The sequence below is a fragment of the Pleuronectes platessa genome, chromosome 17 (assembly GCF_947347685.1).
Source record: "Pleuronectes platessa chromosome 17, fPlePla1.1, whole genome shotgun sequence".
In the NCBI taxonomy this organism is placed as follows: Eukaryota; Metazoa; Chordata; class Actinopteri; order Pleuronectiformes; family Pleuronectidae; genus Pleuronectes; species Pleuronectes platessa.
In genome coordinates, this window is record NC_070642.1 from 5544403 (window position 1) to 5665724 (window position 121322).

Consider the following 121322-nt stretch of genomic DNA (forward strand, 5'->3'; position numbering starts at 1 on the left):
TGGAACTTAGTACTATCAATTACCATATACATACTATGTAAATGGCACTTACTTTGTAGTTTGGCTTTCTTTGTTTTGAATTTAACTTTTTATTTAACTTTTTATATCTTGTATACACTTTGTTTTATATATAGTTATTTCTTTCTCATGTGAAGTACTTATTGTGTTATTATGTTTTATGTTCAATGTATGCACCTTTTCACCAAAGAAAATTCCAGGTAGGTGTAAACCTACTTGGCATAAATCCTTTCTGATTCTGATTCTGATTGAAGATATTGTACTTTCTTGATTCTTGTTGTTCTTGGTTTGTACCCTCCTGGTTGAAAGCAGTTATGGTAAGTCGCTTTGGATAAAAGCGTCAGTTAATTGAAATTTAATGTAATGTACTATATATGGTAATGCAAACCCATCAATAGTGATCAACATGTCAGTCTTTCATCGTCAGTCTTGTATCCATTTAATAAAGGTAATTAAGAATGTTATGGTTTCCTTAGTAGGTATAAAATCCATCTTAAGTAAAAAGTAATAATAAAAGCATGTGATAGACTCAAAGTAGTATGCCTTAAAAGACTGGGATTGAACTGCCGACCTTCTGGTTGGAGGGAGACGATTTTATCCTCAGCCACAGCCGACCAGGACGGTGTCTAATTGAACAAAACAATCAACCTGGATAAACTTCAGCTCTCCTGTGTCCCATGTCAGTCCATTCTACAAAAACTGACTCCCTGTCCTATATTCACAGTTTGGAAAAAGTTTGAACTCTACGTGAGTCCCAGGGCCTCTTTCCGAAGGGCCTTCACGTCGACACAGTAGCAAAATGCATCAGCGGGCTTCAGCCCCATACAGCGTGAGATTAAAAGTGGCTCCCTCGCTGTGAAATGTTGAGGGAACAGAATTTTACAGACAAACCTCAGGTTCTAGACTGCTGAGCACAGTGTGCCAGAGCCGGAGGACAAGAGCTCAGTGTCATTTCACAGCTTTAAGAGGAGCACTGGTGAGGATTTGGGGAAGAGAGAGAGAGAGAGAGAGAGAGAGAGAGAGAGAGAGAGAGAGAGAGAGAGAGAGAGAGAGAGAGAGAGAGAGAGAGAGAGAGAGAGGTGGGATGAGGAGGTGCAGAGTGGGTTGGGGGGGCTCATACAGATTCATCACTTCCAGTCTGCACACACACACATATATACACAAACAATGAAGAGCCAAAAGGTCAGGAGCATGTGACTAGTTTAATTATGAGGAAATACATGGCAGTGATGGAGAAGGCACCCAGGTGCATACTGGGAAGACAGACTGTCACCAATCTGTCCAAGCCTGTCTGGCTCAGACACACACACACACACACACACACACACACACACACACACACACACACACACACACACACACTTACGTGTACCTGTACCCGACACAAACACACATTAAAACTATTCTGTCGCAGTCAGTGATCAATTTAACCATGAAATGTGTATTTAAATGCAGTTCAAACCAATCATCTCAGTCTGCTCCTCTGTGTCAATTTCTGGCTGGACTGTCTTTTACATAATTCATTTCCTTGAATATGTCGATTGTCTTTTTCCCATCACTATCGTGTTTCTGTGTTTTCCAGTCCACCTGTGTCGCTTTGGTTTTTGTATACTGCAGTTACATTTTGCACTTTATATATCTGTCCTTTAACCAATGCAGGAGTTTTAACAGACTGTAAAGTGTAGTTTGGCTGGTTTTACTGAGGTAAAGGAGAGTGGAAGTCAAATTCTGAGCAAATAAATTACAGAAATGAGGAAGGAGATTTACAGTAACTTGACTTTAGCTCCGTGGTGTCAAGGCAAAATTTGCAGCACTGTGTTTTTAAAGCAGAGTGGCTTCTATTAAGCCTAATTTACTAATGTCTGATGTTCAAGGAAATCTAACCCCCCAATAACATAAGTCAATATGTACTTAGTGATATATTGTAGAATACACTCTTATTTGAATACGTCTGAATCCTCATTCATGTTCATTCATGGTTGAATGGTGGAATATTTTTGCACAGGAAAAAGACTTTGGATCTTTAGGTGGACAGGAACGAATGTTAACTTATGGCATGTGAGTATTCTTTTAGCAAAAACGACAAAAACTGTTCCTTGAGTTTTTTCTCTAAACAGTCCAGTCAGTGTGGGTGAATAGTTTAAATACATGTTGCGGCACCATCTCTGTGTTATATCTTATCTAAACATAATATATAGGCAAAAGTATGACGAGTTGAAAAATAGGGACACCAAGTTTTGATTTTAAAATACTTTTATTTCATAAACAATATCTAAATTTTACTTGGTTGGTCACATACACGGTAAGGATAGAAAATGACTTAGAATAAGAGAAAACAACAAGAAGTGGGCATTCCTATCGGCTCCTTGAGTCCGTGATCAAGTGGGGGATGACGGTGGAGATCTACACACCTGGTATTACCATCCGTCCTGAGACATCCAGTCACTAGAAGCCAGCGATAAGGACGTGTGTTCACACCTGGCATTAAAGTGTGTCCTGAATTGTGCCTCCTGTGACCACTTGTGACCACAAAAAACACATGTTAATACCAGGTGCGTACTAAAAGATCTAAAAGTGGCAAACTGTGCTACATGTGGAAAGGGGAGGTCCAATCACCTGCACTGCAGAATTGCCTACGAGCCAGACGCCGAGTTCCCTGCAGCTGCAAGGGATGACCTCTAACCTGCATATGGAAGGGGACTTTATCTCCGGTAAATAACTATATAACATCTCAATATACCCAGGCAGTTTCTCAAATATTATTTGCATCTTCTGCTACTTTTGCTTTTATTCAAATCACTGAGAGAGATTATTTCGAGACACCTTTCACTTCCTCTTATTCTTATTTTAGAGCATGGAGGCAAACTGTCAGTATCTCACAAATAGACATAAATAAATAAATAAATCAATTAAAATACTGGAAAGACAACATTTTGGTCCATGGTGTAAATAGAGCTAGAAAAGCCCCCCCCCTTATCTTCAAACAGGGCTGGATAGTTCTTTATATGGAAGACCATCACCTGTGTGGCTAGACTATCATAAATCATTTCTAATATAAAGCCAAATATTGCGAATATTGTGCAAGTTCAAAGACACTATTTGTGCAAAGAATGTGTGCTCCTCTACTATAAAAGCTTTGACATTTTTCTGTTTTTTTGTGGTTTTACTTCGGTTCCAAGTTCTAGAAAAGTTTCCCACAGTAGAACAACACGAGGACAACACGAAGAAGGCTTTTGCTGTATAGAATACCTTTTGCCATGGATCAATTAGAAATGCCTTTTGTTAAAGAATACACTAAAATTGCACACGTCACAAAAGCCATTCACATAATGTTAGAAAGAGAAGTCCACAGGCTGTGGACTGTCATGTGCCATCTGTGGGGAGATACAAAGAGAACTCTCCTCCCTGGTGCTTCCTCCAGAGCTTGTTTCTCTTCTCTGTACAGTGTGATCCATCCGTCAACTTGTCCATCCACCCTTCGATTCGGGCTCACCGGGGAAGCTACGGTTGGCGAGGCGTCGGCGAGGAATGACTGCGGGTCGGCGAGCGGCGCTGGGCTGGACAGTGCTTCACCGTGTGCTGTGCCTGAGACAAACTGTGCAAACGCTACTGTGCTCTTCGTCCTCCGGGCTACCGGCACTGCTACTGTACAGTGAGTATGGTACCACTCAGAGGATGTGTGTTTATGTGTGTGTGTGCGTGTGTGTGATACAAACATTGGCCAGGCAGTGATTAACTTGGGTCTCGCTATGACCAATCAGACTGTAAACAGCAGATTTAGTCTTCAGTTTTTATGTACAGTCGAGCATAAAGCAAGTCCTTTCCTCTTTGGGGGCGGGGGCCAGAGCATAGAATGAGCTTCAGCCCCGACGTGTTCATCGTTTGGCTTCACAACACAAAACATGTTTCTCTCATTGTCCTTTTCTGTAAAATGTCCTGACATTTCAATTCTAGAACTGACCCAAAGGGCAGTCTGGGAATCCAGAGTCCTTTTCTATTTCTCTGTAGTATAAATCAGTTGTTATGAGGTAACCAAGGAGTAGATCATACTGCAACACAAGAGAAGAACAGGAGAAAGGAAGTGAGACGACGCAGACGTGATGAAGCAAAAAATACATAACAATTGAAATCATCTAAAAGCCCTTTTGAAGCATTTCAACTTTGTGTGTGTGTGTGTGTGTGTGTGTGTGTGTGTGTGTGTGTGTGTTTGACATCTCATTCATCCATAGTTCTTGGTAATTGATCTCAATGCTGCTGCCTCAGCTGCTCGCATTTTTAAGGGAAGTCAGTTTGTTTGTGTACTTGATGTCAGCCGTTGACTTATTTATCTCGGATTCTGACAAGACAACAGACTTTTATATGTGATGTCCCTTTTGAAGCTTGCATTGTCATAATCTGCATAATCTTCTCTAAAGGCTGAATTTCTGCCATAGAGACACAGTGTCAGGGATCCTGCTATGCACCTTAATGGTCCAAGTTCAATAATAATCAGTCGGGTTAAATAGACATAATGCTCACATTGTTCCTCTTACAAAAGAAAAGTGTAAATCGTTTGTAATAGAATGTACCATTTCTTAGTTCAATAGGTTTTGTATTGAGGTTATTTCCTGTCTTCAACCAAGAGCGACTTTGAGAACCCTGCGCTTGTGCTCAAATAGCCCCTGCTTGGGCTTAGACTTGATCTGCTTGCGCTAAAACTGTGATCTTGCACTCGGATTTCCTGCGCTCCAGCTTTAGCTCTTCTTCTCGCCCTCCCAATATCTGTGCACTCAGTCTGCCCTCAGATTCCTCCTCTGCTCATGTTTTTTTCTTCTACATTTGGAGTTTTTTGTGCAACAAGTCTGTCAAAATCCCACAACCAATAGAATGCCAGGTATAGTGTTAACAAATAAAATTGTCCTGCCCTCGTTGTGTGTTTTGAGTCAAAACAAGAATGGGAAATTAATAAGTCCTGCTCTCAGATTAAAAGACCCCATCATTTTGCTGCCAGACTACTCTGCTGTAGCTAATGATGGCTTACATAAGGTTAGCCAAACTCGATATCACTATGAAACCAACACCACTGTGTCAGTTTTCTGAGTTTATGACTCCTCTCTTCTGTGCAAACCTGTCTTTCATCATCTGTTTATGTCCATGCTCACACAAAAATGTATGAAAGAATCCATCTGACCATTTTGTGATAACACCACCAGTAATTCTAAACTTTTAATCTTGTAGACCTACAGTTTAACACTGGTCTTTCTGGGGCCCTTGACACCAAATATACACAAAAATAAGTTGGAAATTTAAATTTGTGTTAAATTTGTGGCCAAGGTTGCAACCATTAACCTAGAAGTTACAAAGTCTGGATTATACTTCTAATGTTGCAAAAAAGACATGCATGTTTTTTTTTTAGCTTTCCTCACATTGGTGGTTTATATTCCTGAACACTGCTAACAGGAAAAATGTGGAAAATGATCACAACAATATATCAGTATATGGAACAATCAATGGAATCAGGTTTATATAATAGGAAGAAATAAGTACAAATTAAATAAATGTTTTGTTTTATATCTGTAATTTAGTTTAGATGTATCTTAGCATTAATCACATTGGTGAGCCCTTACAATTAGACATAGATCTGTATCAGAAGCTAAAATAAGAAAACAGTCTGGATTTTAAGAGAGGCAAAATAACCATTGCGACAAAATATATTTTACCACCAAGTACGGTAAATAATATTGAATTGCAAAACTAAATCCCAATTTTTTACATTCTTTCTACACTGCATTGCAATTTTACAGGGGTTTCTTTTGCTATGATGTAAAAATGTAAAGGAAACAATCCTTCCTGGCATGTTCGTGTTGTTTCTTATTTCCTAGAATACACCAGCAGTGAAAAACTTTGCAGCTGAATGAAAAATAAAAAAAGCAAAGCTGATGAGCATCATGTAATGTAATGAGCATGTAAACAATAAGCTGTAAGACACATTGCTGCGAAGTGTAATGTGATTCCACCAGGGTGATGCTTCTACACCGATGAGCTTCAGTCAAAATGCTATATATGATTATTTGAACCTGGAAAACAAACAGGATGATTAAGCATCACATGAGACGTCAACAGCATAAAAATCACAGATTGGGAAGTCAACACTTTTTCAGTTTCTCTGAGCTGTGACTTGACAGGAACAGATTTGCATCTCGCTGACAGTAACCCATGACTCCAAACTGCAGTATTCATCCCAGAGTCATCAGGAGGAAACGATTTCTCCTCAGGGTCTTGTTGTCCCACTGTTACAAACTTGCAGAACCAGGGACAGGCTGGTCTGCATGTTTTGTCAAAGCCCAGAGTCGGTTGGGAAGTTATAAATGAACCATAAATATGTGGGTTTACATTTAATTTATTTATTTAGATGTTGTAAACTGTATGTCAGTGGGTATGTGAGGAATAAGCATTGCTGTAAATAATCTCTGGATAAAAGAAATGAGACAGTGGAAGTCATGTCTTTGTATATGTGCATTGTCTCATCTATATTTGAAGAAAACCTGCAGTCTCTCCTGCTTTCCACAGTCGCTTTTGTTAAGCTTATATCTAAAGGCTCTATATTTTTATTCTGGGACTCCACTAGAGCAGCTTTGCATGATTCATAGTTCAAATAACGTCTTTATTTATCATAAATGACCTGTTATGCAACCCCTCAGACTGAAACAGGCAGTACAAGCTCAGGCCTCCTCAACAGCCCACTCTTTCTCATTGATCGAACTTCTTAAACAAAACATATATGAGAATCTTTCTATATACGCCTCTCTTAATATGGGAATTGTGCTAAAATGCTGCCAGGGGTGGTACAAAAAAAGCTAATAATGCAACTAGAACATTAGCATAATTTGACATTAACTAAAGACTGTATGCTAAAATATGACTTGTGTCATGAGATACTGCAGCAGAGAAATATTTCTCTCGAAAATGTGTAATACAGTTTCATTACTACATGTCCACGACTACACTGTTTACAACATTAACAACAACAAAATAATCATAATGATAATGATGATTGTAATAAAATCATTCAGAACTGTAATATTTTTAAGTTCATGGTTGGGGTGGGGGTGGGGGGGAGAAATACAATAACAAACACTTTCTGTTTGTTTAATTGTGAGAGTCCAGCTGGGTTTAGTGAGCGTTATCAGCCATTAGACCAGGATCTGCATTATAACTGTAGCAAAGTGCAATTAGGTCCCAGGATCATTATAGCTAACGTCAGGTGAAATTGTGCTGAACACAGGCTCCTCACAAGACAACTTATTACACAGTAACAACATGTGGTAATGAGGTAACATCCAATTATTATAATTAGAGTGCAGTGCAGCGTTGCATGTTAACGTGTGAGGTGAAAGGACGGGAAATCTTATTCCCTTCAACTATTACGGGATTTTCACTAAACGCTGCAATGTTATAAACTTCTTTCAAGACAATCTCCAAGTGTCAACAGGCTCCTGATTCTCCAATATGCTTTCATGGAGGGAATTTTAAGCAATGCATAAAAATGTATAGGACATTTGTGTCATGTGACTCAGTGCAGCATGGTTTATAATCTATCTCTACAAACAGTATACCAAAGTTAATAGTCTACCTTGTTGTTAAGATATATGTCTTATTGCAAGTTGTAATTGCAGTATTGACCCTTCAAGTTTTGTTGCTTCAATCTAAGTTCACATTGCTACATGTAGTCAGTGGATCCACTGTGCTACAAGAGTAAACCTTGAATGAACACCTTTGCTTCTACGTCACTGGAAGTGACCACAGGCATTGGTCCGTAGCTCAATGGCTGCCAGTGATAAACATTCTAGATAATGATAACGTCATAAGTACACACATTTTCATGATTTGTACATGTTCCCTATAGTCAAGTTTTAGCATCTGTCCATTTAATGAGCCAAGGTGTGTTTGTGTATCAGTGTATTTGTGTGTGTGTGTGTGTGAGCAAATACAAAGGGCAGATTATTATGTACTCTGGAAGGTGGAAGGAGCAGCAGTTGGGATAAAAAAGGTATGACTTGTAAATGTACAGCAGGATGACAACATGCTGAGGACCAGTACGTTAGAGCACAGGGTTAAAAAAAAACAAAAAAACAAGCTGAGAAAATACCGAGGCCTGTATTCTTCTTCCATGGGGGAAAAAAGGATTAGACACCTCAGTGCATCACATTACACACAGTCTCCACAGAGGAGAGAGGGAAGAGAGAGGCTGGGGGGTAAAGATCGGAGGTCACATTCTGAGGGAGACTGTTATTCAGGCAGGGCGTCGTTCTGCTGAGGAAAGTGAGATTTATGTATATTGATATTGTGCTAAATCATAAAAAAAATTATCTTGGTTTCTAGGTCTTGATTGATCAACTGAAACATTACGTAGATCTATCTCAATGAACAAAATATAACGTAAATAGATGAGTGTGTGTATAAATGTATTAATCTACTCAATTCTCCCTGAGCTTCTTTCCTCCTGCTGTCGCCCAGATGGACAAAGTCAAGAGTTATAGAGTGGTTCCAGTTGGTCATCTGCACCGGATACGCTCCAGTGCCCGACCAAAGAGGATTTTATATCACCCCTCACCCAGGTGTGATGCTGAGTGCTCAGGTGCAGAGTGTGCTTTCTTCTGTGTGTCTGTGAGGGCATGCACAATTTCATTTTGTGTATATGTGAGTGTAAAATTTATTGTGAGGGTGTGAAGGATCTTTCGGTCACAGATGCAGGAGAGTGAGCCGGAGTGGGTTTGGTTTCAGGGAGCGGTGAGAGAGAAGGGTCAGTGTCATGATATAAGAAAACAGAAACAAAGCCCCACAGAGCAGGTTTCAGGTCTCTTCACTTCCAATTCAACCAGTTCTATTTATTCATCAAATCATCTCTTTCTGTTGACCAAGAATATGTTTGCCCTTTACATCTGTCAGTGTATAAGGCCAAAATGAATCAACACGATAGAAGATTTGTGAATGAAATAATACTAAATTTAGATGCTGGTCAGCTCCCAGGTTGATGCTGAAGTGTGATTTTTTTATTCCTACATGAAAATCAGACCATGTTTGATATCCAAAATACTTCTAAAAAATGTTTCTCTTGAATTTGGTTGAACTGAAAGTGAATGGGCCATCACTGTGCTTTGTAAAGGGCTATACCTCACATCTGCTGCTGCTGCTGCTGCCGCTGCTGTTGTCAGAGGTCTTTAAAACATCAGATCAATCCAACATGAGCTGAGGCAGGAAAGGATGGAGTGAGATGGAGAAGCAAGATGATTTAAGGACAAGAAGAATGCTCTGTTTACAGCTGTAGTCAGCCGGTGTCCACAAGTGTACATACATACATACTGTAATAGTTTATATTGATAATGCACTGGTATATGAAAATGAACGAGATGTGAGCATAAATCAAAAGGCATATATCGGTTACCCTTTTTTCTGTTTCTTCTAATTATTGCTACTATATCATGCCAGGAGGGAGTTTACTCTATAGTGTGAAAATGTCAGATTCTTAAAGACCTCATCTTTAAGATTAATGATGAAAGGTTATAGTCAGTATGATGATATCTTAGGAAGAGCAAATTGCTTTTGCCAAGGGAATGAGACCAGGTGGATACGATATCTTGAAAAACATCCAGTGGGATCAACACAAAGCGGCGCCTCATCTCTCTGGCATATCTTGATTTTATGATATATTGTCATTACGATATAGGTTAACTTGTTAGAGGTCTGGTGAAGATATTTCTATTAAAATCACATAAATACGCAAAAAATATTTTGCGTTATAGAAAAAGACCAACACATCATTGCTCATGATGTTGCTTTTCTACCTGTGTGGTATTGCTGTGATAAACATGTTAACAGCATACAAACATACCTGCTGCCTAAAAAGACATAACAACAGCACATCATACAAGGGTGGGACCTAACCAACCTAGCAGCATGTGTTAAATGTTTTATCACAGCATTATCGCACGCATACAAGAGCAACTTCATGTTAAAGTTGCAATCCTTTTCAGGTTCGGGAATAATTTGTAATCAAAAATCGCCTTTGATCTGTGCTAATACTGCCCTGTCTACAGAGACGCCAAATCCCCGAAGTACAATCTGCAACTGGCTCCACAAAAATCTCAAGCTACGTGGCTATACAGCTAAAAGCCATACAGCCACAGCAGCCATGCATGATATTAATAATTGAAGGCAAGCTTGGCCTCCATAAAATGGTGATTTTATGAAACACTGTGGTAGCCATATGGAAGATTGTTAAGGTCCAATTTTCTTCAAAGCAATGTTATTCTTTCAATTTACTATCCTAGCATAGAAGATCAAAAAAAGATAAGGATTGTACCTTTAAGTGTTTCCATTGATAAGACCTATTAGAGGGATATTTCCAGGTTCCACACACTGCAGCACCCACATGACACATGGGACAGGAATCCGGAGTGATTAATAACAGCATCGTTAGACATGGACAGGACCATTGAGTGCATTTCAAAGGAAAGATATCTAGCAAAAACAATGGCAAATATCAGGCACATGTTAAATCAAGAAGCAATCTAGAGACGTAGTTTTCTCCATGTCAGCATTACAGTGGTGCTTGTCAATGAAGTAAAGAATCAAATTCTCTTAACATCACATGCATTATCATTAGTGGACCTACAAACACAAATTATTAGCCTAACAAACCTAGAGTACAGGAGAGAACTTGCATGTGATTGCCAGAGAAATGGTTACTTTATTCAGTGATTTGCACTCACATTGCTTTGTCAGAACTGGGGAATCAAACAAGTTAAATGGCCACATGATAGAAGCAGGGTTGGAATCAAAAGCGATGTGAGTGTAAATATTTTGTTTTCACAATTTTCCTTCAAAAACAGGTCTAATACATGTTTTAAAAGAGTAACTTCACTTCCGCTTTTTGTAAACTCTAGCTGTTGCAATTAGATTAATGTAATCTATTTTAAATGTAATCCAATCATGTCCCACACTATCTGCCTTGTGCTCACCAGTAGAGATAGTAGAAGAAGGAGAGGACGAAGAAGGACAGCTTGCACCACGCCTCCTTCAGGCAGAACTTGAGTGTGTCGCCGTTCATCACAGACGCCGGGTCGTAGAGCAGCTCCTTAGTGTCCGTTGGGGAATGAAAGTACCTACCACAGAGGGCAAAGACCACACCGCGGGTAGTTGACCCGTTCCAGAACCCAGGGGTAGGGGAAAAGAAAGGAGGGAGGGAGGCAGGGTAGATGGCGGAGGAAATGGGAAAGACAAAGTATGGACAAAGATGGCATGATGAGTTAGGCGGAGCACCATCATGCAGAAGATGTGGGTGGAATAGCAATTGAGTAGGCTTGAGGTGATTGACTGTTTGCGAAACTCCTTGTCTTGCCTGTCAAGCTTTAGAATTCTCAACATGCTGAAGCCATGATCATGTCGCTATAATGAAAGAGATGCTTGGTAAACAAAAAGATGGAGAGTGAGTCCAAGATTTTTATAACCTCAACCTACTTTAACTTTAAATGTAAATGCTAGCATGTTAACTACCTTTAAAATGCCAGTTATAACCTAGTGTTACTCCAAAGGCTAAGGGGGGTATCATTAGCTAACCATGTTAACTACAGGTTACATTTGAAAAAACATCAACTCTGTTCTGGACTAGAATGCCCAGGTTAAGCATGATTATATATACTGCTAGAGTTTAGGCTAACATTAGCTGCTTTCTCATGTTCTGTCCTGTATTAGGAGCAGTTTAACCTCGAGCGACTCAAGCCAAACTCAACATGACACTCGAGATATGTGATTTAATAAACTCAAAGCTGTCTTTTCCTTCCTTCAAAATTGGGATCCCACGGATATCTAAAGTCATCCAGCATTGACGGTTAGCCGTGGGTAATCAATGTTTGGATATATATATATCAGCAGCTCTAATACGATTTCTATTTTTGATAACCACTGAAGCCAAATGCGAATGGCTTGGAGCCTGACGAGATAGATTATTGTTTAGTGCGGAATTCTGCTGCCTAGCAAGGATGGACATTGACAGTCACTATCTAGACGTAAGATAACTGATAGCGCATGTTTCTGGGAATTTCAAATCACTCCATACTACATATGTGCCATGAATGGAAAGCTTGACAGGTGTAGCAAAAAGTAAGGGTAGCAGCAAACAGTCAATCAGGGATATAAGTTGATGGGACTTATCTTGTTGAGAAACTGTTTGTTTCCAACAAGATAAACAAAGCATGATTCAATACAGTATTTCAGTAGATAATCAAATATATCTCACCAAGGTCAGTTCGACAGGTATCAGGGATGCGGTTCCTGTCAGCCTCAGTTGTTTAATTACAACTCAGATTTTCTTATGCATTAACATGATTCAAAGAGTAATTTTGTTCTGTTTCAAATTAGTTTATATGCTGACTGATTTAAGGCTGAAGAGACATCCACCCTATAAGAGAATCTGCATACAATATTTTAAGGGTTTTAGCATAATCAATATTTGTAAACAGCAGTCTCTCTCTCTCCCTCTTAAGGCTGTGTCAAATGAAGATGTGTCACCAAAACAAAACCCAAAACCTGGTGGTGATTAATAGCAGAGTAGGGGCTGGGGGAATTGGAGGATCTTCCAGGAGCTTTTACATCCCAGTGAGACCTATCTCAGGAGGGCTGTTACAATTATTAAATCAAGCCGCTCTGTGAAGTGCTGGCATTTGATTTGAGAGAAAGCTGTTCATGCACTGATGCAATTGCCTTCTTCCTGGTTTTATAGGGTGAAGTTTGCCTTAAGTGGACCCCAGAGTTGATACAAATGAACAGGAATCTGTTACAACAGATTACTGAACATTATGGTAGGCACCAGATGCATTCAGATGGTTTGCTTCTTCTTACTCATTGGTAATTTAGTCCATAAAGACCATCATAATGAATTGCACATTCAAATGATGGCTTGAGTGGTTTGATGGGAAAGGAAGTCTAACCAGAAAGCTGCCATAACAGCTAATGCATGTGGCCTGTTCTGTCGTAACCCAGGTGAACAGATGGTTAATGCATGTCCATACTGAATGTAAATTCATGTTTATTGGTTTTTAATGAATGTGAAACATTGCACATTTGGTTGACATGAATTAATTACAATGTACATTCACTAAGTCACTGTTACTGTCGGCCAAGTATGACTCATGCATGTGTGAAATACTCTATAATGCAGCAGAAAATGCATCTTGATGTAGTCCGAGTGAAACAGGGGTCTTTGTAATGAGTCACTGAACATCATTACCACGTATTTTTGCAACATTTACATGCACAAATGACTGATGATGAGGTAAACAAGATAATATAATAGTTAACGACACAATTTGCTAATAAATTGTCATTTAAAATAAAAAAACAACACCATTTGTTACACTATTCCCCTGAGAAAAGGTAACAGATGACACAAGAGTGAGATGCATAAACAAATCTTCTGCAATATGTTAAACAACACACGCAGGCACACACACGCAGGCACACACACACACACACACACACACACACTTTTAGAATGATTTCGCTGGCGACCACAGCATTCTAAGAAACTGCACATCGCCAGTTTTCCTTAAAATTTCCCATCACACACCCACGTTCACATATTGTGAGAACTTATTTGTTTTGATAAACAAGCAAATATTCTCCACAAATGAAGCAGCCAGTTACATAATTGCACGACTAATGCGATCATTAATTTTCCACTGAGACCGAGCACATTGTCTGTCTGCGTGTTCCTCTGTCACACTTTGAGCCAAAGGAACAGCCCTTACAGGCCAGTGAGGGACTTTATATAACATTATCACTTTAATTTAACTAATCCTGGCGACACAGCATTGTACACACTGGATTACTACTCCAAAATCTAAGGTTAAGTCATTGTTAAATTCACAGTCTTGGTGGCGTTCAAGAGAGATGTGGTGCAGCATGCAGGATGTAACATTTTACTTCTTTACTGCAGAGATCACATGTTTTTGTTTACAGCACATCGACACATTGGAAATATCTGCCCCTTTTATCTTGTGCAGTTTATATTACACCTAATATCGCTCCTTCTCCATATCTCTGCCTCCCAAGCCCCTTGGCTACATGTTCACTGATCTACAGTTGACGTGGAAAAATCCAGAACATTGCAGCAATATACATGTCAGCCCTTCTGAACCAGGATGTTGCCTGAACCCACTTCCTATGTATGTTATGTATTTACATGTTTTCCGTATTGCAAAGTAGTCCTCACATTCCCTGGAATTGGATTTGTACCACAAAGGCAGTGGAAAAGGCTTATATGAGAAGAGCAGATTTCCAGAGGTCAGAAAGACATAGTTTTTTCCGAAATAATTAGTTTTCATATTTTTTTATATTTTTCAGTGGTTTAAGCAGAAATGTCAAACAAGAAAAAACTCTTGTATTGTGAAATTGGATAAAATGCATACAATTAAATGTTTTGTCTTAATTTGGCCCTTTGTTGAAAGCAGCTAGAGCTTTGAGTCTTCTTGAGACTGCCTGTCATCTTCATGTCTCTCCACAGATGTTCTATGAGGTTTAAATCTGGGCTTTGGCCACACCACTTAAGTACAGTGTTGACTTTTAGTAAAGGAATTAATAAGACTTTGGAATCTTGACACTTCTTAATTACCTGTGACTTAATTAAACAGACATAAAAGTGGATGAAATGTATAATTTGAACAAATTTACATTTTGAATGTGGGTATTATGAACTGCTGCAGTGAAGAGCTTTCTACGGTGTTTGAATGGTCACTGACCTTTCCTATTGCACCACCCTCAGGACAAACACTTCATTCAGTAAAGCTAATGTTAAAGCTGTGAGTACAGATTAAACATCAGTATATAACAGACGCCAATGCGAAAGGGCAAAGCGTCAGATTTTCCAGTCTTCTATGGTAAACGTAGGCAGATGGTTTGTGGACTTATTTTGTCTGTTCCCCCCCTAAATCTTGGCTGCATTCATCCTTCTGTCCCCGCTGCTGAGAAGACCACTCCCCAAATATAGAATGATGCTGCCAGGTATATTAGGTGTTTAACAGACACAGACAACAACGGGAACATTTGCGGTTCTGCTAAGAGCGTTCGATTTTTGTCTCATCTGACCAGAGCTGGGGTCTGATTAATTTCTGAAGCCACTGAAAGTGAGTCATTTTAAGTGAGCAATTTACCACAACTGGTTTCCCTCGCAACAGGAAATCCTTAAATACAAGTTTGAATCGACAGACCTCTCAAAATCAATGGTATCTATACGAATCTGCCCTTTCAAAACAGTCCTCCAGAAAAATCTGATCGGAGCTTCACATCTGAGCGAAAAGCTATGGCACATACACACCCTGCTTTTTGTTGCTGTGATACATGGACACTGCATGTATCCATGAGCTGAGTGTTCATTTTGTTCCACCCTCAGTGACTCCATTACTCCCCCTCTCACTCCCCCCTGCATCTCTTGTCCAAATTAGATCGGTCTCCTGTCACTTACTCACGTCCTTTCTCACCAAACCTATCTGACTCCAACTACCACCTCCTTCACCTTCCATCCACCTGCTTCGATGACTTACCCCCTCTTCACTCTTAACATCCCTTCCCCCCCTTATCTCTCTCTCTCTCTCTCTCTCTCTCTCTCTCTCTCTCTCTCTCTCTCTGTCTCTCTCTCTCTCTCTCTCTCTCTCTCTCTCAGCTGTGCAGGAGGCAGCATCTGTAGCTGGTGGGCATCTGGCACAGTCTCCAATTAATGAGACGGCAAGATGCTTTTTTCCCTCTTTGGCTCTCCTCTCCTCTCCTCTCCACTCACTCTGTAAGTTCAACCAGCTGAGCACACAAGCTTAAACCAATCAGGCTGTCAGCAGCCAGCGTCCGACCCACGACCAGCGGGAAGAGCAGCAACAAAGACAAAAACAGATACAGAAGGAGCAGCTAAAGGAATCTGAAGATCGCTGATTGGTGACCTATTTTCAGACACTGCTGTTCAAGGGGCTAGTGGTGCGTACATCACTGATATACTTGCTTTAACCCACACATTTCATTCAGCTTCAATGGGGGAGTTTTGTGCTCAGAAACGCGACATAACCCCAAGATGCCATTAAACACATGAATGACAGGGGCGGTGTATCATGATGTGGAGAAATGTCAGAAGAAGCCAGAAAGAAGAACAACGACAAAGCTTTGAAGAGAAACCAAAGGATCTTGTTACCACTTTTGCTTTAGATGCCGTGATCAATAAGTTCCCTAACCTTCAGTCCCAAGCCCATTCATTACTACTGAGTCCCTTCAGTTAGGAGACTTTCTGTTGGATTGTTTCAGCCTAACATGTCTGATAATACGGCAGCTTTTTCTAGAAAATAAACATAGTGTTAATGTGTTTTGACTGATTTGCTTCAAAATTGCAAGAGGACCAAAAAGAAAAAGCAAAAATAGCTCTTTTAGAACCATGTTTTTATTTCATGCATTTAACAATTTTCTCATTTAGAACATTTTTATGCAATCACTTGAGCGTAGCACTTTGTTGCTCACAATAGGCCAGTTGTCTTAGATATGAATGCAACAGCCTATGACATACTGTCATTTCTTTAAACATGTTTCAAGTAATGAAGAACCCACTTTTGTGCAGAAGAATTGGACTTCAGAAGTCAGTTTTAAATTTGAGACGTTTGTGTCACACACACGTTTGCAACTTCAGAATCAGGAAGTGAGTCTGGTGACAAACATGAATAAGTTTTACAAAAACTGTTACTGCTAAGATTCTTGAAAAATTACACATTTGTCAGATTTGTTGAAAAGAAGGTTGTGATTGGACAAGATTGGAAGGTGGGATTGGATGAATTTGTGTTTTCCATGTAAGGACTGTTTTTAGCAATTGTTGCTTGTGGTATTTATTGATACTAAGCTATGCTATTTTTATGGGTTATAACACATCTTATTTCTAAGAGAGGAAGTCGATAGAGGATTATTAAATAAAAAACATAGATCGCATTCACCTTTTGAGAAGAAAATACATAAATTTGCAATGGAAACTTTGGTGTGATTATGGAGAGATTATGGTAAGTAAATTGTGGTTAAACAATGTGCAAGGTGTGGCAACTTCAACTCATAACTATAGTATTTGGGGTAAAAGTTTCATGTAAATTGTTAGGTCTGGAATCACATTAGGATATAATTAATTCTCAAAAAAACTAAAATATCATGAGTCTCATTTTTATCTACAACTTTTCCAGCATAGGTTTCTTTTGTCAAAGTTTCAGACATACACACACACACCCGCACGCACACATACACGGCCAATCAAACGGATTGGATAGTTACCTCCAGGTGTTGTAGAAGAGCAGGGGGATGTTGAGACCCACAGTCAGCCACTCCTGGGCACACAGGAACATGATACAGAAGAGCCCATGGATGGAATACTCGGGTAGAACCAACTACAGAGGAGGGAGACAGAGTCAGGAAGAAGATGAGGATTAGTCACATAGTTCATCTTCTTGGGCAGCTGAACTTGGTTGGTTGGAACATTTGTATGTGGGGAGGTGGGGAGGTGATGCTGTTATTTAAATGGCGGCTTCCCCGTAAAGAAAATGCCACCCTTTTTTAAATCGACATGACAGCTACCAAAAATGAACTAGATGTACATCCCTAATAAAATGTAACACTCAGTTTTATCTGTTTCTCCATCTTCTTTTTACTGCGGTGCTGATACTAAATGCAGATATTACTTGAGCTAAAACTACATTCAAAGGGCAGTTTGCTAGCAGATGCCACATTATCATTTTAATGCCCACAGGTGAAAGAAAACGCATCAAGCATCATTAGCATTCAAATCCTTAGCCTAGCCTATATTTAGCCACTGAAATCTGTCTATCTGCATGTATTCCAAGTGGCTGAATGCCCCCATTCAAGATTATGGGGAGCTTAGCTTCGCAATGGGCAGCACACACTGATGGCACTGTGCCATCATTATCATAATTATCATATGGCAAGACCACCTCTTGGCAAACAGTGAGGGTAAGAATATGTGTGAGGGTGCTCGCCACCAAACCCAACATATTCCATTATCTCTCCCCCACCCCCTAACCCCTTAAGTAAATTGAAAGGTTGAGGGAAGTTAAAAGAAGTTATGTACTTTTTTATAATGACCCATTACGAAACATTTGCATTTCATCCACATACGCCCTCACTCGACAAGTCCTCAACAGAAGTAGCCCAACAGCTAAACAAAGGTCACATGAAGAAGAATGCGTTGTGCATCATGTTTACCTCATTTTCCCCTGCCTGGGTTATTATTAATATAAATGAGAAAGAACGTCTTTGGTTTGATACCTGGCAACTCTAATATAAATCTGTTCATGATGATCAGCTAAGATTCTTTTGTTGTTAAGCAACAGACGTTTGTGCATCATTAGCCCTGACACTGTTGCAGATGATAACTTCATGTTAGATTAAACACATGTATAATACTTGGCTACCACAGGAGTTGACATAAAAACACTAAAGCCTGGCTTACCAAGCTATGTGAGTCTTACAAAATTTTATTGCGTTTTTAAAATTGTGTGTCATGCAAATCCCTGCAAACAATAACCCAAATCCCAGTCTTAGTCCACCGAAGCCTTTCACCACTATAGTTAATGTTATTCACAAAGAAAGCCACTTCATCACTCATGTATATTTAACAGTGTACAGGGCGGCACATTATGGTGCCACTCTGGGCCTTGAACATTACTGTATACGCTGCCATAACAAGGCCGTGTTCAGGATGCATTATTCAGATGGCTACATGCCTCCTAATAACAGAAAAACACGTCTCCACTCAATAGCTCTTTAACAGTGGAAGACCAGAAAACTGCTGTGAAGACAAACCTAAATATATCCATTAGTTTTTACATATGCAGCAGTGAAGCTGTGCACAGTGTAGCACAAGGAAGAGAGCACACACACACACACACACACACACACACACACACACACACACACACACACACACACACACACACACACACACACACAGAGAAACAACCCACACAGAGAAAAAGCTTGAAGTTAAAGACAAATAGTCACACTGAGCTTTACATTCTCTCTTCTCTGTTGAGATGCCTCATGTTTATTGGCTCAGTGCTCAGATGAAGGTGCAAACACACGATCTGTCACAGCAGGAACCACACAACACTGAGATGTGCATGCAACTTTAAATGCAACATCACAATGTGATGTCAACAAGATGAGGAAAGCATTGTGTCCCTAAGTGGCCTTGTTAAAAAATTCAAAATAACTACGCTTTTATTTGGCATTTAATATAAACGTATCAAAGCGGTAGATTGAAGTATCCTATCATATGTTCAATGATGGTTTTGTGATGCAGATGTGTTGACCTCATCCAGTTATGGCTTAATACTGGTGACTCAAACCAATTCAGGCATCGTTATTTTTTTAAGTCCAGCTCCCACATACTGGAAAACAGAGGAATTAATGAAGGTGTAGCAATTCACGGATATGACCTTTAAAATGGTTTAGATGAAATGTAAGAGATGCAACTAAATCCGTCTGTGGACCCCTGGATCCATCTAGATGTACTATGACACAGTCTGTGTGGCCTGTTTTTGTATTTATGAATAGGTTGACAGAATATTCTTAAAACTCAAGCAAAAGTTCAATAATCATTATAAGACTCAACCTAGTTGTATAACAAAAACAACAGCAATATGTGTGACAAGAACTAAAGTTGAAGATTTGGATTTTATAAAGGTAGACAGAATTCTGGCCATACGTCAGCTCTGTAGAACAGAGATGAAGAACAGCAGTGGCAGGATAAACCTTAACACAATAGTGAAACCTGTGCAGGTTGTTATGTTCCTGTTGATAACAGAGGGTGAATTTGGGTAACGTGAGACACCGAAACTCCTGTCTGTTTATTTCCTGTTATAACAAAATCTAGTCAACAGGACTTTTACTATAGGTTTAGCATTAACACCAATCACATTTTTAAAATGGGTAATGTTGAGCTTGGCATAACAAAGTGACCTGTTCCAGATTATAAACTCAAGCAGAATTTGCTCTTCGGCATAAAGAACACTAAAAGAAGTAAACATTTGCAAAACTGTCCAAGGTTAACGAAATTTGCCCGAACAGAAACATAGTTAGCATTTCATTAAGTGAAATACATTACTGGCTTATTGTCGTTTGTCATGGCAAACCGATGTCGATATCAAACAAAGGATGTTTCACAACAACTACATCAGACACTTTCAGACATTACCTTAGGATAAAGTCCGGGGAATTGGGTCACAACAGTTCACAACAGCAACAAATCTTAGCAGTTTTTTAGTAACGGTTTGATTCCGCTGCGGAACACATCTTCACCGTCGTCAGCTCTCCACCATCTCTCTTGACATTTACGTCAGTGTCTTCTACGTGTGTGTTTATTTTTTATTAATTTTTTTATTTTAGTGTTGGTTGCGTGTTGGAAGCGTCAGCAACATCCACAGTTGCTCTCAATGAAAGTCCAGGCATAAAAAGTCCGCAGAAACAGCAGAGGCACTCACTTGGACATTTGCATTCATACATCCAGAGATTCTCCAGAGTTCAGTGCATGTCTGAGAGCAGAATGAGGCCCTCTCTTCCCTCCCACATTTACTACTACATCCGAGCACTTAAGTTGGAGCTGCAAATCTCTATAACATCAGAGACTCATGCAGAAACCAATGTAAACCCTGAAGTATTCTACTGGTAAAGTTATGGTTCTGGAAAACACAAACTCCCTTTGTACGATTTATAATTTTGGTAGAAAGCATAAAGTCCTATTTGCTCTCTAAATCCAACAGTGTGACGACAAACCATTCAGCCAAGGTCTGCTGAGCAGTCGCACCCATTCCTATAATTGTCTAAATAAACTGACCAAACAGAGGCTGTTCATTGTTTACCATTACAAATATTGAAAGTATATTTTCAGTGCACACACACACACAAATGCAAATTAACAATTAACAAACTCCACTGAACACTGCAGATGCCCTTGCAATGACTTCTTTGTATCTTTATATTCAGTGTGTGTGTTTACAATTTGGCATATATACAGTATATGTGTGTATGAAAGCATATGCATTCAATTTCCATGCTAATGTACTTTTTCTTCCTTCAATCACAGACTAGTGTGTGTGTGTGTGTGTGTGTGTGTGTGTGTGTGTTTGTGTGTGTGTGTGTGTGTGTGTGTGTGGCTGAGGGACCCATCTGGGACTGTGCCTGGCTGGGACAGCAGATCTGTTTCTCTGGCTGTGGTGCCCGGGGGCTCCCCCCTCATAACCCATCTGATCCATCCAGCAAGCAGCACTGGCAAGGCTTCATTCATATGGGGATCTACATTTTACCCCAGTCACTACTAGAGTCCCAAGATACACAGCCACTCTGCAATTTAGAAACACGACTGCAATCATGCTGCCTTCCACACTGAACAAGCTCACAGCGGTGTGTATGTTAGAACATTAAAAATGTACATATTCTGTAGGTATAGATATATAGGAATCTGTAGTTTAACTATGACGAGCTACATGAACACATTTTTCTGCAAGGATGCTATAATGGATTGAATTATAACATTAGGTGTTTATCTCATATTGGGCACCAATGGCAGTTTACACTGAGTTTTTTTTAACACTATTGAAGTTATTAAGGTAAAGTATACAGACAATAATAACAATGAAAAAGAAAACAGTCTGTCCGCGAACCGAGTTGATGTTGTCTTCTTCGACATCCTCAGATAAACTATGGCAGTGGTCAGTAACTAGGTCAGTGCATGGGTCTAAATCGTCACCAGATCATTTTGTTAATCCTTTTTTTTAATTTCATTTTAGCAAACATTTGAGGGAGTCGTGGGTGCTGTTCTCCGCCATGGCAACAACATTCACAACAAATTAATAAAGGACATTCTTTATTTAGCAAATTAGTCAAACTTACATATAAACTACACACATGAACAGTAATATAGTAAGTTCTGCTTAATTTGATGAATATCACTGTGCACCAAGTGCCTTTTCCAAAAAGGAACACTATATTGTAAGACTGAGGAGGACTCACTAATGACAAGGAGAAATTCTGAAGTTTCTCCGGAGAATGAACACAAAACATGAGAAGATAACATTACAAACAGGCTGTTTTAGGATGGGCTAGTTCTACTAAATTGTCTTACTTTTAAACATAATTAGCTAAAAACTGAATCATAATCTTCTGCTGTCAGACAAACCGTGTACTTAGATTTTTGATTCAATTCGACTCACACTTCCCAAAGATTCCACTATCTCTAATGGTCCATTAGGAAAAAACTCTCATAATTCAGCATAATCCCTGACAAAATCCCAAATATTTGAATGAATTATGTGTACATGATATATTCCAAACACTGTGAGGGCAACATTTAAGCAGTTTGTCTTGCTGAATGTGACATGAGAATATCGAAAGTATATTAAGAAGAGCAAGGAGGGAATAGCATTCCCATACATTATCCATATACCCTTTATCCTTGAGGGAGCCAGCTGACCAGTCCATCATAGGCCTGACACAGAGACAAACTGACGCCTACTTTCACGCCTCTGGGCAATTGAGTCTCCAATTAGCCGAGGCCGCTTGTCATTGGACTGTGGGAGGAAGCTGGAGTAGCTGCAGAAAACCCACGCAGGCACAGATAAAGCAAGAGTCACACAGAAGGCTGGTCATCAGGTTCAAACCCAGAATCTTCTTACTGTTCCACCTGCAATTACCCTACCTTAGCACAGACACTGTATTTGTGGTTATAGAGTAAGCAGCTCTGTGTGATGTAACTACTGGTTTTTGACTCAAAGGGACTTCTTGCAGTTCACAGTGTTTGCCTGTGAAGGTCATGGTGACAAAACTACTACTGGAAGTTACTGTCTCTTTATTAACAGCCTAAAGCTGATAAGAGAAAAGCAATACCTTCTATCTGTTTTGCCACCCAACTTTTTTACTGAACTTCGCTGCTTCCCAGAACCCTACTACTATAAAATATAAAAAAAGCCACACTGCTCTCTGCAAAATATAATCATGGGCTGATGGGTAAAATATAGTACCTGTACAGCTGGAATGCTTCGTATGCGAGAGTAGGCATAAATGCCATATAAAAGTAAGGTGGCAAAATCAACACTTTACTTTATTTTATTCCGCTGTCCCTGATAATATGGTAATCAAGCCAATATTTCACATCACTTCTAAGTGATCACTCGAATTTTCTCTGCTCGTTCACCGTCACATGCTAGTTTTTTCCTTCTCATTACCCCGGCGCTCAAGCAGACCTCTTATTGCAAATCACCATCCAACATGGTAATTGAGCGCCTCTGCCCACGCGTGTGTCGGAGCCCAAGTGGAACCTGGCAGGGCCGACTCCACTCGGCCCAGCCTCTTCAGGTCCAATTAGTCAGGCCCCCCGCCATGGAGTGCGCTCAGAGGCTTTTTCAAATGTGACTTTCTTTTTAGGAGCGCGGGGTAAGTCGCTGGCTCACAAGCAACACTAACAACTGAGGGGAATAAATAGAGGATAAAAGAGATGATGGAGAAGCGATGGGAAAAGAAAGAGAGACGCATCATGTTCATTGTGAGGCTGCTCACCAGTTTCACAACTTCATTTCTCCAGTCACCATCACACCCGGGTCACACTGACTGTTTGTCAGCCACCTGCTTGTGCAGCTTGCAGAGCTGAAGCACGTGTGAAAGCACAGATCCCAACAGTGCAGAGTGGCTGGGGCACTTTGGGCCTCATCTTGCTAAACGATTGTGAGGTCTGGTGGGCGCACATCATGTTTACACACACACACACACACACACACACAGACACACACACACACACACACACACACACACACACACACACACACACACACACACACACACACACAGACAGGTATGTTTTTCTCTAGTGTGATTTGAAACAGTCTCCTCTACAGAAAGAATTCACTCTTACTATTAAAAAATGGCAAAATGCTTTAATAGCAATATATATAATCAATCACACCTGGGTTTTAAAGGACATGGGAGGTGTCACTCGGATCAGCACATTAGTTATACCTTCCAGTTTTAACCATTTAACAACGGATAAATAGATAAGTCCATAGTAAAGTGGCTCTGGTCTTGTGTCATGCATCATTCATCATCACCGAACCAGATGAAGCCTTCGTATAACACCCATCAGACAGCAAAGCATGAAAGACATTACTACATCATGGATACGTTTATGGATGGAGTAGTTTCCTGTATTATTTCCAACAAACTGAATACATGTCTAAGAACAATTGTGGAATCCTGTTGTTTGAGAGTTTTTCTTTTTGCTGAAGCAATTATATTATTAGTCAATTAGCTGATACAAAAACAATTTAGAGTGTGAACATGTGGTTCCCTCCTCCTCAACTCTCCCCCATTCATTATTGAGTGCAACCAGGGGCTGTTCCAGGGTCCTGGCCAGGGGGGCACTGGTCCAGCTAAAATCTGACTAGCCCCTGAAGTGACCCATGTCCTGTCAGCAGTCTTTTATCAAGTCACTTCCTGCTAACAATAAACATTACAATTTGTTCAGAAGTTTTTGTGACACCTGTTTTCTTTGGTTCACTCTTTCACTTAAATGTCAATATTAAATTGATATATTATTGACATTTGGAGTTTATTACAACTATTTAAAATGTATTAACATAATAATTAGTTTTTACTATGTGTTTTACCTTGGTAAGATTCAAGATTCAAAGATCAGGTATAGATATATATATATATCTCATCTCATCTCATCTCATTTTCGTCCGCTTATCCGGGGTCGGGTCGCGGGGGGAGCAGCTCAAGCAGGGGGCCCCAGACTTCCCTTTTTATATATATATATATATATATTATAGTGTAAAGATTTACAGAAATAAAGCCTGAAAAGCTCAAATACTAAAAGCAGAAGACAACTATCTACAAAAGATAGAGTTCAGCTTCCATCTGTAATTTCACTCATAATCCTGCACTGCACTGGAAAATCACATGTACACAACTCCAATAGTGTTGTAGTTCAAAGGTGAACCAGGGCTGTCGATCTATAAATGGTCATATCAAAAACATTGATCTATCTTGGTATGTTTTCAACATGTACAATCAGCTGACCGCCCGTGTTGTTCTTCAGAGATCTCATCAGTTTATCAAAAGTATCAAAAGTTGGAATAGTGATATAAAGAATTTAAATAACTCCTAGTTTTCCTTTACATTGAAGCGGTATTCTACATTCTAAATCTAATTAAAATATCATGGCAGTTTTGTAATTGCTTAAATATTGACATTTTCAAGATATAAGGATTTGGCACAACAGTAGTGATACTATATATTATTCCACGGCTTCTTGCATTGATTGCCAAGCTGCTGAGAGACCATGTTCCCTTGAGCTGAAACATCAAAGCCCCCTCTTGCTCGTCTCAAACACACTGCGCTCACAACAGTATTCAGCAGCTCTCTGCTGATGCCCTTTCACCCTGAGGCCAGGAATGATAGGCGTGAAATTGGAAGAGTCTTGTTTTTGCAATTGAGTTGATGAAATGCTCTTTCCGCATGAGTTGGTGAGGACGGCTGCCCCAGGCGTGGGCATGTTCCAAAAGCCCTCACACACTCGGATGGAGCTTCGGGTCGGGCGACATATGCAATGTTGCCTTCAGCCGGAGGAAAGTGGAGAATTAAATTCCAAGATTTACTTTGATATCTGTGCATCACTTTGAGTTTTTACCTTAAAAAAGGTATTGTACTGTCATGGCTACTAAAGTAACTGCTAAGAAATATTCTCCCATCAACGTTTACGTTTTAGATGTGTCAGCTGCCATTTTGTTACAGTAGCTGTCACTAAATTAAAAGTTGTGTTTCTCATTTTGTAATGAAAGGCTTCCAAATGGGGGTTGCCAAGTAGAATATCCCTCTGACTTTGAGACACACACACACAACCACACTATCGTGTCTTGCTAAAAGAATGTGACAGGGTCGTAATCTCACTGTCGTTGAAAGTTGAGTCGTTGAAGGGGTTCTTGATACAAACACTATTAAGAGCTGGAGCATCCATCACAGCATCTGAGTCTGTTAAAGCACAAACGAGTGAATCCTTGTGTAGTAGATATAATGGATATCTTCTCTTGAACCTGTTTGCTCTCTCATCCCACTGAAGGTCTTTATGTTTGCTTAGAATGAAACTGACAAGCTATCGTGGTGCAAAGTTAACGACTTACTCAGAGCAGTTTAACATGAACATGCCAAGAACTGACCTCCAGACAATATAGGTCCCTGCATCAATGTTAAATGACAAGAGGAAGAAAAACTAGACTAAGATAATTCAAAAATTGAATGAATTACTATTTCTGTTGTTACTATTTGGATGATTAAAATCAGCTTGAGCTCACACAAACAAGAACTGCAGATTTCGTATTGGTGTGTATGTTGCTGGCAAAGAAGCCAACTAGTGTCATCACATTAGCCACGATTAAAGGCTAGAAATTGCATAAATAAAACAAAGACAAAAAAAATGCTTTAAATTCTAGTCTTGATGACCACTCAGCCAAAGCCGCCTACATCCATTCCTTAAATTCCCACTTCACTACACAAACGGTACCCACTATTTGAACATCTGCATCTGAAAGTGAATTTTTAGGTGAAGAATCGTCCACTACGACCGAACTTCCTAAAGATACTGGGTTGAATATGTCTATGCCTCGCGGTATTGTTTCCTCTAGTTAGCACTTCCATGCCCCCTCCCATATATTCAGCCTGGTCTCTTCCAACTAAGATTTGCAGGCTCCCTGACAAGCTAATGAGTCCTCCTCTCCCACACTGTACCCTCTGCATCCCCTCGTCTTTGGCAGGCCCAGCCTTTCCCTTTGATTATACGCTGTTCTGTTACAGATTATGTGGACAATGGTGGTCATGGGCGATGATGCAGCAATTCCCCTAGTTTCAGACTCCCTTCTTATTGCATAGTGGCTTCATCAGCACCCTTCCCATTCCAATGTTACAATCTCATTGGTAGCTCATATAGTCAATTCAATCTTGTCTGACAATTTGGTGTCAAAGCATTAGTTTGGATATTCATGGTCCCCACAGGATGAAACTACTATTTTGGGTTATCTTGATTTCTTTAACCCTTAACCAAGATTTTGAAGATATACTTTTGTCTTTGGCGAATTTGTAACAATGAAATAAGGAAGGTAATATACACTTTTTAAATAATTTGCGCTAAACAACAAAGCATTGTATTAATATGGTCTTCCATGTCACCACCCAAGGGAAAACAGGGATATTGAAAGGAGTTAAAGGAGAGCAAAATCCATAATTTCTTCCAATGTAAATATAAATTTCCCGCATATTTATACAGTTTTATTTTGGATTACATTGCAAAACTTTGCTGCTTCTTAGCAAAGTACTCTTATGACATACAGAACCACTTTACGTGTGTACACACTCTCATGGTGTACATACTAATATGTTGTTAGTCATTAGTGTTTTCAAAGTACTACATAGTCTCCATTATTACTGTAGAGTACAGTCCAGACCATCCACCAGTATAGTTTAAGTAGTTTTGGACCATTCTTTAACTTCCCTTGCTATATGTCTACTTCTATGTAAGTTCAATAAGAGCAGTGTTAAACCAGAGTCCAATTCCTTGAATGTGTACATATACTAGGCCAGTATGTTCTACTTTATTGGGAACAAATGGTAGTTGTTACTGTCTCCCTTTAATTACATGTTATCCCTCCTCCTTGAGCCAATAGCTGTCACTAACCAGGTAAAAAGTGATGATGATTACAGGGGCCTGTTTGTAGTATAAAGCTTCTACTGGAATGTACAGTAATAAACTGGGACCCGGAGCAACATTGTTTCAGTGGGTCCAGATATGCTAACAGCGCCCCTGCTTGTTAACGACTAAGAAGATGATGCTGTTTAAATTTTCCAGACAATTGCGTTGGGAATGGAGCAATGGTTCAGAAGGAGTTCAGCTACGCCTCCATCACTGAACTTCTCTGCCACAATTACTATCATTCTCTTATGCTAATGTATTTGTTAATTATCATTATGAGAACAAATTGTCTATAAATAACCCTGCAGGCTCTTAATGATGATGTGACACTGTTATATCCTTTACTGATGTGCTAAAGGCTCACAGACACTTTAACTTTCACAAAAGTCTAATATTCAAAACCAATATAAACAAAGATCATCAGGCTACATCCACACACACTCAAGTGTATGAATACACACAGATACAAACACATATTTGTATGTAGAACCTGTCAAGGTGACAGTCTGGTACATGCAGACCCATAGAGAATGAAGCACATTGGCTGAGTATATCCCCACTACTGTAACACGTACTGTTCATAGAGAACAGCTTCTGTCTGGCAAAAGCACACAGAAGACATGCAAAGGAAAATGCTGCATAAGTAAATTCTTAGCAGTTTTTTCAGTAACTGGGATTACACACCTTTTATCCAGCAATGACAGTTCACTGTTAAGATGCATGATGGGATACCCAGCTAAGTAACCCTGGGAGTTATTTTTTATTCAAATTTTCAGCGCATTTTACTATGCCAGCATTTATCATATCAGAAGTTGAGATGTGGAGATTGTGGTGGTAGATGATTGTATAGTTAATTACTGGTGCATCTTTCCTGCTGGATGCAGAGGGTTGCTGCCATGATCCTTCCCTTACCCCTAACGACATACTGTGTTTTAGTTTCCCTACATTAAATATTCCCTGACCTTTCCACACACATATATTTAGCCTTGTGCAAGAGCATTTCTGTATTTTTGCTTGCTCATTAGATAAACGTTATCTAATCATGGGGAGGCTCTCGTTCGAGTGGCATATATGGCTATGTACGCACCATTCAAACATTCAAATTCATTCCGTCTGCCACCAGCAGTCACACCACGGTGGACGTCACTAACATCACATCTTTTCTCAATTCTGATGATTAAAGTGAACATTACTTGACTTGTTTTTTCTTTTTTTTAATATATTTTCTAACATCTCAACCTTACTTTGTAAAGTTCCTTGAGATGATGAATGCTATGACGTGGCGCAATACAAATTAAATGCAATTGAACCATTTAATCCACAGAGTGCCTCTGCTCTGCAAATTAAAAAGCATAAATAAGGAAGCAGTAGGAAGAAATTATTTTAGCACAACTGCTCTTATTTGGCGAACAAAAACCAGCACTTTTATCCTTTAATCTTCAAAATAGGGTTTGGAGAATCATTCAATAATTTAATAAGGTATCCGAGCAAGTGTGTCAGGTAAGCAGGATGTGGGAGAGCTGCGAGCCCGAGCCTGAAACATGAAGACGGTGCTGAGCAGCAGGAAAAACAAGTGAACATAATCCACTAAAATCATGGACATTTAAATGATGTATGTAGTGCTGCTGTTGTGCCTGCCCCGTGTAGAATTATTCACAACCCTTCTCCCAAATCACAGACTGCAGATAAAACACATGTACCAGGTGTTTAAGGGACAAACAAATCTGGGTGATTCTACAGGTCGTTCACTCTTCACAGAACAGCAGCACTGATGTGTCACACTCATGGATGACATTGCTGGTATTGTCTGTTGTTTTTTCTAAATTTGCAGCTGATGGAAAAATAAGCAAACAGAAAGAGTCGAAACAGTCTGTGTGTGTGTGTGTCAATGTGTGTGTCTGCCAGGCAAAGCCAAAACAATTGCCCTGGCCCTGTGATAAAAGGTGGTTTAATCATACACTAAGGCAATTTGGCGCCAAAATCAGCACCAGTAATCCATCGCATCACCTAATCGGTATAAACGCAAGCCGCACCTCTCCCCCACATGTGAGGAAACACACTCCTTTGGAAGCAGGAATTTGTGAAAATGTGCAAGAAGAAAACTGCATTTCCCCCTAAGCTTGCAGTGCACCTGCAGGAAAATATAGTCCTCAGACTGCAGAAATTCATTGCTTGAATAGAAAGAGTCTAAATGTGCCCCTGTCATTATATGCTATTTTAAGTTATCTACATTGAATCCATTAGTTTAGAGGATTTTATGACTGACATCCACCTTTATGCAAGAACGTTCACACATAAACATAAGCCAAACGAGAACACACACAAGCGCACACAAACAAACATTCAGAGCTAAATCCCACACACAGAATCGCCATCTGTGCAGTGCAGACTGAAGTTTTACTTTGTGTCCTGTGTCCTGGCAAACTTCCCAGAGTTTTAGCAAAGTATGCAGGACGGGCCCTCAGTGGCCCCACATCAGTCAATACACTCACACATACACACACACTCCACAGCACCTGCACGCCCAGCTACTCCTACTGGCTTCTGAGGATTGTCTTCTAAGAGGCTAGTGTGTGTGTGTGTGTGTGTGTGTGTGTGTGTGTGTGTGTGTTTGTGTAGCTGTTTTCAGACATGACCTACAGGTATAATCTGGAGAATTGGATACTGACTGACATACCCTCAGTTTGCCTTTCACACATGCACAACACGGCGAGAGGTTCTCTGCACACACATTTCACAACAGCAACAAACAGGGTTCCTACGGTCATTAAAAACCTGGAAAGTCATGGAATTTTAAAATGTGTTTTTCCAGGCCTGGAAAATTCATGGAAAAAATAAAATAGCAAACGTTTTTGGAAAGTCATGGAAATTTGTTATATTCATATTTTCATATCGTTCATTTTAAGTTATTGAAAAGTAATGGAAATCCATTGGTCAAAATGTGATTGAACCCTGAACAAATCCTCCGTATTATTCAGACGAGAGGTTGGGCAGGCGGGCGCAGCAGACAGAGGCAGGAAGTGGCGTATTTACTGTGGAGATCAGGTGATTTTCTTCACTTCACACAATAACCGGTGTCGGCTCTTATTACCACAAACGGTGTCTTAGTCTTCTACCTTTGTAACCGCCTTTTCACCTTTTAAAAAAAAAAATTGGGACATCAACCCCACATGCTGAATCCAGTTGGGGATCCCATGCTGAGTTCCCACATCGACCTCCCCGGGATTTCTACGAAGTATCTGCAGAGTTCAGTGCATGTCTGAAAGCAGCTCGCTTGTGTGTGTGTGTGTGTGTGTGTGTACACAATGGTGGGTAAACACAAAGAAAGGACAGGGGACAAACTGAGTGAGATGTGGGTATGGATGCATGATGGATACAGGAAATGGGAGCGAGTCAGGGAGAGATGGGGGGGGGTCTGAGGGATGGAAGGAGGCAAAGAGGCAAAGAGACCTTTGTACTAAAACTTCAAACGCATCACGGCAACCACAGGGGACCCTCCCTCCCCCTCCCCTTTTCAGCTGACTCCTCTGCATCCTCAAATCTGGTTGGCTATAACTGGAGCGTTGGGTAAGCTTCACGATGACATCACCAGCATGTAGGAGTGAGGGAAGGAACAGGAGGAAGGGAGGAAGCCTGAAATTAAAGAGTTTTGGCTTCCGAAAAATATAATATAATATTTCGCTTCATTATTAATGGGGTGACCCCTATTTCTCATTGGATTTGGTGAGAGTTTCCTTTAATGAGTAAAGACACTGACCTGAGGCGGCTCAGGGGACACAAAGAGTGATGAGTATGGGGCTGCGGCAAGAGCCGAACCTCACGGGCCGGTCCGGGTACAGACCAAAGAATATATTTCAGCTACCTGTTTCCTGGTTAAATTAAAGCTGTGAGCGAGCTGCAATAGAGATTGCGGTGATAAGAGATGACGAGGGTGTCAGGGTGGTGCAAAACAAAATCACAGGATCTTCCCAGAAGAGTTAACACAGGAGGTTCTCTGCAACACCGTGCAGAGAACCTCCTGCTGCGTTGTGCATGTGTGAAAGGCAAACTCTGGGTAAACATTGTGGCCAATCCGGATATTACACGAAGGTCATGTCTGAAAACTGCTTGAGAGATTGTTCTGTCATTAAAACAATTACTATGTTGGTGAAACAGGGATTTTATGTTAGATAAGCCCTGTGCTCTTCGTATATTTTCCTTAAATTCATCCTATTTTTATTCATCATATTCATGCAAACAGGGAAATCCATAAAGTGGAGCTCTGCTGATTTATTTTGTGCCATGCCGTAGATACAAACCTTCACCCCACCTCATTCCAGCAAAGTTTTTAACCAAGTGCTCCCTCCTCATGAATATGAATGGAGTTCAGGATGCATTGCAGTTTTGCCCTGGGCTTGAATCTGAGTTAACTTGGAACAGGCAGGCTGACCGGCTGAGTTATATTCCTGGAGAGAGTTCACACCATGATGCTGCAGAGCTTCAATTTGCAAACGCAGCATTCAGCATCTGCTAATCGTGCTCGTGCACAGCCACGTGTTAAGAGAAAGGTCTGTTGTAGGAAGATATGGATGGATGTCTACTTAAGTCCAACAAGCAACATCTGGATGGACAGATGTTTGGATGGAGGTGGCATCCAATGTAGTATGACTGTACAATGATTGGGGATTACGCTGCTTGTCATATTCTACTCCATGCGGCAGCGAGCAAGCTGCTATCAAAACCATGCAAACCGTGCTGCTGTTATAACCTGCTTTGCATATATATCTTTTTATTAGGGAGTGTTGTCTGTTTGCTGAAAACATGCTGCTATAACATCAGCCAGGTGTTGGCAGATGGAGTGTACACTGTGTAATACCTCTTTAATCATGTGTGAGCACAGCCTCGTACGAAGCACATCTGTTTCACGGTCTAGCTCCACCAATGCTCTCTGTGCTGTAGTGCATGATGTTGCTTATGTAGGAGAAGACTGGAGGGGTGGGTTCATGCTGTATGGGATGTACTATTGGTTACAGGGGTGTTTCGTCAGTCAAACATTAATGACATGCTTTTATTCCATCCATCCATTATCTGTTATGCTTCTCTTGGCGGTTGGGGGCGGGGGGGGCAACATTGTCCAAATGTTGCCACCCTAACCCTAACCCAAGGACAAGGGCAGACTGCAGCGGATCATTTGGTCAGCCGAGAAGGTCATCGGCTATGACCTGCCGGCTCTCCTAGACCTGTTCCACTCCTGTTCCACTCCAGGACCAGTAAGAGAGCAAGATCATTGCTGATCCTTCCCATCCCGGTCACCACCTATTCCAGAGACTCCCATCCGGAAAAAGGTTCCGGGCCATCAGGACTAAAACCTCGTGTCACCTGAACAGATTTTTCCCCATGGCAGTGGGGCTCACAAACAAGCCCCCTGCATCACACTGACTCTGCTGACCCCCCCCCCCCCCGCACATAATTTATAACTATATATTATTTGCACTATCACCAATCTCTGCACCTTAGAAACGCACGTGCCCATAACTCTCTTAATGTATATATTGTTGTTCTGTTGTTGTTTTTATATTGTTGTTTGTACAGTGCACCAACCACACCAAGGCAATTTCCTGTATGTGCAAATATACATGGCAATAAAAATAATTCTGATTCTGATTCTGATGAGACGATCCACAGTTTCTGCATACTCTCTCCGCCTGGCCTCCTAGTATGTTGTCCGTAGAAATGGGAGATGGTTGATGATGCCTCTAACCCGTGGCAGATGCAAAGAATCTGAAAGAGAACAAATATCTCCCGATGAAAACGCGGTCCACGCACTGGTGTCTGTGTGTTGTAAAGACAATCATGCAGCGAGTTAATACATCGCTTCCTGTTTCTGTCTGCTGCACCTGGCTGCTCCATCTCTCGCCTGAATAATGCAGAGGATTTTTTTGCTCTGAACACATCTGTGCAGGGAACCTCCTGCTGCGTAGAGCATTGGTGAAAGGCAGGCGGGTAAACTCCATGGCCAATTCTCCTCCGGATTTTACCCGCAGGTCACGTCTGAAACGGCTTTACGGAGACAAACAACCCAACCTACTAACATTCAAACCTAAAGACACTTCAGGGTACAGCAATAACTACGTTTTTGTTTGAAAATGACTAAACTTTGTCTCACTCTACTCCACATTACACCAGAGATTTAGAGCTGCTAAAAACAGAGAAGCTGCTGCCCTCAACCGCTTACTGTTTTGGGTCTGTGCGTTCACGACGTAGCTTTGCCCACTGGTTTGCTTTGCTTCGGCTACCAGTGTAGAACACGAATGGATAATTAATTACACAGGTTACTGGCCCTGTTGTCTTTGCTCACAGCTGTTCAGCAGATATATTTTGAGTTTTACAGTGGAACAAGTTCTTACATAGGAGAAAAGCTATTATTAGAGAAAGCTGCAGCTAACATGCCAACGCTTTCTATGTCCACCAGCTGCACGCATGTGTTCCTATTCGGCACGTGCAGGTCCAGTGTATGGGAGCGGTCACGTGAGTTGGTATAGACAGGGGTTGTAACTGGTAAGGCGCAAACATGCTGTCTTGAAACCGTTTTCAGATTGAAGCATCGTCAAATGGATGTAGAGTCTCCAATTAACCCCCAATATGCATGATTTGGACTCTGGGTTCCTGCAGACACAGGGATAACACGCTAACTCCACACAGACCTGATATGACTGTGCTGCTCATCGTGCCCCCCCCATCTATTCCATTTATGTTATTGATCTAGACCTTCAATCACTGTTATTTTACAAATTATTTGTTTGTATACATCGATTAGTGTCAAGACAGTTGAATCCATGGTTTTCTCAAAAAAATCAATAATTAAATGTTCTTCCTAGATATGAGGCTAATGGTGTTAGATTTTGCCACGGTATGCAGTTTGAAAAATTTAGCACAGCGTGGTGATGGCACAGCGTCAAACTTTCAAAGCCCCCACTCTATAACCCAAATCAGCATCCAGACTATTATAGTCACCAATTACATCATCATTTATTCAACACTTCCTGTGCACAATAGTACAGAATCTGAGAGAAGAGAGTTTATTTTATGATGACTACAACTATGGAAATCTGGGCTGTTTGGAGCGTAAGTCATGCGGCACACCATTATTATTCATTTCCTGCTGAGCCTCACAGTGGCTGGTGATTTCTTGTCTAGGACGAGGTTCCCCCTCCCCCCTTCATCCCCCTCCCTCCTTTCACTACACCTCTCAGGTCTTCTTTCCTGGCAACAGTGTGTGGGATCGAGGGAGCACTGGGGTTTGCATATAAGCTCATTATTGTGACTGACAGGGAACTTACACAGCTGCTGCGTGAAGGATAACACACGAGAAATCACACATGTACTGTACAGCCATTTATCAGCAACACACCGGATGGCCTTGTTATTGTTGTCTGTATACTTAATGTCTGGCAATCGCATAATGTTCGTCTTATTGTTCGACAAAATAGCACGATTAGGTGTTTTTACAGCTAAAGCTCCACTGTCAATCACTAAAATATGTGAAATAAAAAGAAGGGAAAAACGTGAAGAAGGTTTTGTGATTTATCAATTTTAGGAATGTTAATTAATTCACTTTAATTAAGCAGCTCAATAACGTGGTTTCCACACACACACACACACACACACACACACACACTAACACAGGTTTGTGCTGCAATCCTTGTTGATTAACTAGGACCTCAGAAATGACGTTTTGCAGGCTTTGGTCCCCATGACGCCCACTGCTCAGTGTTTCTAGTGGAAAAACACACTTTTTACCATTTTGTTGTTGCTCAGCCTAATAGTCCATAATGAGCCCATGCAAGTAAAAACCCGAATTGAATCGTTTTGAAAAGACATTAAGAAGGACATACTGTAAACTGAATTATAACATTGAGATCATTATTTCTACATTTTTTCTTTGTTGGAGTAAATTCAGTTGATTGGTCATGAGGAAATGTCAAACCAGACCAAAACCAAGCCATGAGGTGGGAGTAGCTGTTTTCTCCCACCTGTGGCCCAGATCTTAGGGCACAGATCTGGGGAAGGCTACAAAAAACTTCCAATGAGCTGTGGTCTGAGCAATCAGGGGAGAATCGTCTTGGTTACAGAGGTTAACAAGAACATGATGGTCTCTCTGGCTGGGCTCCAGAGATCCTGTGTGGAGAGGTAGTGTAATCATTGCAGCAATCCCAGATCTGGGATTAATGCCCCTCCTCAGTGAAAGCAAAAGGAATCAAGCCACAAGAAACAAGACTCACAAGATTGAACTGTTTGGCCTCAGCTCTTGAGCTGCTTTCAGACCTGCACTGAACTGCAGATCATTTCCTTATATTCACCGAAGGGGCTGCATATGTGAAGTTTGCATCTTAACAATGTTCTTCATGAGATCACTAAAGATACAATGTTTCCCAAGAAGATCAATTCCAAATTCTAGTCAGTGTTTAAACCAATAGTTCAAATCAATAAATCAAAATCATAAAAACATTCAAGATAAAGCATTGGTTAATAACAGTGTGTGGCCAATTTCAATTACTGTAATGATAGGATTCATGTCAATATCAATTTAGTTCATAATTAAATGTAATCAATTAAATCCTACTTTCTTCTGCTTACTTTTCATAATAAGATCTTGTTCCTGTCTTTGTTTGCAGCAGCACGAGGAGCACTGTTCAAACAGCGCGCATCCCAGTGGACTTCAGCTTCCAGCTCACTGCTGGGAAAAATGGGACGCACCGAAGCCTTTTCACAGATACCACGTTAAACCCACCATGAACTATGTTTACCACTGGAGGTTCTATTGAATGTGATGGCAGATAAAAACGGGAAACCTGTTTCATTGGAGCAGTAGAGTTTGTGAGGAAGTCTGATCAGAGGAGCTGTGAAGGTGATGGGAGGCAGACATGAGAAGTTTTTAGTTTACTAGTGTGCCACCATTATACATGAACAAAACAAGAAATGGATGTGACCTAAACTGCTCTGACATCTGCAAGTGTGGCTCCTGTTAGCTGTAAACCCAGCTGCTCCTGAGCGGCTGGGAAATCCGGTTAGTTGAGTGACTGTTTGTAGAAAGCAAAACCTTAAACAAATGCCCCCAGGACATCACCAGCCGCTTTCTTATAGATTCTCCCGACTTAACAACACACATCCACGGTGGTCCTTCTGGAAGTTTCTCTCATCTCCTCACAGGATCTCTGCAGCATAGCCAGAGTGACCATCAGGTCCTTGTTCACCTCTCTTACCAAGTCCCTGCTCCCCTGGTTGCTCAGTTTGGCCGAGCTTCGGGAAGAGTCCTTGTTTTTCCAAACTTTTCTTGTCTTATCGACAGCTCCAAGTGCTTTAAACTACAGGTCACTTTTACCCATTCTCTCTCACACACACACACACACATGCACACACACACATGTGCACACACCTTTGCATACTTGAGGATTCGCTCTATCTCCTGCTCCTCTACTTGAGGCTACTGTGTATCTGGGGAACCTTCATTGTTTGGAGCCTTCCCCAGGCCTGTGTCTTGACAGGGAAATGCCTCTTTTTCTTTTTTTATATACGTTTCTTTTTTGCTTATTTCTGGCAGTGTTAAATTTTTTCTCAGAGGCAACACCTATAGTGTAGGAGGAGACAGCCCTGAGTCTAAAAGGGAAAGGCATCGTGTTGACGTCGGTGCACGGAATCCATTAAGCATAACTGCAGCTTAAGAGTGATTTAATGCAGGAGCTGTTGCTTCTGTTTTTGGTTTGACACAGTGTCATCAAGCAGACAACCATCTCAAACTGTAACCTGCTCTCTGTGACCACTGCTAAAGACGGATGGAATTATCTGGATTATCTTTAATACTGACTGTTATGACCTTGGTGACGCAAGTGAAAAGCAGCTAAAGATGGTTTTGGAAGACACTGGCAGTTATTAAAAGAGACAATACCCTTGGGACCTTAGAAATAAACCATTATGTGCTGTGCTCATCCTCCATCATCTACTCATTACTGTACTAAGGAAGGGGGAGAGAGTGGGAGGAGGTTGAGAAGAGGAGAGATAGAGGAGGGAAAGGGTGAGACAGGACCAAAAATAAAGGAAGGAAGAGCGCTAATGAGTACACTCAGGTTTGCTCAGTTGCTGTGACAACGCACCGACTCAATCCACAAGACTGCACACACACATACACACATGTTTGTATATCTATTTTTGAGTGCGGACACTCATTGCCATAATGCATTCCCTGGCCTAGCCCCTTACCCTAACCTTATCCATCAACACTAAATGCCTAACCCCTAACATTTAGCCCTAATCCTAAAAACATTTCTGAACCCTGAAATATCTAATTGAAAATGTGTCGGAAAGTGAGGAACGGCCAACACGTCCTCACTCTGTAGGTTGTAGACTCAAAGGGGTCCTCAAAAAGATATCTGTACAAGTTCGTACACACACACACACACACACACACACACACACACACACACACACACACACACACACACACACACACACACACACACACACACACACACACACACACACACACACACACACACACACACACACACACACATACATACATATACGCTGAGTGTAGAAGGACAGAATAAACCCTTCAAGCTTTTGTCATCTCCATGTGTTTGCAACCGCTTCATACCCAGGAGAACACGCACACATCAAAAATGGCCCGTGTCCACTTCCATAGCGAAAACTATAAAGTAGGTGTGCCAACATAAAGAAACGCAGCCAAAGCTTTGAACCAAATCAATCAGGGACACCGCGCTGCGACTGTGCCAGCTGGAGCGAGCTGTAGAGTTTCAGAGGGGGAGAGAGGAGCCCCGGACAAAGGAGGAGAAACAGCAGCAGATCCTCTTGCATCAAGACCTCAGGCATCCACATTGACTGGCACAGTGTGTGACAAATCAAAAATACTTCCAAAAACTGTGTGCATACAGCATACAAACCTACCATTTTTTTCTCCTTTTCAATTGAACTCCTCGGCAATACTCAAAATTCACAGCAGGTATCTTGATGAAATAAAATCAGTAATAAATAGGAAACTAGTGACTGACTAAGTGTGTTATTTTAGATCTTAGTAATCCTGCTGACATGCACCACTAAAGATTAATATCAGTATAAATGTTGTGGGCATTTTTATTTATTGTTGAGCAAGGCTGGAAATTTAGTGGCGTAAACTAACTCTATTGATAAATAAGAAAAATGTGATCCGTGTCAGGTGAAACGTTGTCACACTAGAGGAAAGGAGCTGTCGGCTCAGCTGTACTGTACTTTTTTTTTACTGTTTAAAGTTATTGAGAGAGAGTTTACAAGGTCACAATGGGCTTTAAACTCCAAGGTAGCACACGGGCTCTGCATTTCTCACAGAAATCTGGTCCTGTTGTATTACACTGAGGTTAACTCTCTGGAGACACTAAAGAGGAGCAGATGTGACACCTTATGCATTTATTGCTCATTCCTCCTTTTGGTGGTCGTGTATTTGGTTATTGCTCCGACTGCGGCTGCATTTGTGGTTGACTTTGCGTTGCTATGGATATGGCAGAGATAGCTGTTCAGGGATTGGAACAAATGATGCTTCTATCAGAGAGGACAGATGTGTGACCAGTACAACACATGATTTCAGGAATATGATGGCTTCAGTACAATACTCAGCCAACATACCGAACAAACTGGTGAATGGAGGATACACCCACGGTACACCCATAAAGCATAGCTGTTTCTGAAATCACTCACTAGTCCCTATATAGTCCACTATATAGAGCATTTGCCATTTTGCCGTGCTGTCCAAATGCTCAGTGAAGATTTTAATCCCTACATAGTGGACTCATTGTTTCCAACAATGCATCGGGAAATGTAGTGTACAACCTATCACAAGCCAAGCAATATATACAAAATATCAATATCATCACGAGGAAACAGAAAAGACAGACAGGTTTATTTGTCACAGTAAAATCTCTGGTAAGACCTGAGCAGATAAATATTAAAGTGTGAAAAAAATAAATACAATTTGCCATGGGATTTTCCACTGGCTGACGTTGTTGCTGAACGACGTAATCCTACGACATTTGCGTAATTACGGGCGCAGAGAAAATGTTCAGAGGAGTGTCTTGAAGCGTTTCTTCCTTTGCCAATGAGCTCACGCTATAGATTAAGATTAAGATACATTTATTTGTCCCAAACACATGCACAGACATGCACAGGCACACTCATGCAGGTAGGGAAATTTAACCGCTGCTTTTAACCCATCTGGTGAAGGACACACAGAGCAGTGAGCAGCCATGTACGGCGCACAGGGAGCAGAAGTTGGGGGAGTAAGGTGCCTTGCTCAGGGGCACTAGACAGGGTAGGGAGAATCCTCTTGGACTTTTGGATAGATCCATCCAGGTTCGTCTTTTTGTTGTTTTTCCTTGGAGTCGAACCAGAGACCTTTTCTGCCCATATTCCAAGTTTCTGCCACTAGTCCACCACCTCTCCCCTATAGTCCTCTATATAGACGTCCCTATACAATAAGGTAGGGGCAGGCGAATGAGTGGGGGATTTCGGACACAGCCAATGTCAATACAGGGTTTCAGTCATTATCGGGGCTTTGGTTTTCTTCAGTGCAGAGAGCTATAGGTTAACTCAGCTCTGTAGCTCCAATAATCTGCCTACCTGTAGTGTAGATTAAAAAAGTGGCTTGCGTCGGAGCCCACCACAGCTGAGACTGTGCTGAATTGCACTGTGCAAAACAAATGGTGCTCCAATATATAACATATACATGATATTTGTATTGCTGGGTAAAGCTGAACATTGGGGATGCAAGACGTTAGATGGTATTGGCAATGTAGTCTTCGCATCAAGAGCAGCTGTAGCAAATGTCATGGTTGTCCATTAAATAGGTGAGTTATTTTTGTCAGGAGCAAAGTGGTTCGACCGATCAACCAACAGACTGACTTTGTCATAACTGGAGCTATGCCTCTAGACTGTCTGAAGATTTACATGATGTCATTCATCCATCAGCTAAACCATTTACTGAACCCATTAGGGGCCCTAGAAGGGTTCAGACCGATCCCAGCTCACATAAGGTAAGTGAGCTGGATGGGTTGCTAGTTTATCACAAGGCCTGGGGGGGGCTTGTAGCAGGTGTCATGCACAGAAGCCGTAGCACAAGTAGATCCCTCAAAGATTGCCAGAACCATAATATTGTGTTATTGTAGGCTTGTGAAAAAGTTACATATGACCACAGCAGTGAAATGAACCGTTATATGTCTCCAGAGAGATTAAGCTGCATTTTCCACTTACAATAACCCATCGTAATAATGCAGCTAATGCAATTCTGTCCCACAAAAAAATCAATCAAATATATAAACTGACCGCATGGCTGCAGATTTTGACCTTTTACTGACTAGTCACAGGTCTAGAAGCCGTGTGAATTTAGGCTTTGGAGATGTTCTTCGTGTTGATTAAAATGTCAAAGATCAGTGATACATTAGCTGGAGGTCACCTTTAAGCTGCACTGTGACAACACATCCACAGCTACCTCCAGTTATCACTGCACAGCCGGTCACAGCTGCAAGGACAGTGCATCTGGATGTGTGCACTTGTGTGTGTATTTGTACTGTATGTTGCTTTGTTGCATTTATTCATGTGTGTATTTGTCTCAGTGTTAGTGCTGTGGGAAAAATGTCCTCTCCAGGGGCCAGTGGAGGGCCCGGGGGCTTGAGTTGACAACACTGATAACCAAGATCAGCTGCTGGAGTAATGAACCTCCAGCATAAACACACACACACACACACACACACACACACACACACACAAACACACACACACACACACACACACACACACACACACACACACACACACACACACACACACACACACCATGGATGCAGCATGCACAGCTTGAGTTTCAGGGAGTTGGAGTGAGAAACAGATGTCACACTGAAGCTGAGAGGAGGCTTCTTCACAGACTCACTTGTACCTCAAGGCAGAATGTCTGCAAACACACACACACACGGATTGCACGCAAGCACACACACACACACACACACACACACACACACACACACACACACACACACACACACACACACACACACAGAACAGAGAGAGAGCTTCCATCTGCAGAGCACAGAGCAGTCTCCCGATGTCAGTCCAGCATGAGTCAATTAATAGACTACATCACTAGTTTTATGAGCAAACACTGATGTGCAAAGTACAACATTCTCAAACAGCAGCTTTGCAAATAGAAAAGTACATTTGTGCTGCAAATGACATGCATTTCCAACACGTGTAATATCCTTTAACGTGTCATCTGTCCGTGTAACGTAAAGTTGCATCAGCAAACGTTTAGCATTTCAATTTTCATTGAAAGGTGCAGTGCTCCTTACACTTCATTTTATTCTCATTAGCATAGTAATTCAAATCTGCACATCAAAAGTGGGAGGATGATGATAATTTGTCCTCTGCTTACCTTCCTCAGCAGGTTGCAGATCCTCTCAATATTCCGCAGTCTCTCCCTCTGTAAGAAGACAAACACAGAAAGAGGTAAGTTTGAGGAGTCACACTTGATCCAATTAGTTTGTTTTTTTATGATGGGCTGAGTATGCTGACACGTGATCAAAGAGGAAGCAGAATATAAATAGGGCAAGTATCTAGACGTTGTCGGTGTCGAATGGGCCTGATGCTCAGTACCAGCACGTTTCCAGAACGCTGCTCAAAATTATGAATGATGAGAAGCTACAGGAACGATCACAGCCAAATATACTCTACATTAATTATACTGAACATGAATGCACCTCACAAACTCTTTTAATGTCTTAAAGGCTTGGATTCAAGTCCAGTTCAGACTTCAGACTTGAAGAAAATCACAAAGCTGCAGTTAGACCCAATTTTGCAAGATAAATATTCCTCTTCTCACCGTCATGTCCCCCACAGCAGCCAATCAGCACCCGTCTCCATTACCTGCTCATAATATTTATTTTTGTGCAGCTCTAAAACACCCCTCTCCTAAACTAGCTAAATATTGGAGATCTGTGTGATTCCTTTTTCTATTCTCCATAACTTAAACCTTCAAAACCTGCATATAATGACCCTCTACCAATATACGTAGGAACTGCTGAGATGAGTGAGTTCCCTCAGATTTCTTGTCAGCTGTTCCTGAATGATGGGAGAACAGAAGTCATCATGGGTTTTCACACATGACAGTCTGAACATTTACCATTTTACACGTTTACATTTGTCCCACTTCTTTTTGGTTTCACATTGTGATTTAGGGAGCAGTGCCTCCTGCTCCTCACGTCTGTTCCTCCAGGCTTTCTGCCTTCTTAACCCTAGAACACTAACGTACAATTAGAAACACCATCACTAACGTCGGGTACATTTTACCCGATATAATATACCTGATAAAAAATACTTCTCATCAAAATCTATTAATGTACAAAACTACATAGCAATTTGAACAACTCTTCTTTTATTTTTCCCTATACAGCATCTCATCAAATGAATAAAAGGTAGCATGTGGCGAACCTATAGAAAGGCTCTAAAATTTGTGAAAAATTAGGGAGTGGTTAAAGAAATCATTTACAACTTATATCATTTTGGGGGTCGTGAGAAAAATTTGAGTTTCTCTCCAGCAGCAGTTGTATTTGTTTATACAAGTTAGTACATTTTAATATTTCTATGGTCTTTGTGTGTGTATTCAGCTGTAAAATGCCTAAATCAGCAATCGCCACAATGCTGAGGCACCGTTTCACCGATGCTTTTAACATCATCATCAAATATTAACTGAACTCCTACCGAGACCCAATATGGAATGGACTGGCAGTGCAGTGTGTTCCACGGGGGGGCAATGCACAGCTGCGGCAGCTCATAAATCATACATCGCTCTGAGCGCCGCACTGTTTGTGCTCGTGGAGACGTGGACAGTCCATTTGACTTTGTTCCTCCTGGACTGGTTGCGAGTCAACAACAGTGTCTCCATGGTAACGATGGAGTACTCAAAAAAAAGTATTTGGGCTCACACACAGTGTAAAAGCCAGCATGTAAAAAGACTGATATTTTGCCGGCAAACAAAAAATTGCTGAAATAATTGGACTGAAAACACAAAATGGAAACACTATTTTGAGTGTTTTCTGATCCACGCTGGTCTGGTTTCTGGGATTTACCTTTTCATCAGCTTGAAGCCAAAGAGAGAATCTGTGTCTGTGTATACCTCACACTATAGCCTACATTCAAGAACCGTGGGTTACAGCTCACCTGTGCATTTTTAATATCATGTGGGTTTAATGTTAAGTGCAGGGAAAAAGTGTGCTGAACTACATTGCACATTGTCATGCGGCAGTTTGTGTTTGTCTGTGTGTGTGTACTTGTACTTTGTATTTTTTTGTGAATACCATTACGAGCATAGACCTTGTGGAGTGAGGCCATTTTGGCAGATCCTCACTTATTGGTTCAACTTACTCTTAGGTTTAGGTTAGGGTTAGGATTCGGCATTTAGTTGTGATGGTTAGAGTTAGGAGATGGTGATAGGGAATACATCATGCCAAAGAGGGTCCATGGTAAGATAGAAGTACAAGTGAGTGTGTGTGTGTGTGTGTGTGTGTGTGTGTGTGTGTGTGTTGGCATGTGTCAAAAACAAGCAGAGGCAGGAGCTCAATTAAAAAAAAGCTGCAAGAGATATGCTTGTGTGCGTGTGTGTGTGTGTGTGTGTGTGTGTGTGTGTGTGTGTGTGTGTGTGTGTGTGTGTGTGTGTGTGTGTGTGAGTGTGTGTGTGATGAGGGTTGTCATTTCCTCCACACACACACAAAGACTGGTGGCTTTTGCCAGTTTAAAACTGGCATGCATGTTATTTCAAACAAACAGCAACCCATGAAATATGATTTTGACTTAGCCGAGGGCTCCACTGAGTCTCCTTACTTCTCTGCAAATTCAACTTTGCATCTTTTCAGACTTTGTGTCTCGTCTTTTTCACATTCAGTTTATTTCAGTCCAGTAAAAACTGTTTATTATAATAAGACAGTTATTTCTCCTCTCTGTGCATGTGGAGTGTATTAATATACACAAGTCAATAGCAACCTGCTGTGCACACAGTCTTTATCGACTGTGTGGCACGGCATGTGTTATTTAACTTTTCACATTTGAACGTGTTACCATGACTCTTTTGGCAGCTTTTACAACTCCTGCTCTTTTTTGATAAGTATATCTGCATATGTGTCTATGTGTGAATCTCACACAACAGGGACAACAAACCAGCACTTTAGCCAAAGATGCTGTAAACAGCTGTTCATTAGATGGATGAACTGTCAAGGAATGTCATGTGCTGTTTAGAAAACATCATTAATCAGTGAGCTGTAGAGGTGTGGGAGTGTCTCGTTTGCTTGTTTCACTACACATCTTAGCTATCTATCTCAACCTCTTAATGCTAAATCATGCTCCCCACGACCTTTACCAAGCTCCTTAATGAAAGCTGTACTAGACAAATATCAGCATGTACAAGGGCTTCTTATATCAGTGAATACATAGATTTATTAGCATTTAGCTTATAGGCCCATCAACTATGTTTTTTCTCCTGTCACCATTAAAGAGTCAAATGTCAGAGATTTTGAAATTAAATACAAAATATAAACATATACATTTAACGAGAATTTTATTTATAATATGATAATAAAGTCATAATGTAGTGAGAAAAAGGCTATAACGCTAAACAAATGTTACCAACATGAAGCTAGTAGTCGACCTTGTCCAATCTTTTCAAAGTCCTGATACTTACTGATACTGATAATGTAAAAATGCTTTATTCTTGTAAATATCTGAGATTTTTCTGATAACAGTACATCTTCATTCTCATATATTCATATGTGTGTCTGATGGATGTGCACAGTAATTTAGCAACTGTGCTGAGTTCTACTTGTTGCTGCATTAATTAGAAGTTTCATTTCAAATTTGATCCTCACACGTGGAGGGCTTAGCTTTTCCTACAATATGTATTGTTGAGTTTTTACTATTGAGCACTATCGTATCATTACAGTTTTTCTTGAGTGTTAAAGACATTTCTACTGTTAAATGTTAAATTTATGTTTGTGCTTTAAATAATGAAACCCGAGGGTCTTGGGTGGGAGGCTGCAAACAAGTCTGAGATAACCCCACTGTAACAAAGCAGAGAGAAGAAGCTGAAGAGAGCAGAGTAAAAAACGAATATGGAAATGAGTGTGACAATCTTATCATTTTGTAACATTTATTCTTAGTCTTGCCTGTGTCTGGGACCCTGTGTGTGTGTCTGGGACCGTGTGTGTGTGTGTCTGGGAGTGTTTGCAGAGAGACAGGCTGATAAAAGTGTCCCGACTTCCATTCTTTCAATCTCCCATCTCCCCCTCCACCAAATGCCTCATGTGGCTTTACCTCATTTCACAAGAGCATCAGAGGGAAGCGTGGGAAAAAATGTGAGAGAAACTAAAAAAAATTGCTCTTCCTTTTACACTTTCATTATTTAAAATGTTTTGAAGTACAAGGAGAAGCCACTTCAGCAGAAGAAAGTCTCACTTTGAAGTGCAACATATACAGGAGATGGGCAAAAAAAGGGAATCTACAATTGGGAGGAGGAACGGCAGTGTGATCTGGTTGGGCTCAGACTTTGTATTCACAGTGGTGGATTACATTTTCCTGCATATGTGTGTGCAGGAACTCTTTCATGTTCCTCAAAACAAGGAATTTTAACCATTCCTCTGTCCTCAGTATGACTTCCATTCACATTAAACCAACATTCACACACACACACACACACTTGTCTTTTGACACAAACAAACCACCACAGCCATGAAAAGACCAGACTGGTGGCGAATTATCTGCTTCTAATATCTATTTCTGGTCGAGAACATGCATCTCATCAGGAACTGGACAATTTCTATCCTGCAATGCATCATCTCCGCTTGCCTTCATCTGCTGGCGGGTTTGAATGAGGACACAAAAATATATCCCACTCAAAACACTGGAGTTTGTGTGTGTGTCAGTGTGTGCCTGTGTGAGTGTTTGCCTGTGTGAGTGCGTCTGTAGGTGCATGTGCGCACACACTGGCAACTGTCTACTCATTAGCAAGCAATTAGGTTGATGGCTCTTTGAAATGTTACTCAGCGAGAATTTGCTTGACAAGCGAGAGTGGCGCGGCAGTACAGTATAAACAGGAGCTGGGAGGAGGGAGGCTGGAGTGGAGTGGGGTGAGGAGGTGGTGGTGGGGGGGCTTTAAATTGACCTTTATTTAACTGCACCAATTAGGAGAAATCTCTCATTTAAAGCGAAGCGCCTGATTAGTGTGAGCTTGATTGGACGATGGACGTGATGTTCATAATGTTAATTAACTGTCCAAATGCTGTGAAATAAATTTCCTGCGTGACTAAAGGAAGACTTGAACTTGAGAAGGGGAGACAGGCGTGGGGCAGCGGGGGGGATGGACAGATACGATGAGTGGGTGGGTGGGTGTGTGGAAGGGTCATTTAGATGGCATGAAGAGGCTACAGAAGCAGACATCACTTGTGCTTGTGCCCTTGGTGCATCCATAAACAAAACTGTCAGTCTCTCTTTCGTTCATCTCCTTCCTCAGTTATCACTGTGTATAAAGACATGAGCGTGCATCCCGGTAGGAGTCTGTCTGTGTATGTGTGACAGTGACACAAGCTACAGATGTCATTAGCATTGGAGACATTCAATTCTCAGCACAGTGAAAAATAATGCAAATAGAGCGCAAATGCCTTTATGTGTGCGTGTGTCTGCATGTGAGGGAGTGATGGGTGTGAAATCATGACAAACATGCACAGCAAGCTGTGGTTTTACAGCGTGGGAGAGAATACGTCGTCATGCATGACAATGTGTGTGAGCACGTAAGTGTGCATGTTCACAGATACGCCTGTTTGCTTCTTGCTGGCAGCAAAGCTCCAGTCACACCAGAAAGCAGCACGGCAAAGTTCATTCAACCGTCTTCGTGAAATAAGTGGTGCTGCACGCTGGATGACTCCTTGCAGAGCTGCTGTAGCTGGTCAAGCTAATGGCTGAGACCCAATGGCGCCTTGATTCTTCTTCTCTTGCAGACACAGGTAATTGGTAGATGAAGGTGGCCACTGATTGGGAGCACAACGTTCACAGCTATTACATCAGCTGCCACCCCACGCCTCAGCCAAACCACCTGTCATTCAACTGGAAGATGGCTACCAACACATGTATCCGCAACCCGAGTGGTGTGTGATTTCATTTTAGTATAACCAGTCACATGTTTGTTGATTGCCCTTGTTCAGAGCAAGAGAGAGAGGGTGTGAGAAAGAAAGTGTACATTATATTTAGAGCTGTGCCACACTAAGAAGTGTGTTACTTCAATCTGATTTAGCTGTTTAACTATGACAATTTAAACGCAAAAGGCGGCCATTTTGTCTTAAGTCCTATCAAAGACAAAGGCGGCCATTTGTATTAAGTCAGATAAAAGGTGGATTGCGGTGATACACCTTGACGTTGGTTGCCACCCGCTAATAAACTAAACGAAGAAGAAGACAGAATGAAGAGAATAATGGATGAGTTCCAGCGAGCAAAGAAGAAAGATAATTATAGTAGGTGGTGTTAATGCAGCTTGATTGTGGTTGTCAACTGCTAATGAGTCAATGAGTCAATGAGTAAATGACATGGATGGGTCATGACCCATCCATGTCATTTAGCATAGAAACATTATTTCAAATATCACATATGACAAAATCATTTACTGTCCTTATCCACTCATTTGATTTGAAGTAAAAAAAAAAACGTTGTATGTGTGTGTGTGTGTTTGTGTGTGTGTGTATGTGTCTGTGTGTGTTTGTGTGTGTGTGTGTGTATGTGTCTGTGTGTGTTTGTGTGTGTGTGTGTGTGTGTGTGTGTGTGTATGTGTGGGACAGGTCTTCACAAAGTGAGGTTCCTCCCCGAGGGAACAGGCTAAGAGAAGCTGCTAATTATCATGCGTGAAAGAAAAAGATGAAATGCGGAAAGATAGGCAGAAAGAAAGCCGGGTTTGGAGACATTTTGAAAGAATTTGTGTGTGTGAGAGAGATAGAGAGCATATATATATAATTTCTGTGAGTGTGTGACTGGGTGTGTGACAGTGTTAATTTCGTTGACGAAGACTATGACGAAATATATTCGTTAACGACCTTTTTTCCATGACGAAGACGAGACGAAGACGTAACGAAAACGAATCTTTGAAAATAAAAACTATGACGAAATCTATTTTAATTTTCGTTGACGAGACGAGACGAGACGAAAATGTTGGTGGTTGACTAAGTCACAATAATTTTTAAAACATCATCGTATCAGGCCGTCATGAAGTATCAGGAGCGGGCGAGTGAGTGTGTCTGTGTGTGTCTGTGTGTGTGTGTGTGTGCGCCCCAGATAGCGCTCCGGTCCGTAGCTCCGCCCCCCGCCTCGCGCACTCGCTCAGAGAGACACAGTGAAAGCAGAGCGCGTTCTCGTGGAGCAGCCTCTCAGTGACCGACTGCTTCTTAACTATGGAAACAGTGAAAACCAGAGTTTCTATGGTCTCAGCTGCTCAGAGATCAGCGCTTCAGCTTCTTCATCAGAGCAGAAGCTGCAGTTGGTTTGTACAGAGCTGAAGTTGCTGTGTCCGGCTCCAGTCTGACCTGCTCTCCCTTTTTGTTTTCACATTTAAAATTAAATATATATTTTTAAGCTATTAGGCTGCAGCTATATGTTTTTATAGAAAAGGAGTTTAATGTGGCTATTAAATGTGACTAAAACTAGACTAAAATGGAATTAGTTTTCGTCGACTAAAACTAAACTAAAATGTAATTTGTTTTCGTCGACTAAAACTAGACTAAAACTAAGAAGGATTAAAATGACTAAAAGGTGACTAAAACTAATATGCATTTTCGTCAAAAGACTAAAGGCCAATGTATGCTTCTGCGTTTTGACGGACACGGACAGATAGGACCGCCCTCTCCAACGTGGAACGCCCTCTGCGTGCCTCTCCGAGGCTCCTCGGAGAGCTTTTCGTGCCGTGCTCATTTTTCTAACTACACGTCGAAATGACGGACAGCCCACGGATAGCACTTGGCTGTGATTGGTCCGCTAACGCCAGCATTTCGGAATGGAAACTTCCTGTTCCATTCCCTACATCACAATAAACCAAAATCACAACTACGACTCTATGATAAATGTGACAAGTGTGTCCGGCTGACGGTGGCTGGTTAGAGCACTTACAGCATGTGTGTACGGTCACATACGGTTATAACGAACTTTGATAACGGGGGTAGCGGGCTAGCCACCATGCTAACTGCGGTGGGAACAGCGCAAAAAACCCGCTGACTTTAATCCCACGGCTGTCATGACACTGTTTCTCAAACACCGTCAGGTTAGAAGCAAACACTTAGTATCGGGTGTCCGTGCTGACTGTGTGTGGAAGCTGGGGGGAAGCTAGCTGCCTCCGTGTAGCTTCAAGCTGTTGCAGCTGTTGAATTAGCAACGCAGTTTGGAAACAAGACCGGGGAACCGCTGCGCTAAGACACGATAACATAAGCATTTTGACCCGCTGGGTGTCACTTTATTCAGCAAAAACTGTCGCGTCATCAACATCCTTTTTCTGTTAGTTGCCATCGTTCACTGTGTGTGAGGAGCCGGGAGGACGTAAATAAACCAGCGTGGACTTCTTCTATATACCTCATGAGGTAGGCTTGTCTAAGCTCGACTTCCGTCTCGCCATCTACTGTTCTGGCGGTGAATTGTTTTCACAACAAAAAGGCTCGTAGAACTATAAATCAAAAAGGGTCCGTCCGATCCGTCCGTCCGTCATTCCGAAACGGACTCGGAGAAGCATACTGAGGCCTTCAGACTAAGACTAAATCAAAAATAGCTGCCAAAATTAACACTGGTGTGTGATGTGTGTCAATGTGAACTGCGGCTGAGTACTGCAGTCAGGATGAAATCTCAACGTGACTGATAAAGAAAGATGGTAAAGTGTGAGATTCTCAAGCTTGATTTCAAAACCCAAGACACTTGAAAGAATCAGTGCTTGTTAACTGTAATCACTCACACAAAGTCATATTTTAATAGTCACACGTTACAAGCTATAGTGCTTAAATGGAGACTAGAGGCCTTGATATTTTACAGAGGAAGTTAGGGTACATGAAGTGGAAGATTCAATTATTAATGAGGGGTCATTATTTTGGGGGAAATATGTATATTTGACCTATTTTCCAAGCGACAAATGAGTGAGTGGTACATGTGTAGCTGAAGCCAAAAAGAGCCAGGCCGAGTTTACCACGGAGACAGGAAGCAGTCTCAGTGCAGAATAAAACACTGACCATCACTTCTAAACCCTGAAAATATAACACTCAGACATGCATACAGTGGACTGATATCCTCTCTAAGAAATGTGCTTGAGGCTTTTAAGTATTTTACTCTTTAAATGTAAGTTTAATGGTAAAAATATTGAATAGAAGAGTCTCTTAACATTAATGAATAACTTACATATGTATTAACCTTTAATTAGTAACATTGTTATGTCTAAAGTTCTAAAGGAGGAAAGCAGCAGATACCAACCAGCAGTAACAATAGGTGCCTATTTTTAAAGACTTCTGAAAGGACAGGGGAACTTTAGGGTCCAATTAGACTTCAGTGTCCCCCTGGGCCCTCCCCTGGAGTTACCCATGAAATGGGCAGTTCATATCGTATTAATAATGATATGTTAGTAGTTTAATATTGAAGAAAAAGTTATTATTTTAAATAATATCCAGGCCCTTTATTTATGTCGAAAGCTTATGCCATGTAATGACTTCTAACTTAAATTCATGGTTTAACAGAAATGGAAACCTAACTGACAGTGCAAGGCTAAGCTAACCCCATCCTGGCTTCAGCTCTTTACATACAAGGAACACAAGTATGATCACCCTGATAATCCGTCACAATATGAGACACCTATGAAGTCATGTTAAATATTTAACCATTTCTAGAAACCTTATTTATTTATCATTGCTTTTCCCAAATCAACAATCTTTCCAGGCGTTTCTGGTGCCTGCGGGATCTCATTAGAAAACTTTAAGAGTAGCTACAACTTCAACAATATATTAACTGGATGCTATGAAAGAGAAAAAATACATTTAGGGCCACTTTCCTATTCTGAAAATGGGTAGCAGTGATGCATTTCATATAAGAAAGCAGGAGGCAAAGGGGAAGGATGGGTTTAAGAACCATGAGAGAGAGCGAGAAGAAAGAAAAGGGAAGAGAAAATTAGATGGAACTTTTGTGCCCATTCCCCTGCTGGATTCTTTGATACATTCTGTATTGCATAATGATATGCAAATATGACGAAAGTATGAAAGTGGCAATGAGTGGGGAAATCTGGTATAATGCACTGTTTTCACACTCTTGAAAATGCCTTTCAAGCTGACGAATTCTTTTCATTTTGCCTCCTCAGAAATCCTCATTCATGCATCTCTCCCTCCTTCTGTGTGTGTCTCCATCTCTGACTCTTCTCTTGCTCTCAGTTTGTTCATCTTTCTCTCTCCCTCTCCAACTTTTCTCCCCTCGCTCATCCCCAAGGAACTATAGAAGTCAATACTCCGGAGGATCTGTGCAGTCCAGAGCTCTTAAGTCAAAGTCACCTCCAAACTAACTGTTTGTGCTCCACTCCAGCACCATGTATTATTAAGCGCCAACTGTGTTAGTGGAAGCCCAAAAGACTCATGGGAAAGGGATTTAGCGGGCTGGAAGTCGTCCTAGAGCAACTTCACTTGGGGCATGCTTTTCTACGCTGGCCAACACTAAATGTGCATTACACTCCACAGCTTCTCCTGATGGCTGGTGTGGCAATTCTGAGGAGCAACGAACCAGAACATATTTACTCTCCTTTGTTTGTTTTTTCAGTTCCTCAATGTGACAAAAGGTAAAAGAAGTTTGATGTTTGAGGTGAAGGGTGAACAAACGTGTGGTTTGCAGCAAAACACAACAAGGCTCAAAAACTACCACTTTCTCTCACAGTACACTCTTGCATATAATTTAAAATGTAATCATATAATTACATTTTACATTAAATGCATTAATGCAGATCTGCTAGGCCACAGATTAAACCACAGCATTTAATTAACAAAGAAAGTGTATTCCTATTTAAGTAGCAGATGGGATACTCAAAATCACTAAATATTAAATTCCAGCATTAGCCGTAAAAAGTCTTAAAAACACAGTAGGGATGGGTTGAAATGATCAGCATTATCTGCTAGTGTGGCAGTGAGTCAGTGAGACTGTTTATATCTATCTGTCAAGGTGACACTTGAGCCTCAATGTATCGTTTTGGGCTGTTCCTGGTGACAAATGAAAGTGACGAGTGAAATCTTCAGTCAAAAGAATTCCTTGATCTAACAGTGAGACACTGGAAACAAACAACATCCACCTTGTGTAGTGAAACATCATTTGTCAACTGATGCACATGACACACCAGATGAATTGGACCCAAAAAATAAAAGAATGGTAACTGCAGCATTTTTCACAAAGTTGATTTATCTATGGCAGTAATAGGAGTGTGCACACGCACTCTCAGGAGGGAACGGAAAAATCGCACGGGAAAGACAGAGCTGCATTGCACGAAACAAGTGCAGCTGAAACTATGAGGTCTGACTGTCTGCGTGGATGGTAAAAATGTCGTGGACAATAGTGCAAGCGAGCACATTGTAAATGGAGCTGCAAACAGTAAGAGATCTACTATGTTATTATGAGAAGTGAAAGTAATTTTTGGGTTCATTGTAAAACTGTGGTGGGACAAATTAGAATAGGGTGGGTTGCCACAGTCTAGATAATGAATGGGAAACACTGGTATCTGGGACGTATCAATGTGGGAGAGAAATTAAACTACATTTTTCTTTTCTAGACTCATGCCTATTGATGCCGGTAGCCAACACAGTGGGATCCTAACATGCACAATGCATGTCAACATGGCCCATCGTCCATCTTCGATGCATTAGCGTCTGAGGAACGGGCGCAATATTTTGCTTGTCCTGGTTTGGACATTTCCGTTCCCTACAAACTATTTTCTGTCTGACTAGTTTCTATCATAACAAGAGTCAAATGTTTCTCCAAACAAAACATAAACAGAGATGGACTTTTTGTAGGTGTTTTAGGTTCAGGTGACATTTTGGCAAATCTCTATAATCAGCCATAAGTATATGGATGCAGGTCAATTTAAAAGTCATTAGCTGATGCATCTCAGTCAATGGGTTTCACCTCCTCTGATCTCTACATGGACTGTTTACCAGCGGGCAACCAAAGCCTGCTCTAACAGGATCGGTCAAATTAGAAATGGAAACCAGAGGGCTTCTGAGCCCAAACATATTGTCCCTAACCGACAGAATCTACATATTCACGTGCAGCATCTGTTTTTAGATATTAAGATGCAGGCGATGTCAGTTCATACCTCGATAAGCAATAGGTTCAAGGTTTTTGACACACATCATATTCCCCTGGTGTGTGTTGTCCTTTGGCCATTTAATAACCCAAAATCCTGACAGCCAGAAATGCAAATACATCTGCAAATCAGCCGTCATCTGAATGTGGCAGGGAATTATGCACAACAGACGGGCTGATTATGACACTGAAAGAAAAATCTGACTGCTAACATTGGAACTGAAAAACATCATGAGCAGCTACATATTATGTTTACATGACAGGGACCTCTAGCTTTATAATGAATTATGCTATTAGCACGGCAAAGCCTTGTAGGAAGGAGTTGTGAGTATGTCATTAAGTCAACCATGAGTGTGACTTTGACAAAGGAGATCAGTGTTCATTTCCCATTTTAACACGCACTGTGACACTCCACAATATTTCTTGACAGGAGCTTAGCATTCCTTCGACTGGGCCTATCAGGAAATGCTCATTTTGGGAAGGCACTAACAAATGATGCTGTGCTCCTGAAAGATCGGAACAAGTCTGCTTTCCTCACATTTGTATATTCACCAGGCATGAAGATCATCACCCTCTGACTTCAAATTCATATTTTATAACTGAAGTCCTGATTAAACAGGGTTTTCTTTCCCATCTTGTATGAAGAGCTTGGTATTCAGTTTGAGAGCAGGACATGTTGATTTCACGTTCAGATTTTGTTATGTTTTCACTCTAAACCCTGGAGCCAAAAAAAAAAGAGTCCCTGCTTGTCATCAAACATTGTGTAAGCTGCTTGGAAATATTTTCTGTGCTTCAGCTGCAGCTCTCTTCGCACTTGCGCTGCTTCTGTGCATTCGTAAAATGTCTCCAATCAGATATCTCCACCGATTGTTTTTGTCTGTTTAAATGGTGAATGAAATTGTCTCGTCCTCGGTGTGCGTGTGTGTACTTTACTTCATTGAGAGTCCTGTAAAGGTGGCTACTTTAAAACACAGTTTGAGCACAGTAAATCTAAGCACACAGGGTCAATTAAAGTGCAAGCTCAGGGTGTTGAATTACAAAATCTGCGAAATTAATAAATAATGCCCTGAACGCTCTTCAATACAGATAGGGGGTTTAAATCCTGAATCTGACGTAGAGTCAGGGAATACATATTTTTGCACAGTAAACAGGTAGGTAGCTTCGAACAGGATTCTGATTTCCAGTAGGATTTTAGCAATTCATTTTGGATATAGTTTGTTTAAGATATAAAAAGCCAGAGGCCACACTGAAAAACTAGCTGGAGGTGTGAGGACTGAGATGGTTTAGGGTAGTAGAAAGGTTAGACACAGTTTCCAATGAGTGCGTTTAACCTTTTGCCGCTGTGAGCAGGATCACACCAAATGCAAATTTAATATCTATCTCCTTTTATGGCTTGTCACTTTTGTTTTATTTATATTTGGATTCAGGGGTTATTTGTAAAAGATGATTCATTCATACTTGATGCTTTGCCCCAATGTCTTGTAATAGTCTGCATGTCAGCCAGGAAGTAAGGAGAGGAGAGGCGTACAAAAAACCAGTGTGTTGCCAGCTGTCTGATTTAAAATTAATGGACGGAGGGAAAATGTGAAAAAACAGGAATGTAGACAAGGAAAGACCGAGGCAGAAAGGGGGAGACAAGTGTGTTGATGTTTGTAGCCCTTGGCGAATGGATTGTATTTATTTCCCCAACACAAAACAAAAGACAGTAATTGAAAGAAACATGTTGGACAATATGTGTAGTAGTGGAAATGTAAAAATGAGTGGGGAAAGGAAACTCACCGCATGGAGTGGATTGCCCTGATCAATCGGCACTTTGAAGTCAGTCTGGAGCTCATCAAAAGCTGTTATCTGAGAGAGAGAGAGAGAGAGAGAGAGAGAGAGAGAGAAGTGTTAGAAGGGATGAGTAAAGCAGATGGACAAATAGAATAGCATCATTATTGCCAAAAGCCTCCTGAGTTTGTCACCTTTCATGCAGACAGTAAAGCTTTATGCATCCAGCTGGGCTGCAGAGGACCACGTTATAGGATTGACTTTATTTTGTGTTTAATAATGCTAAAAACAACTGGTGCAATAACAAATTTACATTTATGGGTTGAACATGACTCATAAAGCGACTGCCAGTGTTTCAAGTCATCTTAAACCTTCATGGGCCAATGCTCACGTAGTGTCAACCATTCGGAGTGTATCTGCATCATGACATTTATATATATTTGAAAATGTTAACACCCTCTGATCAAAGATGGGCGTTCCCTCACCACCAGTGACCGTCTCTGTACCTCTCTTTCGCTCGCTCGCTCCAACACACACAAACACACACACACCCCCCCAAACCTAACGTATGCCAGAGCTCTTTATTCACTTATTTCCTCGCCTCTACTGCCCTGAGACATCAAGGTCAGCATTTACAGTCAACATCAAACCACTCCACGTGCTGCACTGTCAAAAAAACAGGCCCTGCCATTAAACTTAATAGTGTGCGTAGCCGGAGCTCTCCTGAGGGCTGACTAGGAGACATCCTCCATTTCACAATCAGCTCTTCCTCGTCGTCATCATTAACATGATCTGCTACAGTAGAGACGTTGGATCACTTCTGCCCAGAGGGACAACATTAAGACATAAAACGAACCCGTCGGATTGGTGTCATTTGATCTGTCCGCCCACTCACTGCCACACTCTGGGATGACTCTCAGTAATAACAGCATCAAGTAATGATGAACAGTAGAAACACTATGCAGCACTTCCATGCGTGTTGCAAGAGTTGCCATAGAGGCAAGTGCACACCAGAGGCAGATGCTGCTGCTGGAATAGCTTGGCCTCAGGAGGAAACTGTGTGTGCGCGGGGAAGAAATACGAGTGTGTCCATCAGTATTTGTGCATGAGGGCAACAGTGCAACGTAACATCAGCACAAGTGCATCAGTGTGAGTGAGAGTGTGGTGAGAAAAGTAATTTGTTTGTGTGTTATGAAAATGTTAACGATGCATTGTGTGTATACAGTGTATGAGCAGGAAGCAGAGGAAGCAGTGGTGTGTGCATTCATACATGTGAACGTGTGAGGGGAATTAACATCAGAGAGACGGCAGAGGTTCACACCATTCCCGGGTTATTTCCCTGGGCTCGCCCCGCACTAACAGCCATCTCTTTACATGTTATTTCCCAGCGGACCTCGACAGTGATCCTGGCTCATTGCCTCTCTGTGTTACAGTGAGCGAGCTTCCCCCAGGCTGTTCCTCCTGGGCAATGGGAATACACACACACACACACACACTCACACACACACATACGCACACATCAATCACTCGCACAAGTCTTCATGGTGCATCAATCCAGACATATAGGAACACATTCCTCCACAGGGACGACTACATTAAAAAAATAGAAAGACTGCACCTTTATGTGCAGCACGTGAGATGTAAGGTGAATGTTGTCCTGCTTAAAAAGACTCTGAGATTTCAAGTAGTAGGAGAATAAGGTAGTAATTTAGAAGAAACCTTTAAAAGTGCAAGAATAAAGCTGGGATATCACAAGAAAAAATAGATACTGTTACGAGAAATGTGATTTTACAGGATTTAAGTCATAATTCTACAATAGTAAAGGGGAAAAAGAACCCATGCTTGTCTGAATCTGAATGTTTTAACCAATCTCATTGTGAAAAGATTAGACCCCTTTAAATATCAATCAGATGTTACCAAAAATATAGAATCATCGTCCACCAATTATTTCTAAAAATGTTAAGCCTTTGTGGTTCTTTCTTCAGAATTGACAAAGTTTATTACACAATCTTTTCAAAGTGCTCATAATTTAGATCATCTTGTGTTGATGACCCAAACATATTTAGCCTTATGTTATTTGTGAGACCTATAGTATAACTTAACAAGATGCTGATCCTGTGACATTTCCCTTCTTAAACAGGGTGCGGTATAAAATTATAACTTTGTTCTCATAATATTACGACTTAATTCTCGTGAATTTACAACTTTACTCTGATAATCTCATATTTTTTTCCCCCATTAGTGGCCTTTATACTCTGTTGTAGATTATTGCTGCCTCTTTTAATACATTTGACAAAAAGACATTAGTCCTTGTTATCAACTACTAATATAAGTAAGTAAATTGTGTAACACTGACTTAAGCTAAAAAGCGCCATGTTATAATAAAAATATGTATCCCCAGGGAAATAGTAGCCTTTCATTCCCATTGATTTATGATCCTCAGCTAGTGATTAGAAGCAACATCTGTTTCTGAACTGCAGACAAGATGACCAAAACTCAAATATGTGATATGCTCAGAGGACGATTCCTGCAGAAGATCCATGGCAGAGACCCTGGATTCTGTGTTTTGCAAATCCAGTTCTCTTTTGATGTGGATGTTCACTTTAACTGACTGCTTTGAAGTCATGGTTGGCTGGCATCAAACCCTCTGCTCCTCTCTCTTGGCTCAGTGGATTCTGTGTGTCAGCGCAGACTGTGGCTGCTAGTGGGCCGATGCCTGGCTATGTGTCTTTGCATGGGAGAGAGATGGTAACAGAGAGATGGATGGAGCATAATTTGTGTCTTAGTCCACGGAGGTAAATTTGTGCTCATTTCCACTATCTGTCAGTCGGTAGAAGCTACGATCACAACAAAAAAAATGTTCCGCCCATGTTGCCTTCAAAGAAATCAAATAGAAATAACAACATTAAAAAAAAAAACAACAGCAATCAGCGGAACCTCCACTCGAATATGAAAGAATACAAGGTCTGTTTAAATTATTCAAACTTTAGCCTTAAATATTTATCCGGACTTTAAATCCACTCGGCGTGGGTTAATTTTCTGCACAACCACTTCTCACCAACCTCTGATGCACAAATTACAACCCAGTGAAGCCGAAGCTTAAGTCGTCTGTGCATGCAGCCTGAATGCTGAACTTCACATATGAAATCATTGTATTAACCACCAGGACACGATGCAAAGGTAGGAACACAGTTATAACAAATCTCCCCCTGTGGAGCACACAATTCTATCTTTACCTCAAGCAGACAGTAAAATGCAGAGGCTAGCTGACAAAGAGAGAGAGACCTGATGTCAGTACGCCTGTGTTGGTTTTGCAGCGTCAAACTCAAGCTTTCAGCAATGGAAGGGTCAATTGTGAGATGGCAGGAAAGCAAAGAGAAATTGGGATGCTCAAAACCTCACAGTTTAACAGTTCCATTCTTGAAACATGTATCCTTTACTGGGTACTTAAGTCTCATGCAAATTTAGTTAATTGGAGACTATAATGCTACATCCATATGTTTTCATTTGAAAACTGTTGAACAGTGATGGATACACCTCGCATTCACACTACTCCAGAGGTTTAGAGTCACTGAAACAGAGACGCTTGGAAACGCTGCTGGCCCTGCTTTAGTACTAAAACTTCCAAGATTTTTTCTGGATGTGCAGAAATGGAGATGTTTGGAAGCGATGTTGTAGACATGCATAGGATTCTGCTTAAATTCATAGGAGACTAAATATTATTCTAGCAATTTGTGACAGGACGCTTTCCTGTTTACACAGGCCCACTCCAAATCTCAAACAATGAATAGAAGAGATAATAAATACGTCTGTAAAACTGCACCAAATGTACTATGCTTCTGAGTCCCTGCCTTTTCAGATTAATTATCTCTTCTAGGAGATGCTGAACATCAAAATATCTATCTCCTGTAGACTCAGAGTCCACTGGTTGGGAGTCATGTGTGGCAGATGGCTTCTTTTTTTTTAATAACCAACATGTCAGTGTCACACTATCTGTGCTGAACACCTTGGTAGCAGTATCTTGGCTGAACACTGTGTCAGGGTGAGACAGCTGAATATTCCCTGAATAGATAGTATTGGCACAGTAAACTCCTCCGTTCAATGTGACAAGATCAAATGAAATAAAGCTCTTCCTTCCCGGAAATTCCTAAATCAGCATTCTGCTTTATTCAGCTATCAGGTCGTGCAGCGAGGCACCAAAGGTAAATGATAAGCACATATGCAGCTACAGTGACTAGGTTAATAGATCAACTGAGCATATTCAACAGATATAGTATTGTAACTTTTAGGACGTGTACTGTGATCTTATTCTAGGTGGTAATTGTGGGTAGTTTGGAATATATTCTACCTCGTAAACAAACAAAGATAACCTGAATAAATAGTAATGTTGGTAGTTTAACATATTTAAAGCTGCAGGAGTAAACATTTATTTATAACCAGAGGGGGCTTTGTGCTTCATAAACTGCTTTTATACACGCATTGAACTCTGGTTAATCTCCTGAAATTATTATCTGGAGGGGCTTTAAGTGAGAATGCAAATATCAGAGTTAGTTGCTTTGGACATTCTCCGCAGTTCAGTACATTATCTGAAGACCCTTTATGGGACAAAATTACAGAGAAAGCCAACACCATAACAGAGTTGATTTAGTGTAAGAAGGAAACGTTAGGGTCCTCTCAATCAAACACAGCGTGCATATGCCCCCATACGAGCACTAACCCACCAGCACATAAACCAACTGTTGTACCACAGAAGTGCAGAAATCGAAGAGGTTTTAAGCAGAAAATCTGAGATCAACACATCTCCTTCCAAAATGAAGACCAAACTGTAAAGTGACTCATTTACATTGCATTCCCTGGCCTTGAAGCAGGGTAACGATTTATTTTGGACTATGGTGTAACATGTGTAGTTAAAGGTTGCTACAGTTTAAACAAAGACATAACAAAGAGAGTTGGCTGTAACAGACTGGAGTTGTAACCTCTAACCAGTTACTGCTGTTAAGTTTACAGTATTTGACAGTGAAAAAGATTAATTTTGTTCAAGTTTTGATCACCTAGGATGGATCTTCCTTTCTTCTCACACATAGAGGGCAATATGAACAGCTTTCTGTCGTCTTTGCTTAGGATCTTTCACAATGTGCTACATGTGGCAAATCAAAATCCAGTTTAATTTCCATGTCAAAAGGTAAATGATTTCTATGGCTGAAAAGCTGTCAACAATGTAAACATAGTGAAGCAGTATTAGGCTTTACGTGCAAGGATCTAATGAATGAATGAATAAAACAACAACTCTCCACCATTCTGATCATCAATAAAGCCTTTTCCCCGCACGGCCCCTTGTTCTGATAGTTATCCACTACTGTACATGTGAGGCGGCTGAAGTCTCTTTACGCAGAGGGAAAATCTATGCAAATCTTGTTGTTTCTAATCCACACAATCCACACGAGCTTTACCTTGTCACTTGTGATCACTTGGCCCAGAGAAATGTTCACAAACTAAACGTAGCCACAGAGAAAGCGCTGGAGTAGCAATTTGTCTGAGGTGGCAAGCACTCTGTCTATGATGGGGCTGCTTAATGGGAGCAGCCAGGGCTTCTGAAAGGGCAATCGAAACGTGATAACACTGGCTCTGCTATCGCCATCAGTCTCTTGTAACATTATCACTTACAAAGCTAATGAATAAGGATGTGAAAAAGAAAGCTAAGCTCGAAAATTGCATATTTTTCCCTATTTATTATTCTAGTGTAAAAAGCAAGTGCTACAGTGGGTGAAAAAAGAAAGAAATAAGTGGAAATTAAATGGGTAAAAGAGGACAAGGATCACCCATATAATCCCCCAGTGGGTGCACTGTGCAGGGAACAATGGAAACAGTGGAGTCAGATTGATGGATGAGGAGCCAGCAGGGGTTAATGAACACATGGATCGACGCTGAACCAACTTGGCTATACAGTGAACGCCACCTCCATTAGCTCCCAGTGGCTGGTGCCAGAAAGCCCGGTTGACTGTTCATTGAGATTACAATCAGCTATATCACCAGGCCTTTATTTTCCCTTGAAGTCTTACTAGGGCACCTTGAGCCTAAGCTACTTCCTTTACAGTTCAGGGGAGTTGGGTGGAATTTCAGGCTCTACATGTTAACAGATCAAACCGTGAAGGTCTGAATTAACGTATTTTTGTTTCAAAATGTACAGACCTATGTCTCCAACCTTAAACACCTATCTTCTTCTATATATTCCCTTAGTTTTCCTTAGTCTTATTAGAAGTAACAGTCTCTCAAGGTACAAGGAATCAAACTTTGGCCTTTTACTGAATGGTAACATGGCACCTCCAGTTATGATAAGAGCAATATTGCAGAAGAAATGTTCACTTAATCGTGAAAATTTGGGTTGTATAAACCCTGTGTTGTAACACTCGACTCATCCCTCAGATCTGAAAATACATAAGACTAGCCAAATTATTTAAATTGGGAAAGCTGATAAAGATTGTATGACCCAAAAATGTCATCCGAACCAACTTCCTGGAGAAACTTACTAATTATTATTTTGCGCACACCTTTTCCTTCTGCTATTAGGGGAATAATACCATCATCTAAGTCTAAGATGTGCTCACTTTGGGATTTACCAGTTGATTATCAATGAGAGCTAGCTACAATCATGCATTGCTACAAAAAAAGCCATATTTGAATGACTACTGAAATAAAGAAATAGTTTTAACTTTTGCATTTCTGAATGAACTAAATCATTATTTATATTTAATTCCCAATATAGTGTTTAGTTAATATTAATATCAGATGCAGCCTTTAGACAGTTGTAACAAGAACATTAAGTGCGAACCACATCTTTATTTCATCGCTGTTATAAAGACATGAATAATCCAGATGAAGACGAACTTTGAGTGCCCTCCCCACAACATAAAGCTTTACTTACTATAGTCTGCCCCTCTGTCTGAAGTTCATTTCTTCTTAGATCTCATTATCTGTTTCTGCATTCGTATCTATACACTGCCCGGCTTGGTACAGCCCAGGACCTTTCCTCACTTTGAAGGAGACTCAACCTTCCCATATAGGACTTTTTTAAATGAATCCTTCCTTTCTTCTTTTGATCCCGTCCTATCTGCAGTGCTGCCTTATCCTTCCTTTTCATGGCTGATTATCACTTTGCTGTTCCAGTCATCCATTCAGTCCAGTCTGAACTGGGCTGAACCCCTAGTAAGTGAAACCCATAGTCTCTCTGGCCTTTTCCCCCTTATTTCTCCATCACCCCATCACTCCTGCCGCTCCTCTCTCCGTCTGCAGACCCAGCCTCACCCCCCTTCCATTTATCTTCCTGTCATTTTCTCTTTTCCTTCTCCTCTGGGTCTTGACCAGTCCATCCCCAGAGGAGCCATACTGAGGTGATACAGATAATGGGAACAAGCTAAGGCTTCTGCGGGTTAAAATGAAAGAAGCACTAACCACATTCGGTTGAATATCAATCTTTCAATCTTTCTTCAAGATGCACTTCCTCAAAGTCTGTCTCCTCTGTCGTGCACCCTCATCTTCTCTCATTCTGGCACAGAGCACCCCATTGAATAAATAAGTAAATAAAAAAACTTGAGACAGGAACGGATGAGGGAGTGTTATGGTTGTTCTGCGTGAACGATTATTCACACGACACCTCTGTTAAGCCTGTGAATGCACTGTACTTGTCAAAATCTCAGTGTGATGCAAAGTCACGCCCGGCGAGGAAGCGACGCCGACTGAGACGCGAGCTGAGCCTCACCCCTCAAAATCCATCCTGAAGAGCGCACTGAATCCTGATGTGTGGTGTCGCCTCGGTGCTACTCAAATCAGCGTGTGCTCTGTGTGAGGTGATTTACGTGAACTAATGGACGACAGTTGGAAGGAAGGGTGAGGGGGATATATTCCTTCCTCTCTGCCACAGCCGTATTAAACTTGAAGATGATATATATATAAACTAGGAATTATTCTTATGCACAGTGAGGAAATAATGACAAATTGTATTTTGTGTCTCAATCTTTGACATTTATTTGTGTGTGAGGCATGTCTTAAAATTTGAAATGTTTTCTATGTGGTAGTAAGAAGTCATACATTTAATTTGATATGCACCCTGAGGCGATCCAGTTTTGAAACGGCGCAATTCGGTAAACAAATTAATTTCTCACCGTATTGCTTCATACTGTCTTTTGCATATTACCATGACCAAAGTTATTATCATATTACATTTTCCCTTTCATTGCTCTTTGGGGAAAAAAACAATAATTTGAAAAAAAACACAATAAAGAAGTGAAACTGTACCACAATGTAATAAGGTATAACTTATTAGGTATATTAGTAGGTTAACTCACAGCTTAAATGAAAGGATTAGTTTGACATGTTGGCGAATAAACTTCTTAGCTTTTTCTACAGACAGTTATCTAAGACGGTTGCTTTGACCGTCACTCAGCATGAAGATCATGCTAAATATAAAGCTGGAACCAGAGGATGGTTCGTTGGACATTGAGATTGGAAACAGAGAAGAAATGTTCAACTAATCTGCCAATCAGCACCTTAACAAATCACAAATGATCTCCACCAAGGAGCTCATGTTTTTTGTTTTGTTGGTCTTCCAGTTAGTTATTTAACATCATTACACACATTTACTCCACAGATTACCATGAAACATGATGGAAGGATGTGGTATGGGTCAGGTTAGAATCCATTAAATCACGAGCTACAAATAGTGCTGCATACTAAAAGGCAGGAAGGGAGCAAAAAATCTACTTAGAGATCTCTTATGTCATTATGAGAAGTGGCATGTAATCCTCAAAAGTGAAGCACTGTTTTTTCAAAGATAAACTATTTACTTAATATTTGATTTCATTGAGAAGCTAATAAGGAACTGTTCTGGGTTGCCTGGGTTGGGTATCTTTTTAACCTGGTAATAATTGATTGATTTTCTCTTGATTAAAGCTTCCATGGGTTTCACTTTCTAATACGAATAAGTCTGTAAATGTTTATAAGGTAATAATAAAAATGTAAGATGGTCTATACACCACTTTAGGGGTCTTCAATGAAGAATATAAGAAAAGTTATGGAGGATAAACATACACCAAATCCTTTCATTCATTTCACAAATTAACAAGCCCAAACATACTTTAATTGATTTCTAGCTGATTTACACCAACATTCATTGTAGTTTGTATTAACTATAAACTATTATATACATTATCAATGATGCTTTATTTTACCCATGAAAACAACAGCTTCAGAATCATGGTATTTGTACGCTTTATTGTAGACAGACACTCTCATTGCCACTCTGCAATCCTAACGGCTTCACTGCACATGTAACTTTGCTGAGCAGGTAGAATTACCCACAAAACTGAATGATAGTCAGCTGCTTTAACCGCTAGAATCAGGCTGAGCAAATGAAAAGCAGAACAGCAGATCAGTTAAAAAGACATGGAAGTCATATCCATTGAGGAAACATTAAAAATATCAATATTTTAAACTGAGATTGGTGTGTTTGTTACAGCGTCAGCTCTTCTGGTTCCGGGGCCTATCATGAGGAATAAGTGCTGTTTGGCCCGGTTGCAGTTGAATAGATCGCACAGTCCGAGCTCGGGTCAAGCGCTCAGACTCTGAGCTAAATGGAATTATTTGCCTCTGCATCGTCGCTCAGATTTAAAAACTGTTATTACTCATATTATTCAAGTTACTACAAACCAGAAAGTTAACTCAGGGCCTCTACACTCCCGTTGGTTGGAGGTTCAGGGGAAGTTAGTCCATTTTCTCTTGGCTTGTTGCTCTATCCATTTAAAATGTGCTTTCATACCACACTACACCTTCCACCCAGTAAATACCAAAACTGCCACTATATAATGGAAACACAGGGAGAGTATATTACGTCAGATTGACAACCTACCCTCTGCCACGCTGCCGGGACAGTCTCTACATCATAACTGCTATGGGGCTTTCCCATCTATCAGATGCCGGTGAAACGAGCGTCTGCCTCGCTCTCGACATTAATGACACTCGGAGCACATTAGGCGGCGTGGCTACATGGGAGCTGAATCACTCAGGCAGAGTGGAGCTGTTGAAGCGCTGAACCGTAGAACTCAGGGGAGGTCGCAGTTCACCTTGTATGTTAATTAAAATGGCTTCAAAATTGCTTATGTGAGTACTCCCGTGGGTGATTGTGATCTTCTATTTTATGTGATGAACAGACTCACTCTGCCCATTGCTGCAACTGGTTGTTAAAGAAAATTCACTCTGGAAGTACAGTTCAGTGGCCAGGATTATATATCGTGATTAATGGTACCATCAATGGTTTCATGAACCCATCAACTGGATTTACCCAAAAGATGCTTCGTCACCAGTTTATCATGCTGTGGCTTTAAAGTGAAACTTCCAAATCTAGGTTTGGTGTGAAGTGTCTCGCTGTGAAAATTCAAAAAATCCCTTGAGAACGTGGTGCATGGAGGCGGGGCTAACAGCACAGAAATGGCCTATGAAACAGATGTTTCTCTGCTCCAGAGTTTTCCCGACCAACAAGACTTCGGTCGTCCTGAGCCATTTGGACTTGTGTGTGAGACAATCGCCTGTGCCAGCAGTTCAAATGGCTCCTGGCGACTGTGTGTGTGAGAGACAAAGACTGCCGAAGGGGGCAGAGAGGATGGTGGATGTTTCTGAATGGTTCACAATGTGGTGGTTTAGGGGTTTAGTTTTGGCATAGATTTGAAATTTGAGTGTGGGTCTCCAGATTCCCTCTCATGAGCGGACTCTGGTGATGTAAACTTTTCAAATATATGTAAATGTCATGACACAGAGAAGTACTAAATGCCCTGAGCCATCCATCCAGGCTCAAGATCAACATCATCATCCTAAACAGGGACTCTTTCTAAGCATTGGCCTTGCAAGGTCCAAGATGGTTTGAAACTCTAGGTGGAGTTGTGAGCCAGGTTCAACAGATAAATGTAGATCTTTCATAAATGTGGTAATGATTTCATCAAAGAACAGTCATAGAATTCAGTTAACAGCTCAAAAAACACCTTTGATTGTGCAGCATCTCTTTAATGAACTTCTAAAGTTCCACATTCTGTTCCGTCCTTATTGCCTGACCTGATCTTATCGAAGACGTCAACCCACAGTGAGTCGAGCGATGGCCAGAGAGGAGTGATTAACGACAGTAGATATTCTAAAGATAGCCAATACGCACTCTCCGTTTTTTCTCTTCAAGTTGGTTTTAACGGCACAGCTTGATTTGCAAATGTGGGGAGTGGAAGAGGAAGAGTCGGTTATGTTCAGTGTGAGCTAATGAAAGATTTATCAGCACCTGGAAATAAGTAGAAGACGCATACATATGAGCTAATTTACCAGGCAGCGAGTGCTTTGATTGATTATGGTCATTTAATGACAGAAGTCTATCTATGTGAAGTCATTTGTCTTCTGGGACTCCGGCACTCGTGTAACCTGCCGACAGGACCGGTGATACGTCTGAGTCAGAGCACTTGGTTACTCACTTTATTCCGATTGGCGTTTGTAGGGCTAAAGCGGCCGTATAGACACAAACATATAGCCTCTGTCTCTGTATACATCTCGTTTATTTATAGTTTGGTTTTACCTGGAGTAGGGTTGACTCAGCACCCTTGCTTGTTTTAGCAATGCACTGCCGCTCAAGGCGTAAAAACTAACCTGAATCCTATACTGAGAGATGGCAACCTGCCAAAAGCGACGGATAAAAGTGTAACAGTTCCAGCCCCAGAAACATTCCCCAGCTTTTGGCAGGTGGCTGGTGTTAATGTGCAGCCTTGGATCTGCCGCTCGTTTCCCACAGCTCCACATATTCCCACCTCACAGCCCCCCTCCTAATTATGCTTACTCGCAGTATGGAGCCCTGGCTTATTATTGCTGCATGTCTGTATGTCACCGGGAAAGAGAATCAGTGGAGGAGGCTCCTCCACTGATTGTTTTGCCGTGTCAAGCAGGATGCAAGATAAAGCCTGGTGCGATGTGGATTATTGCTGAAGCTACAGAATATTGTCTTCCTTTGTGATCCTCCCACCCGTGCCGATTTATTTTAAACCGTAGACAGCACTCGAAGGGAGCGTTTGTGGCTTCTGGCCCTGTATTATGAATCAGGACAGATGGAGATGTTTTTCTTTGTCAGTCACTAGCATCTCACAGGGTTTTCCTTTTCTCATAACCACTCATTTTGTTTGCGCTATCATTACTGTCTGCCGTGTCACTGTCCTGCTCTCTTTAATTCTGCTCTGTGCAACAGAGACAGGGCCAGTGTCTCATAGACAGGCGGACCGGCTAGTATCTGTAATTGCCAGAGGATCAGTCATCACAAGTGCATCAGGTCGGTTGCTGTTTCAATACAGAAGGCAGCCCTGGGGCAATAGGCTGGAAGACCTGACCCAAATCTTTCTTTATGTAAGGCCCTTCATGATGGAGATGTTGCTCAGGGAGCAAATAATGAGATTATTCAAATATCATAATGCAGTCTTTCAGACAGGCACTGGTGTATAGCTGAGCTGAGACTTGATTAAAGGCAGAGGGATAAGAGGGAGATGAGAGAGTGGAGATAAGGCTCGACAAGATTTCCTAATTGATCTGCAAGCTAGGGGCTTTAATTGATCTCAGATGCTGTGTAAGGCTGCAGGCATCTTTGGATATCGAACTGGGTCAGTACAAATGTGTGACGTGAGCCAATGAGAGGAAATTGTGATTCAAATGACGGGTGCATGCACAGTATTGAGGATTGGAGCCTTCTCCGTGAAGATACAGGTGCACACCTGTCCTGTCTTCAAAAAAAAAGAAGAAGAAAGATCGTGCATGCACTGTGCACGAGCCTCGAAACTGAAGAGAATCGATGCACAGGGTTGTGTTCACAAATATCACACCTGCGCATCCAATATGCACACACATCCCCGATGATGAGACAAAAGGATATACAACAGCTAAGGTACTTACGTGCCATATTGCAAAGAAGATCAGGGACACGCAGAGGACCAGAGACAGCATGTAGCAGAAGGCAGCAAAAGTGAACATTATTGAAAGGGGAAACGATGGAGGATTCCCCAAAGGAGCACGATCCCACTGACAAACATCCAAAAAGAAAAGATGGAGCGAAGCGGGGCCAGGAAGAAAGTTCTCACGGTGCCATGAGGAGCCGAGGCGGTGCCGGCACCATGACTTCCTCCTTCGCTATGTTTGCAACAAATTGTTGCAGGAACCCTCCCCAGATGATGCAGGTGGTGGTGAGCCGCGCGTCGTCCTCCAAACCACAGCGGCAGCAGCGATGTGAGCGAAGTCCAAGCTGCTCTCAGATCAGTGCGCTCCGAATGATCCAGCGTCCAGAGCGTCGGAGAGATGATCATGTGAAGCAGTTTCCTCAAGGAACCGATGGGACGAGGCTGCTGCGCAAAAGCACCCGAGAGAGGAGGATTCCTGGGTGATCCATTCACAATCCTGTGTGTGTGTGTGTGTGTGTGTGTGGTGCTGCTGAAATACAGGGAGAGGGGGCAGCTCCTCACTTCGTGCACAAGGCGTTAATATAAACCCAGATCTCTCTCTCTCTCTCCCTCTCCCTCTCCCTCTCTCTCTCTCTCTCTCTCTCTCTCTCTCTCTCTGACAAACCTATCAGCAGCAGTAAAGGGATGGATGCGCGTGAACAGGTGGATCTAAAAGCGCTGCGCCCGGTGCGTGCACGTGTGTCTATGTGGGTGGTGGTCCCGATATAACTCATGTAGGGTCTTGTCTTCCTGATGATGTAAATCATTACATTGTAAGGTCAAAATATGTTTTTAATGTTAGGTTAGGCTAAGGTTAGGATGATGTAAGGTTTAGGTTAAGTTTAGGTTTAGGTTATGGTTATGGTTAGGATGATGTCAGGTTTAGGTAAGCGTAAGTGAGAGTTTCCAGAAAAACAATGGAAATCAATGGAAATCGATTGAAAGTCATCTGAGGTTAAGTAGACACGACTGTGTGTGTGTGTGTGTGTGTGTGTGTGTGTGTGCGCGTGAGAAATCAATGGCACCATTCTAAACTGGGAGCATGAGGCACATTTACACTGTGGTGATGTCGCCACCTTCTGGCGCTTTTGTAGATCGCCTGCAGTGACATTGGCATCAGTACGAAAATCAAACATCACAGTGGGTTAATGGTGCTGACACTCTGTAAAATTGCTACTTATTATTATTATTGATATGACCGAAGTAACAGCCTGGTTTATAATCATCTTCACTGAATGTGTAACATACACCTCTGACACCGTACACCACAATGAACCACAGTGAACCACAGTTAACACCTGCATTATCTTGCATACAGTTTCACAAAGTTTTCATTAGCACACTCTTCAGCAGTGTTCTGTGAAGGGGGTGTGAGGAAATGACATAGATTCCCCCCTCCACAGTAGTGGTGAGCTTTAACCACATTTATAACTATCAGAGGTGGGAAGTTATAAATTACAAATGCTTTGTTACTGTACTTAAGTAGATTTTTCAAGTATCTGTACTTTACCTGAGTGGTTATTTTGCTGATGAATTTTGACTTTTACTCCCTACATTTGACCACAATTATGTGTAGTTTCCACCAATAACGGTCACAACGTAGCACAGCAGCAGAACATGCTTTAACTCCTGTTTGTATTATTTTGTGATGTAATTTAGGTTAAATAGTCTTTGAACTATATTAATGTGACACAAGTCTAAGTTTGCCTTGCACAGTTTGCCTCAGAGGGTTCCTTTTTACTTCACTACTTTGAGTGCATTTTAGAGCCTGTACTTATACTGAAACTTAACTTATACTTGAATAAAGAGATTGAATTAATACATTAACAACACCTCTGACAACCACTGCATTGTGTCAGGTTGCAGATACCATTGAATAGAAGTTATAAACGTCAAGCGCACAGAGCGCACACAGGAGACCGATGTAGACCACTTTAGAAAATAAACTATGCTCACCGCCATTTCCAAATTATGTCCCTGGGCGGAGTTTAGGATACCACTGATTGTCCTGATCAGTTTGTGAAGGTGTGAATTCATCTGTCCTTTCACTGTAATCATAAATACTGCGGTGACACTCATGCGTAATGCTGCGTATTGGATGCAGTGGCTCTCAGAGGACAACGCGAGGTAAACAAGTGCTTGTGGATAATCATAATAATAATAATGACAATAAATATCATTTGTATAGAGCTTTTAAAAAAAAACCAGAGACACTTAACATATAGTTTAAAATAAATATACACTGTAGATAAAAAAACATACCATTATTAAACATTGAAAGCAGATCTGAAGAGGTGAGTTTTAAATAGGGATTTGAAGGTGGGCGGTTCAGTGTAGTGTATGATGGGTTGGGGGAGAGAGTTCAGGTGGGATGGGGCAGCTAGAGAAGGCTCTGTCACCCCAGGTCCGATGCTTGGTCCTGTGTGGAAGGGGGAGGATGTTGGCATCAGAAGCTGAGGGGCCGGGAGCCATTGGAGGACAGGGGGGATGTGGTCACAGGAGCGAGGGGGGGTAGAGGGGCAGCAGAGTTGTGGATGGACTGAGGTTTATTGAGTACTTGGAAAGATGTACCATAGATGAGGTGGATTCATCAGGGATTCAGCGGCAGAGGAGGGGAGAGTGGATAGAGATGAGCTTCAGTTACCTGATTGACATCGTGTGCGTAGGAGAGATGGTTTTCTGACTGTTGTCCATTTATCTCTGCGTCCTTTCTGCAGACTGGAGAAGTTGGTGGCGCCCAGAACCCCGAGTCACAGCACAATGTCGTCAGAACATCTCTGTAAATGCAGGACTAGGAGTTGTTCGATGCTGGTTAATAGAAATAGAAGTAGTAATAGTGGCCCAGCGGTTAGATGGAATAAAACACAATGTTAAGAAGAATCAAGGATTTAAATAATAAATAGATAATAAAAAGAGGCATTAAAACAGCAGTGGCAGAAAACAGAGGCCTCGAGAATAAGAGCATGAAAAGATGCTGTTCTGGCTGCATCACCAGTAAACAGCCTTTAATAGCTGCCCAATCATATGGTGTACAGATTGTACAGTCCCGTGAGCCAAACGTGAGAATTCAGCTTACAGAGGCTAAACAAAGCTGACTTGGCTTGAGTGCTCACAGAATTGCTCGCTGCGACTGGAGCTGGCAAACCAGCTTAAAACGTCTGTCTCCCCGTGTGTATTTCTGGCAGGTGGATGTCACCCTGTCAAAGCTGAGGATCATTTTGAAGGTTTTAAAGGTTGGCTTGTCGCCTAGCAACAGCTTGTCTGTGACAGCTGATTGGTGTTCAGGTGGATCATAATAATAATAACTCTATTTATCAAGCACTTATATAAACAAGGTTAATGAGTGCATCACAAAAAGTACATGGTATAAATAACGCTGCATGCAGCTAAAGATAAATCTGACTGGCTACTGGCTTGTATGGCAGTAAAGCCGGGCTCTGTAGATCAGACATCATTACTTCTATGCCCTTTTAAACTAAACACCTACTGTCATAGACATCAGAGTCAAAAGCTGTCATATTTAAGAAATTACATATTATTTAGTTGTAAGTAAAGGTATAGAGAAAACGATAAAAAAAAAAAAGAAAATGTTTAAACAACACAGTAGCACCAGACTTACAAATTAAACAAACATGCTTTCCTATAAAAATAAGTTTTGAGCAGTGACTAAAGGATAGGTAGTGAGTTGGCGAGCCTAATGTCAAAAGAAAGAGAGTTCCAGAGCCTCTGGGCGCTGAAAAGCAATGACAGGTTGGGCGATCTCAGGATGCGACTGGGATTGTGGGGAATCAAGAGCTGTGCAATGTAAGTAGGGTCCAGTGTTTTGAAAGTTTTTAAAATAATCTTAAAATTAATCTTGAGTTTAACTGGCAACCAGTGAATGGATGCAATGATTGGCGTGACATGAGACCTACCGTTTGTTTTAGTTAAACTACGGGCAGTAGCCTTTTGATCAAGATGTTTGAATCCAAACCTTAGTAGAAATGGCGTTATATCACCTGGCCAACAATTGAGCACCCAGTCCACACAGCTATTCAAGATTTTTATATATACATTTTTAGACCAATTAACTGTTCTTCCCCCTTTGTAGTCCTTTTCAGGTGCAGACCAATACCCCTTAGAGGAGGGGGTCTTGGTGTGGTCTCATCCAGAGTCTATAGTGGGACATTTGCAGTGTTATGGGGTCCAACCTTGATGCTGCAGAAGTTTGACCTGAACTGCTCCTGTAGCAAGGTTTGCTGTGCATTCTGGGATGTGGCAGAAGAAGTAGTAGCAGCTCTTTTTTGAATTGTAGAATAATGTTTCACTTACAGAAATATGCATTGGGACATTCTTCCCAAATTAATGTTCTTGCTCCCACCCAAGACACATCTAACCAATAAGCATGAGTGAAACATGTATTTTGGCTGATTAGGATTGTTCTCTTTGTAAATATTTAATATTTGTCTTGAATAACATTTGAGCTACAACACAATGTTTTGGGAAAAATGACAACTAATTAACACACAAGGTTATCTACATTAAAGGCAACCTTCAATTACATTATCATCATTGTAGCTAACTATCAACTTAGGGAACATCTAAAAAAAAATTCTGATTGCACGTCACGTCACTACCCCCAAATATCGGGAACTAATCAACTGCAATGGCCTCCACTTTTGACTGAACTGCTGCGGTGAACTTATTCAAAGCACAAACACAGATTATTGGATGATAAAATGAAAGAGTAAATAGACATGCATTTGGAAAGCATATACATCCACTAGGGCTGACCCCTTACCAACCAAGTTAAAGCGATAGTTCACCGGAAATTGAAAATTCACCCATAGTTTACTGACCGGCTTATTGTGAGAATATAACGACTGAAGTTTTTCAGTCCTCAAAACAGCCCAGGGGTAAGCAGTGTTTTAGCCAAAGTGACACCTTCTTCCGACGTAATAAAACAACAAAAGAAAAACATAACATGCATCCATACTGCTCGTGTGGTGTCATCCAACTGATCCCAACACCAGCATTCACATTCGACGCGAAACAAGGTAATTTAGTGTGTGCAGTGTTCTGTTTGAACGAGGGAATGTGAACACGCATCAGAAGAGACTATCCATCGGCATAGTGGTGAGTAGATAATGAGTGAATTTTCATTTTCCGGTGAACTATCCCCCAAAAAAATATGGTGTCCACCTGTCCAAAATGTCTTCCCTCCTCAAAATGTAATGCAAATCAGTCCAGTAGTTTCTAAATAGTCCTACTGACAAAAAAACATAGTAATGGCAGTGCAAACAAAACCTGAATAATTAGGAACTGCAACTTTTCGGCAAAATATCACCCATCCATTATATTTATCGCTGATCCTGTTAGGATCATGGGGACTGGAGCCACTCCCAGCTGAATGTCGGCGTGATGAAGGGTTCACTAGGGACATTCATTCACCCTCCCATTCACAATTTAATTTAAAGTGTCCAAACAACCTAACCCAAGTCTTTATGTCTTTGGACCGTGGGAGGAAGCAGGGGAATCCAGTGAAAACTCACCAGGAGATGTAAACTCCAGGCTAAACACTGAACCATTAGGCCTCATTAAGTGTATTTCATGAAAATATATTCATCCTATGGTCAAACTTGTTTGTTTTGATAATGAGCTGAACTTTGTAAAATCTCAATAACAAAAGGACATTATGCACTTTGGTCACACTTTGAACATCATGCAACACTTAAGCTTCTGGTTAGATTTATGAGTGTATTGACTTTGGGGGTTCTTTAGGTTGTTGATTCTGCTATCACTGGAAAGTTCAATTTAAAACACTTTATGCTGAGCACTCACACCAGGTCTAATGACTTCAATTCAAGACATGATTTATTACTGAGATTATTCCACTGGGACAAACAGTGAAAAAAGATTCTAACAAGCAAAAGGCAATTTTACAGCTCATTGCATCATTTATGCGTTCTCATTTTCTCCACAGCATGCTAAGTGCTCAGTAACATTAAAAAAAATGCCCTAAATCGACACTTTATTCCTCTCAGAGTGTCCATGTGAGAGCTTTGTAATCAGACACGGAGGCACTCAGTCAGCCCTCCTGCGATGCTACAGAGAAGTGCTACCACACACACACACACATACACAAACACACACAAACACACGTTGACTTACATAACATTCAGAAATACTCACTCTAACTGTAACCCTAAATACTACATCTCTAGCTTGTGTGTTACGCTTCACCAATGCAATGTCAGTGAGAGACAGACAGGTATAGACAGACTGACTGACGAGTCTGCCTGGCAACTAGTGATGCAGTAGATTTAAGTTCAGTCATGTTCCCCATTATTTGAGCCTTTCTGATTCAAGCAGCGTTGCCAGATGGGAAATGTTCAAGTATCGTACCAGAAGCTTAAGATGATTGTATTTTGGGATGGTACGCAACCAGAGTAGGGATTTCCAATCTGTGTTGAGGTTGCAAAGCCATTTAGTTTACAGAGACAATCCTTTTAAAGGCACAAGGCTCTTATTTTGAAACATGAGACAGGGAGGACTTGTTTTAAGCTCGCAAGTCACGGTGTCACAACGTGACGGTCACGTTGTCATCACATGCATGATTTGCAGGAAAGACGTCATGTGACAAGAGATGCGGAAACACAGACGTGATCCATGTTTTACACTCCAGATTACAACTGATAATACTAAGTGTCACAAAATGATAGAATTATCATACATCATGCATTACTGTTCATGCATCGTACAGAGGGCAAAGTTATCGTACATCTGGCAAAACTTGACACGAGAGTTACATTTAATACATTCAAAACTCTTGAGGGTGTATCCAAGGTAACGTGGGAGTTCTCTTGACAGAGCACATCATGTTCTAGAGATAAAGTAAAGTGGGTGGTAGTTTTATATTTCCCACTTATAACTTTCTATTTTAATTATTATGAAGGAATTGGGCAGACATTATCTTGAAATAATCCCGAGGATGCTGCCACACAGCTATTCAATCCTTTGGTATGGAGATGGTTGTAGCCAGAGGAGCATCATCATGCCTCGACCTCCAGTGCCGACATGAGGTAGAGAATTGTGTGATTTCAATATTGGCAGGATAGTCAAAACAAAAAGGTTGACATTCACATTCTCTTGAGGAGGAAATGTATGTTAACTTTATTTGACGTAAAACTTTTCTTCATTTGGTCAAATGTATCATATATCCAAGGCCGTGATTCATGATCAAATACCTGTAAAATCCCATGTGCTGTGCTGGTTAGCAAATGTTAGCATGGTAATATGTGAGATGTAGACCTTCAGTAGCACTTCAGTTGCAGGTCAGACGTGTCAGGTGACAGTCACATTTAATATGTACTGTATGTGACTTTCACCTGACACGTCTGAACTCTTAGTTGTTGGCTAGCTCTGCACGTTTCACTGATAATTCTTAGGTTCTTGCAGAATATCCCTCAACTGAAAGTTTGTTCAGTTGAGTCTAATGATGTTTACTTTAAGATAACTTTCCTGTGTTGTGCCTACACCTCCAAAGTGTTTATGAGCAGTGGACTATCAGTATCAGCTGCTGTGGGGATTCGTTTTTAGCAATAAGTGTTGTCCTCTTTTGTGAACGCAGAAATTGGCATAGCCTTTAATTTCTTGTTTGGAGAGGGGCCAAGGCCATAACATGCTCATTTCCCAGTAGGCAATTTAAGTGGTGTTGCATAGCAACCCATAATCCATTTTTTAATCAAGATATTCTTTCTTGTTTTTTAATCATTACTTGCTGTTTAACATGTATTTAGTGCATGTACTATTCACACCTGACAGTTCTTCAGTCAAACTGATGGTCACTGATCATCGTTACAGAAAGTAGTTTTTACAATTTAGACATTTGCAGTCTGTTAAGGTATTTTTTTTAACACTAAATTCAGAAAGAACAGATTTATTTTGTATGTACATTATTTATGCAATATTTGTTTGGCCACTGGGAGGCAGTATAATTGGCTGTGAACATATAATTGACATATTGTCAACATTTTAGTTTATCGTACAAACTTTGTTTACAAAAAGTTGTTTATTTAAATATCCTGCAGTTATGAAGCACTACCAGCATTCATTACTCTGAGTGCTGGCATAGCTGCATAGGCAACATTACCCCTGTCTGTGGGAATAAATTACTCAACAAAACATGGACACACTTTCACCAAACTATATTATTTGGGTGTTATCTCCATATGATTAAGTTTTGGAGCCGATCAGTCAAAGGAGAAAGTCTACAAATTTGTAGTCTCTCAATGTAGTTTTTCTTTTCGATAGAACAAAACATAATCATTTGCTTTTCTTGGTAATTTCTTACTAATGGAATTATTATTATTAATATGATTATTAATATTTGTGTTGTTGTTGTAATTATTAATAGTGTATAAATGTTATTATTATTGATATTATTTTTATTGGGCTGATGCTTTGTGACAGTCTAGTGACAACTTAAAAGCAGATCATGCTCCTGTCTTCACTGTTAGAAGAGGAACTGGAGAGGTTTGTCCACTAGGTAGTGTAATTCTTTAATTTGTATCAGTGAGAGGAGCCGACAATACAGCTCCATTTTACACGAGACGGTGTTTTATATAAGCAGCTTTTTAGAAAACTGCCGTTTTCTATTGTCTACCCGTGTACCGACCCTGGACTGGATCTTCACCAACCCCTGCTACTGCCTGACACTCATCGGAATAGTTTGTTGTTATTGGACTGCCTTACCTGTGTGCCGAACCTGGACTGGGTCTCCCTCGACTTCTGCTACTACCCTACCCTTATTGGAATTTTGTTGTTACTGGACTGCCACTCCCTGTACCATAATCTTCAAGTAAAAGTGATTAATTATCATCTCTATCTCCGAGTCGAGCATTTGAATCCCACACCTCTCAGTACATTACAAATCTGCCCTCCACACGCCCACATTCAACCATAAATGGTCAATGCAAAGCGCGGCATGAATGCGGAAGCATATGAATTAACCTGCTGATCGATGGATTTGTACAGAACATGGAGGGTGTATATCATAAGAAAACCAAGAAACGCAATTACACTGACACGGAAATAGAGGTGCTTGTGAGTGTGGTGGAGTTGCGGAAGAACATTTTGTTTGGAAGCCACAGCACCGGGGTCACTAATAAGCAAAAATGCACAGAGTGGCACAGTGTAACTTCTGCTGTTAATGAAGCAAGTTCCACGGAGAGGACGGTGGCAGAAATAAAAAAAAGTGGTCCGATTTTAAAGTGGAGACAAAGCGTAATAATTACAAATAAATACAAAACACACACACTCTGACTCGTGACTCTGACTTCGGTGCCTGAACCAATTGAAGACTGAGGGTCGCTTTTCCATCACTCGGAGACCCCCGTGTCTCCGCGGCTGGGGCTGTTGTAGGCAAGCTTCGGCCCGCCTTCGTCCCCCAAAAATGCAGACGCTTTTGTGAAACCTTTCTCGGCGGGGTCTTTGTTCCTCCCGCCCCCAGCCTTTCCAAGCCGACCCAGAACCGGTCGCGGTGCACCGCCACGGAGGAGGCCCGACGGGAGGTGCCACTTCCCGTGAAGGAAGGAGTGGAAGTGAGAGGAGATTATGATCCTGTATCCTGCTCACTATTTCCAACTGCCATTTGTTGATGAGTGTTAATAAGTTAATATGTGTTTTATAGCAACATCAGTTTTGTCAGTTTTTCACTCAAATACCTAACTCTGCCCTTGCACACCCAGAAGCTAATGTTATTTTGACATTCTTGACAAACGGTGTACTCAGAGCCAATTGGTCACTAGTAGAAGGAAACTATAGTTATTGAAATACTTTTTTTCATAAGATAATATGGATGGAATTGATGGATGTACTCTTGTATTTCTGATGGATGTACTCTTATATTTCATTCTCTTTTCCCTTTCAGTTGAAATGCCAGGCTCCTATATGAAAACCTGCATTTCTTGCATGCAAAATAAAATTGTGTACGATCCAATACTGTTTTTCTTTATGTTTATGTAACCCAGGTTAAAAAAGAAACATGATTTAGTAAATAAATTAGTGAATAAATAATTGAATAAATACTATTAAAATTTACCTGAGTTAAGTTGATATTATTTATAAAATCCATGATTTGATCTAATTAAAATGTTTAACCAAACACTAAAACAAATATCAAAACTATTACAATAAGGATCCATATTATTAGTTGTGAAGTAGTTTAAAGTGCACTGTTGCTTTAAGAAAGCACAGTGGCAAGAGCCAATGGGAAACCAGGTAGTTCTCCTGCTCCGTAGAACGGCAGGTGGAAGACAGGGAGATGGAGAAAAAGAGACTGGTTTGCAAACAGTGAACTAAAGTTACTAGAAAACCTGGATTTGGACTGTTGTTAACTTTTATTTTATTTTCTAAAAGTGTTTGAGTTCTATTCTGTCTTCGTCGGTGGACTGTGGTTTTTTTGGACATTTGAAAAGAGATTTAGACTGACTGAAAGATCGCGAGGAGCTTAGCATCCATGCTAGCATCGTAGCTTCATGCATGCAGAGGAATAGATGGCGAACCAACCGAACGAGTGACCACACCCTTGCCAGCGCGTGACCCCACGGGACGGAGTCCTGTTCATCGGAGGACAGCACGTGTTTTTCTGGAATTTACGGACTGCAGCACGTGGCCGTAAGAAAGATCGTCTGAACTTGCTAATACACACTGAACTGGATTTACATCACAAGATTCACCGTATGATTAGAATGGGTTTTTTGTAAATATTATACTTGATATTGATTATATTGCATTGAATGAATATTATTATTATTTTTTTTTCCTTGTGTTTATCATTCTATCTAAAACTACTTTTTCTATTCTTATATAAAAGTCCGGCATTTCAACTTATTCTATGGTCTGGTGTGTTCATTATATTTATATTTATATTGTTTAACTATTTTACTGCTCCCACGAACTTAGACTCTGGTCCTGTTTCCAACTTAACTGCAACTAGCAGTAAGTGTTACATTTACAAGTTTAATCTTACTAACATTCAAGTACCTTTCAGTCAACATCCTGGTATACATCAAAATGTATGCACCCTGTCCTTAATCTATATTCTTTCTAACCCGCTGAACTGTACACTAAACCTGAACCTGCACCTCCTACCACAGCAGCATCCACAACCGATTCACCACAAAGACCAAGTTCCCCACCCCCATCTACCCCACACTCACACACCAATCAGTGCTGTTCACTAAAGTATCCAGGTAATAAACCCTGTAAGAGACCAGCAACATTAACAACATTTACAGTTACAATTTGTAGGGATTGAAAGAAGATGCCTACATTGGAAACTGAATTTCCTGCCCTAGTAATGTATCTCTCTGCCTGGCAGATAGATTTAAGTATTCATAACTGTAAACTTGAAAAATATTTGAGTAATATTCGTATATATGTTGACTCAAACATTTTCTTCATCCCCCAACTGCCTAGGTGGCAGCAAAAAGGCACATAAGTCAAGCAACAGATACGATTTAATCACTATTCCATTAGGTATTTTCAGACTTTCACCAAATACCATATCTAGATAGATCTATAAATGACATTTGGACTTGTGGCTAACTGCTAATATTTATATTCCTCTGACTAGTCAATGAAATGCTACTGTAGAAAACTGTCAAATACTTATTACCTTCATACACTGGGCAGTAGACCTGGAAAGTGTCATTATATTTCTAAAGACTTCAAGGTTCCAAAAGAGTTTTGTCTCTGTTCTTAACTAAAATGATTTCAATTTTACGTGAGCAAGGTTGCCCTTTGCATTTTGACAATTGGGAATAAAAACAAAAAGTTGTGGGTGCAAGATTGTGGACTTAATGAAGTCATAAGTACAAGAAGTACAATTTTAAACAGTCCAAGACTAGTAATAAGCAAGGACTGTGTAGCTCTGAGAGGGTAAAGTCACCAAAACCAAAATACGCTGTAATGACTGTATCCTTTAACAAAGTAATTCAACAGTTGCATATTTAATTTCCCTTTCTTATCTAAATATTATTTACTATTACTTCCTGCCAAAGTGTATACACTGGCTGTGAGAGGATATGTTAGAGAGATTATTGTGATCGATTCAAATAATACTAATGCCTTGATCCATTGCTGCCTCCCTATTTCAATATTTTTTTACCTGCATTCATGCCACCACAGAACAATTATGTGTTTACAAGGATGCACACATACAGGATGGCAGGTAGACATATTCATACTATGTAAATTGCATCACAAAAACAAGATCCAGTCTACATTCATGAAAAACCATGCTGCGTTATTTTTTCTATTTAATTGTTAATAATTATATTTCTTTGTATCTATGTTCCTACTTTGTGTTTTCTGTGTGACTATAATAAATGTACTCTCTTTTTCAGACTACGATTATCACAACTCAATGGTACAATACCCATTTTTAGAGTGACCATTAAATGGACCATGTCATATAGTGATTGATTATAGTGATTTAATGACTGTTGGTGGCATTTGTACTGTTCCTCCTGTACTGTAATAAGCCATAAGCCGCAAACGTTTTGCTTTGAAGTTTATCATTGCATGCCCATTCACAAGCAAAATAATGTTCACAGGCTAAATTTATTTTAAGCATATAATAGGTGCTTTTTATTGCCTTTGATTGTTAGGAAGAAGAACAAGGGAAGATAGAGAGGGGAGGTTATGTAGCTAATGGTAGCAAGTCAGATCTCAGACAAAGCTGAGCCATTTGGTTTTAATAGATCGGCACAATGCAGCTGAGGAATGTGATACGAATTGCGTTTTGTTTGTTCGCTTTTACAGTATTCGGGTTTCTGTATCTGGAAAAAGAATCAAGACTCCATCAGGCAGATAGTATTTCACTCAATAATGGTTTGTCGATAAGGAACAGATGGAAAGACAAGAAGATCAGCGCTCCAATCCAAGATTGCACTGCAAAAATTGCAAAACTGGAAGAAGAAGTTAGACTCCTACAGGCAGGTCACATTTCACTGCAAAAACAATTGTTGTTAAGGATCAGATCGAATGAAGAGAAGATCAGCATTCCAATCCAAAATGTCCCTGCAAAAATTGCAAAACTGGAAGACGAATTTAGACTCCTAAAGGCAGTTCACATTTCACTGCAAAAACAATTGTTGTTAAGGATCAGATCGAATGAAGAGAAGATCAGCATTCCAATCCAAAATGTCCCTGCAAAAATTGCAAAACTGGAAGACGAATTTTGACTCCTAAAGGCAGTTCACATTTCACTGAAAAAATAATTGTCGATAAGGAACAGATGGAAGGAAAAGAAGATCAGCGCTCCAATCCAAAATTTCACTGCACAAATTCTAAAACTGGAAGAAGAATTTAGACTCCTAAAGGCAGGTCACATTTCAGTGAAAAAAGAATTGTCGATAAGGAACAGATGGAAGGAAAAGAAGATCAGCGCTCCAATCCAAAATGTCACTGCAAAAATTGCAAAACTGGAAGAAGAATTTAGACTCCTAAAGGCAGTTCACATTTCACTGAAAAAAGAATTGTCGATAAGGAACAGATGGAAGGACAAAAAGATCAGCGCTCCAATCCAAAATTTCACTGCAAAAATTGCAAAACTGGAAGAAAAATTTCTACTCCTACAGGCAGGTCACATTTCAGTGAAAAAAGGATTGTTGATAAGGAACAGATGGAATGAAAAGAAGGTCAGCGCTTCTTGTTTGGAGAGGGGCCAAGGCCATAACATGCTCATTTCCCAGTAGGCAATTTAAGTGGTGTTGCATAGCAACCCATAATCCATTTTTTAATCAAGATATTCTTTCTTGTTTTTTAATCATTACTTGCTGTTTAACATGTATTTAGTGCATGTACTATTCACACCTGACAGTTCTTCAGTCAAACTGATGGTCACTGATCATCGTTACAGAAAGTAGTTTTTACAATTTAGACATTTGCAGTCTGTTAAGGTATTTTTTTTAACACTAAATTCAGAAAGAACAGATTTATTTTGTATGTACATTATTTATGCAATATTTGTTTGGCCACTGGGAGGCAGTATAATTGGCTGTGAACATATAATTGACATATTGTCAACATTTTAGTTTATCGGACAAACTTTGTTTACAAAAAGTTGTTTATTTAAACATCCTGCAGTTATGAAGCACTACCAGCATTCATTACTCTGAGTGCTGGCATAGCTGCATAGGCAACATTACCCCTGTCTGTGGGAATAAATTACTCAACAAAACATGGACAGACTTTCACCAAACTATATTATTTGGGTGTTATCTCCATATGATTAAGTTTTGGAGCCGATCAGTCAAAGGAGAAAGTCAAAGTCTACAAATTTGTAGTCTCTCAATGTAGTTTTTCTTTTCGATAGAACAAAACATAATCATTTGCTTTTCTTGGTAATTTCTTACTAATGGAATTATTATTATTAATATGATTATTAATATTTGTGTTGTTGTTGTAATTATTAATAGTGTATAAATGTTATTATTATTGATATTATTTTTATTGGGCTGATGCTTTGTGACAGTCTAGTGACAACTTAAAAGCAGATCATGCTCCTGTCTTCACTGTTAGAAGAGGAACTGGAGAGGTTTGTCCACTAGGTAGTGTAATTCTTTAATTTGTATCAGTGAGAGGAGCCGACAATACAGCTCCATTTTACACGAGACGGTGTTTTATATAAGCAGCTTTTTAGAAAACTGCCGTTTTCTATTGTCTACCCGTGTACCGACCCTGGACTGGATCTTCACCAACCCCTGCTACTGCCTGACACTCATCGGAATAGTTTGTTGTTATTGGACTGCCTTACCTGTGTGCCGAACCTGGACTGGGTCTCCCTCGACTTCTGCTACTACCCTACCCTTATTGGAATTTTGTTGTTACTGGACTGCCACTCCCTGTACCATAATCTTCAAGTAAAAGTGATTAATTATCATCTCTATCTCCGAGTCGAGCATTTGAATCCCACACCTCTCAGTACATTACAAATCTGCCCTCCACACGCCCACATTCAACCATAAATGGTCAATGCAAAGCGCGGCATGAATGCGGAAGCATATGAATTAACCTGCTGATCGATGGATTTGTACAGAACATGGAGGGTGTATATCATAAGAAAACCAAGAAACGCAATTACACTGACACGGAAATAGAGGTGCTTGTGAGTGTGGTGGAGTTGCGGAAGAACATTTTGTTTGGAAGCCACAGCACCGGGGTCACTAATAAGCAAAAATGCACAGAGTGGCACAGTGTAACTTCTGCTGTTAATGAAGCAAGTTCCACGGAGAGGACGGTGGCAGAAATAAAAAAAAGTGGTCCGATTTTAAAGTGGAGACAAAGCGTAATAATTACAAATAAATACAAAACACACACACTCTGACTCGTGACTCTGACTTCGGTGCCTGAACCAATTGAAGACTGAGGGTCGCTTTTCCATCACTCGGAGACCCCCGTGTCTCCGCGGCTGGGGCTGTTGTAGGCAAGCTTCGGCCCGCCTTCGTCCCCCAAAAATGCAGACGCTTTTGTGAAACCTTTCTCGGCGGGGTCTTTGTTCCTCCCGCCCCCAGCCTTTCCAAGCCGACCCAGAACCGGTCGCGGTGCACCGCCACGGAGGAGGCCCGACGGGAGGTGCCACTTCCCGTGAAGGAAGGAGTGGAAGTGAGAGGAGATTATGATCCTGTATCCTGCTCACTATTTCCAACTGCCATTTGTTGATGAGTGTTAATAAGTTAATATGTGTTTTATAGCAACATCAGTTTTGTCAGTTTTTCACTCAAATACCTAACTCTGCCCTTGCACACCCAGAAGCTAATGTTATTTTGACATTCTTGACAAACGGTGTACTCAGAGCCAATTGGTCACTAGTAGAAGGAAACTATAGTTATTGAAATACTTTTTTTCATAAGATAATATGGATGGAATTGATGGATGTACTCTTGTATTTCTGATGGATGTACTCTTATATTTCATTCTCTTTTCCCTTTCAGTTGAAATGCCAGGCTCCTATATGAAAACCTGCATTTCTTGCATGCAAAATAAAATTGTGTACGATCCAATACTGTTTTTCTTTATGTTTATGTAACCCAGGTTAAAAAAGAAACATGATTTAGTAAATAAATTAGTGAATAAATAATTGAATAAATACTATTAAAATTTACCTGAGTTAAGTTGATATTATTTATAAAATCCATGATTTGATCTAATTAAAATGTTTAACCAAACACTAAAACAAATATCAAAACTATTACAATAAGGATCCATATTATTAGTTGTGAAGTAGTTTAAAGTGCACTGTTGCTTTAAGAAAGCACAGTGGCAAGAGCCAATGGGAAACCAGGTAGTTCTCCTGCTCCGTAGAACGGCAGGTGGAAGACAGGGAGACGGAGAAAAAGAGACTGGTTTGCAAACAGTGAACTAAAGTTACTAGAAAACCTGGATTTGGACTGTTGTTAACTTTTATTTTATTTTCTAAAAGTGTTTGAGTTCTATTCTGTCTTCGTCGGTGGACTGTGGTTTTTTTGGACATTTGAAAAGAGATTTAGACTGACTGAAAGATCGCGAGGAGCTTAGCATCCATGCTAGCATCGTAGCTTCATGCATGCAGAGGAATAGATGGCGAACCAACCGAACGAGTGACCACACCCTTGCCAGCGCGTGACCCCACGGGACGGAGTCCTGTTCATCGGAGGACAGCACGTGTTTTTCTGGAATTTACGGACTGCAGCACGTGGCCGTAAGAAAGATCGTCTGAACTTGCTAATACACACTGAACTGGATTTACATCACAAGATTCACCGTATGATTAGAATGGGTTTTTTGTAAATATTATACTTGATATTGATTATATTGCATTGAATGAATATTATTATTATTTTTTTTTCCTTGTGTTTATCATTCTATCTAAAACTACTTTTTCTATTCTTATATAAAAGTCCGGCATTTCAACTTATTCTATGGTCTGGTGTGTTCATTATATTTATATTTATATTGTTTAACTATTTTACTGCTCCCACGAACTTAGACTCTGGTCCTGTTTCCAACTTAACTGCAACTAGCAGTAAGTGTTACATTTACAAGTTTAATCTTACTAACATTCAAGTACCTTTCAGTCAACATCCTGGTATACATCAAAATGTATGCACCCTGTCCTTAATCTATATTCTTTCTAACCCGCTGAACTGTACACTAAACCTGAACCTGCACCTCCTACCACAGCAGCATCCACAACCGATTCACCACAAAGACCAAGTTCCCCACCCCCATCTACCCCACACTCACACACCAATCAGTGCTGTTCACTAAAGTATCCAGGTAATAAACCCTGTAAGAGACCAGCAACATTAACAACATTTACAGTTACAATTTGTAGGGATTGAAAGAAGATGCCTACATTGGAAACTGAATTTCCTGCCCTAGTAATGTATCTCTCTGCCTGGCAGATAGATTTAAGTATTCATAACTGTAAACTTGAAAAATATTTGAGTAATATTCGTATATATGTTGACTCAAACATTTTCTTCATCCCCCAACTGCCTAGGTGGCAGCAAAAAGGCACATAAGTCAAGCAACAGATACGATTTAATCACTATTCCATTAGGTATTGTCAGACTTTCACCAAATACCATATCTAGATAGATCTATAAATGACATTTGGACTTGTGGCTAACTGCTAATATTTATATTCCTCTGACTAGTCAATGAAATGCTACTGTAGAAAACTGTCAAATACTTATTACCTTCATACACTGGGCAGTAGACCTGGAAAGTGTCATTATATTTCTAAAGACTTCAAGGCTCCAAAAGAGTTTTGTCTCTGTTCTTAACTAAAATGATTTCAATTTTACGTGAGCAAGGTTGCCCTTTGCATTTTGACAATTGGGAATAAAAACAAAAAGTTGTGGGTGCAAGATTGTGGACTTAATGAAGTCATAAGTACAAGAAGTACAATTTTAAACAGTCCAAGACTAGTAATAAGCAAGGACTGTGTAGCTGTGAGAGGGTAAAGTCACCAAAACCAAAATACGCTGTAATGACTGTATCCTTTAACAAAGTAATTCAACAGTTGCATATTTAATTTCCCTTTCTTATCCAAAGATTATTTACTATTACTTCCTGCCAAAGTGTATACACTGGCTGTGAGAGGATATGTTAGAAAGAGAGATTATTGTGATCGATTCAAATAATACTAATGCCTTGATCCATTGCTGCCTCCCTATTTCAATATTTTTTTACCTGCATTCATGCCACCACAGAACAATTATGTGTTTACAAGGATGCACACATACAGGATGGCAGGTAGACATATTCATACTATGTAAATTGCATCACAAAAACAAGATCCAGTCTACATTCATGTAAAACCATGCTGCGTTATTTTTTCTATTTAATTGTTAATAATTATATTTCTTGTATCTATGTTCCTACTTTGTGTTTTCTGTGTGACTATAATAAATGTACTCTCTTTTTCAGACTGCGATTATCACAACTCAATGGTACAATACCCATTTTTAGAGTGACCATTAAATGGACCATGTCATATAGTGATTGATTATAGTGATTTAATGACTGTTGGTGGCATTTGTACTGTTCCTCCTGTACTGTAATAAGCCATAAGCCGCAAACGTTTTGCTTTGAAGTTTATCATTGCATGCCCATTCACAAGCAAAATAATGTTCACAGGCTAAATTTATTTTAAGCATATAATAGGTGCTTTTTATTGCCTTTGATTGTTAGGAAGAAGAACAAGGGAAGATAGAGAGTAGAGGTTATGTAGCTAATGGTAGCAAGTCAGATCTCAGACAAAGCTGAGCCATTTGGTTTTAATAGATCGGCACAATGCAGCTGAGGAATGTGATACGAATTGCGTTTTGTTTGTTCGCTTTTACAGTATTCGGGTTTCTGTATCTGGAAAAAGAATCAAGACTCCATCAGGCAGATAGTATTTCACTCAATAATGGTTTGTCGATAAGGAACAGATGGAAAGACAAGAAGATCAGCGCTCCAATCCAAGATTGCACTGCAAAAATTGCAAAACTGGAAGAAGAAGTTAGACTCCTACAGGCAGGTCACATTTCACTGCAAAAACAATTGTTGTTAAGGATCAGATCGAATGAAGAGAAGATCAGCATTCCAATCCAAAATGTCCCTGCAAAAATTGCAAAACTGGAAGACGAATTTAGACTCCTAAAGGCAGTTCACATTTCACTGAAAAAAGAATTGTCGATAAGGAACAGATGGAAGGACAAGAAGATCAGCGCTCCAATCCAAAATTTCACTGCACAAATTCTAAAACTGGAAGAAGAATTTAGACTCCTACAGGCAGGTCACATTTCAGTGAAAAAAGAATTGTCGATAAGGAACAGATGGAAGGAAAAGAAGATCAGCGCTCCAATCCAAAATGTCACTGCAAAAATTGCAAAACTGGAAGAAGAATTTAGACTCCTAAAGGCAGTTCACATATCACTGAAAATAGAATTGTCGATAAGGATCAGATCGAATGAAGAGAAGATCAGCGCTCCAATTGAAAATTTCACTGCAAGAATTGCAAAACTGGAAGAAGAATTTAGACTCCTAAAGGCAGTTCACATTTCACTGAAAAAAGAATTGTCGATAAGGAACAGATGGAAGGACAAGAAGATTAGCGCTCCAATCCAAAATTTCACTGCAAAAATTGCAAAACTGGAAGAAAAATTTCTACTCCTACAGGCAGGTCACATTTCAGTGAAAAAAGGATTGTTGATAAGGAACAGATGGAATGAAAAGAAGGTCAGTGCTCCAATCCAAAATTTCACTGTAAAAATTGCAAAACTGGAAGAAGAATTTAGACTCCTACAGGCAGGTCACATTTCACTGAAAAAAGAATTGTCAATAAGGATCAGATCGAATGAAGAGAAGATCAGCGCTCCAATCCAAAATGTCACTGCAAAAATTGCTAAACTGGAAGAAAAATTTCGACTCCTACAGGCAAGTCACATTTCAGTGAAAAAAGAATTGTCGATAAGCAACAGATTGAATGAAGAGAAGAACGGACTTATAATGAATGATTACATTGATAAAAAGGCAGAATTCGAAGCAGGCATTCAAATCCTACAGGTATTTCCAGTTTCCCTAATAGCCACGACACCGGAAATAGTAATTCCTCCACGTTGCAATCCAGGCTGGCAGAAGCATGCCTCACGCTGCTTTTCTTTAACCAACATCATAAGTAATGGGAAAGAGGCTCGTGAGGATTGCCAAAGGCATGGGGGTGACCTTGCAGTTGTTCAGGATATGGAGGACCAGAAATTCTTGACCAACCTGACGTATCAATACAAACAGAATCATTTTTCCGGCAAGGTTTTCCATGCAGCTTGGATCGGATTGACAGACGAGAAGTCTGAGAACAGTTTTGTGTGGGTCAACAACAAAACACCCCAATCAAGTGTCACTTTCTGGTCAAAAGGGGAGCCAAACAACTTCATTGCCGTTTGGGATAAAAACATAAATGGACAAGACTGTGTTGGCATTGTAGCACCAAATGACCTCCACATATCCCCATCATCATCTTCAGGCCAGGGATTCCCCTGGTCTGACCTACTCTCCCCCCTCCTCCTCCGCACTCTGAGAATCTCTAACCTGACAGAGAGCGATTCAGCTGTGTGCAAGTTCACAACAAACCAACCTACTTGGAGTTCAACTGGTTCAGCTGGAGTCACTCTATGTGTCACAGGTAACATTTACATCCAAACATTCGTTCATTTATTTCCTACTATTTTGTTTGGTTCACTTGAGTGTGTCTGTGCACTTTAATATGCATGTGTGTGTTGTCAGGTTGGACTAAAATAAATTCCTTATTCTCACACACAGATTTGCATGTGGAGCTGAGCACATCAGTGAATCCTTACTCTTATAACAATGCAGAGTTCAGGTGTCAGAGCAGTTGTCGGCTTCCTGATCATCTGAACTACGTCTGGTACAAGAATCAACAGAAGAAGGAGGAGGAGGAAGGAGCATCTTATTCAGATACTTTTCGTCGTACAGACAGTTTCCTGTGCTGCTGAAGGACACGAGGATTTCCGCTCTCCGTCACTGGGTGAGTTTAATCTACAGTATTTCACTAACAGCACCATCTGCCCTAGTATTTGAGATAATGCATTGTACCATAACTTCATGTGTCTTAAAATACTTCTTTCTGCATGGGCACATTGAACTCTTGGGATACTACTGTCAGTACTGACAAAATAGTGTAGTACTAGTATTCTGCTTGTGTAAATAAAGATGCAAGACATGACTGCTCCCCAGAAGTGAAGCCAAAGCATTGTGATCGCCCCCTGGTGGCTGGCTGCAGTATAGAACATACATCCTGTCTCCTCCATGTTAGTGGGAAAGACATGGACCAATCCAAAAAGTCAAATGCATTTTTGTCAAAGATGGTTTGTGTCATTTTAAGTCGGTTTTATCACACTCTAATCGTCATGTTTCTCATAAGTTTGGTTTTAATTAGTTATTTGATGCAATGAAAAGTAGATTAAACTGCATGATTGACAGCTGAGGCTGACTCAGGAATGGTCGAGCACATGTATGGGAGGTACCTTGATACTGTGGCTCCTTCTCAGGGGTCACTGCTATGCAGACTGTGATTGCAAATGTGAAAGATGGCAGCGTAGGTATCCAGGATATTATGGCTTAATTTCTGGAGAGTGGGAGGAAGTGGAGACGTGTCGTCCATCTTTGGTTGACTCTACATAAAAGACACAGATCATTTCCTCCATATTGGCCCGTTTGCTCCATTATAAGAGCAACTTATACAAGGTCCCTCATGTTCCTCACCTCCAACAGTGTGTTTCTCCCTCACACTGAAGTCTAAAGGGCACTTCCCTGTGTTAGATGTGAACTGAAAGTTTCCTCATCTTGGAGAAGTCATCGTCTTAAAATGAAAACCTGCCGACTGGTGTTAGTTTTATAAATGTATAAGTCTATCTTCTGATTCTCTGATGTGCTCCGTGTTACAGTGTTATGGACTCAGACTGGCTTGGACGTGAGACACACTTCTACTGATATCTGTGCCGTCAGAGGATCAACAGTGGACATTGACTGTGCATGCACATACCGATCCAGGTTGAATCACCGTGATACAACAGTTCAGCAAACGTTCTGGTTCATTCAAGAGAATAAGAGGACTCACGTTGATCCATGGACTTATCCGGAGTATTCAGCTCGTGTGGAGTATATCTGTGAAAAGAAGAAGTGCACTCTGAGAATCTCTAACCTGAGAGAGAGCGACTCAGTTGTGTACAAGTTCAGGTTCACAACAAACCAACCTGGAGGGAGTTCAACTGGTCCAGCTGTAGTTACTCTGTCTGTGAGCTTTAGTTCTGATGTTGGTTTAGGTTGAAGGAAGATTCCCAGATCCTACGACCCTTTGTGAGTTGGTGTGTTGGGTTTTCCTTCTTTTGTACATTTTGCCGGCCTGTTGTTGAAGTTGTTATCTTTTCTGCAATAAATCAATCTTTTCCCTTTATGCTGTTACACTCTGAACAATTTTGGACGTCTTGGTGATGAGCCTGTGAGGCTGTGGTAACACCACCCGACTCATCTTGTGTCTTATACATGATATTCAATTTGGGCATGAATCCTGATAAAGGGTCAGAGCCAAGAGCCTGTTTGTTCAACTTTCTTTATAATTGGGAGACTGATGAAAACAGTCAGAATTATTTAGAGGACTGGTTTCTATGAGTGATTGATCTTTGGTGCAGCTTGATTGAATTGAGGGAGATTGAATTGATGGAGGCTGGCATGTGCACACATGGACACCAGAGGGGGCTTGAGCCACTGCCCTTTTCCTTCCTCGAGAGAAACAGCCCTTTTTTAAATACATTAAGATTATATTCCTGTTTGCTCACAGCTTCCCTCTCAAGCAAATATATTGAAATATAATAAAAACTCTAAATGTCAGACTAGTCTCTATAAACAAGCCTGTAACCTCACCAGCACCTCGGACACGGAGACCCAAGACTCCTCCTCCCTGATCGACCCGGGATCTAAGCCGGACCCGCTCTCCCCTGACCCTGCCCCTGCATCCTCTTGAAACCTGGACTCCTCCCCCAAGGGTGAGAAGATGGAGGCTTCTTTATCGTCATCCTACTCCTTGTTCTCCTCCTCCCTGACAGCTCAGAAAAACAGATCTAATAAAGATGCTGCCGCAGGGCCCAGTTGCAGGAATGTTCACAATATGTCTAATGCCCTTCAGTTGCTAAGACAGTTTTGAATATTCGCTTGAATATGAATCAACTAAATGACAGAGCCACATAAGTCACACAGGCTCTGTGCTGCTTAATGTGCATTCCTGCATTTAACATGTACAACTAGACAGGTGATGCCCCATTACTTAGATCTTTATGTTTACACAGTATTTGTCATTCAGGCAGTTTTAAGTTGATACACTTTGCTGATAATGATTAAGTCATAACTTCTTTGCCTTAAGTGGAGTAAAAGGTTGGAAATTCAGAACCCAGATTTCGGGCCTGTTCTCCATTTAACTTTTGTATTCGATGATTTTCCTCTGATTTTGACCTTTGTGCTCCTTCCAGACTGAAAGACTTTAGTTTTTGACGTATTCTTTAATAAATCCCTTAATTGCCTTAGCTTCATAGCAGCATTTGTGTTCTGTTCCCTGTGTTCCTGGCATCAGCTGCAACACGGATCTACCACCTGTGTGTTCATAATCCAGGTAGTGAGTGGGACACAAATGTTCCCTAACAAGCTGAATTCCACTTCTCTATTATCCCATCTTTTTGAGATGGCTGTAGTGCATTAAATCCCACAGAAAATAATGGAAGTATTGATACAATAATCATCACTAAATTAGTAAAATATATACTATTGTATGCAAGAGAGAGTCAGCAAATTATGTGTTTTGATTTTCAAACTGAAAAGAACAACCCTTGGAGCCATTGCAAACTCTTCAAACCAAAGCACTGTAACTCCTAATTAACTTAGAAATTTAGCAAAAAAGAGAGGGGGCACTCTACCTCCGCCCACCATCAGGTATCACAGCCTGTAAGTGATCTTTATTTCCTTCATTCAGGGATTTTCACCCACTCTTTGTTCAGGATCTGAGATATTATAACCCAACATGTTTTACATACAGTCTTTCAGTGATGTTCAGGTCAGGGGGCTGTGAGGGTCATCCCTAAATGTTCTTCCTCCTCAAGTGTTTCCTGGTGAAGATCGGCTTTGGATCATTGTCCCGTTTTTACTAAAGGACACTATTTGAATCCAGAATCTGCTGATTTAGTTAAATCCATTCTTCCAACAACCTGTTTAATATTTGCTGTGTGACTGGCTGCCACACAAACCCAAAGTTGTCTTCCTTTGGAGTTTTGTTTTCGGTGGCACAACTATTTGTGAATAATTCTTATTCGAACAAGTTGATAAAATAAAAGTAACAGTGCATTAACATAGGAAAGACTTCAAAAGTTCTAATGTCAAGTCATGTTTGCTGCAGTGTCAATCGCTCAAGGGGTTACCACACTTGAGTATACAACTGTTCACATTGTACCGATTTATTCATGTGATTATTTGGGATATCATTCTTGCAATAAATTTAATATTGAACACTTCACACTGTTCTCACAAACTGAAACATGTCATTCTACGTGGCCAACATTCACAATTTCTATCATAAACAGCTGACATGTGGTATTTTCCTTGTAAACTGATCTCCTGACAAACAAATAGACAAAAATACACCCAATTAAAAGCACTGTTTATCTTTTCTTCTTGAGTACAATACCTGCTTGTAAAAGAACATTAAGTATTAAAAGTAAAAAGTACGTGCTCAGAGTGGCCTAACAATCAACTACATAATTTACTTTGTCTATTGTTTAATACAAGAATAGTAGAGTCTGTCATATACAAATAGTAATCTGAATAAAGCCATGTATGGGGTGTTTGTAATGGCTGAGTCTCATAGCAAAATCCATTTCAGCAGACAGGCTTTGTCCTCATTGAAGGAGGCGGGTTCTAGTGGGACATGTAACGTTATGCATTATAAAAATGTATTGGAGAGAAAAGTACAGGTATTTGCTGATATATTTAGCTGAGTAAATGTACCTTAAAATAAATCTACCAAAGTACAGATAATGAAAATTGTGCAGTTACGAAGAAAAAACGTTGTTACATCGCACCATTGATCTCAGAATGCTGCTAATTTATCAGAGCAAAAGGGTTTTCTGGCCCAGTGCTCCAATTCTGCGTAATGGTTGTGCATCATTCATTTTAAATTATTAGCTTAATACTCATTTAAGTCAGTTCAGTGCAATTCCCCCTTCAGTTGTGAGAGTCACCCGAGTGCTCTGCTGGTCGTTTGTGTGATCCAGAAAGATCAGTGTTAATGACTTAATCGATAAGGCCTTAGGCTCTGAAGCCACCAAATAAAACAGAATTACTGCTTCAATATCACACACTGGGCTGCTGCTCTTACCTCCCTGGAGTCCACACTAAAAGGCGGATCCGCTGCAGCATGGGGAGAATGTTTCTTTTCGCTAGTCTGCACTGCAACAGCAGGCATTTTAGTCTTTTAAATGCAGTTTGTCCTTACAGAAATAATCAGCTTTTTGTCTATGATCAATGGCTCCTCACTGTGTTCAGATCATAGATGACTGAAAAAAGTACAAACCTAAAATACACAGTGTGTAATGCTCCTGTACCTGATGTATTTACAGGCGCAGCGCGTCCCATTTGGCAAGTCGGGCAGTTGCCCAGGGCCTCGGCCACCAGGGGGCCTCGTCGTATTTAAGATTTTTTTCTTTATTTTTCAAATAAATCACTCCTCATGTCCTCCTTCATTCAATATGAACCCAATAGCAAGACAGGCTTCATCGTACTTTCTTTTCAACTTGGTTTTTGAACACCGTGTCTTGTTTGTCACTGACCGGCAGCTTAACAGGAACGAGCTCTGATCTCACTGTGTGTCTCTGAGCGAATGTGAGAGGGCGGAGCCCCGGGGCCTGTGTGTGTGTGATGTCTGGGGACACACACGCACACACTCGCCCGCACAACACTGTACAGGTAGCCGCTGTAGAGCCGCGGGTTGCTGACCCCTGCCTACGGCGAAAGAACGATTTGTTTACAGTTCCACCGTTAAAGAGATGCGGACGTCAAAAGTTTTGACTCAAAACATTAGTTCCTCCTCACATATCCCCTACCGCAGTTGGGGCGCGCGACACAGTTTGAAAATCACTGCATTTGGGAGACCCAGAGGTGAACTGTCCCCCTCGCCCCCTCCCCTTCCCCCTTCTCACACAGCATCAAGCAGGGGCGCCTGCAGTTGCCAATTCCCCACACAGTGATATGATAGATAATAGAAAACCGCTTCGCGGGCCAGATGATTTTTTTGTGTGTGTGTTTGGTTAGTGCAGGGGTCGGCCACATGCGGCTCCGGAGCCCCTCTGCAGTTGCTCCCTGTACAGTGTTATGCATGTTGCGCATATTTTTCGCGAACGGTGAACTTAACGAATAAGTTTTCATATAATGAACGTGAGTGAACGTCACATTCACGTTCATTTTTTAAATCATCATCGTATCAGGCCGTCATGAAATACCAGGAGCGGGTGAATATGTGGGTGCGTGCTCCCAGTTAGCGGACACACACACAGGCCCTGGGGCTCCGCCCCCCGCCCCGCTCACTCGCTCAGAGAGACTCAGTGAGATCAGAGCTTGTTCACGTGAAGCAGCCGCTCAGTGACTTACCGGCTGCTTCTTATCAGTGGAAACAGTGAAAACAGAGTTTCTCTGGTCACAGCTGATCAGAGATCAGCGCTGCAGCTTCTTGATCAGAGTAGAAGCTGCATTTGGTTTGTACCGAGCTTCAGTGTCTGTGTCCGCCTCCAGTCTGACCTGGTCTCATGTTTTGTTTTAATATTTCGTCAACTAAAATATGCGTCACATCCTATTACGTCCTGGCGGTCTTACCTGCAGGTTGCTAATCTATAGTGTCCGACCCCCGGCCTCGGTAAACTAATCAGGGACAAATCCCCCAAAAGAAATGTCTGGGAGGTAAATAGAGAGTTTAATTCTGCGTGGACAGATTAATTTGCTTTCACTGCCAACGATGCAGGTTTACCTGTATGCTTGATATGTGGCGAGGAATTAGCAAACAATAAGAAATGTCATGTTGAAAGACATTTCCAGAGCGAGCACACAGCATCTGCTGAAAAGTACCAAGCTGGAGATGAGCAAAAAAAAGCATAGTTCTGTGTTTCATTTATTTCAAAGTAGGCCTACACATGTATTATGTTCTCCTCTTCATAAGAGTTTGGTGTTTACCTTTTTTGTAAAAGGTTTAAATAGCAGTTAAACAGTTTTTTTATTGTCGTTCTATAATTTAATAAATGCAACAAACTATAGTTTTTATATATATTGTATAACTATATATATAACTTTATAACCTGTGTTATCAAATTTTTTTTGGCTCCAGGCAGATTTAATTTGGGGGAAGAGGGGGCAAAATGGCTCTTTCGATAGTAAAGGTTGACTACCCCTGGGTTAGTATGACGCAAACACTAACTCACTCACTCACATGTCTCCCTTTCTCACACACGCTCACACAAGTCCATTTCACACACACTTATTTACTCACTTTTTCTCTTTCTCTTTCCCTCTCTCTCTCTCTTTCGCTCTCTCTCACACACACACACACACACACATAGTCAAAATAGATTTTTTTTTTTTTGGGGGGGGGGGCCTCAACATTTTTCTTTGCCCAGGGCCTCCAATTAGCCAAAACCGCCCCTGTTTATTTGTCTATTTTTAAATTGACAAATAGGAAACTCACACTCACATGTGAACATACAATTAATTTTGGAACACAGTGCATGTGGGTAGTGCATCCACCCAAGAGCACAAATGGACCTTGACATTTCTGTCAAAACCCCCAAAAATAAAATCCAACAACGTTCACACAAATCATTTTCATGTTACAAAAGTGCCACCTTGTGGTGCTAATAATAATTGCAATGTCTGAACTTCTACATAATCAGAATCAGAATTCTTTTATTTGCCAAGTATAATTGCACATACAGGAAATTGCCTTGGTGTCGTTCGTTGGTGCATTGAACATAAAACAACAATATGGAACAAAATATATACAGTACCAGAGTTATGGGCACGTGCGGTGCTAAGGTGCATATATTGGTGATAGTGCCAGTAATGTATCAGGTATAAATTATGTATGGGGGGGGGGGTGTTGCAGAGTCAGTGTGATGCAGGGGGCTTGTTTGTGAGCCCCACTGCCATTGGGAAAAAACTGTTCAGATGGCGCAAGGTTTTAGTCCTGATGGCCGGGAACCTTTTTCCGGATGGAAGTCTCTTGAAAAGGTGGTGACCGGGATGGGAAGGATCAGCAATGATCTTGCCTGCTCTCTTACTGGTCCTGGAGTGGAACAGGTCTAGGAGAGCCGGCAGGTCACAGCCGATGACCTTCTCAGCTGACCGAATGATCCGCTGCAGTCTGCCCTTGTCCTTGGCAGTGGAGGCAGCAAACCAGACGGTGATTAATGAGGTGAGGATGGACTCAATGATGGCTGTGTAGAACTCAACCATCACTTTCCGCAGCATTTTGAATTTCTTAAGTTGCCGCAGGAAGAACATCCTCTGCTGGGCCTTCTTGATGGTGGAGGTGATATTCTCCGTCCACCTCAGGTCCTGTGCAATGATCGTCCCCAGGAATCTGAAAGAGTCCACTGTTTTAACTGGGGAGTCGCACATAGTGAGGGGGGCGGTTTGTGCTGGTTAGGGTTAGGGTTAGGGTCTGCTACCATCTCTACAGTTTTCAAAGCATTCAGCTCCAGGTGGTTCTGGCTGCACCAGGAAGCCAGGCAGTTAACTTCCTCTCTGTAGGTGGCCTCGTACCCATTGGAGATTAATCCAATTAGGGTGGTGTCGTCAGCAAACTTCAGGAGTCTGACAAATAGGATTCGATTAATTGTGATCATCCATGCACTTGTATACTTTCACAAATGTTCATAGAATCAGCACCTTTCCAAGTAATGCTGGATCACTAATAGAAGCTAAGTGGAAGTTCAATCAGGACCGTTCTTTTGCATTTGTGACTTTACTGTCAATCTTTAAATCTGCTCTCCTCTGTGTCGCTGTCAAGTCAGTGATTTGCTGCGCCCCTCCTCCTCCTCAGTCACTATATCCAGTGTCCTGGTCGAGCCCAGCTCGGTCTACTCATCTCCACTCATCGGATCCTCAACAGTTCCTAGATCCCATCACCACCAGCGATGTAGACCTAGACGCCAAATCGACTCTTGTTTATATCAAATCACTTTCATTTTATTGTGCATGGTAATCAGTTTTTGTTCATTCTTTAAATGAAGTCTCTCCTGATTGAACTGGAGATGGTAGGCCATGCTGACGTTCACAGTTAAACAAGAAAACATAAACACACTGTGTTGTCCTTTTCTGACATTTTGGTCTATTCTTCTTCCTTTTGTAAAGTCTGAAGAAGATATTTATGGTGAGAGCTCAACGCACTGAATATTAAGGAAACACATGCCAATAGAAAAAACATGTCCAAATTAGCCAAAAACACATCAATTTGACAAGACATGCGCTGCAAAAAGTCACAACACAAGCAAATACAGTAAACGACAATGACAACGGAAAAGTTCCCAGGGAAATCAAACAGTCATGAACCTGACTGTAGTTCAATGCTTTGTGAAGTGCCATCACCACGGACAAGTACCACTGTTTGCAGCCACATGTCATCAAATTGATGAAGATGTATTCTGAGTTTGCTTGTGTTGTGAGTTAATTTGAACTTGCAGGGTATTAAAATCTCCTGACCACCGTAGATATTACCTCACAAAAAGTTTATATTTTCGTATAATTTGATAATGTTTACACAACTGCTGGGACTAACGAAGGTTAAAGTGTGATAAAACAGTGTGTTTTTTCACATGTGTGAAGAAGATCAGCGGCAACCGACACGGTTGAGACACACAACGCACATATGCGAACACAGACCGCTCCTCTAAACCCTCTTGGAGATTTGCATATAAATCGAGTGGTGTAAAAAGATACTGGCTGTCAAGCAGAGTCTGGGCCTGCTAGATAAGCTCATGTGTGACCACCTTGCTGCCTCCCTGCTCAAACCCCAGAGCCATAGGCATCAGTGAACTCCTGCTGGGTAGGGTGATGGAGAGTTTGAAAGGAGCTGACTGGTGTTACACACGTGTAGTGTTACATGCTAGGTGAGCCAAAGATGCTGTTTCTTGTGGTGATATTTATATTTTATCATTTCTGAGTAATGTGGAAGAAATGGTTTTTGAACTTTTTGGACAAATAGCTAAAGACTCCAATCTTGTCATCATATGAGTACCTTTCATTATTTGGAATATTTGACATGTCTGTGTTTATTTGCCTCCAATTGGCAGTTGGCATCCAAACAGATGCCAACTGTAGTTGGCTATAGGCACAGGTATGTGTGCTGCTCCTTGATATTAAATAACGATGGACGATAAGACAGCTCCCTAAAAGTGAAAGCAAAATGTCTTGATCAACCCACTGGTGGGTGGCTGGCTGCAGTATAGGTCATAAACCCTGCCTCCTCCATGGTAGGATATGGAAATTAGACCAAAGTCAAAGTATAAATTAAATACATTTTAAATATCTTAATATGGTCATTTTTTGTTGTGATCTATCAAACTGATGTATCTGCAAGAGTTCATTTTTTCAGGTAAGTTTGGTTTTACAAAGTTATTGGCTTCAGCAATGGGGGTGACAGCTGAGACTGTCTTGAGATATGGTCGAGAGCGTGTATTGGCTGGGCGATCACGACGGTACGGAGGTCAAACTTACTAAATGCCGCTTTCAACACAATTTTTTCTACATTGGTGGTGGGAGGCTGCTGATCTTAGGCACCAAGTGAAAAGTGAACATCCTTGCTCAGGGAAGCCATTCCCTTATAATGGCTGGGAAGAGCGTCTAATTTTATTTATTGATTGTTCACTGTGCTGTTACAGCAACAGCACATTGACTGCTGAAATCACCCAATCACTCACTAACCCCTACTTCACTAGTTTTGTGTGAATGTTTTTCTTTAGAGACGCAAGGAAAACTTGTGCAAAGCTGATTTCACATTACACAGCAGCACATCATCACTGTGGTATCAACCTAAAGTTCTTGAGGATCCATCAGTAAACTGAGAAAAGGAGAAGAAGAAGACAAATGGTTTACTGACCCTGACTAATCGACTACTTAATTAGTTTCTAATTATTTTTTAAATCGAATAAAACCATAATTTGTCGCAACCCTACAAATGTTTGCACAGTAAGGGTTACTGGTCAAATTTACAATTACTATGTTTTACCTGTTTGTAGAAACCCTGGAGAAGACAGCCCGTCATGATGCCAGCTCCACCTAAGGCTGACCAGTGGCCGGTTTGACCTGCTAGCTCAGATCGGTACCAGGACCTGTCTCCTGTTAGCTTCAGCCTCAAGGATGATTTGGCTTTCATTCATTTCGTCTCTTTTTGTGTCTTTTCTTTGACTTTGTATTAAATCTCATCAGGCAGAAAATGTACTACTTGTTTGGTGGGAACGCACCTTTACCCAGTAACGAGTAAAAAGCAAGGATCAAGAGACTTTTGACCTGGTTAGGTTACTCTGGGCATTACAGTACCTGGTGGGTTATTCAATGAGGGTTGGCTCTGGAGTGGAGGAGGTCTTCACTGCAGTTTAGGTTTTGTTGATAATCCCGAGAGTGATCCATGCTGCTGAGAATGCAGCAATACACTAGAATCAGGTGGGAACGAAGCCCTCCATTTATTTAACATTAGCTGATCATATTCATAGATACAGAGTAACTATAGTCATAATTTTGTTAAGTAACCAAAGTGACACTCTTACATTGTTCTACCTTAGTTGAAATACTGCTTTGGAAACACAGTAGGTGGCTCCATAAGATCTGTGACGTCAACAACACTTCATAGAATGTGACGGCTTACAGCAGATTTTATGTCTTTTACACAGTAGTTCACTGATTAATCTTATTTTAATCTGTGTTGTTAAATCCAACCTGAGGCCATAGACCTTGGCCTGGCTATGGCATTGTAATGATAAATATGGTTTTAAATGTTTGTTTTTTTTTAATGTCATGCTTGTTAATGGGCTAGATAAATGTGAGACATACTGCAGCACAGGTCACAACACTTGGGTGGCCATGTGGGGAAAAAAGAAAGCAGAATCACAGCCTTGTGGTTGTATGCCTTTCCCAACCGTTGCAGTTTCAGTCTAGGTAGATATTTTCCCGACATTGCGGTCACCATTAATTTTACCTCTGACCACGGAAATACTAATCTGTTCATCTCTGAGTCCAAATAATAACTCGAGATATCATGTTCAAGAGCCCAAAAACATTTACTTTGACCTTTGTCCACACAAATCCAATCTGTTAATCTGTAAAGCAAAGTGTATGTTTGTGCCAGTATAAAAATTATTTTCTCCAGATGTTCCTAAGACAACACGTTCACAAGGCGAAAATAGGTTTGGCAAGCTTGCTATGACCTTGACAAGTGAACGTTTGTACCAAATTTAGAAAAAATCTCTGAAGGAATTGTTGAGATATCATGTTCACAAGAATGGAATGGATAGACAACTTAAAAAACGTCATGACCCTAGCCACTGGCTTTCTCCGGCACAGAGGCATGAAAATTTAAAGGAGAGGGTATGTTAATACTGTGATTAAACTGCTGCCTTCATGAATATTTTCATATGGTTACGCTGACCTCAGCTCTACAATATGTTTTAACCTCATTCAGCTTCTTTTAGTTTGATAAGGCCAGCGCTTCCTTCACTCTTCTGGTTAAGTTATTGCGGTTTCCTGCCGCAGCAGGGGACTGTTTTTGACACACAAGCTCTGATGCACCCTCTGTAGGCTGGACAACAGCAAATCACAGTTAACTAGGAACTAGCTTTTTTAGCATGATGGAGGATTTTCTCACAGGAATGGGTGGAGACTAAAACAGAGCTTGAAAGAGACAAATTATTGGATTTACATTTACCAGGACCCAACATTAATTAACAGTATTATGCCTAAAACCTGTACATCATTTCAAATTAAACGTTACAGACATTTTATGGACACCTATGATCAAAAGTGCATCTTTTTAGCTGGTTTTATTTAGGCCTGAATTTTTACTCATGTGAAACCAGAAGCTTGATTTTTGGTTTTGAATGCCTGGGGCCGTTTATTTGAAAGTGTACCAGAGAAAAGATTTGCTCCTATAGTGACAACATTCTTTGAGTTCTATGTCATCACTCACGTACCAACCACAGCTTTAAAATACTTTATTATGCAGTTACTATGGGGTCAGACACACCTCCTCATTAAGATGAAAGTTTGGATTATTTTTGTTTCTCAGAGTTGATCGGAGACGTTTTCTCAATCACTCCTGAACTCACACAACTTGCTAAATACCTTTAGGCTAAAATTGTCTCTTTTGGAGTCTCTTTTACTGCTACAACTCGACCCGCGCAGCCTTTACCGTATCCATTATGCGCCATCAATGGTTCCATCCCAGGAAATGTGTCATTTCATATTGCTATGACAAATGAGACATCCAGGATTATGTGTTTTTCATTCTCTCAGGCACCTGTCACAGATTTGACAGCAGGGGAAATTGTATCTCTGTGAACAAGAGAAGTAGACTTTTCGGTTTCTCAAGAACTGTCTTTGGTGGCCTGCTAATATTAGACAATGGCAAGATTACTTACAGGGCTTGTACAGAGGCGGAGGGTGTTTTTAACCTCACTGCTTTACTATAAAAGACAAGACTACTGATGCTCATTTAATGTCTTAAGACTCTAGCCTTTCTGAGTAGCTATTTCTACACTTGTTGAATACAAAAGATGACACATCCATGGCACGTGGAGTTGAACTATCTACTTTCATTATTGTGTGATTAGTTATCACTTTACTAGATGGTAGTGAAAAGAAAAGGACTGGAAGCAGGTGTTATAGGATCGACGTGGACAGAAAACAGCCTTTGTGACTTTTTCTCTTTTTCTACACACCACCTTTCCTGCCCCCGCTTCATGTCAGCATGAACAATTATTTTTGTGACATCATTCCCTGGGAGGGTTTTTCGTACAAAATCAGTGGATGGGCATATGAACGTTGCCATCTTAGGCCAGTGATGTTGTTTAGAGTCTATCTTGTAGCTACCGGAGAATGAAGCGACAGCTGCAAAGTTTTGCTGATACATGCTGTGCCATCTGCAAGTCTCGGCTGCCAATCATAACGTTTCACCCCATTTTTATAATCCAAATTACCTGAAAACGCTTGCACAAACTTCAGAGTGATTAAAAACTACCTGAAATGACAGAAAGCATCTTTGATGTGTACTTTGAATTGTTAAGATTGGTCCAAGACCCACTTACTAACATGGAAGAGGTAGGATTTATGACCTCAACAGCAGCCAGCCACCAGGGGGGGTGATAGAGGCAATTTGGCTTCACATTTGGAGAGCTGTCATGTCGTCCATCTTTATAGACAGTCAATGATATACAACTATTTAGAAGTAGCAGTCATCCAACTCGTCGAACTACTGTTAAAAAATGCTTTAATTTATAGATTGTACATTTTTGCCTTTATTCAATATTTAACAGTGAAGGTAAAAGTATCTAAAAAGTACGGAAATAAATAAAAAATACTTAAAGTATCTACATGTGATCATAAATCTGTTTCATTTCATTGATAATGTTTTTGTCCAAGCCAGACGCGCCAGCTGCAGTTTCTGGGCCCTTCTCAGAAAATGCCTTTTCCCTTTCTCTACACTTCCATTAGGCTCAGCGTACTAGGCAATCATTTTGGAAATACACAATCCAATGTTAATTATTGATTGCTTGGGCTCTTGTATCCAAATCTGTTAAAGGCATTACATATTGACTCCCAGTAGCCATGGCTGTACCATTAATTCATTATCAATCTCTTCAGGTTGATCAATACAGTCTTAAGTACTAACTGCTGTGCGGGTGAATGGGAGCTTCATGGTGATTGCTGGATGTGCAAATATCCCTCTGGAGACTGGATTACTGATCCTGACAGACAGGTACAACAATGACCAATTACACCATTCACTACTTAGATTGATTAGATTCAGAATTCAACTTTTCATCCTGACGAAGCTAAAGACAAATATAAGCATGTGCAGTATCCAACCCAAGCCAATAGTTTGCTTTCCTAGTGTGTAATGGTTCATATCAGCCCATTTGCAAGATGCAATTTACATATTTACCACTAGATGACAGTCTTTAATTTCATTGCTCTCATGCCTCTTGGCTTTATCAGAAGATGTTGTCTTTTCACCACGCTGCTTATCAGCTACTTCCAGTGGGATCTTCAGCTCTCCAGGATCATAAATGCATTAAGATAAAAACTGCCATGTGATGCAGAGTGTACACACATGCAGTATATTTGTACTGTACTCTGCTACAGGCACATGCTTGTGAAAAGCCCACACAGGATCCCTCGCTCCTGCATGTTGAAGATGAATCACTGATCAATACGCTGCCGTCTGAAGCAGCCGTGCTCATCCCCTTTGGCTGTAACTCCCCTTATAAAAACCGATGCCAGATGGTTCCCCACACTGCTGCAGGCAAATGTGTGGAGCAGTGACCTCTAACACCAAAGCAGGGTTTTTGATTTTTTTGTTTTTTCTTTCGGTTTATTTTTATTCTGCGTTTTCCAGGGAATAAAAGGCCAGAGGCTGAAAAAGGAAAAATCTTTCTCTATACAAAAAATATAGATTTCAATCTTTAAAGGTGTTAGATTCTACCAAGAAATTGTATGAAATGCATTTCAATGTTTTACTTGTTACTTCTTACATGTAAAATGTAACTGCACTTTGCATTGAGTGACAAATATGACTGTCCCATTGCAGAGTAACCAAATTGTAGTTACAATTTGTCCCCCTTTGCTGCACACTCAATCACAGGTAAAGTGCAATTCAACAAACTCTATGTATTTGATGTTATTTTTTAAGGAAATTACTTAGCAACAATGACTGTTCATCTAACACGACTTCATTTCCTGGGCTTTTTGCTTTTTGAAATTTTCTCGACAAATCCAGCAGCCTTTTTAGGAAACTTCCCTCCATAAAAGACAGTCGCTTCAGGAAGCTTTCACACATGACCCTGAAGTAATGTAGAGATCATCTGGAGGAGCTGTGAGGTGTGTGCAATGTCTGACTGACCAAACCATAATGAACCGGCTGACACTCCAGTGACATGTAAGCGTATAAATTAGCGTATTGTGGCACAGCTTTGCCCTGAATTTTACCCTCTGATCATAAACAGTCCACCCATTTTGTCAATGAGAGAATCATGGTGGGTGGGTGGTATCTCTGAAGGGAGTTTTTTTTCTCTCTGTTGGGTTTCTCTATAATATTCTAAGGTCTTGACCTTACTACATATAACGTGACTTGAGAGAATGCATGTTGTGTGTATGTTGGGAGTTGGTGCTATACAAATATTTTTCTTAAATGGTCAGTTTTTTTGTGTGTCCCTAATATTTCTCACAGAGTAGTTTTTCTTTTTTTGACCACCAGTAGAGCAGGGTAGCACAGCACAGACTGAAGGAAGAGAATGAGCGGATAATCCTGGACACAGTTTCTCTTTAGTTATCACCAGTTTGGGTTATCACCTATTATCTTTGGATTCAGCGTTTCATCTCTTTGTTAACGGAGCACACCTGAGAAACCGTTTGAATAAAATATGTATTGATCACCTTCTTAAATAACCAATTATATATATATAAACAAATCAGACTTAACCTATACAAGATGTTAAATGATGCATCCTAAGCTCTATCCAAATTGTATCTTTGGTGTACACTCTATTAACTCGACCACTCGCATTTCTGCTTGTAAATTTTACAATCTCTAAAGTCCTGGAGAACAGATCAATACTGTGTTTTCTCGAGTGATTCTTACATGAGACACGTCAATATTCTGGTGTGAAATGATGTGATTCTTGCAGATGAACTCATGCACCTGAGTATCTCCTCTGTAGCCCCTTCAGCATTGCTCTTGTGAAAGACAGTAGAAATCTCTGTTGGGGTCCCGGCAGCTGTGACCTCCCGAAGCGACGCCAGAGCAAAGCAGCTCTGCCATAAAGTCCCATCCCCGCTTCTTTCTCCAGCAAAGACAATTAGCAGAAGTACCCGCATCTGTCTGAGCGTTTATCAGTTTAGCTGCACCTGTTTCAGGTTTGGCCGTGGTTCATTCAGATCCAGTTTGGTTGGGGTTCAGCTGCGCCTTTTCAGCTTGTAACAGCAAAAGAAGAGGTGTAGCAGCGAGCCTTTCTGAATGTGCCAGCCAGCATCAGGGCCTATCTGTGCAGGACACAGGCTGCTGCATCAGCATTTCGCTCATAGAGACAGAGAAGAAAAACCTTCTATTGTCAGGTTACGAGGCTCATGAGAGGCCACAGGGGGCGGCAGCTACACATTGTTCTCTCTCCGCACTGCTCTGCCTGTTGTTCTCCTCCCCTTCTTTAATTGTGTTTTGGGTTTTCTCAGATTTTTTCTGCCGTCTTTGTGCTTATCATCTTCCTCCTCTCCTATTCCGCCTTTTCTTTTTTTAAATCCCTCGCTTTTCGCTTTTCTTTATCGCTCAGTTTCCCCTGCCATGAAATCACAAGCTTCTCGCCAATTTTGTTCCTTCTCTCTAATTCAACTGAAGACGACGGCAGAGTCAACATCCTTTACATCAGAGACAGCCCCCACCCAGAGCCAGCACAAGTGGACAGAACAGAGGAGAAAACAAACTCTGTATCCCCCCCCTCAACACACTGTGGATGCTGATCTTTCCCAGAGTTCACCTTGATGTAAATGTGCAGCTAATCAATACACGACATTACAGCAGTAACAATAGGCTTGGCAAATTACCCCTGTGAAGGCCCACTTGGGAATTGGGTTCATTTATTTAAGAGCTCCTTTGTTGCCAGTGGTGCCGCTTTAGTGGCCAAAAAGTTTTCTCTCCTTTTTTTCCTCCATCTTTTCCCTGTTTTTCTGCTTTGCCCCTCAGTCCACCCCCTCATATCCCCCCAGCACTTGGGTCTTCTTGGGACTGATCGGCTGGGGCCTGTATCTTATCTGCAGGCAAACACTGCTGTTGTATGTTTGACTTTGAGTGGTTAACTCAGTTCCTTTGGTGAAATGCTAGCGTGGGTCTTTATTTTGCTTTTGAAGGACAAAAGACAGTCACTTGGACAGCCACTGTGTGTTTCCACAAACATGCACGCACACATACACATGCACCTTATTGCTTACAGTGTGATTTTTCGTTACTGTGTTTATTCACTATAAGGAAGATAAAACAGCTGGTCAGTTTATCCATATGATGTGAAGCCATACAGTTAGAGATGTGGATGTTGTTACTGTTTTTCCTAGCCAGAGATAAGAAGGTTGATCGATCATATGACTACGTTTGTGTGTTAGGCACAGCTTTGACGGCATAGATAACCTGGCTTAGCATGAAGGAGAGAGACAAGGGGAAGGAGCCTTGTTCTTTCCTAGACTTTTTTTTGCATCAATTCTCATCCTCAATGCAAAACATAAATTCACTGGACTGGATAAATGAAGTTTAAATTAAGTGTAATTACACATGGGGGAAAAACCTATCAACTGTCTATGTTCTAAAATGTTGAAGAAAATGTGTCTGCGTGTTCATACACCAGACGGTCTTTAGACCAGGCTTGTGAAATGTTTAAAGAGTTTAAGAAACACAAACATTTCATGGGGCTGTATAAAGGTGGTATTAATGCTAACATTGGGTTAATTCTAACATAGGCATGGCCACAAGGACATGTCTTAACATGCACCATGTTCAATCAAATTTTTAAACAGTTACCATGCTGGTAACAAGCACAAAAAAGTAAACAACTACAACTATTAGCAATGTCTTTATTTGTATGTTTTATACTTAAGATGGTACTGGATGAAAAGTCGGGGAATCAGCAAGATCTGCAGTATGGGGACTTTTGCAATTGTATTAATCTTTTGGAGACATTTTATTTCATTGTTGATTAAATTGTAAATCAATCAATGTGAAACAACTCATTATGACAAAGTTTTTAGGATTTCTAACAAGCACTATATTTTAACAATGTAAGATCTGATGCAAATGGCTAGTGCACAGTGGAAGTTAATGGTAAATGGTTTTGTATTTATATAGCGCTTGTTTTGTACACCCACTTATTTCAGTACACATTATCTTCATAAAGTACCTTTTAAAATATCTTATAATACTGTGCCCCTGCTTGGTCTAAAGCACAGGTTTTTCTTTGCTGCCTCAAATCAGCACCTCAAGACAGCAATTTGCCAATAATGCACCTGACCACATCTCAATTTAAGATTTATAAAGAATCAAAAACTGAAATCCCTAAAAAAATCCTGTGATCAAATAGTGAATTACTTTGGTAAATTGCTTTTCTAGTATTAATGACCTCTTAGGGTGAATTTGAGGTTCAGTATCTTGCCTAAGGATACTAGGATTTGCAGAATGAAGGAGCCTTGGGATAGAAGCACTAGCCACCTGGTTAGTTGATGACCCACTTTACCGTCTGAGCCACATATTTACTTCTGTAATGTATGGAACACATTCACAGCTTGTTCTGTTATGGTTTTGAAAGTAACAGTGAAATGTCTCTTTCTCATATATTTATTCTCAACATAAAATACAATTAGTTTTTGACATTTTAATAGACATTAAAATCAGACCTTGTGATTGCCAGTGGGAGATTTGTTCCCTTTTGAGTCAGCAGTGTAACATTTTATTAACCAGATATTTTTTGTATTCCCTTGTATTCATCTGACCTCATTATCAAGCGTTTTGGTCTTAAGAGAACATTGCCTCAAGCTAAATAAAAACAACACATCTGCGCTTTTTCAAAAGAAACAGCAAATAATTTTTGTTCTGAGCAGGTAACAGATAATTGCCCAAGGACAGGAGATGGTAACAATATAGAATACAAAAAAATTAGGACAGAAGGCCAGAGAGAAACTAGTTAAATTTACTTGGGTCTTTTCTTTAAGCCTTAAACAGAAACATCAGTAATGTTTTGCGTATAACACAGCACATACAAACTCAAGAGACTGTGCTGACTTCATGTTACTTTAGTGTAGCAGTGTATCATTTGACATTATAATCCTACCCAACATTAAGATTAAGATTAAGATACATTTAATTGTCCCAAACAAATGCACAGACATGCACAGGCACACTCATGCAGGTAGGGAAATTTAACCTCTGCTTTTAACCCATCTGGTGCAGGACACACAGAGCAGTGAGCGACCATGTAAGGCGCACGGGGAGCAGATGTTGGGGAAGTAAGGTGCCTTGCTCAGGGGCACTAGACACGGTAAGGAGAATTCTCTTTGATTTTTGGACAGATCAATCCAGGTTCGTCATTTTGTTGTTTCTCCGTGAAGTCGAACCAGAGACGAACCAGAGACCGTTTCTGCCCATAGTCCAAGTATCTGCCACTAGTCCACCGATACTTACTAGTTCATAATATCAAACACGAAGAGTCAGGCACCGGAAAAAAAATTCTCAACTGTAAATGTCACTTGCTCTGACAACTCGACAAAATGCTACATTTCTTTAATTCCTATGAGTTGCTATTTTACAGGCTTAAAGTTAACTGCTATTTGTTCTATTTAGTCGTAGAAACTTCATGCACTATGAAATACTCCAACCTGTCTAGTCTCACGTTCAGCCCTTCAGGAAGCTTGTGTAAATCTCTTAGATTGAGTTTATCACTGTATCCTCTTCCATCAAGTCAGCAGTTTCCTGGAAGTTACTGCTAGCTAAGTAACACTAATTAGCTGTCAACCCCAAATTATCTACTTTAATGACCAAGGGTATGATCTAAGGCAAATGGCAGAAGTGCACAGTTTGAGCATGTCCTGCATCCACTCATGTGGTTTAACCCTTTAGAATATTATGCCAGTGGTTGGTCAATAGCATGATTGCTTTCTGCTGCCTCAAGTTCAGCCATAAGTCAATAATGCACCTGACCACACTTCATTTTAAGACCAACAAGTGCTCCTGGGCTCTGATAGGTGCAATAGCATTTGCAATTTTAATAATGGGAGTGCTGGACGAGAAAATGACAGCTGCATCAGACTGAAGCAAAGAGGTATTGTGCAAAAAATGTCAGATCAATCTCGATGTGCCTGCACAGCCTCCTGCAGCACAAGCCATAAACAATTTCGTATTTCTGTACTGCTGAAAGATGTTAAACTGGGGGTGTAATCTTGAATTCTTGGTTATAAAGCGTTTTGGCAATGTTTTCAATAGGTTTCATTGAGTGATTAAATATCCAATTACGCATAAGTACTGCCTAATTTTTATTTAAGTGACATGATGCCATTCATAAACCTCACTCATGAAGTGAGTAATGAATTTAAGATAATGTTGAGACAGGATGAGAGATCATAAACTGACATGCAGTGCAGGTAAGGACAAGTTACCATGTCAACGGAAGCACACAGGTTACAGCTTGTGTGATATTAGGTCTCGTGGGACCACCTCGGCTTCTGTGTTGCGTGACACACAGGGATGCACCACTGAACCCTCTTTGAAGGCACATGGGCTACTATATAAATACAGATGTGGCCAGATGGGATGTGTGACCTGTGTTGCATTCGCTGCATGGAAGGGTGAACACCTTTAGAAAGATTTGGCATATTTCATGCTTTCGGTTTCATCCTGGTGCTACTGATCTCGCACTAGGAGATGTACAATTAGTTCATTAATTCCATATTTAAAAAAAATGCGAGTAAATGTCAGAAAAACTGCTTTGGTGCTTACTAGCCTTGCCTTGCAGAAGAGCGATGATATGCACAACCTTTTTCTGAACTAGCTTTTAACAACCCCTCAACATGGTGGGTCTACTTTCCTTATTTCTGCTCTCAGCCATTTTCAATGGCTATCGCACTAAAGGCAGTGATAAGAGGTTCTCAGTGCAGAGATCTTTAAGAATGACCCTTAAAATGAACACTTTGATTAGTAAAGTATATGAGGTAAAGTGCAAAACTACAAAATCGGCATATGGTCTGTTATATTTGGCAAATCTTAAATAATCCAGAATATCTTTTGTTCAATTTAAAAACAATGGTTAAATGCAAATAATACACACACAGTTCAAAAACTGGACCTTGTATTGTGGAATGAGAACAAGTGAATAAAACTAAATAGTAATATATCAATCATCTAAACACCACTGAACTAATCCAACCAGCCCCCGTCAGTATTATGAATGGGGGCAGCTGTAGTGCTACAGAGGTGAAGTGGTTGACAAAAATGTAAATGGAGAAATTGGATTGTACTTTAATACGATTTTTCAAATTAAAAAAATTACTCGGATGATTGAGCTGCACAAGAAACGGTACATTTTCATATTTCCATGCATATTCAAACAGGCCGCTCAAATGTCCATTTGATGCAGGAAGATTGAATTGTCCCTCTGAAGTATGAACTCAAGGACATAGGAAATCATTTCCTTGTAGTGGAGTGGAACCACATTCACAGTCTGAAAAATAAGGCTTATACCACAACACTAGAATATTTATGAGAAGCAGCACATTATACACTACTGTCTAAACACACAGGTCCAATGTGGGTACTTATAAAAGAACAAATCTGTTAAGGTTCTGCCTGCTGGGACCATAACCCAACATTTTCTCCTTTCCCTTCCTCTGCTCCTCTCCAGTCATCAACCATTTCATACATGCAAACCATACTGCTTTATGAATGATGCACTGGGGAGACAAAAATGGAAGGTGCCTTTTTTTTGTCACTGGCGTCCTCTGCTCTGCTTGTATAACAATACGATGTAAATATACAGTCAGCTGTATGCCAGAGACAATCAGCACAGCAGGGGAGCCACAAGACAAGAACAGACGGAGAGAGCGTGATGGAATGAGTCAAGACTTTAGAATAAATATCTCAGAGCGATCCATCAGTCTGTTCTTGACTTTGCTTGAAATAAAGCGTTTTAATGAAGGAGCTGAGAGAAGTTTGTTTAATGAAGCGCTGCAATGAATCAGGGAAAGCTCAAAGCAAACTTTGTTTGGTCTTCATTATCGATGTCCTTCACCTCAAAATAATAGATAAATCCAATGCCTCTGCTGGAACATGTACATTTTTGCTCCGTTAAAAGATTTATTTGCAGATGCGTTTTTTTCCCAAAAATCTAATTAGAACAGATTTGATATGTATCACAATTAATTAGAATATATTCAAACAGGACCTTGATAGGGCGGTTTCCCTCCTTGTTTATGCGTCACAGATTCTAGCTCTTTATGATGATAATGAAAGAGGGGTCGTCCTCGAACCAGACGGTTGGCAGTTCAATCCTCAGACTTCCCCATCTGCAAGCCAAAGTGTCCTTGGGCAAGGTACTGAACCCCTTAATGGCCCCTCATAGATGTTAAATGCACTAATCGGAAGTCTCTTTGGATAAAAGCGTTGACCAAATGAGATGTATTGTAACAATTTGGGCTGGAGACCCATCATTATTTTATTCTCAATCATTGTCACAGACAAGCCATCCAACATAGAGGCATGCTGGTTTAACACCTGCTTTAAAGAAAGGTTTAATTTAGCTGCCTCGAGATCAGTCATCCTTAAAGCCACGGTGAAGGCACACATGAAAAAAGATGGATCAGTTTTAGGTCTGTGTGCTTTGATGACCTTCAGAGGGGGTGAGGCGTCATTCTGTTTTCATGAATTGCCAGAGGAAGCCAATGTCTATCTCATCTGTGCAGCTTGTTGAAATGGAACCTCTCTTCCCTGCGTCTCTTTGATCTCCTCTGAATAACAGTGTGGGAGGAAGCTTGCTGGTACTGCATAGGCTTAAACAGCCATCAGTGGACTAACTATATTCTCTCTATCCTTCGAAATTCTCCCAAATTGTCTCCTTGTTTTAAATGACCCAAACCATCCGGAGAGCAGTGTTGTACTGAACCTCAGGGTGACCTCGGCTTGACCTGTACGAGAGGCCACAGACTATATGCAGGGGGTAAATGTGGTCAAGGCCAGAATCCATAACTGTGAAATTGCCTCGCACTCTAACATGCCCCAGCCAAAGATCATTCAACTCTTGTATCATTCATCTATCAATGTGTGTCTTTGCAGTATAATGCAAGACAGGCCGGGAGTGGTTTGCTTGTCATTAGAAAAACATATCCCCGGGATCACTTCACTGGTAACTGTTTCTACCCATTAAACAAAGTGCTGTCAAATGATTTCTCATGACCAGCAATAAATTCAACTGTGGGGCTATTCATATTTTGTCTTTGTATGTAAATGTCCTTTTTAGTCTTAGAGCCCGCAACTGCTCATTATAATTCCTCATTTCTCTCCTCCATCACCTTGATTCACACCACTTATTCATAATTCTGCTTCAAAGCAGATTTCTCCCCAAAGCAGGTTTCCATTACCTTGTTAACAAGATCAGTCTCCTGTTGCTCTCCTGCTAAATTAATTCCTTCTTGAGGTATTCTATGAGTCAGCAGAAAAGGGGAGGTGTTGCCTGAATACTGGGTTTAAATTTAGTTGTATGTTAAATGTTGGTTTAAATGAAACAGCACGCATTAGATAAATTCACAACACTAAACTTAAAAGCGGTGCATCATGGGTTGTTTTCTTGTTTGTGAGCCAGTTTTTATCATATTTGATTAAATCCTCTTTAAAGCCCTTTAAGCCCATTAATAGAATTCTGAAAAAACTACAATAAAAAAAATCACAAACCCTAGTTTTAAGTGACCCTATTTAATGGAGCAATCTAATAGTAATTTGTCTTATAACTATACGCAGTCTGTAGAAATAATGCTATGTCAACTGGAAACCTGATAATGTCTCTGCTGGAGCCTGGTGTCAGCTGGAGGTTTGGTGACATGGTAACGGCTCAGAGGGCTCATCGTTAGCTCGGTCTCAAAAGCTCCCAGAGCTTCTCTCACTGCTTTGTTTACTTTGGCATCTTGTTAAGTGTGACACCTCAGTTCATAAGTTTAATATAAAGATTGTAAAGGGATTGTAAATACTTTAAAATATAGTTTTTATAATGTTTATACATTATAGGACTCGTTGTATCCCACAATGCAACGTGAAAAGTAATGTGCGATCAAGTTTGCTTACTGAGCGATGTATACCAAAATGCATTAAGCTCGTGCTGAATAAGCAAAAAACAGCTGCCAATCAGCACAGAGTTCTGCATGATATGCATCTATGCTATGTCTAGATACAAAGCCTCAGATGTGACTTACTTACAGGCAGCAGAAAATTGAAAAGCCTTAATATGTATAATATGAAGCGACTGACATTGATATGGTACATTTAAACTGAGCAGCAACAATGGGACACAACCGATACAAAATAAAGTAACTTGATTCGTTGGCAGTGCCCAGTGTGAATGATAGAGACACAGAGAGGAGCAGTAAATTACTGACACAGTCTGTTAAAACAGTAATACATTACTTTTCTACTGGCCAAACATGTATGCAAAGACTCCAAATGAACACTGTAACCAGCATTTGTATAAGAACGGTTCTTTCCCAAGCTTTTTGCTCCATATAAACTGTTGATCACTATATCCGTGATCACTATAATCAATTTCCACTGTATATTCATGACCAATGAACAGAGATATTAACCTGCCCAAATGACCCTTTAAGCCTTTGACTGCAACTCGGTGCTTATTTTTTAAATCTCATTACGCAATCCTCAGGGAGATTGACCACTGTACTATCTTGTCTCCATTTGTAGAGATTTCTAGAAATGATTTGGACTGATGATAGCTAAACTCTTTTGAATCACTCTGGAACCCTCTTCTCAGAGCTCTTTTTGGCGAGTCAATGAATCAATCTAAGATTATGTGTAGAGCCCATATTCACAAATTACAATTAGTCTCATAGGGATTAACCTCTGCCCTTAACCCTCAACAAGACAAAGAGGAAAAAACGTAGAAACCTCAAGTAGATCCACATGTGAGGGATCCCATATGGGGACGGACAGAAGTGGAATAAATGTTGTGTGTAGCTGAACACATCAACAAAATTACTTAAAAAACATATTGTTCTTCTCAATATGAACAATACAATGATTTGTATCTTAAGTTTATCTGAATTTTTATTTAGATGGAGAAATTACCATATTTTAGACAAATTATTCTTAGATGCAGGTCAGCTATTTTAAATGCGTTCACGTACTTATGCAACAAGCCATAAAGGGACCAACCCCGACACATGATGTATGCTTCCACATTAGTCAGAAACATTATACTGGGCCCTGGGGAAATATTTGAGAGTAAACGCTGTAGTTACAGTCTTATGTGTGTGCATTTGTGCATGCCTTTCTGCTGTGGGGGTGGTTGCTCTGGTGGATGAATAATGAGTGCGTGTGTGTGTGTATGTGTGTGTGTGTGTGTGTGTGTGTGTGTTTGTGTGTGTGTGTGTGTGTGTGTGTGTGTGTGTGTGTGTGTGTGTGTGTGTGTGTGTGTGTGTGTGTGTGTGTGTGTGTGTGTGTGTGTGTGTGTGTGTGTGTGTGTGTGTGTGTGTGTGGATGTGGCATTTGGTGGTATGTGTGCCATTGGGGAAACACAGATGGAGAGAGAGGTTTTTGGATATGATCATGTTTATGAACTCATACTTCCAGGTTTGAATTAGCTGTAAATAAGTATTTTCATGTGTTCTACATGTGAGGAGGACCAATAGTGACAGATTAAGTACTTCTTCCTCAATCTGTTAACCTGTAGGTTTAAATTCTCCACCCTTACATGTGGAGCTGGAATAACACTTAAGTGTACGACTCCCATCTATCCCCTCATGTGGCAAACAATGCATTCGGATTTGTCACTGTCAAATATGTAATTTCAGCAGCAGTCAAAGTAAATAGCCCAGCCTCCCACAGTACTTTATTAATGCTTTACATATCACAGCGGAGCAGAAAATGCCTACAACCATGCCCCCGTGTGTGTGATCAGGCTGTGGCGTGAGTCATTTCTCACCATGGCTCTTTGCACAGGATCGATTGTCATGAAAAATGTGACACGTCAGCTGTGTAATTGTGTGTGTGTGCCTGTAGTGTGTACAAAATTGTAGGGTTGAGCGAATGTGTTGCTTTACCACATGCATTTGTTCATGCGTGATTGTTAATGTGTGGGCCTTTTTGTACGTTTGCCTCCCGTGAAGAAAGAACTTGGAAAACGATTCAGGGCCTGCAGCCTTCTGAGGCTGTATTAGAAGACCGATTTGGTCAAATCGGTCTAGAGTCTAGAATGGTTCCTGTTCGAAGGCTACGAAAAATGTAACCCGACATATTGCATCTTCTCATCCCTGAGAAATGAAGGCTCCAAACGGAAGGATCCTTCTCTGGTTAACCCTCCCCATGAGTCATCGGGCTTTGCTGACAAACCGTTTTTTTCCAAAAGGCAAGGGTGCTGGGATGTATCTTGCTTCAACTCGAACAGCTGTCAGTACGCATGTAACGAACACTAAGGGGCAATAAAGCTGTCATGTTGTGTCCAACTGCAGCTCTGTTGCAAGGTGACAGCAGTCAGGGAGGGACAAGCTGGTGACGCCAATCATGGAAATACTCTGTTGACCAGACTATTCCATTTTGGTTCGGCCTTCCCGTTCTACCTGGCCCACAGAAACTGCTTACAGAGTGCGCCATATAGATCGCGTCCTGTGAAGGAGCAGCACCTGATTTGAGACATGACTCATACATATGTCCTTGTTTAAAAGTAGTCTCCTTATGCCGTCGTTTGTCATCCCTCCATGCAAGTCTTCACAATCACACGTGTAGGTACATGTTTGGACGTTATGTTAATGTGAATGATCCACTTAAAACTCACCCATGATCAGGATGATGTTAACTTTACACACAGTCAGCTGTCTGCTACATTTCTTAGCTGGCAGGTAGTTGGTCATACACAGAAGAAAATAAAAAAGTGTCTAGGATCAACAGTGTGTGAATCAACTTTAACACATGACGTACATCTTCAAAGATCAATATTGTGATATTTTACATTAAGAGGAACATTTTGCCACAAAGAGCAGGCAACACTGCGACCGATACATCCCACCCAGGATTTTTCAGACTACTTTATATATTGATTGCTATCAGGATGTGAAAAGGATTTCAACAAACAGGTTGCAAGGTGTGTTTTATTCCTATCTATTCCTTGCTGCACTATGACTGAAATAAGGAATAATTATTTTGTCAATTCTGTGTGATTTTGGTGGGTGGCCTGTTTTGGGTATAAAATAACAGCTGTTATTTGAAGAGACGTACACAATTAGTAGAGTGTTTTGTTAAATGATGCAGTGGCTTTTACGTTAAAGTCCCAGACCTGTGCTCTGTTTGTATAGTGATGGACTGTTGTCTGCTGTTTCCCTCTCTGGGGATGTATCTTAGATAAACCTCTGACTGAACTCAATTAGTTACTAAAGCTCCCTGCTTGGTGTCAGCGCAGTTATATAAGGAGCAGATTTGTTTCAGGTTTATATTTAATCGATGAGTGTAATTTTATGTGACATCTGCCTTTACGGGACAGAAGGTCTGCCTATCAGTGAAGTCAAACCGTGGGATTGTTTGGTCGATTACTGGAGTGGAGTATCTGACATTTAGAGTTTTGTTTTGTTGTTTCTGTTTAGATCTTGTCAGGCTAGCTCCTTACAATTTAAAAGGGACATGCTTGCGTAATGGCTGAAGGTACAAAGTGGTGGAAGGCAGGTTCCCAGGTTAAATATTTACCTGAGCGATAAAGAATTAGAAATAGACCTGAGATCTGTTCTGAGAAGCAGTGGTTTTAAATTTGAGACATGTCATCGACTGCAGACATTTTCAGGTTCTGAAGAAACAATCATTCTTTATTTAGATGAAATAAATCCGATCTTCGGTTAGTTGCCGTGGTCAGTTTTATGAGTTCTAATGATTCTAAATATCCTATGTAGTCTAATTTGAAGTTGGGTCAAATCATAAGTAGCGCTACAGTTTAGACCATGAAGACAGAACCGAAATGAGCTGGTCTGGTCTACAGAAGATTTACCTGATTGGCGTTACCAGGCTACCCCACCCTTCCTGCCATCACATATAGCAAAAGAGCTGCTGTTGGACGTGATAAGAAATATTTAATGACCATTGTTTTTATATAATTTATGGTAAGGTGATGGGTTGACTTAAAGTGTGAGATTTGTTTGTCACAAAAGCACAATGAATCCTGGGATAGCTTGGCCACATGACGATCCACCTCTTTGTTTCTAGGGGATGAAAGAATGCATTTGAAGGAGCCTTGAAAATGAAACTGTCTAGTTCTGCCACTGCTGCAAAATCGGTCGACAAATTCAGCCTCTGAAGGATCCGTCCCCTGAATTGCAACACAGCTACAGATGGACAACACCTCTCCACTCCCTCATTTGATACTAAAATGGAGCCAATACATCCTAAATAAAAATAAGGCTACGTTGTAGCACTAACGGGCCCGAGCACATGCATTTTTAAGCCTGTTGCGGTCGGTGGAGAGAGTCAATGATTCTCTCCACCGACCAGCCGGTGGAGAGAGTCAATGACCAAGTGCACATCTCCACGTTGCATGAGTTTTGCGTACTAAGGCCTGGACAAACACTTCACTTGCTGCGTCCGTCAGGCAATGTCGATCCTTGCCTGCAAATTGCTCATTACAGTCCACGCTATCAATTGCAGATCACACAGTGGAAATTGGATGTAGATCTAATGATAGTTGTAAAGCAAAGCTGAGTTCCTGTTGCCAGTAGGTGGCGCCATCAATAGTATTACATACAGACTCATAGATCTGTTCAAGTACGGGCTCTGATAAAGCATTAGCAATTTTGATTAAATTGGACAATGTTACAACGATACAATTTTCACACTGATCAGTCGGTGGCGCTATGACCCTGAATTAATATAAATATAAGGTGTGTGACGAAAAATTGAAATTCAAGGTAGTATTTATCCCCATTTTGTTGGGATGACACTCATCTTCATATGAAGTTGATCAGATGAAAGCCCTGGGACAAGTTTGTCAAAGTAATAATGTAGAAAACGGCCAAAATGGCGACTAAATCCCAAATGGTGGGCTTCCTCTTTTTTTAATTCCAAAAGCTGACTGAGGGGCTTTTTCTTGGATGGCGTTGTTGAGCCATTTTGCCATTTCCACTTCAAATTACTCCAGAATACAATTACTGTTTGGAGTTTAGAATTTCCTGCAAATCTTGGAATGAATTGGAGCATGTCTAGGCCCTGAAAAAGCCCAAATGGGAAATACAAATCCTTCAAAATACAATAGGGCCTCCCACCGTAGGTGATCAGGCCCTAGTACTCCTTACAGTTTCAATAGGGCCTCCCACCGTTTGGTGCTCGGGCCCTAAATAGGAACACTGCCATCTTGCTCTGGTCATATGATCTGGAGCCACAGTCTGCAGCTATCGGGGGAGCCATGGTAGAGAGGTCTCCCCGATACACAAATATATGTTTTAACGCGTCAAATAAGTAATTAAATCAAATGTACAATATACTATCCTAAGCTTTTTCATTTGACCCTTGTCCTGTCTACTAACATGGAGGGGGTATGTTTTATGACATATATTACAGCCAACCACGAGGCGGTGATCAAGATGCTTTGGCTTCCCTCTCAGGTGGTTAGTCCTGTTTTCATCTTTATGCGCAGTCTATGTTGGCCAAATGCATTTCATCACAAATTGGATATTGTTATTTTTTTGTACAGAATATAGAATCAGTGTTACAGTGTATTTGTGTGCCAAACCCCCAGGAGGAAGCCTTGGGGCAATACAGTGGATGTGGTGGTGCAGAAAGAAAAAACTGCCCCGGAAAATGTCTCTGTAATTTAATGTTGTATCTCACAAGGATGGATCACGCTCATTATTTTGTCTGCACTGCGGACTGTAATGCACAAAAATGCATACAAAAGGTCTCTCGGTGGGGCAGCTAAAATATTCATAAGCACAAATGTGTTCTGATGCTGCATGTTGATCCAAAAACGACCTTTATCCCTACAGCTGGTAAATAAGAGCTGCTCCCGCTGCACCATTAATGTCGTCACACGGACCGAAAACATGGGCCTGCACTTCGCTGCATCCAAAACCCAATTTCAGGAGACATCTTTCCTAATTTATGTCACTGAAGCAGCGGCAGGTTTCCCTCTGCAAGCTGTGTCGCATTTACACAGGCCCCCGAGGGATTCCAGCGGACGTGAAACCAAGCCTCCTCGCTGAGGGTGATACATTTTTAAGAAGCCAGTTCCTGTCTGCTTACCATGTTATCAGAAATATACCGATTGAGAAAACCTGCCATCGCATGTGATTGGGGGAAGAACGAAGGTGCAGGGAAACTTGATGGCTGGAGCGAGGCTTTGTTGTAGATAATGTGTGGATTTCTTTTGAGCTCTGCTCCAGTAGCCTCCTTCCTTTCTTCCTGCTTTCATTCCGTCTCTCAGCCCTCTCTTCCTCATTTGCTTCCACAACCATACTTTATGTACACAATCAATTATTCAGCATGCAGTTTTCACAAGCCACTCTGCCATGTGCATGCCTTTTGCTTTAGCGTCACATAAACACGGCCAGTGTTTATGTGACTGCAGACATGGAGCACCACAGCTACAGCTCGCTCTTCCATTCTGAGACCATGTCGGACATTTACCAAGGAGGACCAATACTGTCTGCAAGGCCTTTGATTTGTCGACAGATTAATACTGATCTTGTCCTATACTGCTTTTTTTAAAGTCTGGCTAGATCGCCTATAACAATCTGAGATTTCTTGTAAAAATAGATAGTTAATAAAATGTGAAAATAATCTCTAAGAAAAAGGAGTTTGACTTTTACAAATGTGAGCTGTGGCAATGTTTTGTTTTGATACAAATAGACTGACGTTTAGTCCGAACCAAAGGTGTGAAACTAGCCAATAGGCTAAAAAACTGAACCATGGTTTGGATGTGAAAACAAAGTTCACACTCTTTGACCAATTGCAGGAAGATGACACAGCATTGAACAATAGAGGAAGAAAAAGGAGCAGAAGCAGCTTGCAAGAATGCTTGCCTCTGACTATATTCTGCTGGTAGTAATACTGCAAGATTCACTAAGTGATCCGGTTCATTTATTTTCAGCACTTTAAAAAAAAAAGATAGTGACAACAATAGCCGAACATACAATATGTCCACATTGGACGCATGCCCGTCTACAAACCACTCAGTGTCAGAGTGCATGTAGGTGATGATGACATGTATGTATATGCAAATGTTTAGTCTGCTCTATAAATTGTGAAACCAAAA

General features: G+C 40.8%; 1 protein-coding gene across 1 annotated transcript; it reads right to left on the reverse strand.

Moving 5' to 3' along the window:
- Positions 1–10360: 10360 nt before the first annotated feature.
- cnih3 (cornichon family AMPA receptor auxiliary protein 3) lies at positions 10361–69007 on the reverse strand. Its single transcript, XM_053445407.1, has 7 exons — positions 68930–69007; positions 55985–56053; positions 42261–42308; positions 17338–17450; positions 15580–15582; positions 11019–11162; positions 10361–10416 (listed from the first exon to the last, which is right to left on the reverse strand). The coding sequence occupies exons 1-7, from the start codon at positions 69005–69007 to the stop codon at positions 10389–10391; spliced, it is 483 nt and encodes a 160-aa protein (XP_053301382.1). The 3' UTR covers positions 10361–10388.
- Positions 69008–121322: the final 52315 nt, after the last annotated feature.

Excerpts from the sequence above, each read along its gene's own strand:
- cnih3 (XM_053445407.1), bottom strand. The coding sequence starts at position 69,007 with ATGTTCACTTTTGCTGCCTTCTGCTACATGCTGTCTCTGGTCCTCTGC. Across the intron at positions 56,054-68,929 it reads TCTTCTTTGCAATATGGCAC|ATAACAGCTTTTGATGAGCT; the intron begins GTAAGTACCTTA and ends TCTCTCTCTCAG. Across the intron at positions 42,309-55,984 it reads AGGGCAATCCACTCCATGCG|AGGGAGAGACTGCGGAATAT; the intron begins GTGAGTTTCCTT and ends GTCTTCTTACAG.